General features: G+C 38.3%; 1 long non-coding RNA gene across 1 annotated transcript; it reads left to right on the plus strand.

Moving 5' to 3' along the window:
- The first annotated feature begins 20,272 nt into the window (after positions 1-20,272).
- LOC140511843 (uncharacterized) lies at positions 20,273-114,496 on the plus strand. Its single transcript, XR_011969683.1, has 2 exons — positions 20,273-20,714; positions 114,364-114,496. It is a non-coding gene; the product is annotated as an uncharacterized lncRNA (long non-coding RNA).
- Positions 114,497-144,179: the final 29,683 nt, after the last annotated feature.

Here is a 144,179-nt window from a genome sequence, read left to right on the forward strand (position 1 = left end):
TTTTTAATATTCATTTGTCCCTCCTGTACTTCAAAAAAGGTTGCTTGAAATAGGCTGATGACTTCATACCAGTTAAAAAATAATGCATCCCCCCACTAATATATGTATTTTATAACAGTTCCCTTTTCTACACTTGAGTACATATGTATTTCCAGATCTTCCCACTCTAGACAGAATTTGTATTTGAATCATAATGAGGTCATTATGAAATAATGTCTTCTTCACAGACTCATTCTGCAATATTTTCTGTCATATAGTCAGAATTAAGTCCCATAGGTTTCTTTTCCTCTAACTGTGAGTTTGAGGATGTAGTCTTTTTCTCTTTAATAATCATAGAATTAGAGATTGTAGAGCTAGAAGGGACCTTACAGTATCATCTAGTTTTGACCTCAGCCTCCAAGGCATATAATATATTATTACAGCCATGTTATGGATGAGACCACTTGCCTTAACCCCCAAACCTTTCAGACCTTGTACGGATAAATTCGTCAAACAATAAATCAATGTGTGGATGTGTTGAAGCCTGCTAACCATATTACCTGTCCACGTTGCAGAGCTTCATGAACTTATCAAGTATTGCTAACTCAAGCAATAGATCAACACATAGAGACTGAACATTCACACTTTACTAGACCCTGTGGAAAGGAAAAACAAAAGAAGATATTATTACCCATCCCTTCCCTAAATACAAAGGCAAAGTTTTCTGGAAAAGAATCAGTTACTAAACTTGGAGGACCTCAGGTGTTCAGATAGTATTGACATCTGGAGTAGTTTGAGAAGGTTTCATGTCGGAGGCAAGATGTGACTTGGTCTTTGATGTTCAGATGGGGAGAGGGTTGTAGAGGAAGGGAATATATGCATTTTGAGCTGGGGGTATGACAACTGATTCTATTATCTTATCAAATCAATTGTGTGGGGGTGGGGCTTAGATACCATCTAATTCAATTTCTCTTTTTATAGATGACAAAACTGAGGTGAAATCACTTGCCCAAGGTCACTCAAGTAGTAACTGACAGAAGGAGGATCTTGATCTAGTGGTTTATTCCTACATTTTTAATTATAACTCTGTATTAGTGGCTCTTTTGTTCAATAATATTGCCATATGGTTATTGTTGGTTTGTCTTTATCATTCCTGTACCTGCACCTGCCCAGTACAAACTATATTTCCTATAAAAAATCATACTTCTACTTTTAATATATTACTCATTGACTTTTTTCATGTCATTGTCAATTCCCAATGATTGTCCCCCACCCTCTAATGTAAGAAAGAGAGTTAAGCAAACAAACCAGAACACCAACCATGACTGACAGTATACGTAACGTTGAGCACCTGTAATCTGCCACTTCTCTACTAAACAATAGAAACACATTTTATTATCAGGATACTAAAATCAAGATTGGCTATTATGCTTATTTAATTTTTATGTCTTTCTGTCTCATTTTTCTTTACAATATTGAGCTTATTTTTTTAATTCTGCTTTCTTTGTTTTGCATCAGTCCGTATAATTCTTCTTGAGTTTCTTTAAAATTCTTTAAATCTGTTATTTCTTAATACATCATAATATTCCAGTATACTCATAAAACACAATTATATTAGTCATTCCCCCAATGATGGACGTCCAATTTGCTTCTAGTTTGTTTATTTTTGTTGTCTTTCCTACCACCAAAGTTATGAGATCTTTCTTTAAAAATAGTAAGTCATTACTAAAGTTGAACTGTTTACATTCCTACATGGAAAGACAATATTTATAACTCTTGAAACATTTCAGTATCTGGGCACTGGGTGGGAGTACACACACACACACACACACACATGCACACACGTACACATACATAGAGACAGAGTGCACAGAGTGAATTGAAGAGGATGGGATCATATACTAAAAAAAAAAAAAAAAAAAAAAAACCGAAATCAAGCAGTGAGAGAGAAATATTGGGAGGAGAAAGGGAGAAGTTATATGGGGCAAATTATCTCTCATAAAAGAGGCAAGCAAAAGACTTATTAGTGGTGGGATAAAGAGGGGAGGCAAGAGAAAAACACGAGGTCTACTCTCATCACATTCCACTAAAGGAAAGAATATAATGCACACTCATTTTGATAGGAAAACCTATCTCATAATACTGGAGAGTGAGGAACAGGGGCACAAGCAGGATGGGGGGGAGGATAGAGGGGAGGGCATGGGGAGGAGAATGCAATACGAGGTCGACACTCATGGGGAGGGAAAGGACCATAAGAAAATAGAAGTAATGGGGGACAGGACAGGACGGAGGGAAATATAGTTAGGCCTATACAACACAACTAGTATGGAAATCATTTGCAAAACTAAACAGATATGGCCTATATTGAACTGCCTGTCTTCCAAGGGGAAGGGGTAGAGAGGGAGGGAGCTAAAGAAGTCGGAACTCAAAGTGTTAGGACCAAATGTAATGTTCTTACCACTGGGTAACAAGAAATACAGGTTAAGAGGTCAAGAAAGCTATCCAGCCCTACAGGACAAAAGAGAAGACGGAGACAAGGGCAGGGAGGGAGGATAGAGGAGAGAGCAGATAGGTCACACGGGCAATTAGAAAGCTTGGGTCTGGGGGGGGGAGGGGAAAAAAGGGGAGAAAATTTGTAACCCAAAATTGTATGAAAATAAATGTTAAAAGTTTAATAAAAAAAAAATAGTAAGTCATATTGACTTTTTGTTTGTTTTAAAGATATTACTTCCATTGTACAAATCAGGAAACCAAGGCACAGAAAGAATCACTAACTTGCTCAAAATAATACAATTTGTAAGCCTAGTCACCAAAAGGATGACAAACTTGCTTGCAGTCATAATCATAATTAGTAACTGTCAGGGCAAGGTTTTAAAGTTGAATCTCTTTGAAAGCATGGTGACATGGTGGAGAGAATATCAGACTTGAAGTCAAGAAGTCTTGAGTTTAAATCTTATATTATCTTATATTATATAATATATTCATAATACATTTAATATATTAATATAAAATATATTTCATATAATATGATGATAATATAATATAATTCCCCCATGGGGGGAAGGCAATGTTATTATCTCTATTTTACAGATGAGAAAACTAAGGCAGAGAGAAGTTGAGTGACTTGCCTAACAGTCACATAGCTAGGAAATGTCTAAGGCAGGATTCAAACTCAGGTCTTGATTATATCTGGCTACCTTCTACTAAGTTTTAGGATGAACTTGACAATTTAAGAAAATAAAATGAAGATGGCATAAATGTACATGCATATATATGAATATGTGTGCATATATTTGTGTTTAATAATTTCTTTTTGTTATTTGTGACCCATGAAACAGAAAATAGCTATTCAGCTCAAGGCAGAAAGAATATTTTCCTGCAAATTGCTAAATACTAACAGGATGTATGCCTTATTAGGATGAATTTATCATTTCCATAGCAACTACCTGCAGGAGATGTCACAACCGACAAGTTCAAGATTTTAAATGTTGAGTTCAGATGAACAATAAGCTCTCCATGTAAATATTCTTAATAATAGGAGACAAATTACGAGATATAAAGAAATTTGTAAAATATATGAATGACCCCAATTATTTGTAAAGGAAATAACTCTCCAAGGTGCCAGAAGTATTTTTAAATCAATTTTGTATTTGTGAGTTATTTTTTATGCCCCCTCTCTTTTACTTTTATTTTTCTCTTATCTCTCCCTACCACTAACTCTCTCATATCCAGCTCTCATTCTTTCCAGATACACAATGCTGTTGGGGGGAAATTAAGAGTGATTTTGGAACAAGGTATCATGAATGCTGGAAAACTTAGGATTCTCTGGATTACTTGCATATTAATAGTAAAAGAAGTTTGCTTCTCTGATTCAAAGCCACTGGAAGATGGGTTTCTCATTTGAACCTCATGTCCATGCAGCATGTTTACCTCTCTATATTGAAATGCTAGCTTGTTGCCTAATTTCTGATTATCTCCCACTATATGTACTAGAACCAGACCATCTCCACAGACTGAATTTTTGCTCACAGTCACCTAGACATAACAGTGATCCATAAAAAGTACTAGCTTTCAAAGTGGATTCCCCCTATTTTGGTTAAGTCAAGGTTGTGGCATAGAAATAGACTTGAAGGACCCTGGCATTCTTTTGCATGAGCAAAATAAAGGGAGGACTCCCTCTTCTATCCTATTCTCCTTAGACAATGTTATCCATTAGATTCTCCAGGGCAGGATGTGGGAGTGGGGGAAACATAGTCCTGAAAACTCAAATTAGCGTACTAATGTTAATAAAATTCATCATCGATACAGATTTCTTCTAAACTATTTCTAACTTCAGAAACTTTTATGGGGATCACACATATAAGAATAAGGGTTAAGGTCCAACCCACTGCCAATTAATTACAGAAGTTCCAGACATTTCAATTGAATCAATTAATCAAAAGTGACTAAGTATGATTAAGTTCTTAATCAATTTGAGAGGCTCACAGAGGTTTTAGTTTGTTGGATAAAGACAGATAACGTCACATAGGTAATATTTTGTGATTGATTGAAGAGAATCACTTGTACCTCATGGGGCAACGCATAAAACAACATGTCAGTCTAATGGCAGAGGAGTGCCAGTCAAGTCCTTGATAGGAAATCTCTGGAAAAAGAAAGAGTTTCTCCCCATTGTTCGTTCCACCTTCCCATTGGCAACTTGGGATTGTAGTAGTGCCTTTCAGGGAAGCAGTGGAAGCACTTCAGAGGAAGCACCTGAAGATAGATTTGGAAAGACAGGATAACAACTTTCAGAAATGAGATCCTTTGAGAAAGAGAGAAACACTGGTGACGGACTCTGGAAGGGCAGCAATTCTAAGAGCACATAAAGAGAAATTCATGATCCACAAAGGAAGGAAAGCCCAGGACTTTGCCAAAAGGCTTTCCTCTATGTGTGTCCTACTGCCTTTGTACTTTCAGTCTCCCCATGGACCTTATATTTGCAAGGGGAAGTGTGCTCCCAATGGAGGTTGGGTGAGAAATTGCATTTTATACTGCTTATATAATATCTTATCAGCAAATTTCTTTTATAAGAACGAATCATTGCCAACTTCTTGATCAATAATGAGGAATGCACCATTTTGGGCTCATGAGTGACAATAATAGAAACCCAGCTTTTCAAGAATTAGCCCTACAACTGCTTTGTTGTTGCTCTAGTTGTATCCAACTCTTCATGACCCCATCTGGGGTTTTCTTGGCAAACTTACTGGAGTAGTTTGCCATTGTCTTCTTCAGTTCATTTATAGATGAGGAAACTGAGGCAAACAGGGCTAAGTGACTTGTCCAGGGTCACACAGCTAGTTAAGTATTTGAAGCCAGATTTGAACTCACACAGATGAGTTTTTCTGACTCTAGGTCCAACACTATCCACTGCATCACTTAGCTGCTTCTGTCCTGCCTAGATATCCCAACAACTCTAAGGAGTTAGTATTCAGTTATCCTCTGGGAACCTGGCCTTGACCTACTACACTCTGAAGTCCATAGATTGGACAACACTAGGCCCCTGTCCAAGCTCCACTTAAGGGATGTTTTCTGGACCCTCCTGGCTTAAGAGTGTTTATCAATTGTAAATGGTGCTGTTTCCCTCCCAGTCTGATGTAGTTATTTTTCTTTGCCTCATTAAAGGGGCCATCTCATGACTACTTCTTAAATGGACCTATTCACTGAATGGGCATTACTTTGCCCTAAGTGAGTACCTGAACAGCTCAGATTCAATCTAGCTCAGATTCTATCTGACCCACTTGTATTAACAAGGGTTACAAATGGCGAGACTTCTTAAGAGTCAACCCACTATGGTGAAAGGGGTCAAGGTCTCCTATTGCACCCTGGCCCATCTCCAGTCATCCTGAAGAATATCTGATCACTGGATCCAGATGGCTCAGGAGGAGAAGTGAGGGTGGTGACCTTGCACAATCCTCCCTCACTCAAAACAAAGTCAAGTGCAAGTCATGTCATCATTTCTCTGATGGCATAGTCTTCTTTGGCAATGGAGGATGAACATAAAAAAGCAGATCATACCCCCAATACTTACTCTCTATGTGATCATGAGCAAAGGATTGCTTTTCTTTCAAGGGGGGATAATGACTCCTGCAGTACTGATCTCACAGAGTGTTTGTGAGATGATGTACATAAAGTACATTGTAAACCTTTAAGTGCTAAATAAATGGCAGTTATTACTATCATCTTTTTTTTTTCATGTTTTTTCCCATGAAGTTAAGATAGAAATGTTCTTTGGAAAACTTGTTACCCTGCTTTATTCTTTTGTATCTAATTCTCTACAGACTACCTTACAGTTGGATGAAATACCTGTTTTTTGGAGTAAATAAAAGTATCAGGATGTAAACTTATCCTCTGCAGTCTCTCTTTAAGAATCCTTGGTAGAACTCTAGTAGCAAACAGAATAGAGATATGTACATTACCTATTCATGTGCCCAGAGAAAATTGTCTTTTCCCCTCCTCTGCTAGCTCTCTCTCTCTTTTTAAAAACATTTTATTCCATGTGGCTTAAAGATTATACATATTTTGTAAGATTATGTCTATTAAAAAGTTTTCCTTAAGTTTTTACAATCATCATTACGTCCAGGTGGATGCAAGAAACAATTTGTTCTGTAGGATTGATCTAGTTCCAACACACTTCATTGGCTAAGTTCTCTAAGGTATGTTGAGGTCTGTATTTGTAGTATGGGGATTTGTCATCTGTCAAGCCACAAAAAACAACTAACTTCTGATGAAAGATTCTAGCCACCAAGTAGTGTCTTAGTTGGTATTTGGCAGGTGCAAAATGTTTATAGCAAGCAGCAATATATTGCATTCAGTTTCTCTACTTCAGAAAAAAGAAGTGTGGGCTTCTTTATTTTTCTGTAGTTTCTTTTTTTATGTTTTTTTTAAATTTTATTTATTTTCAGTGTTCTACAATCACTACCATATAACTTAGATTTTTTTCCCTCCCTCGCCTCTCCCTCCCCAATATGGCATATAATTTTATGCAGGTTCTACACATACATTCCTGTTAAATACATTATCGCCATAGTCATGTTGCATAGAAGAATTAAAATGAATGGGAGAAACCATATAACAAACTAAAACATAATACAAAAGAAAGTGATCTGCTACATTCTGCAATTGAATTCTATAGTTCTTTCTCTGGATGTGGAAGGCATTTTACCTTGAAAAAGCATTGGGAATTCTTTAAGTCCTTGCATTACCATGAAGTTCCAAGTCTATCAGAAAAAAATTCTTACTGTGTGGTTGTTGCTGTGTACAAAGTTCTCCTGGTTCTGCTCCTTTCACTCAGCATCAGATCATATAAGTCTTTCCAGGCCTCTCTGAAGTCTTCCTGTTCATCATTTCTTATAGCAAAATAGTATCCCATCACATTCATATATCATAATTTATTCAGCCATTCCCCAATTGATGGGTATCCCCTTGATTTCCAGTTTTTGACCACCACAAAGAGTGGTGCTATAAATATTTTTGTACATATGGGACCCTTTCCCATTGTTATGATCTCTTGAGGCTACAGTCCTAGAAGCAATGGGTCAAAGAATGCTGGATCAAAGGGTATGCATATTTTATAGCCCTTTGGGCATAGTTCCAAATTGTTCTCCAAAATGGTTAGTTTCTATAGTTTCTAACAGCAATAAACGGGTTCAGAATTGCAACCCTAGCCCACTCATATTTACATAAACAAATTCTATGACTCAGTCTTTTGTTCACTTCTTTGTCGATCTCTTTTTGGTTGATGATGCCCAGGAAGGGTTTAATTTACTTCACCATCATTGTTAATATCATCATCATCAATAGTTGCTATTATTTTTTTCTCACTCTGGATAATCATCTTCTCCGCCCCCCTCCATCCCCATGGCCCCTTCCTCTGATTGGTTGGTTCTTCTTCAAACCTGCGTTTTGAGGAAAGTCCTGAGCCAGCCATGTTCCTTCCTTTATTCCTCTCTGGGCTCTGCTTCTGACTTCCCTCTCTTGCCCCCAGACTTCTTTCTCCACCATGCCCAGCACAAGTACATTATTCTCTCCACTTCCCGCCAACTCTATATCCCTGAGCTTATGTTACCTTCTCCCATAATTCATGTCTTTCTTTTTGCCTACATTTGTATTCCTAGAGCTTAGCATTAGCACAATTCCTGGCACATAATAAACACTTAATAAATATTTGGTAACTGACATTAGGCCTGAGCTCAAGAAATTACAATGGCTGCCTTTTTCTCCAGAGCAAAATATAACCTCTTCCAATGATCATTTAAAAACCTTCACCGTCTGCTTCTAGCTTACATGCTTTCTTGTTGTTCCAGTCATATCCAACACTTAGTTACTCCCTTTCAAGTTTTCTTGGCAAAGATATTGGAGTGTTTGCTATTTCCTTCTCTAGTTCATTTATAGACAAGGAAACTGAGGCAAACAGGGCTAAGTGATTTGTCCAGGGTCATACATGCTTCATATGTGTGTGTGCGTGTGTGTGTGTGCATGTGTCTGTGTGTGTGTTGTATCTGCTTCAGGCTCTCTACAATTTGCAAACTGTCCTATTTACTCTTTTCCCTGAATTTTCCATTCCATCTCCAATATCTGTTTCTTTGAGCAGCTAACACCTGCAATATACATTCTCCTCACCTTTGCCTCTTAGAATCTCAAGTTCAGTTCATGGGCCATCTCCTATGAGGACCCTCATCTCCTCCCCTTATTGTTTTTCTCCCTCCCTCCTTTCATCTCTCCCTCTCTCTTCCTACCTTCCTTATGCTCTCTCACCTCTTTCTTCTCCCTTCTACCTTCTGCCTCCTGATAAACTGGAGTCTCGAGAGAAAGCATTGTTTTGTTTTGTATCATTTTGTCCTTGAGTCCTCAGGTCCTAGCATAATGCCTTGCTCAGAGAAGTTGGTTAATAAATTCTGTTGGATTGAAGGGGAAGAAAAGACTGCTAGGAAATCCCTTGAACACACAGAAAAAGAAGGAAGCTCATTCCCATCCAAACCTATGTAGTATGTGACTTTTTAAAAAAATTATCTTTTCTTCATTTTTCTCACCTTTAAATTGTCGAAATGATTGTTTCACAAGGTGAGGCCTAATTAAAGTTAGCAAAGTGTTTTACTATCCCCATATGGGAAGCATTATAGTATTTGAGCAGTAACTTCTTATAATAGAAACTGCCTGTTAATATACTTTAAATCTTAAATCCCACCTGCTGTCAGCATATGTCTGCATCCCAGACATTTTCTAGGGTTTTGCTGGGGAGCCTTTTCTCCCATTTGCTCACAGCTGTTTGAATATTCACTGATGAGCAGGTGGGAGTAAGGGTGGAAGAATGAGCTTTCAGCAGACCAATTCTATGATATACGAACTTAGTTTAAACTCTCTGAGGCTTTCCAAATGGTAATCCTAGTTCTGTCACTGATCCCTTCTGTGACCTAGGATAGCTTAGTTTACCTCCTTCTCTTGGTCTCCTGATCCTTGAAATAGGAATCATAACTCCGTTCTTAGAAGAGTATCATATGAATTAAACAGCTAATGGACCTGACCCTCCCAGACAAGAGTAAAGCAGCGTGTTCTTGGCACAGCTGTTTAACTGTTTGGGTTCAAAAGGTTCACAGGTTATTGCCTTTGGAAAAGATGATGTATGTTGGCCTCAGATGAGCCTGAATATATTAATGTGCATCTCCAAAGGGAATCAATCTTAGTTTTGAAGGAAAGATGAGGTTTAACATAAACATGAGTGGGTTTCACAATGAAGCAGCCATGTTCTTAGAAAACAGATCCCTCTTGGAATTGAGGAGGTATTTGTGAGAAATGGAGAAAGAGGGAAATAGGAGAGAGACGGACAGACAGAGAGAGAGAGAGAGAGAGAGAGAGAGACAGAGAGAGAGAGACAGAGACAGAGAAAGAGAGGTGCAGGGAGAAGAGACAGAGAGATTGTGTATATATCTGGCTTTTTTTTCTTTTTTAGCAAGAACCCATTGTGTTCTCTTTTTTTATTTACATATATTTCTTTACTATACTTTTCAATTCTGGTTCAGTTACTTCAGTTAGGATATAACAGCAGGGACTGTGTCATAACCACATTTGTATTCATCTCCTCCATACATACTTTGCTCTGTGCTTACTAACTAGGTATTGAGTGACTAAAGTAAGTGAGTGATTACATGAATAAATGAATGGTTCTGATGATGTACAGGTCACAAATTTGAATTTCATAGAAGTTACTTATTGTTTCAGAGAAAAACTTGATTCTTTTTGGTGTCCTTTCATTTTAGTCTCTCCTATCAACATTAAGATCTGTGAAGGATTCTCAGGTCTAATCATTTGCCCTGCTGGTTACAAGGTCATCAGGATCCTGAGTTTAGTGGTGTCCTTGCAGACTTGTTCACTTGATTGATCTCACTCAAAGTGAGAACCTGAAAAGACCTTAGCCTAAAAGGACCAGGTTCTCCCATTGCATCCTGGGCCATCTCAGGTCATCCTGATGAATATCTGACCACTGGATCCAGATGGTCCTGGAGGAGAAAGTGAGGCTGGTGACCTTGCACAGCCCTCCCTCACTGAAATCAAAGTTAACTGCAAGCCATGTCATCATTCACTGATGCCATGGTCTTCTTCAAGAACATAGGACAAACACAAGCTTGCACAACCACTCTTCCTTCTCTCTCCAACCATTAGCCCAGCCTTTTGAGCAATCCTGGTACTTAGGAGCAAGTTTCATATTATTTTGACATCTTGTGTCTTGCCCAAATGTAGCTTCTTTGCCTGAGCAGCTAAAGGCAACAATCAAATGGGAATCTATTGTGCATGACCAACATGGCCCTATTACCTCCAAAGGGACATATTTGTATAAAGATAAAGCATTCACCAGATTAGCCTGTTAACTTTCATTTTGATATTGCTGAATGGAGAGTTAGCTGGGAAAAAACCATAATTCAATATGTGTTTTTTTTTAAAGATAGGCTTTTTCAATTAGTGATTATAGCAAACTCTTGAATCTAACAGTACTCCTTAGGTCTCTCTCACCTTATCTTTATTTTATTTTTTGTAATTGTCCTACCATTTACACTCTCCTACGTTTATTCTTCATTTTGTTGAAATGAGATAAAATATTATCCTCCAATTGAGGTATTTTCACTTTAAGTCACCAAAGAAGAACATTAAGAAAGGAAAAGTCTCAATTTCCTCCAAAATAAACTTTGCTTCTTCCTTTAATCCAACATAATAAACAAGCTGCCATTGCTGAGGAGGTAGAATAGGTTGGGGAAGATATCCAAGTCACGTTGGTCAGTTTGTAAAAAAGGCCTGATGGTGGATGATTTGGGAAGAAAGTATGACCTGGGTAAGAAGATGAGAAGAAGGGCAAGTGCAAAGTGTTCCGGATCAAGCACAAACCAGTTTTTGAGACCATTGTTGTTAAATGTTTATTGTTAGTATTTATACCTCAGAAACTGGGAAATTCTAGAAATCAGGGCTCAGTTCAATGTTACATGGATTGTCTAGAGTTAAGGAAATAGAGAAAAATTATTAAGGTACATTAAAATTAAAAATGTGTCATGCATACATTTTTATTAAATAACTGCTTGTTAAACCCTTACCAGTAAAACTGTGAACTAACAGCAATATATATTTCTGCTTACTAAAAAGAAAACCATCCACATCTAGACTAAGGAAGCAGATCATTCTGATAAGAAGTATATAATAGTCCATTTGTATTCCTCACTAGATAGATCATGGGTGCAATATTGAATTTAAACTTGAGCATTATATTTTTCTTTTCAGAAAAATTACTATTTTTGTTTGTTAATATTTTTCTCCAGTTACATGTAAAACAATTTTTAACATTTATTTTTATAAAAGTTTTGAGTTTCAAATTCTATCCTTCCTTCTGTCCCTCCTCTCCCCTCTACCTGAGATGGCCATCAATCTGATATAGGTTATACATGCACAATGACATAAAACATTTCCATATTAGTCATTTTGTTCAGGAAGACAAATTTAAAAAGAAAGAAAAAGGAAGGAAAGAAGGCAGAAAGAAACAAAGAAAGTTTAAAAAAGCATGTTTCAGTTTGCATACAGACAATATCAGTTCTTTCTCTGGTGGCAGATAGCATGTTTCATCATGAATCCTTTAGGATTGTCTTGGATCATTGTATTACTAAGAATAGTTCAGTGATTCACAGTTCTTCATTATACAATATTTCTGTTCCTATGTGCAATATTCTCTTAGTTCTGCTCACTTCACTTTGTATCAATTCATATGTCTTTCCAGATTTTTCTGAAATCATCCTGCTTATCAATTCTTATAGCACAATAATATTCCATCATAATCATATATCATAGTTTGTTCACCCACTCCCCAATTGATAGATATTCCCCCGATTACCAATTCTTAGCCATCATAAAAAGAGCTGCTATAAATTTTCTTTTTGTACAAATAGGTCCTTTTTTATCTTGTTTGATCTCTTTAAGATGTAGATCTAACAGTGGTATTGCTGGATTAAAGGGTATGTGCAGTTTTAGAGCCTTACGGATGCAGTTCCAAATTTGAGCTTTGCATTTTAAGAGAAAAATGGATAAAATGAGACATCCAAAAGAGAGTGCTCAGAAATGGGGCAGGATGCAAAGTCCTGCGGAAAGGTGATCTGTGGTTATTACTTTCTACTTGTATGACTTTGGGCGACTCATTTAAACTCTATGAATCTCAGTTTCCTCAAGTGTAAAATAAGGAGATTCAAACAGACTGCAATGCTATCATTCCAAATGATCATTTGAAGAAATTAACAAACATTCACCTGGGATCAGACTGTTCCAAGGATCTAAGAAAAGATTGCCTTTCCAAAAAAACAAATGAACTGGAAGGGCCTGTATGAAAAATGACTACTGACTAGGTTAAGTATGTTTCATTTTGGTCTGTCAGTTCATTTATAAATGACTTTAGAATTTTAAAGAATACAGCTATAGCAAATAACTAGTTGGGAATTCTAGGTTGACTATATAAAGACTATATGACTCAGATCATCCTTGAGACAAAAGTAGATTTTTTAGAGTTCCACATCATAAGGTAGAGATCAAGTCATTAAACACCAGAAGACTCTTATCTGAGGTATTGGAGGGGGGCAATCAGAATTTCTGGCTGGATAATGATAGAGCAGGAAAAAAAAGCTGAACACAAGAGGAGTCAGGAACAGAAGACACAGAAGGCACCAAGAGAAGCTGCTGGTAGAAGTCTATGTGGAATCTGATAAGGGCTAACCTGATGAGCAGCCTGCAGATGTTTTCCTGGGAGCTCAGATGAGCGAATGAAAAGCATTGCTTTGCAGATAGCTGATTGCCTAGAAAACGGGGTTTTCTTGTACTCTAGTGCTATTGATACCCTGAGGGAAAATATCAGGAGTGGGGGGGTGGAAGTTGCTTTTATTGCCTTTTAATGCTCTGTATGGTTCAAGAATGAGAAACAGACAGCGAAAGACAGGCTATTTTGCTGTAAGCATTGCCCACTGGAGAAGTATCACTTGGCTTAAAGTTAATTAAAGAAAGCAAACTCCCCAGCTACTTGAAGACATGGCTGGCTAAGGGAAACCTAAAAGACCATCTTACCATAAACAGATTGAAATGGAGGAGTTCTTCAGAGTTCCGGGGCAGATTCTAGGAGTTTGGTATTTCTTTGGCTTGAGAGAACTGCTTATCACTGAAAGAGCTTAACACTGTCTTAACTCCCCATCAAGGGTGGCTGTGTGCTAAAGGCTTGATGCTTCCACAGCTCCAGAATAGCAAAAAAAAAAAAAAAAAAAAAAAAGTAGCTTTGAGCAACTGAGGATGAACGCTGTAGACTGTTCTTGAAAAGAGAAAAAAGACATTAAAGCCCGTCATCCAGAGTCATAAATTATCCTTGCTACATGATTTCCTTATTTATGTACCTTTCTGCTACGTTTCTGTAAGTGTGGATGCATTCTCTTCCCATGGACACTACATGCATTAATAAGAGAAAGTGATTCAGGTTAATGAGTAAATTACGGTATTTTTATTATATCTGCACTTGTCTTTCTTGAGCAAATGTTTTGCTTATTATTGTTTGCCTTATTATTGAATAAACATCTCACTTTCAGAAGTAAAGGGTGTCATTTCCCTCCGATTTTGTGAAATTGAAAAGGAAAATGGAGGTGACTCAGGAACTATAGTTCCTACCCTCCTTTTGTCCTCCTCTCCCCCCTACCCCACACCAGACTTGAACCTAGGACCCTGAGAAAAGAAGTGGTGGTCATGCAGCTGATTCACTTACAAACCACCTTGATGTATCCTCAAGGACAGATAGAGTCTTGGGGGAATTGAAAGTCTGTTTCATAACTGGACCACAATTTGACTGGGATACAGAGTACTTTGAGTCCTAAATGGGGTGCTTCCCATTTACAAAAAATCAGACACAATGACATCATGGACTAAAAATTAAATATCACCATTGCATCACATCAGGGTTCCTGGCTGTTCTCTTGCCTTCCTAGGGAAGAGGAAAGTCACTGTTCTATTAAGAACCAATTTCTTGCATCTGGGGCAAGGGTGGAAAAGCCCTTTGTGCCAGATCTTCTGCTTTCTTGAGAAAGTGGGGAAATAGAAGGGAAGGAGACACATTTATACAGTGCTTACTATGTGCCATTCACTGTGGTAAGTGCTTTACAAATATTATTTCATTTGATCCTCAAAACAACTCTGCTAAGTAGGTGCTATCATCATCCCCATTTTACAGTTGAGGAAACTGAGGCAAAAAGAGTTAAATGACATGTCCAGAGTTACATAGCTAGTAAGTACCTGACACCGCATTTGAACTTGGGTCTTCCTGACTCCATGTCTGGCACTCTAAGCTGCCTAGTTGCATAAGGGGAGAAATGGAATTCCACTGTGCAAGAAGTCCTATCTGACCTCTTGTTCCCCTGAAGAAGAAGAGCTAAGTTCTCTGTCTGGTCTCCTGTCATCCCAGGGAAGAGGAGAAATGTTATTCCATTGTGGCAGGCATCTTAATTGGTTTCTTGGCTACTGCAGAAAGAAGATAAATGCATTCCATTATATCAAGTCTCTTACCTAGTCTCTTCTCTTCCTGAAGTAGAAAAATGTCATTTCATTACCCTTCAGTCTCCTACTAATGGTCTGTCAGTCTCCTGCCAGTCCATAATGATAGGTCCCCTCTCTGGTCTCCAGTTGTCCTTATTTGTCCCTTAACCTGGACTCTATAAGGCCCTTAGATGATTCTACTCTGGGACCAAACCCCTAAGGATGTTGCTAATTTACCTGAATTCATTCCTCAATGATAAATAAACTCCCATCTGGTCATACCTTCCCCATTCCAGTAATTCAGTGAACTCCTAGATGTCATCACTCAATCCCCCATTCTCTGTCTTCCATCACCTGATCTATTATTTCCATTCCTCTCAGTCCAACACTTCCTCCAACCCCAGTGTACCATTCTGTGTCTGTCTATCCTTTCTAATGTGCTCTCTGGTACATCTACTCCATAGGTATCAAATTTGCTTTGATTTTAAATTTTTTTCTTCCCATCTCCTTTAATCTTTTGGCTCTCACTAAGAGCTGTCTGAATCCTAAGGACGGTGTCCCTGGTCTCTCTTCCCAGCAATGACTGAACTTTCATTCCCATGAGGCACCAGTCAAGGAAGGAGAATTTAAATATTCCTTGTTCCCCACTGCTGTTCCCTGGCTCCCTCTCTAGCACTTGCTAAATGACCTCTTCTTCTTTTAAGGTTCAATTCAAATACAGTCTCAGGTACTTAAACTCAGGTACTTAAGAATGAAAATTCTGGTATCTATTGTCTACTGACCTCTAGGATACTCTCTATTTGATAAGCTCAGTTCTGGGCTCACAGTCTTTCCTCCACAACTCTTGCCCTTGAATAAGGGGATCTCAGCAAGCACTCTAACTTCATAGTTCCTCTATTGAATCATTTTTCATGATCTACTCCTCTGCCCCACCTCAGACACACACAAAGATGCTCATACTCTTGTATCACTCACAAATGTACCACTTCCCTATTCATGAACTCTGAAATTGCTTATCTAATGACATGTTGTCTTTCTATATCTCCTTCTGCCTTGCCACCAAATCCTGTATTTCATTTCCATTTTGACCTCCTAATCCTCAACACCTTTATTCTTTCCCAGGGCATAAATCTTGTACCTGTGTTCTCCTTTCTCCATCATGATTCCTGCCCCTAGTTCCAGTTTACATAGTTCCCTTCTCTTGAGTCCCTTGCACCTTTATCCTATTACTCAGTTTTTCCTGCTAGGCTTCAGTCCTGGATGTCTCCTACCATAAGCTACTTTTGTGGCTACTTAGCTGCTGCTGAGCAAAGCTTGAGAAAATAATGAAACTATGCTGCCTGGGTCCACTACAAATATACACTGCATAATCTCAACTGGATCCTCATTGAAGAAAGGCAATTCTTTTACACCTCTCTAATTAGCTTAGTTTTCCACTCACCACAGTAGTTCTTCCAAACCTTTTTATGACTCCCCAAACCTCTCGTGGCTCCCTCACACCTTTATTCTCTTAGCTGTGAACTTTGCATCATATTTTATCAAAACAAATTGAGGTCATTTGCTAAGAGTTCCCTCTTCTCTCCTCCTGCTCTTCTCGCATCAGCACATGCCTTCTGCCACTATCTCCTCCTTTACCTTTGTTTCACAAGTGGTGGCTCTTCTCCTTGACAAGATAACACACACACACACACATATACATAGACACACACACATATATGCCCAGATTATTCCATTACATCTTGTCTTTTCTGAAAGATTGTTCTCTCTATCATCTCCACTCTGTCACTTACCTTCGACCTTTCCCTGTCTACTGCCTGCTTATTCTCAAAGAAAAAAAACAAGCTTCCTTAACCCAGCTATCCCCTCTAGCTTTCGTCTTATACCTCTCCTCTATTTTTTGGCTAACCTGGAGAAGACCATCAATAGCAAGTCTTTCCCTCCCTTCCCTTCTCTCCTTCCTCCCCTCTCCCGCACTTTTTTTCCTTCACTCTGTTCTTGACCCTCCACAGACTGGTTTCTGACCTCATCATTCAACCAAAACTCTTCTTTGCAAAATGATCAAGTCTCTTCATTACCAAGTCTAATATGCTTTGTATTCATCATCTTGACCTCTCCTGCAGCTTTTGACCCTGTCAATCACCCTATTTTCAGTAGTGCTTTCCCTCTAGGCTTCTGTGACATTATGCTATCCTTGTTTTCCTGCTAACTATCTGGCTGCTTGGCCATTTCTTGGCCTTCCTTGCTGGATCTTCAGCCAGGTCATTCCCACTGCCAGTGAGTATCCCCTAGGACTCTATCCTCAGCCTTCTTCTCTTCTTCCTATATATTAGGGGTTAGCAAACTACAGTCTGAGGGCCAGATTTAGCCTACTGCCTGTGTTTAACACAGCCTGAAAACTAAGAATGGTTTTTACTATTATTTTTTAATTAAAAATGAAAATTTACAAAATTTTCCTATCTTTTAAAAATATAAACAATACTTTGTTTTAAATAAAATAAAAATACAAAATTATAAACACAAAAACAAGTGGTAGGCCAGATTTGACCTTCTAGCCATCGTTTGCAGACATATGTTTTAAACAGTTTCACTTAGTGATTTCATTGGCTCCTCTGGATTCAATTATCATCTCTAAGCTGATGATTCTCAGTTTCATTTATCCTAACCTTTCCTCGAATCTTCAGTCGTTCATTTCCAACTACCTATTAAACACCTCTACCTGAATATCATGTAGATTTCTTAAATTTAACATTGCCAACCATACTCCCTGAATTCTTTTTCCAAACTCCCCTACTACTATGGAGGGCACTACCATATTCCCAATCACCCAGGTTTGTCACCTGTATATCCTCCTTAACTTTTCACTCTTTCTAACCTCTTCCCCCATATGAATCTGTTACCAGGTCCTGTCAATTTTACCTTCATAACATAGCTTAAATATGCCCTCTCCTCTGTGACACTTTCACTACCCTGATGCTGGTCTTCAACACCTCATGCTTGGATTGTTGCAATAGACTGATACCTTGAGTCTCTCCTCTCTATAGACCATCCTCAACTGTCAAATGGATCTTCCTAAAGTACAGGTCTATCCCCTTCCCCCCACCATTCAATAAACTCCAATGGTTCCCTATCACCTCTAGGATTAAATGTAAAACCCTCTGTTCAAAGCCCTTTAGGACCCAGTCTTCTACTTTTCCAATCTACCTTACTCTCCCCAACCCCCATGTACTCTATGTTCCAGAGTCAGTGGCTTTTTTTTTTCTGTTCCTGGCATAAGATATTTTATCTCCCAACTCTTGGCATTTTTACTGACTTTCTCCTGTGCCTGGAATTTTCTCCCTCTTCATCTCTGCCTCCTGGCCCACTACCTTTTTCTTTTCTTTTTAATCTCAACATTTAGCACATAGAAACATGAATAATCACAATATTTACTCAAAATTTACTCAATAAAAATTTACTCAAATACAGGAATAGTTGTAGTATTCATTAAATATTACATATAGATATAATGTGAAATTGAATAGTGACAAATGTATACTTTAAAAACACAAAGAAGAATTGGAAAAGAAATGTGAACCCAAGATGTGAGAAATTTAAGGCTAATTTTGACTTATTTCCTTCCCTGCATCATAGAACTCCATTGCTATCCTGACAAAAACTTCTTCCTTCTCTTTTTGTTTGAAGAGACTAAAATTGGGGAAGGGAGGGAAAGAGAAAAGCAATGGCAGGAGACACAGGGAACATGATAGAAAGGCCTTCATGAACAATGACAGGTAAATTTAAATGATAGGAATTAAATGGCTTTAAATTTTACTATAAGATTGTTCATCCCCTTATGAGGAATTCTGAGGAGGGGGAAGAGGAGAATAAAGTATAATGGCAAGAATATGGAAATAAACACAACCAAAAATAGAATACTCAAACCAAAAATCAACCCAGTCTTTCAGAAAAAGGGATGTGTTCTAAATTCCTATGACAGCCACTCTTTTGTAGTTCGTTTTATAGTTTTTTGATTTGACCTGCCTAGTCTGCCAGTCCCCGGTGGCTCAGAACCAAAAAGAGTTCTGTGGGATAGTGTGTGTATGTGTGTGTGTGTGTGTGTGTGTGTGTGTGTGTGTACATGTATAGATATATGTATAGGTATATTTGTATGAATATATGTATATTTCTAATGAATACATATGATGAATATATATTTCTATTGAATATATATGCAAATATGTATATTTCTAATGAAAGCAGTACAATAGTTAGTGGCTGTCACTGTGAGGGAATGGAAAACATGGGAGATGTGGAATCAGAGATCTGGATTTGAATCTCCTTAGAAAAATATAACTGTGAATATGTTACTTCTCCTCAGGATGCCTTGATTCCTTCCCCTATAAAAGGAGAGATTTGCTATAGATGATTCTTGAGGTCCCTTCAGCTCTAAATCTATGATATTATGCTTCATGTTCATACTATAATAACAAGTAGGATTATTGAGAAGGTTTTTTATTGCACAGAATCAATAATTTCATGACCATTGTTTTCCCCTCACTATAAGCCTGAATATGGCATTGCAAAATAAAGCAAAACTTCCCCGAAAATGAAAACTACAAGTAATAGAATCATAGGGGTCCTGTGATCTATTTCCTTCCTCCAGATGTAGCAATAGTCAAGCTGTCTTAGAAAGATACCTAACATTTTCTTAAAAATATTGAAAGAAGATTACACAACTTCTCTTGGCAATTCACGACAAATTTCCTAGGTCTCAAATAGAGAGTGTTCTTAATAAGGAAATAAAGGAGTGCAGAGAATATAAGTCGATTCCTTTAGAGTTGTGATAGGTATGCTTCTAATCATAGGCAAAATCTGAGATGGCTGAGAGATACCCCAGAACAACATTTCCAGGTCTACATTATTTCGTTGTTTCCCCAGTGGTTAGGGGTCCAAACAAAATTGGGATCAAACAAAATTGGGATAAAGCAAAACCCTTATAATGATATGTAAGGGGCACTGACCGCCACACCATCTGGGACGCCACACTGACGGACATCAAGTAAACTGAGCCCGGAGCAGGGAAGGGTGAACAAGATGGCGCTGGAAGGGACGGCCCCACCCCTGGTTTGTTTTTGTCACTATAGTTCCAGCTTGTGTTCATTTCTATAGTTTCGGGTTTATGTGTGTTACCATGGTTCACTGGGCTAGCTGGCAAAGACTATATAATCAGAGTGCTTGCTTGAATAAATTAGAGTTGCTTACTGACCCACTCTCCCGCCTCATTCTTTTACTCGCGAGCTCCACAGGAGGACAAGCAGCCTGCTGGTCAGGCATAAGACTTGCTCCTCTAGGTAAGCTATGCCGTCACTATAGCAACTTGGCGCCCACCAACATAGAGCCACAAGCAGGGGGAAGGAGCAGGAAGCTTAGCCAAGGGAAATTAGGTCCCTTAAGAAACTCAGCTGAGGGAAATTAGGTCCCTCAGAAATCTCAGCTGAGAGAATCAGGTCCCTCAGTACCCCCCAGGTGAGTCAGGCTTTCCAGAAGCCTAGACAGTGTACAGGAGCTATTAGGACAGGGTCAAAAGCCGATACCTGAGTGCGACAGGAAATAGTAACCTGTCTGCCTCACCGAGTCCTCGGGAAAGCGGATCCGAGAAGCGGACACAGGAGAAGACGTGCACACTCAGCTCGGTGAGACGAGGTGTAACCGTGAGTAAGATTGAAATGGGGCAAAGCTCACAAAAGTTGAGTCAGGGTCAGTATGCATTCTTTCTATATAACATGCTGAAGAATGTGTTCATAGAAGACGGTGGCAAGGCAGTGCAAATGAAAACATTCATCACATCCTCACAGACAGCCCCATCAGAGTCAGAGAGTAGTACAAGGGACAATAGCCCAGAAAGGCAGCCAGCACTCATATATCTAAACTTAGAAGAGAGATGGAAGAACAGACAGATGGTGCAGAATTTGCAGGACAGTGTTAAAGAGCTAACTGATAAATTTAGAAACCTACTGAAGAAAGAGAAAAGACACCTCAGAGATAAGGCTTTGAAACTCCCAGGTGAAAAGGAGGAGGTTAGGCGCCGCTGGACTTTGTTCCAGAGTCTCCCTCACTTCCACTTGCAGTTTCACAACTTTTTCTTTCAAAAACATTTTTAAGGAGTGGCCACAGATGTGAAATTTTCTTGAGTAAAAGTTAGAACCATCAAGATTTTTATTTTACTCTACAATCCAGAAATGGTGTTAGAGAAAGCAATTTGTAATCTGAATTTTGTTGGAACTAAAAGATGTTGGGAAAGTTATGTTATTTAGAAAACCAGGTATTTTCACCTTTGCCTGTTGAAAGAGTTACAGCTAAAAAGCTGCTGTTTTAATGCTAAAACTAAAATTGTTAATGGATTACTATGTGTGGAAAGAAATGAATGGACTAATAATTTATTTAGACTGGTTCTGCCCATTCAGAACAGTCCTCCTATATGTTTGGGGTTGGCAGGCATGGGATCCATGCCAATTCCTTTTATTTTGTAAAACTGCCAATGCTCCTTTCATGTGGACACGGTCATCAGTCCTAAGAAAATTGTTTGGCTTGTATAATTCATAACTAATTATGTGACTTGCTCAAAAGTTGTAACAATTGACTTTTATATCAGGACAAGTTTTAAATTTGAGAAGGAAGGATCTTAAATGAAATCTCTTATGTATGTGAGTCCTGTTAATGTGCATTGCTTATTTCAACTCCATGGGAAAATTTCACTCCTCTCTGAATTCAAACAGAGTCAAAGATGTTTTATACTTAGGAATTCAGTTATACCTAAGAATTTGGTTTGTTATAGTACTTGCATAGTGGCTAAATAAAATTTCTCTTCCACAAGGTCTCTCTCCTTAGATACCTGAGTTCCAGGTATCCAGGGCTTGTGGATGGTTGGTTGGTTACCAGCTACCAGCTTTCTTTGTGAAAGTGCTGTGGGCTGTAGCTGAAACTTGGAAGGTACCCAAAAGTTACTCAAATCTCCCCTCTTTTCTAAAGCCACATGAGCAATTAAGTTAGATTTTCTGTGTTAGGGTATAAAAATTGTGCTTCAGTTTTTGTAAGTTGCCTTCCTCCACCAGGTGGAGAGACGTCCCTTTCTCGAGAATTTTAATATCACCTATCACCCTCTGAATCGTCAAGTTCCTCATACTGGTTAAAGACCTAGTACAAGAACAGTTAGAGTTAGGACACATTGAGGAATCCTTTAGCCCTTGGAACTCTCCTGTATTTGTCATAAAAAAAGAAATCTGGAAAATACAGATTGTTGACTGATTTGAGAAAGATCAATGACATCATGCAGCCAATGGGTGCTTTGCAGCCAGGTTTGCCATCACCCAGTGCAATTCCCAGCAGTTATAAACTTTGGGTTATTGACATCAAGGATTGTTTTTACAGTATTCCTGTTCATACTGAGGATAAGGAAAGGTTTGCATTCTCTGTACCCAGTGTCAATCTACAGGAGCCATACCATCGTTACCAATGGAAGGTACTACCCCAAGGAATGAAAAACAGTCCCACAATTTTTCAGTGGTATGTAGACAAGACATTACACGCAGTCAGGAAGAGATTTCCCCAGATGTTGATACTCCATTATATGGATGATATCTTAGGAGCTCATGATAACATTGAAATGTTAGAAATGACATTACAAATGACAGAGAGAGAATTCCTCAAACAGGGCTTAAAAATAGCATCTGATAAGATACAGAAAGACCTGCCTATACACTACTTAGGACACACCATATTAGAACATCAAATCCATATTAAATCACCTGTAATAGATGTGTCTAAAATCAAGACTCTCAGTCATATGCAAAAGGTGATAGCAGAGCTTCAGTGGATCAGACCACAATTAGGAATACCTACAGGTGAATTACACCCATTGTATGACATGCTGAAAGGAGATCCTGACTTAAACTCACCATGAGAATGGACCTCAAGCGTTGGAGTGCATCTCCAAAATTCAAACAAAAATCGTAGAGGCTAGCACCAGGAGATATGTACCAACAGAAAATATGTATATCTCTATCCTTTTCACTGTGGAGCTTCCCACAGGATGCCTTCACCAAGAAGAAGGGATATTAGAGTGGATACACTTGAAGAGAATACACAACAGGTCTTATGTCCCTTACTGTGTACTAGTTGCACAAGTGGTTTACAAGGCAATTCAGAGAGTGAGGAAACTGATAGGAAGAGATCCTGATGCCATCTATTGTAGATACACTAAAGAACAAGCAGAGAAATGCTGTACAGAATACCTATAATGGCAAGTCATTATTAATCAAAACTTCAAAACAGGGAACATAAATAAGGCTCTAAGCATATACCAGGAAACACCATGGACATGGGCTGAGAAAAACCGTGACACTCCAGTCATAGGAAAGAATGTATTTACTGATGCTACAAAATTAAATAGAGCAGCCACATATGTATATCAAGATAAATGGTTGCAGGTATATGATACTCCGTTCTCATCCACCCAAAAGAACGAACTATTTGCGGTCTGGAAGGTTGTAGAAATTGATGAGCCTACCAATGTCATTACTGACAGTAGATATGTAGCCACACTTATACCAGACCTAGAGACTGCCTGCATATCAACTCAATTAGAAATTGGACAGTTGCTAGTGGAAGTCCAAAACACCATAAGAGGACGTATGTTCCCATTCCACATTTTACATGTAAGATCACACTCCAATCTACCAGGGCCTCTAGCAGAAGGAAATGCGGTTGTGGATCGAGTAGTGTCAGGAGGTGTATACCTAGAAACCACTGAGGAAGCTCAGCAGGCTCACAATAAGTTTCATATATCAGCAAAATCATTAAGACATTTATATAAACTTACTAAGAAAGAGGCCCGAAAGATTGTAAAATCATGCACAGCATGCATTCCTTTCCAGCCACCAATGCCATGCAGAGTGTACAATCCTAAGGGATCACATCCTAATGGTATCTGGCAAATGGATGTGACTCACATAGCTTCATTTGGGAGGCTTAAATATATCCATGTGTCTATAGACACTTTCTCCAGTTTCATCATGGCTACTCTACGCACCAGAGAGGCAGTCAAGGATGTGTGTAGTCATATGCTTCAGTGTTTTGCCACCCATGGCGTCCCACGACTATTAAAGACTGATAATGGCCCAGCATACACTGCTTCGGCCTTCCAAAAATTTCTCTCAGAATTCGGAATCTCTCATGTGACTGAGATCCCCTATAACCCCACAGGACAAGCCATAGTAGAACATGCAAACCGCACCATAAAACAATATGTCCAAAAACAAAAAGGGGGAGCTTCGGGACCCAGGTCCACGGCACATGATCAATTAAAAACGATATAAACAATAATTTTTAAAGGAAAAACTCTCAAAATATTAGTAATCACTTGAAAAAATATTCAAACTCATTAATAATCAAAGAGTTGCAAATTCAAAGAACTTTGAGGCATCACCCCATGCCATCTCTTTAAGGAGGTGGCAAAATAATTAAAAGTAGGGAAATGCACCACTTGGGCAGGGAAAAATGTATATTCATGCATTGCTGATAGAACTGCAAGCTACTAGAATGCCTCTCAAAACAACCCGGCAGTTTTCAGTTAAAGTTACAAAAAATATTCTTTTTTTTTTTTATTAATTTATTTAACTTTTAACATTCATTTTCACAAAATTTTGGGTTCCACATTTTCTCCCCTTTTGTCCCCTCCCCCCACCCCAAAACACCGAGCATTCTAATTGCCCCTGTCTGCCAATCTGCCCTCCCTCCCTCCCCACCCCTTCCCTTTGGAAAGCAAGCAATTCAATATAGGCCAGATCTGTGTAGTTTTGCAAATGACTTCCATAATAGTAGTGTTGTGTAAGAACTAATTATATTTCCCTCCATCCTATCCTGTCCCCCATTACTTCTGTTCTCTCTTTTGATCCTGACCCTCCCCATGAGTGTTGACCTCAAATTGCTCTCTCCTCCCCGTGCCCTCCCTTCCATCATCCCTCCCCCCCACCCTGCTTATCCCCTTATCCCCCATTTTCCTGTATTGTAAGATAGGTTTTCATACCAAAATGACTGTGCATTTTATTCCTTCCTTTAGTGGAATGTTATGAGAGTAAACTTCATGTTTTTCTCTCACCTCCCCTCTTTTTTCCTTCACTAAAAAGCCTTTTCCTTGCCTCTTTTATGAGAGATAATTTGCCCCATTCCATTTCTCCCTTTCTCCTCCCAATATATTTCTCTCTCATTGCTTGATTTCATTTTTTTTTTTAAGATATGATCCCCTCCTCTTCAGTTCACTCTGTGCACTCTGTCTCTACATGTGTGTGTGTGTTATCCCACCCTGTACCCAGATGCTGAATAGTTTCAAGAGTTACAAATATTGTCTTTCCATGTAGGAATGTAAACAGTTTAACTTTTGTAAAGTCCCTTATGACTTCTCTTTGCTGTTTACTTTTTCATGCTTCTCTTCATTCTTGTGTTTGAAAGTCAAATTTTCTTTTCAGCTCTGGTCTTTTCATCAAGAATGCTTGAAAGTCTTCTATTTCATTGAAAGACCAATTTTTCCCCTGAAGTATTATACTCAGTTTTGCTGGGTAGGTGATTCTTGGTTTTAGTCCTAGTTCCTTTGACTTCTGGAATATCCTATTCCACGCCCTTTGATCCCTTAATGTGGAAGCTGCTAGATCTTGTGTTATCCTGATTGTATTTCCACAATACTTGAATTGTTTCTTTCTAGCTGCTTGCAATATTTTCTCCTTGATCTGGGAACTCTGAAATTTGGCCACAATGTTCCTAGGAGTTTCTCTTTTTGGATCTCTTTCATGCGGTGGTCAGTGGATTCCTTGAATACTTATTTTGCCCTCTGGTTCTAGAATCTCAGGGCAGTTTTCCTTGATAATTTCATGAAAGATGATGTCTAGGCTCTTTTTTTGATCATGGCTTTCAGGTAGGCCCATAATTTTTAAATTGTCTCTCCTGGATCTATTTTCCAGGTCAGTTGTTTTTCCAATGAGATATTTCACATTATCTTCCATTTTTTCATTCTTTTGGTTTTGTTTTGTGATTTCTTGGTTTCTCATAAAGTCATTAGCCTCCATCTATTCCATTCTAATTTTGAAAGAATTATTTTCTTCAGTGAGCTTTTGGACCTCCTTTTCCATTTGGCTAATTCTGCTTTTGAAAGCATTCTTCTCCTCATTGGCTTCTTGAACCTCTTTTGCCAATTGAGTTAGCCTATTTTTCAAGGTGTTATTTTCTTCAGCATTTTTTTGGGTCTCCTTTAGCGGGGAGCTGATCTGCTGTTCATTCTTTGACTGCATGTCTCTGATTTCTCTTCCCAGCTTTTCTTCCACCTCTCTAACTTGATTTTCTATGAACTCTTCTATGGCCTGAGCCCATTGAGTGGGCTGGGATATAGAGGCCTTGACTTCTGTGCCTTTGCCTGATGGTAAGCGTTGTTCTTCCTCATCAGAAAGGAAGGGAGGAAATGCCTGTTCCCCAAGAAGTAACCTTCTATAGTCTTATTTCTTTTCCCTTTTCTGGGCATTTTACCAGCCAGTGATTTGACTTCTGAATGTTCTCTTCACACCCACTTCGCCTCCGGATCCTCCCAGCCAGCTCTTGGGGTTTGAGATTCAAATGCTGCTTGCCAGCCTCAGGGCTTTTGGCGGGGGCAGGGCTGCTATTCAGTGTGAGATTAAATTTAGGTGCTCAGGTCAGGGCAGGGCTGCCTCTCAGGCTCAGTTCCCTCAGGGAGTTTATGCAGAGACCTTCAACAATGGATCCAGGCTCCTGCCTGCTTGGGGAGCCCCGGTCTGCTCCCATCTCCGCTGTTGCCTCCCGAGGGGGCCTGAGTTATGGGGGCACCCCACTCCGCTCTCAACCTGCCAAAGAGACCCTCTCACCGACCCCTGTCACCTGTGGGTGGAGGGACCCGTGTGGCCGCTGGAGATTCCGTCCCTGAAGCCCGCTCGGATCTGCTCATCTCGGTGCCGTGGCCGCGGCAGTGCTGTACTCAGCTCCCAGTCCCAGCACCCAGTCCCGGCGCCCAGCAGCGCGAAGGACCTTTTGCGAGAGGTTTGCAGGTCTCTCTGGAACAGAAATCTCCCTCGCTCCAATGTTCTGTGGCCTCTGGGTGCAGAATTCACCGTGAGTTACTTTTTTGTAGATGTTCTATGGGTTGTGGGTTCGGAGCTATGTGTATGTGCGTCTTTCTACTCCACCATCTTGGCTCTGCCCCCCAAAAAAACATTCTTAACTTTTGACCCAATAATTCCCTTTTAGGAATAGGCCCTGGTAGAGTAAACAACTCTTTATTTTTTTAAGTGTCGTAGAAAAATTTGCAGTTATAAAAAAAGGACTCCCCCCACATAGTATGGGAGATAGGAAGAATGATCAAACAAATTGTAATACATAATGTAATCAAGATAATAAAGTAGGAGGAATATAGAGAGATATGGAAAGACCTTTATGAAATGATGGAAAAGAATGAAGAAAAAATGCAGAACTAGACGGAAAAAGTAAGCGCTAAGATCTTCAACCAATCACCATACAAGCATCTATTAAATGCTTACTGTATACTGATGGAATTGAAGGGATTAGGACAGCAAGTGTTTAATTGTGTGAATTGAGTGAACCATACAGATTCCATCCTGTGACTCAATTCCTTTCCTATTCAGTTATGGATCAAATCCAATTTCTGTCATGAGAAAACATTATTTTAAGTGATTGTACTATTGTTATACTATGTTTATAACACATAATATATAAAAAGAAAAGGCCAGAATTAAACTAAAGGCTTTATCATTTACTCAGTTCCTTTGAAGAATGACCAGAAAGGCATAATTCTCAATCAATATCAGTCACTCATTCAGTGTGATCAGAATGGTGACAAAGCATGGGATATGGAGAATGTCACTTTTAGGACACTTGCAGTGAAGGTGCAAACTATATAGGATTCATTGGCTTTTTAACAATTAGAAGAGCCACCTCAGGCTGCTTTAATTAATGTGCTGACAGGATAACACACAATTCTCCTTCAATCTTTAGGTGACAAATAAGTTATATAGAATTTCAATACAGCAATTATCACCTACAGTTTGTACTTCAGATTGGTCATGCAACTATTTAGGATAGAGGAAAATGTGCCTGCATGATAATACAAAGCCACAGATGTATACCCCATCTCCCCCAAGAAAAAGCCCTGTTTAATTTGGCACAGTGCATTATGAAATGGTAAGAGACTACCTTTGAAATCGAGTGATATCATAAAATATCATCTCATAAATATGTTTGGAGGGGTCAAAATGGAGCCGAGTCATCCAGTTCACAGAGCATTGCTGCATGTGGAATGAAATTCTTTGCTAAAACTAGAGGGTATGCTAATTAATTCAGAGGCAACTTAGGAGGGCCCTTCTATTACTGTATTTAAGGGATTAATCTGTTTTTACTAGTGGAAGGTGACAGATCAACAGTAGAACCGAGTTCAGTCGCAAGACCGCCTATAGTTTTAAATTGAACATTTGTTCATTTATAGCTGTCCAGGTTTATGGAGCCTAAGGAATCTGTTTTCAAAGTTTGGACTGAGCAAGTACAGGATAATGACAGTATATTGCATTATAATGAGGGTAAAGATAACAAAGGCAGGATGCTTCTGACTCTTGCTTGAAGGGAGCCATGGAAAGGGAGCAAGGTTTGATAGTCATAGAGATTGGAAGAGAGTCAAGTGTACCTTGATAAATGTGAAGTTCTGTGTTTCTAAGAGTGGGGTATTAGGCTTTACTCAACACTGGAGCCCCATGGGAATCTTGCTTCCCATAGAGATAGCCAGGGCAGTGTGGGCCAATTAAGTGATTAGATAAATTCATTTCTCCTCTGTGTGACTCCCAATCCTGGAACATCACAGTGGGGAAGGGAAGGGAGGTACCATGCACTGATTCATGTATTCATTCATTCAACAAACATTTATTAAGAGGTCTGCTCTGTATAAGTCACTAAGCCAACCATTAGGAATAAAAAGAAAAAAATTAATTCCTTGAGGAATTTGAATTACACACACCCTCAGATGTTAATGGGTTCCAAGGCCTCGAAAGGGTTATTTTAGTTTAATATAAACTCTTCTTAGAATTCCCATGAAAGTCTTTAATCTTCTCAGCATCCCTGGAAAAGCTCCAGACCACTAACCTTGCAGAAAACACACCTCCACACACAGGGATCAGAGGTTAGAGCAGTTCTTTGGACACACATAACCTACAAGTACTTTTCTGCAAGATACTTTCACCAAGGTGCACCAGAATTTCTTCAAAGTTTAGAGGCCCAGGACTGGAGTCCCTGGCAAATGCTTCCAGAGGTTCTCTGTATTAGGATGGGATAAAGGAACTTTGAGACATGTAGGGATGGAGATAGGGCTTGTGATTTCATCAGTGTGGGAACTCCAAGGTGAGAAATTTCCTTCTACCAATGTAGGTCAGTACCTTCTTTACAACTTAATACCTTCGAAAAGTTTAGAGCACTGAGACATTCATTGACTGGCCCAAGTCACAAGGTTAGAGGCAGATATTCTTGACTGAAAATAAGTAAGTATCCACTACAACAAAATACCTTTCATGGGGCACATAGGTAGGATTTTTAGTAGAGTTGGAATCACAGACCACTATGGGTCTTGGGGAAAATGGAGGTTTTTCTTGAGAAACAGGTCAAAGACCAAAGAATTAGTAAGTAATACTAACAGATTGTCTGAGATCTTCCTATTTACAGAAACTGCTTTTTGCCTAATCTTACCGACAGTGTTCCCTAATTGGCCAAAAGAACCATCTAAAAGAAAAAAACAAAACCCTAGTATATTTAATTGTTGCCTTCATATTACAGTTACTTCTTATCAAAAATGCAGTTCCAAACTGAATCACATTTGGTGATAAACACAGTTAAGTAAAAAACATTGGATACAGAAACTTTGACTGAGAATGTATACTATATCATGTCCTAGGAGAAACCCCACACCATTTTGTAAGGGAGGAAGTGAAAAGCCCACTCTTGCAAATGAATTGGATTGAAAAGTTCATAGTGCAGGAAGTCATGTCTAATCAGATGTTCAGTGGGACAAAGAGTAACACGAAATGAAACCAATTTCTAGGTAAAATGAAAGGGGAATAGAAGTTTAAGAGTTCCCCCAAGAAACATTTCCTATACAGAATGTAGTTAAGTATAAATGCCTACTAGAAAAAAAAAAGGGTCATTTACAAACTGGGAGCCTTGTTATGGGTAATAGCAGCTAAACTAGTTAAAATTTATATAGCACTTGCTTGATGATTACCATCTTACTGGATCCTCCCAAAAACCCTGGGAGATAGGTGATATTATCAACCCCATTTTACAGTTAAGGAAACTGAGGCAACTAGAGCTTAAGTGACTTATTTGGGTGAGTAAGTGCATAAGGTCAGATATGAACTCAAATCTGCCTGATTCCAGGTCTGGAGCTCTAACTACTATGCTACCCTGTAGATGATAGGCAGAGGAAAGCTGAGCAATAACTGAGAATTGTTTCACCTGAGGCACAAAAGTGTTGTGGGAGCCCAGAGGATAATACAACAAATGTTATTTTTTTTGTAAGAGGAGCTGGTTTATACCATAGAGAGTATGAGCCCCATCAACACAGAATATGGGGAAAGACATGGAAGAGGAGAACCACAGTGATGGGACCTGGGACCAGTTTGGGGGCACAGTGGTGCTGGAAGACCAATAGAACTGAGGCACTGGAGTGGTCATGTGGGGAGTGGGAAGGAAGTGTGCCCCTGAGGAGGAATCTCATCCCCTCCAAAGACCCATTCACTCTCGCGGAGGCAGCCATGTGACTTTGTAGCTACAGCACTGTGTTTGGAATAAGGAAAACTTGAGTTAGAATCCTGTCTCAGACACCTACCAGTCATGTGACCTCTGACAACTCCTTTACCTTGTCCTTATCACCTGTAAAATGGAGGTAATAAACTACTTACCTCAAAGGGTTGCTGTGAGGATCAAATGAAATGTTTAAAATACTTTTCATGTCCTGCAGTGCTGTTAAATGGTAGCTATTATTTTACTAATGGTGACTGGAGAAAAGGGTAAGAGGTACCTACATGTGCTTGGGGATAGTGTTCAGTGCTATACAGGTCTCTTCAACAATGAACAAAAATGAAATTGGAGTTTAGGATAAACATTCATTCAATTCCTCAGTTCCAGACCACCTACCAAATAGTACATAAAACTGTACTAATCCTCCATCATAAGCAGCTAGGTGGTACAGTGAATAGAGCACTGGGCTTAGAATCAGGAAGACTCATCTTCATGAGTTCAAATTCATCCTCAGATACGTACTAGCTGTGTTACCCTGGGTAAGACACTTAACCTTGCAGTTTCCTTACCTGTGAAATGATCTGGGTAGGGAAATGGAAAACTATTATCCAAAACCATTATCCATTATCCATTATCTTTACCAAGAAAGCCCCAAATGAGTCAGACATGGCTGAAACAACACAGCAACAAAATCTTCCATCAGAGACTGTTCAAGTTGCTCTTGTTCTGGGTCATGGCAACAGGAGAGAGGAACATGGAGGGCTAACACCATCTGAGAAGTAGCCCTTTGGCTTATTTTTATCAACCACAAAGACACTAAATGGTGACATCTAGCACCTTTTGTGTTGTATCTGGTCATTCATTCTCACCTAATTCCTCCCTACAGTTTGTATACCCATTCTCCCCTTCCTCCTGGATTTGAAAAGCTTCTTCTTTTAGAGTGACAACTATGTTCTCATCTTCATAAAGGGCCCAACAGTACTGCTTTAAGCATTTGGCCATTAAACAGATGACACTCGGAGAGAGAGATGCAAAGATCATTAGAGGTGAAGAGCATTGAATTTCTAGGAAAACTGCTTCCCATCAGCATCAAATATCACCTTATTCTTTCATGCCTCTCGGTATCTATGTTATACATCATTTATTTAAAACAGCATTAAAAGAAGGTCACTGAGGTTTTTGGATTGTAGGTTCACACTAAAAGCGAACCACCGATTTTCATTCCTATTATTGTCCACTTACTGAGCACATACAGTGTGGTGAGTGGCTGAAGACACAATGGCCTTATTTGAGAATCCCTAAAAGGTCTATGTGCCTCTACACAAATAACGATGAAGGACATAATATTAAACTCTAAAATGGCTCTCATTCTTGAGAGACGAATGGTAATTTTTGTGCCTGTATTATGTCTCCGGCCCATCTCCTAAACTCTGGCACTAATGTCCTCTCTAACACAGGCAGGGACAAATTGCCGCAGCGGGCCAGCCTTAGTGTCTGCAGCCGTGGTTCTTGGTAATGAATTGGAGTGATCAGACAATCCGATCAAGCTTGTTTTAGCCTAAGTGGCAGCTTTATGGGGAAGAACAAGAGGAGGTAGTGAGGGATACAGGGATGCATCATAAACCTGCAGGATTTTTACAAGGCAAGATAGATGTTAAGATAATGAGAATAGACTCACTTGTCAGAAGCTTTGTTGAAATTATTTTTTTTTTAGAAAGCTAAAGGGTTTTTATTGTTGGTAGTGGTTTCAGAAGAGAATATGTGGTTAATATGTACAGAAAACAACAGCCCTCCTGTGCAGCTGATAAGCCTCAAGATGGATATAAATCAATAAGCACAATAAGCATCTGCCTACGGTCACAAGGAAAGCCTGTGGATAAAATGAGAAGGAGCAACTTGAAGTACTAAGATATTTTCATGCATTAACTTTTGCAGGCCCATCTGGAGTTTTCTCTCATTACACTGGATCTAATTGAAGGATCATACAGAGGATGAGAGAAGTCATTCATTTGGGATTCTATACTGGTTTTTCATAAAACATTCTCAAGGGGGTGAGACTTGGGAAATTTAGTAACCATAGGGCAAAAGGTAAAAAGTTGCATCATTAAAACTTGCTTGAAAGGAAGAAGGCAGAGAGCAGAAATAAATGACTGATGCTCAGAATAGAAGGAGGTTAATGGTAGGGTGGCCCCAGAGTCCAATTTTAGAGCTGATAATGTTCAATGAATTTATTAACCTGGGAGAAGGAATGGTTACTGAGTCGGAAAGTTTGCTAATGTTAAGGAAGTGTTTAAGGGAATTGAAGATATGGAAAATTGAGAGGACTTCAGAAGACTGGCTACCCGGTTTATGCAAATTCAACTTGAATAAAGAAGTAGGATGGGAATAACTAGGGAATAGCATGGCATTGAACCCTTGGACCCTGAAAAAAGTTTCAAATTATGTTCACTGAATTCTGGGCTATCCTAAGCTGCTTGTGTCCATCAATGAGTTATAAATGCAGTTTCCTAACGGGAAAAAGATCAGAAGTATGTAGTTATGACAATTCAAAAGACCAATAAGCCTTTCTGACACTTATTAGGTTAATTTGGGGTAATTAATCTCATTTCAGTTATTCCAGTACTGGTATGCTCCTCTCTTCCTGCCCTTTTCTGAAAATGTTCATGCACCATGCTTGTGTATGTTCTGTTTGACTCTGTGGACCTTCCCACTCATAACTCATTGCCTGTGACATCAGAAGAAAAAACCTAATCATATGTTCCAGGAAGAGCCCACCTTCACCCCATAATGCTCAGGACTTTCAGTGTCCCCAGTGAGATAGACACCCTACTGTGAAGGTGGTTATCAATTTAGTGGGAAGCGTATCAAGGAGTTTATTGAGGAGCTTGTCAGAATTGAGTATGTCAAGTATGGGGGTATACCCTCCAAAAGACCATCACTGACTCTCTCCCTCTTTTGTTCAATGTCCAGAAAATATCCTGATAGTATCCTTAGTTTGTTTCAAATGCCCACCTTCAATTGTTTCATTCTAGGCCTTGAGCCTTTCTTTGTGTGACATAAAGTAAAGTAACAGATCCATCTGTTTCTTTTGTGAAAACGCCTCTGAGTCCCTAACTGCTATTAAAGCCCAGGACAGAAATATTCAATGAAATATGCTCATAAAATATCAATGAGCTAAAGGGATTGAACGTTGGTTCCTAATAGCATCAAAGAAAATACAAGCATCCATTCAACCAATAATAACTGGCAATAACTTTGCCTGAATTATCTCATTTTCATCTCACAACAACTTTTTCAAGAGGGTACTACAGGGATCACTATCCCCATTTTACAGATGAGGAAACTGAGGCCCAGAGAATTAGGCCACTTGTCCATGGTTGCAGAAGAAAGATTTTGAACCTAAGAATCTCCTAACTCCAGATTAATCACTCTTGCCACCATATCATCACCTCTAAGAATGGTTAGGAATTCACTGGACAAAGAATGCGAAGGGAAGACATTTCAGGCACAGGGTAAGAGCAAAGAGTTGAAACCATGACATTGTGAGGTATTTGGGGGGATCAAGTACTAATCCAGGTTAGCTAGATTATAGACCGCATGGAGGGCAGCAGTTAGACAATTCTGGAAAAGAAGGGACTCCAGATGCCTCACAGGAAAATGAGAGTATTGAAGAAGGAAGATTCCCCTCCTTCTATCACCCAACACCTCCAGCTGCTCCAAATGGAGCAGCAAAGTGAAATTAACAAATTCCCTTGAAAATGTGTAACAGTTAGGCTTCAGGAAGCTTGTTAATTTCCCTTCTCTTGGGGGCTCTGAGTGAGGCCTTGGAGAAGAGTGAAGAGGTAAGAAGAGTGAAAGGAGAAATTAACAAGGCCTCTGAAGCATTGCTTCCACTGGCTTTCCAGGGAATTGCTCATTTCACTTTGTTGCAACATCTCAAACCCAAAGTTTGATGAGAGCTGCAAATTAAAATGAGAAATAAAAGATGAAAGCAGATTAAGTAGGAAATGAAGGGATTAGCAAGACTTTTTTTTAAAAAAATGACCTCACACTCAAACATTAGTTTTGCCTAAAAATGCTCATGGCAGTTAACAAGTACATAGCATGAGTTTATCTACTGAACAAGGTGTGAAATTCTCTAGGCAAAGTCAATTGTTCATTCCTTGGCAAGGTGGGAAATCGCCCTTTTCTTGAGTCTTCAAAAAAGTTTTGTAAGGGAAGAGAGAGTCTAAGAAGTATTTGTATGTTTAAAATTACTTAAGACCAAACTTAGATTATGAGTTCTGGTGATAAGAAATTTCTTTTGGTATTGATAATGTCTCCTTGACAAAGTGTGAACTTGCTTTGTCCTGGATACTTTGTTACCTGGTTGAAAGAACATTAATGAGTGATGGGCCACTCTTACACACATCTGGAGAAATTCTTAGACTTTGTCTCTAAAGGAGGGCTAGGAGAGCCAGGAACATGAAAAGGTATTTTAAAATAATCAGTGAGTTATTTGATGGGTGCAGGAGATGGACCCATCATGAAGTGAGAATGGAGGATAACAGATGAGCAGCAGTGGTACTCAGATAAAATCAGGAAATATAAAGGAGACCCCTCAAGACCCAGGGTGGTTGTCCTGTGGAGGATTTATGAGGGAACATGAGCAAGTATGACAGAAGATTCAAAGGCATGGAAGGATTGTAGTCTTAGCCAGCAAGGGATGTTCCAGAGTGATAACATTATAAATCCCTCGATGTATTGAAGTAAATTAATTATTATGAAGAATATTAACCTACATTACACTTGGATACCTGGATTGGATCTGCCTCTGAAACTATAGGGTATGACCAAAACTAAGCCACATGATTTTTTTGAGTCTTGGTTTATTCAACTGTAAAACTTTGTATATACCAATCTGTAAGACCTACCTTTTGAGTCTATTGTAAGGATGAAAAGGAACATTTTGCATGAAGTACTTCAGAAACCTTCCAGCACCATATAAATATTAGCTACTGCTATAACAAAGGCAATATTTCCCAAGTTCAGGGAAGATAGTTTAGCAAATCACATCGAATTTGATTATAGTCTTATTTTAAGACTCTTCATTGTGAATCTTCTTGGACATGACCTTAATAATATCTCTTTTTATTGTAGCATTGTTTTGTACTTAGATAGTATTTTTTCCCTTTATATGTAAAGATAGTGTTCAACTTCCACGTTTGTAGGATAGTCCAAAGTTTATATCCCTTCCTTCCCTCCCCACTCCCTATAGACAGCAAGCAATCTGATATAGGTTATATATGTGCAATCATGTTAAACATATTTCCACAATAGTCATGTTGTCACTAAAAAGGAAAAACCACAAGAAAGAAAATTAAAAATACAGAAAAACCATGAAAATAGTATGCTTTGAAGTGCATCAGAATGCATACTTCTTTCTCTGGATGTGGATAGTACTTTCCATCACTAGTCTTTTGGAATTGTCTTGGATCATTGTATTGCTAAAGAGAGCTAAGTCTATCATAGTTAATCATTGCACAATGTCCCTGTTACCGTGTACAATGTCCTCCTGGTTCTGCTAACTTCACTCAGACTCAGTTCATGCAAGTCTTTCCAGATTTTTCTGAAATCCACATGCTCTTTAATAGCATTCCATCACACACATATACCACGACTTGTTCAGCTATTCCCCAATTGATGAGCATCCCCTCAGTTTCCAATTCTTGGCCACTATATAAAAAGCTGCTATAAATATTTTTGTACATGTGGCTCCTTTTCCCCTTCTTATGATCTCTTTGGGATACAAATCTAGTAGTGGTATTTCTGAATCAAATGGTATGCGTAGTTATAGCCCTTCGGGCATAGGTCCAAATTGCTCTCAAGAATGGTTAGATCAAAGATGGTGGAGTAGAAGGATGGACCTGCTCTTAGACATACCTCCAAAGCCCATAAAATATATGTAAAATGACTCTAAATAAATTCTAGAGCAGCAAAAGCCACAAAACAATGTGTGAATGAGATTTCCAGCCCAAGGCAGCCAGGAAGGCCAACAGGAAAGGTCTATTGCACCAGGCTCAGAGCAGAGCGCAGCCCAGCATTAGCCATGTGGCACAGCAGGGACAGGATCAGAACAGGTGGAATCCTGGGCAGCAGCTGTGGTTCCCAGATTCCCACAAACACCAAAGACAGTTTCAAAGGTCAGTGAGAAAGCTCTTTTCACCTAGGTGAGAAGGGAGCAGAGTCCTCCCTTAGCCCCCAGCCCAGGGTGGCAGCAGTTACTGAAGAAGCAGCAGCATCCAGTTTAGGAGCCCTCAGCCTAAAGCTCCTGGGGGAATCAAGTCACTGATCTGGATCTCAGCCCTGAGTGGCAGTCCTGGGGTGAAGAGGAGCACTGGCTGGTAGAACTGGAGGCAGTTGTGGAGAAGGAACCCTACTCACAGATCCTGAGCAGAAAGGAGTACTTGTGGTTGCTCCCAGACCAGAGTGCAGACCAGGAGAGGAGTAAACTCTCCTTTGATTGTGCCACCTTGGAGGAACTGAGAATTTACAGGTCCCTAAAGTGTACCCTCCACTTGACAAAGGACTCATAAATCAGGTAACTGATTGGGAAAATGCTTCAAAAAGGGGAAAAATAAGACTATAGAAAGTTGCTTTCTTGGTGTAAAGGCATTTTCCTCCATCCTTTTGGATAACGAAGAACAAAGTATACCATTAAAGGAAGACATCAAAGTCAAGGCTTCTTCATCCAAAAGCTCCAAAATTAATTTGCAATAGTCAGGCCATGGAAGAGCTCAAAAAAGATTTTGAAAATCAAGTAAGAGGGGTGGAGGAAACACTGGGAAGAGAAATGAGAGCAATACAAGAAAATCATGAAAAGCAAGTTGACAGTTTGCTAAAGGAGATCCAAAAAAATGCTGAAGAAAATAATACCTTTAAAAATAGACTAACCCAAATGGCAAAAGAGATCCAAAAAGCCAATGAGGACAAAAATGCTTTAAAAAGCAGAATTATGTAAATGGAAAAGGAGGTTCAAATGCTCCCTAAAGGAAAAAAGTTCTTTAAAAATTAGAATAGAGCAGAAGGAAGCTAATGATTTTATGAGAAATGAAGAAATTACAAAACAAAACCAAAAGAATGAAAAAATTGAAGACAATGTGAAATATCTCATTGGAAAAATAACTGACTTGGAAAATAGATCTAGGAGAGACATTTTAAAAATTATGGGGCTACCTGAAAGTCATGATCAAAAAAAGAGCCTAGACATCATCTTTCTTGAAATTATCAAGGAAAACTGCCCTGAGATTCTAGAACCAGAGGGTAAAATAAATATTGAAAGAATTTACTGATTACCTCCTGAAAGAGATTTGAAACAAAAAACTCCCAGGAATACTGTAGCCAGATTCCAGAATTCTCAAGTCAAGGAGAAAATATTGCAAGCAGCCAGAAAGAAACAATTCAAATATTGTGAAAATACAATCAGGATAACACAAGATCTAGCAGCTTCTACATTATGGGATCTCAGGGCTTGGAATATGATATTCCAGAAGTCAACGGAACCAGGATTAAAACCAAGAATTGCCTACCTAGCAAAACTGAGTATAATACTTCAGGGGGAAAAAATGGTCATTCAATGAAATAGAGGACTCTTATGCATTTTTCATGAAAAGACCAGAGCTGAATAGAAAATTTGACTTTCAAAAACAAGAATCAAGAGAAGCATGAAAAGGTAAACAGTAAAGAGAAATCATAAGGGACTTACTAAAGTTGAACTGTTTGCTTTCCCACATGGAGAGAAAATATTTGTAACTCTTGAGACTTTTCTCAATATTTGGATAGTTGGAGAGATTATATACATATAGACAGAGGGTACAAGGTAAGTTGAATAAGAAGGTATGATATCTAAAAAAATAAAATTAAGGACTGAGAGAGGAATATATTGGGAGGGGAAAGGGAGAAATGGAATGGGGCAAATTATCTCTCATAAAAGAGGCAATAAAAAAACTTTTTCAATGGAGGGGAAGAGGGGGAAGGTGAGGGGGAAAAGTGAAGCTTACTCTCATCACATTTGGCTTAAGGAGGGAATAACATGCACACTCAATTTGGAATGAAAATCTATCTTACACTACAAGAAAGTAGGGGAGGAGATAAGTGGGGTATAGGGGTATGATAGAAGGGAGGGCAAATGGGAGAAGGAAGTAATTAGAAGTAAACACTTTTGGGGAGGGACAAGGTCAAAAGAGAGAATAGAATAAATGGAGGAAAGGATAGGATGGAGGGAAATATAGTTAGTCTTTCACAACATGACTACTATGGAAGTCTTTTGCATAACTGCACATGTATAGCCTATATTGAATTGCTTACTTTCACAGCAGGGAGGGGAGGAAGGAAGGGAGAGAAGTTGGAACTCAAAGTTTTAGGAACAAATACTGAGAATTGTTTATGTATGCAACTGAGAAATAAGAAATACAGGTAATGGGGTATAGAAATCTATCTTGCCCTATAAGAAATGAGAGAAAATGGGGATAAGGGAAGGGAGAGGTATGATAGAAAGGAGGGCAGATTGGGGAAAAGGGTATTCAGAATTCACTGTGTCTTAGGTTAGGAGGAGGGGAGAGAAGAGGAGAAAATTTGGAACTCAAAATCTTGTGGAAGTGATTGTTGAAAACTAAAATAAATAAATTTATAAAGAAAAAAAAGAATGGTTGGATCAGCTCACAATTCCACCAACAATGCATTAGTGTTCCAATTTTCCCAGTCTTCTCCAATATTTTTCATTTTCCTGTTTTATCATGTCAGCTAATCTGATAGGTGGGATGTGGTACTTCAGGGTCATTTAAATTTGCATTTCTCTAATCAATAGTGATTTAGAGCATTTTTTTCTTATGTCTGTATGGAGCTCTAATTTCTTCCTCTGAAAACTGCTTGTTCATAGCCTTCTTAATGATGTCTCTTAAGGTTAACAGTTAAGTTACCAGTTTTGTTATTTTTGTTTGTTTGTTTCTTTGTTTGTTTATTTTTTCTGATTGTGGCTTTTGTATTCTGGCCTCTAATTTTCCATCTGCTATCAAACTTCCTCCAGGGAGAGGATATGAAACCCAACCCAAGTAAAAACAGAATAATCAAAAAGAAAATAGGAAGAGGAAGGCAGTAATTGAAGGTAGAAGAAGCCAAGGAGGAGGAAATACTTTGGGGAAAGTAGGGATCACCACAAAGAGTAAATCGTTAACTTCTCAGTATCCCCAGGCAGTTGCCTAAAACTATGAATTATAGTCATTGACTGTCTCCATTTGGTAACCCCTCCTTTTCTGAATCCTTCTTCCACCGGCTATCCCTTCTCTTTTACCCTATTGGTTCCCTCCCACTCCTTGAATTTTCCTCTCTAATTTGCTAGAGAAGCTTTCCATGAAGCTTTTAATTGACCTCCTAGACTAAAGTGCTTCCTGATGGGTGGGACATGATCCTGGTACTTGAAGACTGCATCAGAACACAAGACCAGGCAGGTCCAGCCAACTGAGAAGGGTTTTGAAGATAGCCCTGGCTATAGACTCTGAGGGAAATTCACTGTAGGGAAACGGAAATGGAAACTAGGAGCAGGGAGGAAGCAAAGTAAGGAAATAATATATGTAAAACTTTGGGCAAAACTTAAGGTGGCATGTACATGTTTATTATCATATCATCACCATTAATATCATCATCATCATCACATTCTTCTAAGTGTTTTCAGTGAAGTTCAGATGAAAATTGTCCTAGAACAAGTCACCATTCAGTTGTTTTTCTTTTATAGTTAATGTTCTGTGGATTCTGGTCTAGGTAGATAAAATAACTGCCTTTTCTCATTGAGTACAAGTACTGGTACATTGGCTCATCCTTTAGGTTTGCTGACATGACACCTCATCCTTTTCCCACATGTATTTGATTTCTTCCATTAGGTTTATCCATTTTGAAAGTGTTTACCATCATCATCATCATCGTCGTCGTCGTCGTCGTCGTCATCTATTATTATCATCTGCTTCTCATTTTTTGATGGGTTCAAATAAACATGGATCTGGGTTGCTTGAACTTCTCTCCCTCTTCTAATTCCTTCTGCTTCCTCTAATTATCAGATTCCTTGAAGACTTGGTTCATGTACCTCCTCCTACTAGACTCTGGTCCTGATCCTCCCATAACCTGCTTTCTCTTCCTCTTCCATATCAATCTTAAATTCTGTGAGGGAAGGCACTGTTTGCATAGTACCTTATATATACTAGATATGTGATAATAAGAGTCAGTCAAGAAGGACTTCTTATGTGCCAGGTGGAACCATCTCCACTTGTCCTGATCTATATATTGCCACTGAACCCAGATGGCTCCAGAGGAAAAAGTAAGGCTGATGACTTTACTCAGTCCTGCCTCACTTAAATCCAATTCACTTGCAAATCATGGCACCACCTCCCTCATGCCATGGTCCTCTTCAAGGATGAAAGACAAACAAAAATTATGTGCCAGGCACTGTGCTAAGTGCTGGAGATATGAAGAAAGGCAAAGAAACCTTCCCTGCCTTCCATGAGTTCACATTATAAAGGAGGAGAAAGCTGGCAAATAATTACGTACAAACAAGGTGTCTAAGTAGGATATAGGGGAGGTCATCACAGAGGGAAGGCAGACACTAACATTAAGGGACACCAAGTCAAGTGTATTGCAGAAGGTGAGATTTTAGCTGAGACCTGAAGGAGACTAGGGAAACTGGGAAGTTAGGAAGCAGAGGTGAGAGGGGAAAGCATTCCAAGCATGGGATGGGGGTGGTGAGAGAGGGTAGTCATTGAAAATGAATAATAATAATGATAGCTAGTACTTACAGAGCACTTAAAGGTTTACAAAGTGCTTGCATATATCCTTTCATTTGATCCCCACCACAACCCTGTAAAAAAGTGTTATTATGATTCCCATTTTACAGTTGAAGAAACTGAGTCACTGCTTACACAGGGTCACATGGTAAGTAGGTTTCTAAGGTAGGATTTGAACTCAGATCACTATTAATTGTACTATCTAGTCATCTCTAAGAAATTCCTATTGAACTAGAAAGAAGTTTATAGTAAATAACTAAGTTCTACAGATCTATATCCTTTAAGGAATTGAGCCATAACTAAGGTATGACAATAGATAATTTGCCCTCAAGTTACCAAAATTTAGAGGATGTTTACTTAACTAAGATTGGCCATTAATTAACAATACTAATTAATTTGACTAGAAAGCTACTGGTAGACTCCTTCTCTTCCCAGATGATCCTCTGTGGCCTCAACTCAGTTAAGGATATTTCCAGCCCAACCTCCTCCTTACAGCCCTGTCTGTTTTTTATATTTTTGTTTTTTGTCTTTCTGTTACACAAAGCAGTCTCTCAAGGACTCAAGGACACACTTCCTGCTGCTTGCCCCAAGCAGGGTTGTGCACTGCTGTCCCAGGTGCAAAAATTGCTAGCTGCAACTCTGTTAAGGAGAGATCTTTTCTTACTTATTACCCATGAACTAGCTCGGCCCCCTCCCATTTTGTGCTGGATGGCTGACAGCTGCAAAACCTCATCATAACAACCTGGTCTCGACAGCAAATCCCTTCTCAAACTGTCTCTGAAGCAGGTGACTCGTATTCCCCACTTTGCTGTAAGTCACCAATATATCAAGTCAAGGGGCAAAGAACAAAATCAATAGAAGACAAGAACATGAGGCAATGTGATAAACAACAGGATGGCCTCTTACTTGCCTGTCATTTATTTGATCTCTCCTCATTTTGTTTGGATTGGCAGATTATGGTGGGACCCAGCCTGTTATTTCAATTTTTAGCATCAAAGACCTAGAGGGATAAAAGGAGAGAGCTTGGAGCACACATTCATAAAACATTTAGAGCTTGAAGATCGTTAGGGATCAAAAGAGTAAAAGCCTGGTCATAGTTCTAGAGCTGGAAGGGACTTTAGAGGTCATCTGGTCCAACTCCATTTTACAGATGAGGAAACTGAGGTGCAGGAAAGTTAAGTGATCTGACCAAAGTCTCATAGGTAGTATCAGAGTCAATCTGAACCCAGGTCAATCAATCAATACACATTTATTAAGTACCTACTATGTATCAGGCATTGTCATAGGTTTGGACACAAAGAATGAAATAATTCCTACTTTCAAGATTACGTTTGTAGATTTCACTGATTCCAGAGCCAAAGCTCATTATCTTACCATGTATTCATTTTAAGACTGGAAATATCCCAGAAGATTCCATATAATAATTATCACTCATGATTAAAAGTTGTCCTTCAAACAACTTTACTCAAACACTTTTTGGTTAGTCAAATTGTTGTTGGATCAGAGTTAACTTTTTCTCTCATATATTCAGAATAAAGAATTTCCTTCATCTAAGACCTTGATGGATGTCCCTGAAAAAGAAAACTAGAGCAAAATGAAATTACTGTGGCAGTTGTTATTGACTGATTTTCAAATTTAGTTTTATTAATGTTTTTACTTTTGACTTTGTGGTCATTTCTGGATGCAAAGACCCTGAGTCCATATTTGTCACTCCAGACAACACTACGTGGTTACAACTGAGCATGTGAACCATTCAGTACTGGTAATCTCCCACTTCTCTCCTTTCCTTATTTTCCTAGTCCAAGGATAAGATGAAAATCCAATAGCTTGTACTTCTAGAGAGCCTTAACTCTTCAAAAGAACTGGATCTCCCTTTTTCATTTAAACCTCACAGCAATGCTGTTAAGCAGATGCCATAAGAATCATAAAAATAACAATAGCTATCATTTATGAAGTGCTTCAAGATTTGTAAAACCATGTATATCTACTATATATGTGCACATATATACATATGTTTGTATATATGTATATAAAATCTCATTTGATCCTCACAACAAATCTTTTCTCATTGCCATTTTATGGATGAGGAAACTGAGAATGAGAGGTTAAGTGACTTGTTCAAGGTCCAACAGTAGTGATGGACATAGAATTTGGCCTTCTAGGGATGGTACCGTACTGGCACCATACTCTAGACTTGGAGAATTCTGAGGTGTCACTAAAGACATTTGCACTTGAGAATGGGATTCCTAGAGAGAATTCCTGACATGAAACAGGGTGCTTTTCTTTTTGGGGGTAAAGTGTTCTTATAGCTCAAATGATTATACCCTGTCCTGTGGATTATGTTTCTTACAGTACATCTAGAGGCTTGTAGGAGGCAGGTGAGCCCTCAGATAGAAGCTACAAAAAAAACAATGATTGATATGTTCATACCCCATATTTATAAGACATCTTTCTTCTGAGGCAATCAGAGTACTTCAGAGATCTGAGGATCCTTCCTTTCTCCCCCTTTCTTCAACTCCATCCCATAATTCCCAAGCAAAACTACCAAGAAGGAATGTTGGAACCCATAAATGATGAATTCCATTTTTATAGGGTTAGGATAAAGACAGGCTAGGGACACACATTCTCCATCCCAATAACCCCAGTTAAGAAGTGACATCATGGAATATTGGAAACAGTTTAGGTTGCCTGAGGAGATTGTAAAATAATCTCTCTCCTGCTACAACACAGCATTGAGACATGCCTTGGGCATCACTCAAGTAACTGAGCAGACCCCTAGATAATTATAGAGCTCAGTTCCTTTTAAATATATGTTTCTACATGGCAGTAGCTGCAGTTTTCCACCTGTTCTTCCAGCCTGCAGACAGTGGCTTGCTAAGAGGAGTGGGTGCGGGCCAGCTACAAACCTGAAACTAATTATTAGCCCTTGTTAACATATCATAATGTTCTCCTGAGACGTCATTGTCTGTCAGCCTCTATCAGAAAAAGAAAAGAGTGCATTCCTAAGCAAAAGAACCACGCCTTCCCTGCCCCAGACTGCCAAATTAATAGCTTTTCTGTTCAGTGTTTTCACTCTCTAGTCAAGCCCTCCATTTTAGACCAATTTGATAAAGAAAAAAACAAAAGCAAATATCTGACTTGACTATAGATCAAGAGGATTCTGCCAAAGTTCTCTTCGTAAAACATGGATCAATCAGTCCATCGATAAGCACTTATTAATTGCCTATTATATTCCAAGTAATTCACTATCATCTTGACAAGATGATAGTGAAGAGAGAGCATGGCTTTGTAGAAGGTGCTGGAGCTGGAGGCAGGAGGTGAGTATTCTCATCCATACTATATATGACATTGGCTGGGAGGATCTTGAACTGCATTATTCATTCATTTATGAAATAGAAATAATGAGATTTGTGCTGTATATTTCACAGGACTGTGGTGAAGAAAATGTAAAGTAAGAAGTTCTTTGTAAATATGAATCCGTATTATTATAGGTGTAAGTCTGCCCTTTGCCTCTTCCCACACTACCCTCAGATCCAGGAACTCTGAAACCAGCTCAGATGATGTGAGTGGCTAAAGTATTGAACTTGGAGACAGGAGAAGCTGAGTTCAAATCCATCTTCAGAGACTTACTGATTGTGTGACCCTGATCAAGTCACTTAACATCTCTCAGCATTAGTATACACATCTATAAAATGGGAGTAATAATAGCACTTACCTCACAGGGTTGTTGCAAGGATCAAATGAGTTAACAGGTGTAAAGCACTCTGCAAACTTTAGAAGTGGTATATAAATCCAGCTATAAGAAGCACCAGGCTAGATCTGATCTCCTAACTTTCAATCTAAGCTTGCTCTGGATGCTCTGAGGCAAAGAGAAGCAGTGTTGTGGAATAGAAAGAGGCTCTGGTGCCAGAAGACCTGGGTTCAAATCCTACCTCAGACAATCTATAGCTGTATAATCCTAGGCAAAGCATTTAATCTGTAACCTCTAATAGCATCAATTTCTTTTTATGCAAAATGAGAATAACCATAGCACCTCTTGTTATCAGAGCTGTTGTAAGGGTCAAATGAGATAAGAGATGTAAAGCTCTTTGCAAACTTTAAAATGCCATATAAATGCTATTATTATTATAATTAATTATTATAATCACAATTGCTCTTAATCTCCCTGGACTATGGTTTCCTCTTCTGTTAATTGGAGGGGTTGAAGCCTTTTCTGGCTCTAAATTTATGATTCTCTTAAGCCTAACCAAGCCTAAAATTGGAATATTCAGGAGAATACAAGCTTCTTGGGGGCAGACATTGTTTCGTTTTCAAATCTTTGTAGTCTTATTCCCCCCCACACACACACACACAACCTAGCACATAGTCAATATTCACTTAATACAGTATAATATATTAATGAATTAATGTTGTTATTTAGTTGTTTTTCAGTTGTGTCCAACTTTTCATGAGCCTAGGGTTTTCTTGGCAAATATACTGGAATGGTTGACCATTTCCCTCTCCAGCTCATTTTACAGATGAGGAAACAGATGCAAACAGGGTTAAATAATTTCAGGGTCACATAGCTGGTAAGTGTCTGAGACTGCATTTGAACTCAGGTCCTCCTGACTCCAGATCCGGTGCTCTATCCACTGCAGCCCTAATTAATTATTATAATGTATTAATTAATCCACTAGTAAGTGCTTGGTTAATATGATGTATTATATGCTAAAGAAGAGGAAATAGAGCCTCCAACCTATGAGACTCAGCAGAGGCAAGGATCCCCTGCTTTATATTCCTTAGTGACAGCTCAAGAGAAAGAGACCCAAGACATTTCTCTCCTACTCTTTCCCTTACACTCACTTCTTCTTCACCCACCCAGTAATGTATTACTTCTGCTACCATACACTCCCTGGCTCACACACAACTCTGTAGCAACACTCTGCTCTTCCAGGACCTAGGCCAGCTTCTACATTCATCACCCTTCACCAGAATGCAACACTGTATCTTCTTTCTGGACGATTCATTACCCCCACAGAATCCCAATCAATTGTTCTCCCCAGTTACTCTCTCTTCTACACTGTAAAGGGCACCTACTGAACCAGTGCTTTCTCTCCCAGCCCAACAGAATCCCAATATCCACATACTGGGATTCTTATATAATTTTAAAAGAATGCCACAGGTATGGAAAGAAATGTGCTTTTGTAAATCATGAAGCAGCCCCAGGTATCATTAGAGATTCTAGAGATTTAAGTCAATGTGTGTACTATCTCATAGGCATATAGATTCCCCAAGTCCTGCCTGGATTCTTTGAACAGTCCCTTTAATGAATGCATGGAGTCACATGTGGCTGGAATGCCATAATATGGGCACAGCAAGGTGGCTCTTTATGCTGTGAAAATGAAAGCCCATTGAAGTCGGAACATTTTTCTGCCATTTTTCATTCCTCAAGGTCATCAGTACAGGACACCAGCTCAACAGCAATTTAAGAAAAGACAATATCTATTTTTTTATAGGAAGATATGAGAAAAACTCATCTAGCCACCCAAATCCTCCAACTCACAGGGACTTTCATACTGCCTTTAGTTTACCACTTCTATGCCTATCTCTTCCATATACATTAGAGATGAATGCCCTATATTGGGGATGACTGGATAGATCTATTCTGGCCCCATAGCTCAGTTCAGTTTACCTGATTCCTTTAGATGCCTCTACAGTAACCCAGAGGGTTTCTAATTCTGCCAAAGAAACTCCAAAGTTTTTCAATTTCCCACCCCTATGAATCTGTGGAGCAAAGAATAATCAGTTTTTCCAAAAAGTCCATCAGAAAGCAGAAGTCCAGGCTAACCCACAAAAAGGAACTGAAAAACTCTCCCAATGGGATTAACCAACAGCCATCTCTACTAGGGGCCCTAATAAATCTCTGCTGATCTCCTCTTCCTTCTAATGACTCATTTTCACTCCTGTGAATATTTGTTTTTAAGTATATAATAAGCAAAAGCCTGGAATTTGAGGGGGAGAGGTTGGGATTTATAAACACCATTTAAGAAGGTTCATTTTATTCAGAAAGCAATGTCCAGAATTCATTTTTCATCATTTCACAGTTAGTTGGGGCTAAATTTGGGATCCTGCAGTTCCTTTGCTTAACATTCAAGAGAATTAGATTTTTTCACGGGAACTGGTGTTACTGATCATCATGGTGACAGGCAGGAGCTCAGCGAGTTCCCACTTTTGCCTGTCTGAGTTCTGAGGAGTGAAAGAAAGGCAGAGAATCCTAATTAAAAAAGAAAAAGGAATCAGGGAGGGGAAATGCTGAGCAGCGGAAGAACATATCCCATTGTGGGGAGGAGGAGGAGGGATCTTAAAGGCAGAAGGAATTGCATTCCAGAAAACCTCTTCTCCTAAAGAAGGAAAAGAGAAGTCTAGCTGACTGTCCAGCATCTCTTCCCATATGCCCTCCTTTCTCCCTCCCCCCAACTCAGAACAAAATTTCATTTTAATTTGGTGCTGCAGAAACAATAACAGAGTAGAAAAGTGTGGTCTGTCGCTGGGGAAGAAACAGGCTGTAGCAATAGAAGGCAATTGTTTGTTGTCATTTATTACTGTATCAATTACCTCCTTAATAACTATCCAAATACCTGGTTCTGCTATAGCACTTTACAATTTCCAAAGGGCATTGAGATACACGATTTTATTGGAGTCTCACCATAACCCTTGGAGGTAGACAGGGAAGATGTTTATTGCCCAAGCTTTATGAGCTTAGACCCTGTTTGTAGAAAGGTGAATTAACTTGCCTAATAAGAGACAAAGATAAAAATCTTCTACTCCAAGCATTGGGGCTGGTCAAGATGTCCAGTCATGTAGTCAATAAGTTTATGTTAAAAGCTTACTATGGGCCAAGTAATTGTGATACTGAGGATACTGGGCAGCTAGGTAGTGGGCTGGACAGATCCCTGAGCTTGGAGTCTGGAAGACTCATCTTCCTGAATTCAAATCCACCTTCAGACATTTTACTGTGTGACCCTGGGCGAGTCCCCCAGTGCTGCTTGCCTCAGTTTTCTCATCTATAAAATGAACTAGAAAAGGCAAAGGCAAACCACTCCAGTGTCTTTCCCAAGAAAACTCCTAATGAGGTCACAAAAATGAACAAAAAAACCCCACTAAATGAGGTCACACATCTAAAACAACTGAACAACACCAATACAAAAAAGGGCAAAAACTATCCTTGACCTCAAAGAGCTCACATTCTAAAGGAAGTCGGGGAGACAAGTGTACAAGTTGCTCCTCTTGGGGGCTTTAAGCAGTGACAGGGTTTTTGAGGGTCTGACGGCTAAATATGCACTGGCATGGTTCAGAAGAGCAGGTCTAACCTACCAAGGTCACTGAACCTTTTGAAAGGTCAGGGACCTCAACAAGGCAGAAATAATTTAACTTGTGACTCTCACCAACAATCAGTGGGTGGTAGTGGTCCTCTGTGCCTGAAAACTATCAGGAAATCCTAGATTCATAAGATGCTAGATTTATAGTGGGAAGGGACTTCAGAGCTCATCTCTCCATTTTACAGAAGAGGAGAGACTTAAAGTTTAAGGGTTAAATAATTTGCCTAAAGTCACACAGATATTAAGTGGAAGAATCAAGATTCATTCAAGCCCAAGTCTTCTGGCTCCAAATCCACACTCTTCTGAGACCCATTAAGACTTCCTTAATTCTCTGAAGGATTCTAGTTAGTTACTATTAATTTCCAGAAGCAGAGATTGGGAAAAGACCAGGATCCATTCAGCTATTGTCTGACAATGCCATGAGGGGAGGATAGAGGCAACTTCAGTAATTTTTTAATACGTATTTGGGGATAACAGCTGATTTGTAACCATTTCCTCAAAGCAATTTATGGTTTTCTTCTCCTCCTCCTCCTCCTCCTTCTCCTTCTCCTTTTCTTCTTCCTCCTCCTCTTCTGCTTCCTCCTTCTTCCTTGAGTTCAGATCAGTGATAATTATAATTGTTTCTAAATAGTAGAACCATTTGGTCAGTTCCTTGGGAGGTAACATAATATAGTGAAAATAGCATTGTTTTTGGACTAAAATCCTGGGTTTAAAACCTTGTTCTGTCACTACCTGTGTGAACTTAGCCAGGTTACTTACCCTCCCTGGCCTCAGCTGCCTCTTCTGCAAGTAGAAGGGGGTTATACTGGAAGTCCTCTGAGGTTTCTTTGGAGAGGATGGCATGGCAGAATGCATAGAGTTCTGGATTTCATATCAGGAACACCTGGATTACAGTCCTGCCTTGGGCAAGCCACAGTTTATCTGAACCTCATTTTCCTCATCTCTAAAATGGGAACAATAATGCATATAATACTTACCTCATAGGCTTATTGTGGCACTCAAATAAGATAATATATGTAAAATGCTCTGCAAACTCTAAGAGACAGCTACTATTATTATAAATGGCTCCAAGAGGTAGGAATGGATAGAATTCAAACTGAAATCTGAGGCCTTAGAAGTGGTCTTATCCAATCCCACCAACCTCCCCATTTTACAGATAACACTGAGGTCTAAAGGCCTTCTATGACTTGTCAACTTAAAAAGAAACCAAGCCAGGATCTGGATCTTGATTGCAAGTCCACCATTCTTCTGTCATGCCACACTGCTGGTGAGTGCCAAGGCTTTCTAACTTTACAAGAAATGCTCCTAGAGGCATTCTCCTATGTGGCTACTCAGAACAGGGTCATGGGCTCTAAAATGAAATAGAGACACCTGTTCTTGCTAAATTTGCTGTTTGTTGATAATGGAACAGGCTCACTGCTGAGACCCCACACCACTTCTTTTAAACTAATGATTATGAGAAGTGTAGACCTCCCTTTCTTACCATTTGCAGTTGCAATAAATGGGATGTGATAGTGCTCACAGAGAAGATAATGGCCATCTCAGTGTGGGAGGAGATGGCATAGCCTTTACACACATCAGTTCTCGGAGGGGAGTGTTCCTGGCACCTCAAGAAAGAAATATCAACAGATTCTATTAGCAACAGCAAATAAGAAGCTTTCTACACAAAACTCTGCCATATTGCCTCAAATGCACACCCTTGCCCAATAAAATCCACTTTGGATGTCATTAATTACTGATTCCTCCTCATCATACAAACTGTATTACAATTTCATTAGCCAAAAATAAGAATCCAAAACCTTGCATTTATCAGTTGATATTCTCTTGTCCCACAGAGCACACTCCTTCCAAGTTGGTTTCCTGGGAGGATATGCTTGGAGCAAGGATTCATTTGTTCCTCTCTTTCCTACCCACCCAGAAAAAGTTGATAATGCCAAAGTAGGTACAAAACAATACAAACATGGCAAATGGCAGCGATGCCTGCAGCAGTCATAGGGAAAAGAACACTAATTAAGGCTGAGAGAGACATGGCAAAGAGAATTCTGCTGTTTTAGGAAGATATCTTGTCAGGTCTAGCCCTGGGGGAGAGGAGAACCAGGATGAGTCAGGCAGAAATGAACAGAGACCAGGGAGGCACTGCTAGCCCTTTAGCATGCAGCATCATGGTGGCCCACAGATGGCAACTGATGAGGGAATGGCTGGCAGCCAGGCATAGACATGAAGTGTATCACAGGACTTCAGCATCAAATAAGTGAAAGAAGCTCAAACAAGTAGGCAGCTACTGTCAGAGTAGACTGACACCATGTGGGTATCCTGGTTGACAAAGTGTCAGGCTGCAAACAATGGGTAAAGATCGGAATACGCAGTTGGTTAGTATTAGAGAGATATTAGAGACCCTACAATGGAGGGCTGTGTCAGGGTTGGGGCAAATGGTCAGGGTTGGAGATCATTAGCAGGAGTAGTGAGAAAAAGACAGGGATGAAATTAAGGTCCCAGGCAAGATGAGCAAGACAGGAGCATAGGAATAGTCACCAAAACAATTCAATCCAACAAGCATCTGTTAAACAGCTCCAGCATGCCAGACACTATCAGGAGTCCTTTGCTAGGGAGCAACCCTCTGAGACAGTGTCCAAGTGCTCCAAGCAAGGACAACAGTGACCCAAAGATTTCACTGTAAGAAAATATGGAGAGAGGAGAGGATTTTACAGTGACTTTCATAAAATGTGAGGTATTTCTTTTTCTGCCACAGCCAAATAATTGGTATCTATGCCTAAAGTATAGGCTTGTGGTCCCCTTAGAAGAAAAGGTAAAAACTCTTTCCACTCTCTACATTATTAGAGAGAATGAAATGTTCCTTTTAAAAAAATGGAAGAAGGTCTTCAGTAGAGAAAATAAAGAGGCTGGAGTGTAAGAATGAGGGGTAAAATACTGTCTTAAATGACCCCTTATCAATTTCTCCATAATAGGTTTCTGAATCATTTCTTAACTTCTCAAGTCTCCTGTAACACTTTCTTTCTCTAGCCTCTTAACAGAGGATCTTGGCTCAAACTAAGAGAATACTGAGAAGTTACAGTCCACATATCATGGGATCCCTCTTGTTCCCTGTTCTGTAACTCAAAACCCCTTGACACCGTTCCCCATTCTTTCCCACTGTTTTAGTCTCTGAAGAGGTGGCTCTTCTTGCCAAGGCTGATCCCTGTCCTTTGACCCTTGATCTCCTACCGTGCCATCTACTATAACAGTTCAATTCTGAATTCAACCTCTCTTTCTAATTTTCAATATGCCCTGATCTACTGACTTCTTACTGGCTGCCTACAAATATGGCCAACACTTCCCCACCTATAAAAACTTCTTACTTGACCCTACCAGACCCTTGAGCTACTGCCCTGTGGTTCTCCTCTCCTGCATAGTTAAACTCCAAAAAAATTTGTCCATACCTGTTGCTTCCACTATTTGTTTCTTGCTTCCATCTCAGTACTTTGCCATTTGGATTCCAACTTCATATCTACTTTAAACTCCAAGGTAACCAATGATCTGTTGATTGCCAAATGTTGTGACCTTTTCCCAGTCCTCATCCTTTTGGAACTCTGTAGCATTTGACATTATTGACCACAATCTATCTACTCTTGGAAACTCCTTGAACTTTCATTACATACTTTCTGGTTCTTCCTCCTATCTTCTCTCTTCATTTTAATCATACTTTTTCCAATCCAGTATGTGTGTCCCCGAATTCTGCACTACCTAGGCCTTCTTTTCCCTCTCTAAACTCTTTCTCTTGGTGTTCTCATTAGCTACGCTGGCTGCAATGATCATCTCTATGTAGATAATTCCCAGATCTATGTAACCAGATAGAGTCTCTTTTCTGAGCTCCAGTTCCATGTTACCAACTTTCTTCTATATATAATCAATTGGATGCCCCATAGGCATGTTAAACTCAACATGTTCAACACAAAACTCATTCTTTCCCTGGAAACCTTCTCTGCTTAACTTCCTTATTTCTTTCTCTGCTTCAGAGAGCACAACTCCGATGGACTGGCCATGTTGTTTGAATTCAAAGCATATGCTTGCCAAAAAGACTGTTTTTATGGAGAACTCACACAGGGCAAGTGTTGAATGGTTGTTAGAAGAAGCGATATAAGGGCCCTGTCAAGGTCTGTCTTAATAACTTTGGAATTGGTTGTGTGATGTGGCATGGCATGCCCACATAGGAGAAGGTGCAGTGCTCTATGAGCAAAGCAGAATTGAAATGACTTAAAGGAAATGCAAGATATGCAAATTTAGAGAATTCACCCCAAATGTTCACAGTGAATATTTATGCCCAACTCCCTATGGTAGAACACTTCAAGCTCATATTGGTCGAATCAGTCAGGGTTGGACACATTGAAACTTGGCACTAGTAGAGTGATGTCACTTTGGTTCTCTTCAATCATGAAGGACAGTAACTAATCAATCACCAGCTCTAAGGTTTCCTTGACTATTCCCTCTTGCTCACCCTGTATACTTAATTAGGTGTCATATTGCATTGTTCCAACCATCATAACATTTCACATCCAACTCCCTCATCACCATTCACACAGCCACTACTCTAGTTTAGGCTTTAGCTAATTTAGGACATAGCAATATTTACTTAATCGGTCAGGTTGCCTCTATTTTCTCCTCTCTCCAAATAATCTTCCACAAAGCTGCCAAATTGATATTTCTAAAGCACAAGTCTATCCATGTCATGTTCCTGATCAAGGGACTGTGATGGTTCCCAATTGCCTCTAGTATAAAATGTAAATTCCGAAGTTTGACATTTAAATTTCTTCACAATCTGGTTCTAACCTATCGTTCTAGGTTTCATGTACTAACATCTCAACCAAACTGGCCTGCTTACTGTTTTGTTTATTATATCTCATTCTGTCTCCCATTTCTCTGATTCCTTCAAGGCTTAGCTCATAAACTACCTCTGACAGGGAGCCTGACATTATCTTGTTATTGTTCAGTCATTTTTCAATCATGTACAACTTTTTGTAACCCTCCTTTTGGGGGAGGAGGGTGGGACGTTCTTGGCAAAGATACCAGAGTAGTTTGTCATTTCCTTCTCCATCTCATTTTATAGATGAGGAAACTGAGGCAAGCCAGATCAAGTGACTTGCCCAGAGTCACACAGCTAGTAAGTGTCTGAGACTGGATCTGAACTCAAATCTTCCTGAATATAGGCTCAGAGCTCTATCTACTGTGCCACCTATACTCATCACTCTCCTCTTAATTTGCTTAGTATCTTCTCCCATTCACTTCCTGTAATTATATTGCATTTACTGTGTATAGATTTTGTATTTACTTTTCTATGATACCCAATGGAATTCTGATTTCCTGACAATCATAATCTCCTTGAGGGTAGGGATGATTTTGCTTTTGTCTATGCCCAGCATAGTGCTTGGCTCTGCACTGTGAGCATTAATAAATATTTATTGAATCAATTAATTAATTAACTGAATGCTTGGAGCTAACATGTACAAGAAGCTCTTCCTGAAGAGGAGAGAACAACTGCTATGAATCCAGAGGACAGATCATCGAGTAAGGGTCAGAGAAGAGAAGAAGCCAGAAATAGAAGTCTTTGCCAATGGAGTAGCTAGAGCTCTCAGGCTGGAGTCAAGAAGACCTAATTTCAAATTCAGCCTCAAACACTTACTAGCTATGTGACCCTAGGCAAGCCACTTAACCTACATCTGCCTCAGTTTCCCCAACTGTAAAATAGGGACAATAGAGTTAAGATGTCTATAAAGGACTTAGCAAACAATACATAATAAATACTTGTTTCCTTCATCCCATGCTTCCCTCTTTCCTCTTTCTTTCCTTCTTGATGATCTACTAAGGAGAAATAAGAAAGTTTATTTATGTACTTGATACCTTTAAAGAGAGATCTCCTAAGACATTTAACCAGAAATGACACAGAAATTTCCCAACCTTGTCGAAATGAATAACTACTGCCTCTTTCTGGTGATTCTTTTGGGTACAAAAGGAAACAGCATAAGAGAGACTAGTAGTATTTTCATCACCACTTATCATCAAAGTCTAGGGATTCAGAAAAGAGAGTCAGATTTTGGAAGCAAACTTCCGGTCAAACAATGGTGACTGAGAGTAGCATTTGGATTTCTCTACAAATCTTTTGGACAGGAATGAAGCGCATCTTCATTCCTGGGCTGGTAGCAGTGTAGTGATTCAGAGTCTTGAAAATCTAATCAAAAGAGCTTTAAGACAAAAAAAAAGAAAAAGGGGAAAATATTGTCTGTCTGTATTTTTTTAAGTTCAATTTGACAGATAGTAGCTACAATGTAGGAAGCAGAAGAGAATAGAGATGTTGAGAAATGCAGAGCTAATGAAATATAAGAAAGGAACCAGCAGTAATGCTAATGTCCTCAGATATTCACAGATTCACAAAGAATAGGTAACAAGCAAGCTGAGCTGGAGACCCTTATTCAAGGAAAGAAAATTGTCATTATAGATATTGTTGAGACTTGGAACAAACCCATGACTATCAAGTAGCTCTCAAAAGGTATGCTTGATTCAAGAGAATGGATAAATAAAATTGGGGGAAGGGGATATGGCTAGTAACTTCATATATCAAGAAGATAAAATCATGTGAAGCCCTCCAAGAGACAAAAGGTGGGGAGAATAGTGGAGAACCTTTCAGTGAAGTTCAACAGAGATATGAATTGAAGAAATATTATCATCAGACAATATTCCAGAGAACCTGAACAAAAAGAAGAAATACATGAGAAATTTGGGACAGAGATCACAAATCTGTCACAGTTATAGAAGTGAGGGGAATTCATTTATTTGGAAATGCTGGACTTCTTCAAAAAAAATTGCTTAATCATTTATTAGTTTGCCTCATAGACAATTTAATTATTTAAATAGAGGAAGAAATAAGGTGAATTACTATTCTAGAACCCATTCTAACCAAGTAGAAGAAATGAATTGTGGAAGCAGAAAGAATGGAAACCTTGTGGGGAAGTAGTAATTTCATCTAAGAAGGGAAAGAAGGGAAAAGCAAGTCAACATCTTACATACACCCAAGGAATGTGGGAGAATGCATTTGAAGGGGTTCAGAGAAAGAATACCCAGGAAGTATTGACCTAAAACTGCACAGGGAAGTCAGCCAAGGAGGAAGAGAAAGTTCTCAGGAACCAAGTACTGAAGATGCAAAGAAGAAGCAGCTCTAGTTCAGAGGAAAAGGAGAGATGTCTAAAGATGTCTAGTCTAGATGGCTAATGTGAATCATAGGGAATTCACCAACCAAGTTAGACTTTCTAAAAACTTACAAGAGTTGGGAACAAGGGCAATTGATTAAAGATGAATCCAAAGTGGAAGCATGGTTCTATAGGAATAGAGTCAAGTTATCTATTAAAGCTCTAGAGGAACTGAGGCTGAGGAGCAATAGTAGGGAGAGCAAAAAAGGATTTTTTAAATTAACTATTTGGGGGCAAAGAGAAGGCTCAAATAAAGGATAGCACCACAACATAGAAGGAATTGGGCAATGATAATGGAAAGAAGACAGATCTGCTCGGTTCTCTACTTTTCTTTCTGTGCCAGGGACAGCAATATTTGGACTTGAAAAGTTAGCAAACAAAATGATTAGAAAGGAGTTGAAATCCAACATAAATATCAAGATAGTAGAGAGCATCCAGCTGCCTTTGACTTGTCACAGGCCCAGACAAACTATATTCTAGGGCAATGTAAGAGCTCGTAGATATCACTGCTGGGACATTATCAGTTGTTTTTGAAAGACAAATATTGGGAAAGCTACCACAGTTTAATGGAAGACTCTGCACACTCTACACCAATGAGTTTAACTCTGATTCCTAGCAAAATTCAAGCTCACCAAAAGGGAAATTAATAAACATATTATTAAAGAAGCTGCAATCACAAAAAGCTAACTTTCCCTCCAATTATCTTGTATTTGCTTATCTGTGAAAATGTCTTATCATTTTTGACCACCCCTCCCTCTCTGCTTATATCAGGGTTTTGATCCATCTGTTTTGGACAGGCAATCAGGGTTAAATTACTTGCTCAGGGTCACACAGCTAGTAAGTGTCAAGTGTCTCACCCCAGGTTGACACCTCTTGACACCTGGGATGGTGTTCTGTTCACTGCATCATCTAGCTGCCCCCCTCCCACATCCTTGTCATTTAAAATGTACGTTTCTTAATGGGAGAGAATATTTGGGGCAGGGGCTATATCATCTGTGCATCCCCAACACCTAGCTAGCTGCTTTGTACATAATTCTGAATTGATTTGATTGAATGACTGAATTAAATCAAAAAAAGGTTATACTAGACTCATCTCATTGTTTCTTTTGAAAGGGTAACTAAACAAATAGGCTGAAGGTTTATCTACAGATAAAACTTACTTAGCTTTGGTTATTTAACAAATAACTTTGCAGAGAAAATGGAGACATGTGGGCTAGACAATGCTCCCATTGGGTAGATATGGAAATGGTTCAATGACTGGGCAAAAAAAAAAAAAAAATGAGCCACTAATGAGTCAATGTCAGTTTGGAAGAAGGCCTCCAGGGGAGTGTCTCAGGGAACTGTGCTTAATTCTGTGCTGTTTATTATTTCTTTAAATCAATAACTTAGATAAATAGATAGAAAGCATACTTCTATGAATCAAGGCAATTGATGCAAATCAAGAAGAGCAATTACCATATTAAATGGCAAAGCTAGAATTTGAAAAGATTTCAACAGGCTACAGCTAACAAGGTGAAATTTGATGGGCAGAAATGTAAAATAAAAAATCAATGCGATAAACACAAGAAGAGGCAGATGTGTTTAAATAGCATGTAGCCTGAAACAGAAGCATTTTAGGGAACCAAAAACCCTGATATGAGTAGGGAGTAATGTAAGAGCCCAAAAAGTGAATGTATCTGACACTGCACTAGGTAGATGGTGGTCCAACTGAACCCCACTGTAGTAAGATTTCATGCTGAGTACCTTGTTCAGTTCTAGGTGCAACATTTTAGGAAAGATTTTGTCTCTGAAGGGCTCATAAGAAAGCAACAAGGATGATGAAGGATTTGTAGATGTTATCATGAGAAGATGGGTTTAAGGAACTGGAAGAAGAGGAAATTGAACTTAAAAAACAAAGCATGTATCTTTAGGTATCTGAAAGATTGACATGTGGAAGAAAAATTAGACATTCTCTGCTGGGCCATGGAGGTCAAAACTCAGAGTAATGGATGGAAGGTGAAGATAGGCAGATTTAGGTAAAATAAGAAAAATTAAGCTTTCTAGCAATTAGAACTCCAACAAAGGTGGCATAGGCTGCCTTGGAATACAAAACGTTGCTCTTTATTGGGAATCTTTAAGAATAGGCTAGATCACTACTTCTTGAGTATATCAAAGAGAATTTGTTGGGGTTTTTGTTTGTTTTTGTTATTGTTGAAGTATAGTAGATTGGACCACATGTTCTGTAAGTTCTTTTCCAACTCTGAGCTTCTGTGAGTCTATGGACAAGAAATGCATTTTGTTTAAAGAATGATTGTTAAAGGCGTTAGGATAACAGGGAAAGCGTTGACCCTTGGGGACAGGGAGAAAAGCAAGTTCAGCTACAGTGCTGAGATGTACAGCAGTACTTCCACTCCAGCAAGGATTGAATTTGCCAGGTGTATATAAACTATAAGAGACAATAATAAATCATATTTCCCTTAAAATAGCCCTCCTAATGAATGAACATAAGGGAAGATAGGAGGAGCAAGGCAGGTTTTTAGTTCGATGAGATAGCTTGACCAGGATGCCCTGGCATCTAAGGGTGCCTTTCTTGCCATGTGTGGCTTTGTATCTGTCCTCCCCTAGAATACTTGCTATCCAGGGAAGGCAGCTAAGAAGGCATATCACATGTGATTGCTTGGATATGTACATATATTTATATATACATATATGTATATATACATATATATATTTATATGTCTTATTCATTTGTGTCTGCAATGATAAGAGTTTATGAATAAGGAATTGGCATTGTTGTTGTATGCCTGATATTACCATAAGAATTGTGATGTTTCTCACTTTAATATTGTTTTTTAATTTTTTTGTGCATCATTGTTATTGCCCAATGTCATTGCCTCAATGAACCCTCTCTTGTTAACAAGTAAGGGTAGATAAGCAAATTAGGCTGACATTGACCATGTCTGGCAGCCTATGCCTCATTCCCTATCTGCAATTCATCACCTCTTTGCTAAGGCGAGGGTAACGTGTTTTATGTTACCTAGAGAGTTATAATTGGTCATTGAAACTCATCTCTCCTTCAGGGAATGCTCACTGCAGTAGTTAGAGACTGTTACCATGTTACCAGGCAAAAGCTCAGGTGCTTGAGTAGGATGCACCAGTCTTTTTTAAATTTTGAATGCAGAAAGTACGCTTGCCAAAAGACTGTTTTATGAAGAACTCACCCAGGGCAAGGGTTCACATGATGGTCAGAAGAAGTGAGAGAAGGACACTCTCAAGGTCTCTCTTAAGAACTTTGGAATTGATTGTGTGATGTGGGAGATGCAGGCACAGGACCACTTAGCATGGCATGTCCACATCAGAGAAGATGCTGTGCCCTATGAGCAAAGGAGAATTGAAACAGCTCAAAGGAAATGGGGTATGCACAAATTTAGAGTATCTATCCTCGATATTCACATGAACTCTTTGCACCAGACCTGTGGTAGAACTTTGCAAGCTCATATTGGTCTGATCAGACACAGCCAGATGCATTGAAACTTGGCTCTAGCATAGTGATGCCATTTTGGCCCTCTTTGAGAACAAAGGACAGCAACAGATCCACCAAGGATTCACCATCACAGCTGGTATAGCAGAAATATGAACATGTCAGTGAGCTCCCAGAACCTATGTATCCTTATATTTCTTCTGCCCAAAGGGCCGAAATAAACTCAACAAGGCAGATTTGAAGCTAAGCCCGAACGAAATTTTAAGTTGTCTCAACTGAGGGTGCAAACTGTAGGGTAAAGGAGGCACTATTCCTTATTCAATTTTTATACCTTATGTAAAATATTTTTTATGTGTTGTAGGAGAGGAAAAACTATCAAACTCACCTCTTCATGTAGGATAATCAGAGAAAAAACTGGTTACTGGTCATTTGTTTTTTTTTTTTTATTTTTTTTTATTTTTTCTTTTTTTTTTTATTTAACTTTTAACATTCATTTTAATAAAATTTTGGGTTACAAATTTTCTCCCCTTTTATCCCCTACTCCCCCAAACACCAAGCATTCTAATTGCCCCTGTGACCAATCTACTCTCTCTTCTATCATCCCTCTCTGCCCTTGTCTCCATCTTCTCTTTTGTCCTGTAGGGTCAGATAGCTTTCTATACCCATTTACCTGTATTTCTTATTTCCTAGTGGTAAGAACATTACAGTTGATCCTAACACTTTGAGTTCCAACTTCTTTACCTCCCTCCTTCTCCACCCCTTCCCTTTGGAAGGCAAGCAATTCAATATAGGCTAAATTTGTGTAGTTTTGCAAATGACTTCCATCATAGTTGTGTTATATAGGACTAACTATATTTCCCTCCATCCTATCCTGTCCCCCATTACTTCTATTCTCTTTTGATCCTATTCCTCCCCATGAGTGTTGACCTCGAATTGCATTCTCCTCCCCATGCCCTCCCTTCTGTCATCCCCCCCACCCTGCTTGTCCCCTTGTCCCCCACTTTCCTGTATTGTGAGATAGGTTTTCCTACCAAAATGAGTGTGCATTTTATTCCTTGCTTTAGTGGAATGTGATGAGAGTAGACTTCATGTTTTTCTCTCACCTCCCTTCTTTATCCCTCCACTAATGAGTCTTTTGCTTGCCTCTTTTATGAGAGATAATTTGCCCCATTCCATTTCTCCCTTTCTCCTCCCAATATATTTCTCTCTCACTGCTTGATTTCATTTTTTTTTTAAGATATGATCCCATCCTCTTCAATTCACTCTGTGCACTCTGCCTCTATGTATGTTTGCATGTGTGCATGTGTGTGTGTGTACTCCCACCCAGTACCCAGATACTGAAATGTTTCAAGAGTTACAAATATTGTCTTTCCATGTAGGAATGTAAACAGTACAACTTTAGTAAGTCCCTTATGACTTCTCTTTGCTGTTCACCTTTTCGTGGTTCTCTTCATTCTCGTGTTTGAAAGTCAAATTTTCTTTTCAGCTCTGGTCTTTTCATCAAGAATGCTTGAAAATCCTCTATTTCATTGAAAGACCATTTTTTCCCTTGAAGTATTATACTCAGTTTTGCTGGGTAGGTGATTCTTGGTTTTAGTCCTAGTTCCTTTGACTTCTGAAATATCCTATTCCATGCCCTTCGATCCCTTAATGTAGAGGCTGCTAGATCTTGTGTTATCCTGATTGTATTTCCACAATACTTGAATTGTTTCTTTCTAGCTGCTTGCAATATTTTCTCCTTGACCAGGGAACTCTGGAATTTGGCCACAATGTTCCTAGGAGTTTCTCTTTTTAGATCTCTTTCCTGCGGTGTTCTGTGGATTCCTTGAATATTTATTTTGCCCTGTGGTTCTAGAATCTCAGGGCAGTTTTCCTTGATAATTTCATGGAAGATGATGTCTAGGCTCTTCTTTTGATCATGGCTTTCAGGTAGTCCCAAAATTTTTAAATTGTCTCTCCTGAATCTATTTTCCAGGTCAGTTGTTTTTCCAATGAGATATTTCACATTATCTTCCATTTTTTCATTCTTCTCTCTTTGTTCTGTGATATCATGCTTTCTCGAAAAGTCCTTAGCCTGCATCTGTGCCATTCTAGTTTTGAAAGAACTATTTTCTTCAGTGAGCTTTTGAATCTCCTTTTCCATTTGGCTAATTCTGCTTTTGAAAGCATTCTTCTCCTCACTGGCTTTTTGAGCCTCTTTTGCCAATTGAGTTAGGCTAGTTTTCAAGGTGTTAATTTCTTCAACATTTTTTTGGGTCTCCTTTAGCAGGGAGCTCATCTGCTTTTCATGCTTTTCTTTCATCTCTCTCATTTCTCTTCCCAGTTTTTCCTCCACCTCTCTAACTTGATTTTCAAAATTCTTTTTGAGCTCTTCCATGGCCTGAGCCCATTGGGTAGGCTGGGACACAGAAGCCTTGATTTCTGTGTCTTTGCCTGATGGTAAGCATTGTTCTTCCTCACCAGAAAGGAAGGGAGGAAATGCATGTTCTCCAAGAAAGTAGCCTTCAATAGTCTTATTTCTTTTCCCTTTTCTGGGCATTTTCCCAGCCAGTGACTTGACCTCTGAATATTCTCCTCACACCCACCTCTCCTCCTGATCCTCCCAGCCAGCATTTGGGGACTGAGATTCAAATGCTGCTTCCAGCCTTAGGGCTTTTGGCGGGGGCAGGGCTGCTATTCAGTATGAGATTATGTTCAGGTGGTCAGGTCAGAGCAGGGCCGCCTCTCAGGCTCAGTTCCCTCAGGAGGTTTATGCACAGACCTTCCACAATGGATTCAGGCTCCCACCCCCTTGGGGAGCCCCAGTCTGCAGCCGCCTCTCAGCTTCTACCTCCCGGGGGTGCCCGAATCATGGGGGCACCCCACTCCCCTCTCGACCCGCCAAAGAGACTCTCTCACTGACCCCCATCACCTGTGGGTGGAGGGACTTGTGCAGCTGCTGGAGATCCCGTCCCTGAAGCCTGTTCGGGTCTGTTTCTCTTGGTGCCGTGGCCGCAGCAGGTCTGGGCTGGGCTGGGCTCCACATCTGCAGCGTGACGGACCTTTTGTGAGAGGTTTGCAGGTCCCTCTGTGGGTGGAGGGACCCGCGTGGCCACTGGAGATCCCGTCCCCGAAGCCCGCTCGGATCTTTTCCTTTCGGTACCGCGGCCATAGCAGGGCAGGGCTGCCCTCAGCTCCCAGTCCCGGCGCCCAGTCCGCAGCGCGAAGGACCCCCCGTGAGAGGTTTGCAGGTCCCTCCGGAACAGAAATCTCCCTTGCTCCAATATTCCATGGCCTCTGGGTGCAGAATTCGCCGTGAGTTACTCCCCTGTAGCGGTTCTGTGGGTTGTGGGTTTGGAGCTATGTGTATGTGCGTCTTTCTACTCCGCCATCTTGGCTCCGCCCCCCGTTACTGGTAATTTGTAGAAAGAATTAAATATCCACTGGAACTGTGTCTACCCAGTTCATATAGAACAGTTATGGTATGTTCTAGAATGAGTTTCCAAGCCCATCTTCCATACTTGCTGTCTAGTAAACTTAAGTTTCTTGGCCTCAAAAAAAGTTGAGCTTCTCACCCATTAAAATAAGCTTGTTCCTGCTGCTAAAGGGAAAGGAACTACTTGTTAATGACTAATTGGTTTAGCTCCAGTAAACAAAGCTAACTTCTGATGAGGTGGGAATATGTCTGCTTTGGGATTTTATTACAGGACACATGAAGTGAAAGGCTTGAGGGGGATCGGGGAGGATTATTTATGCTAAACAATAGTCACTTTGGCTAATGATGAATGTTGGTTAAGTAGGAATGGAGCAGCTAGATGGTGCAGTGGATAGACTACCAGGCCTGAAGGCAAGAAGTTCAAGTCTGGCCTCAGACACTAGTTGTGTGGCCCTAGCTAAGTTATTTAACCCTGTTTCTCTTAGTTCCTTATATATAAAATGTGCTGGAGAAGGAAATGGCAAACCATTCCAGTATCTTTACCAAGAAAACTCTAATGGAGTCACAAAAAGTCAGACATGACTGGAATGAGTGAACCATCACCACCACCATCACCAGAACAGTGACAAAAGGAGTCACACTATACCCTAATAAGTTTATGAGCACTAGATCATGGGGACTGAAAGGAATTCCCATATCTACTTCAGACTATGTGTTATTTAGCCACATCTCCTCCATCTTGTATTTTCAAAGATCAAAAATGCAATTGACATTTCTCTCTGTTAAATTTTATCCTGTTAGATATAGATCAGCATTCTAGTCTTTTTGGATCTTGGTTCTAACATTTAACATGTTCTAGATTTGTATCAGTTGCCTTGATTCATAGAAGTATGCTTTCTATCTATTTCTCTAAGTTATTGATTTTAAAAAATGACAAACAGCACAGAACTAATTATAACAGTAGAGTTTTGCAGAGGAGAAAAACTAAGGTCTGGAAAGCACATGTACTAAGTGACAGAGCCAAAAATGAAATTTCTTTTTTAAAATTATCTTGGCTTTTATTGACAATAACTTCCTCTTCCTCCAAGGGAAAAAAATCTATCAAAATGAATAAGTATCAGATTTTAACTTCTTACTGACTTTTTAGTAAGAAGAACTAAAAATATAATCAATGCTGATGTCGAGTGTACAGAAAAAAGGTGTACTTATCTAGGACTAGGTCAAAAAAGAATTCTGTATGGCTAATCAGATCCAACTACAACAGGATGGAAAATTAATTATCTGTAGCCTCATCATCATACTCCTAGGTTTTGCCTAGCAATATGGGGTTAACAGGAACAGCCAAGGGTCAAAAGGCATGCTAAATACTGAAATAGACATTAAGTGTATGAGAATAAGATCATAAGATTTAGAGTTGGAAGGGACCTTTGCAGTCATTTAGCATACTGTTGTCAAACATTGCATGCAGGGTAACACTCCCAGGGGAAGTAGAATCAGATTCAAATGCTCTTGGGAAATACTTAACAAAATCAATAAAAATACAATACAACATGCATAATGTTGATATGTGGTTTTCTAAGTCAATATGTGCATCAGGGATCCTCATTGTTGGTTTATTGATCCTGTTTCTATTTGAGCTTGACACCACCAATCCATGCCATCCCTCTTATTTTATCTCACCTCAGACACTTGACACTCACTAGCTGTGTGACCTTGGACAAGTCACTTAACCTCAGTTGCCTCATCCTGGGTCATCTCCAGTCATCCTGATAAATATCTGGTCACTGGATTCAGATGGCTCTGGAGGAGAAGTGAGGCTGGTAGCCTGCACAGCCCTCCCTTACTCCAAACAAAGTCAAGTGCAAGTTGTGTCATTATTTCTCTGATGGCATGGTCTTCTTCGGCAATGAAGGACAAACACACACACACACACACACACACACACACACACACACATGCACACACACACACATATCAGGAAAATTAAGCACAGAGAATGTGATTTGCTTTGCAACAAAGTAATAAAAATCTGTATATAAGTGGGTAGTTTAGAAAACTTCATATAGCATCTCCACTCTCTTACTGTACCACTTCAAGCCAGGAAACACACACACACACACACACACACACATTTTCTTGAAATAATTAATTGAGGACAGTTATATTGTTGCCTAAATTATCCATTTTCCCACTTGTACTAACAGAATTAACTCTATAACTGCCAAATCTTTGGCTTTGTTCTCTGACAAATTGGCAATAACGATCTATTTCCTTTAAAATACAAGTTCAGAAGACCTGGATTCATCTTTGTATTCTGATGGAGAGCTAGTCATAAAAGAGACACATAGTAAGCACTCATCCAAATTCATATAATGGACATGGTGCTGAATTTAGTAACAGACTGTCTGAGTTCAAAGTCTGATTTTGCTACTTACTACCCAGATAAATCACTGGGTCAGTTTCCTCATCTGTGGCATGTAGGCATTGGACCAAATGGGCTGCCAATTAGGTTATGTATGTACATATGATGTGTCTAACTGTATTGAAAGGTGGTTCATTAGTATGGATAAGTTTCCTCTGTACTCTTGTCTATGATTCCCCAAAATAAATTGTGATTTCTGCCTTGTAGGGAACAGAAGGGACCATAAGGTTAGCTGACCTATTCTCTAGTCTGTGAGAAAGGGGTATCAAACTAACTACTCCAATAAATGTTTCTAGTATAAGAGTACATAGGTTCAGAACATAGTCACTTTTCTGGCTACTCTTCCTTAAAAGAGGGAAAGGTCACCCAAAATTTATACTCTCAGGTTTAAATCCCTTCCACTAAAAATCGGCTACAAAGAAGACCATCATAAAGCCTAAATAACTAGTAAATCCATTCATATAAGCATATAGCAAACAGAAGTTAAAGAAGTTAAACAGATTAGACTATATTAGAAAATGGATAGTAAATGAGCTCTTTACATGGGAGTAAGATGAGATCTTACCTCAAACAAGACAGAAAAAGGCCCTGATCTCAGTCAAGGAATTTCCCCAAAACCTGTAGGGAGGCAATATGGAACTCAAGGTTACGATGAAGAGCTAAATTTCTCCTTATGACTGCAGCTTACAAAATCTTTCTGTCTCTGTCTCTCTGTCAAAGTATGTCTCTACCTCTGTATTTCTGTCTGTGTCTCTTTCTCTGCCTCTCTAAATAGTTTCAGAGAGAGTCTAGAAACATCTGGAAACATTATCTCTTGAAGAAGGATAAAGAATACATCTCTTTAAAGCTCTTATACCAACTTAGTCCCCCACTTTTCTACATTTGGCTTGAAATCATGCCTACATGTCTAAGGTCTATTACAACTCTGAAACCTATGAATTGAAGTGGGGCAATCAGAGTAGTAACTCTCATTTATTTTGTTGCCTAATGCTTCTTGATTAAAGGCATTGTAGTGAGAATGGGACAAAATTTGGAACTTGGGATTAAATTCTTTATTCTTTCTTATCTTACTGTCTTACCTCTTGTTCTGTTTCTCCATATATAAAATGAGAGGGCTAGAACTCCATATATTCTTTTATTTCTAAAATCTGTGCTCTTAATGACAGCAAAATGACTTTAATCTCTTATGGCCTCAGTTTCCTCATCGGTAAAATGATTGAGTTGAATTACATGAATTTTAAAATCCTTTCCACTTCTAAATTCATGACCTTCAATCCTCTGATTTCAATACCTCATATTTCTCTAATAAAACCAAAAATAAATGCTTTCCTGATGCAGCTTTTTTCTGTGATATCTGGCTCAAAGATTTATTATGTAATTAATAATTTAACTCTAGAATTTACATTGCTTCAAGATGTAATATTTATTTTTGCTGATAAATTAATTAATGTTCAGTATGTATCATGCAAATGCTAGTTCATATCCATTTCTTATTTATAGAAAATTGTGATGCGTAAATCTAATTTAATTCAAAATGTTCAAGTGATAATCTTTCAATAGTTGAAAGGTCATTGATTTTTATTAGTATGAGTCTTTTATTTCTAGTGCATTACAATTTCTTTGATTTGGTAGAGAAAATAGTCTTTATAAATTGCTTTGTCCCAAAAGTTCACTGTTTTGTGGTCAATCTGGAAATAAATTTCTCTCACCATAGCTAAATTAGTCCTCAAGGGACAGAAACAAAGCCCACTGCAGCCCCTATCTGCAGATTTTCCAGCTTGGTAGAACTTATTAGAGATTATCTTAAATGTAATCTCATTTGGTATAGCATTTGAGAATCCAGTGTTCACACCCCATCAAAATGAGGCCTGAAAGTTCAGATGTGTTACTCTTCTATGGACACTGGTATCCTTTAACTTATACTCTATAACTCTATAACTTACTCTATAACTTAAATCTTTTGTTCATCCTTTCATAAGATGATGATTATCTTCAAGACCACCCTAGACAAAAATGTGTCAACTATTATCAACTAAAAAGCTTTAAGATGAACCCAGAGGAGTTCTTGCATATGGAAGAGGTAGAGGAAAGGAGGCTTATTTATGGCCAAATTTTGCACTTTGATTCATACTTCTCGTTAAGAGTATTCCATGTGTCTCTATGACAATTATTGCTGATTTGAATGCCTGTGTATAACTTATAGTCTTAGGAAGTTGTCAGAGCTTCAAAGAGATTAATGAGACTTGTCCATGGTCACATAATAGTGACAGAGATGGGATTTGAACCCAAATCTTCTCAACTCTAACTTCCATTCTCCATCCATTGCACCAGACTACTTCTCAGTTGGTTTTGTATGATCCTGTATTCACTCCCAAATGGCTATTTGATTTTTATGTTGATCTCCCCATAGTTGAAGCTTTTATATCAATATGTTTTGCAAATGATAAAGAAGTACAGGACTTTTTATAAAGAACTTGGTAAAATTCCACAAATCAAATCATCATAAGCTTTGAAGTTCACTGTCATCAACGCAAAGATTGGGCACAGGGAAAATGAATGAAAACTATGTTGGAAAATATAGTTGAGGGGGCATGAAAGTGAAAGAGGCCAAAGGATTGTAGATTACACACACAAAAAAATCCTACCAATACTTTCTTAGATAGTTGGAAGGAGCTAGAAATGGCAAGCACTGAAGAACACAACCACAACAACAAAAAAGCAATTTACCAATGCAGAAGTAATTTCAGAACCAGTTGTCTACATTTAATCAGATCACTGAGTCATCTAGAGCAAAGATCAAAGTCAACACCAAATCAGATGAAAGACTATGACAACATGGCGCTGAATACTGTTGTAATAGCTCTAATATGGTCTATTGAAAAGAACCATTAACTGAAAAATAAGAATTATGTAAAATTACACAAATGTATTTTGATTATGAGTGTTTAATTAGTGTAAAACAATCGTGAAAACATGGAGAAAAGATGAGACCAGAAAACTTTTTATCCAACAAACATTTAATATTTTTGCCAAATATAAACATGTGGGACCCCTAGGCCAACAATGATGTAGAACATATGCCCACTTAGAACAATTCAGAGAAAAATAACAATATTATGAGCAAAAGCATCTCAAAAAAGTGAAAAATGATGGAAGGAAAGCTAAACTTGCAGAAAGATTGGCACGAAATATCCAAGAGCACTTGCGGATGAAATTGGAGAGAGGACAATAAGTGAGATTCAAAATATAATAGATCTATCTGCATTTCTGTAGTGATCTAGTGTCCTCCTCAATGTCAATGAATCTACCGCTTTTGGAATCCAGTTCCTGATGGACTATGAGAACGTGCAAATTGCATTAAAGAAAATGAAGTTTAAGAAAATCAGTTGGACTTGAATAAATATAGAGAGAATAAACCCATACTAAAAGTGACAATAACTTTAAATGTATTTAAAACTATGTTTACATGTAATGGGGAAAAAATTAAATGTTACTAAGGTGAAACAAATTTTAAAAATTAAAAAAATAAAAGTGTGGATTTTATGACACAGCTTTCCATAGATATAGTTTAACTCTCACAGCCATACATTGCTACTAGAAAATAGGTTTGACCATAGGGACCTTTGTCGGTAACATGATATCTCTGCTTTTTAATAAACTGTCCAGATTTGCCATAAATCTCCTTTCAAGGAGCAAACTCTTTCAATTTCATGGCTGCAATCACCATCTGCAGTGATCTTTGAGCCCAAGAATATAAAATCTCACAGTGCCTCTGTTTCTTCTCCCTCTATGTATCACCAAATGATGAGACTACTCATCCAGACCTTAAGTTTTTTGATGTTAAGCTTCAAACCAGATCTTTTACTCTCCTATTTTACCCTCATCAAGGAGCTTATTGTTTCATCTTTGCTTTCTGTCATCAGAACAAAGCAAGCCATGTGCATGATAAATAGGAAATAACTAACAGGGGGAAAGCAATGAAACTGAGAGGGTATGGGGAAGACTTTCTGTAGAAGGTGAAATTTTGGTTGGGACTTAAAGGAAGCAAGAGAGACTAATATTTAGGGAGAAGGAGGAAGAGCATTTCAGGCCTGGGGGTCAACTAGAGAAAATGCCTAGAGCCAACAGTTGGCGTGTCATGGAACAACCATGAGTCCACAGTTACCAAGTTTGAGAGAGTAGGATGTAAGAAGACTGGAAAGGTAGGAGGGGGCTAGGTTATGAAGGGCTTGGAATGTCAAAACATTTTGTATTTGGAGGTAATAGGTAGCTACTAGAGTTTATTGAGTAGAAGGTTTATGTGCTCAGACCTGAGATTCAGAGAAATAATTTTTTTATTTTATTTTTTATTTTTTTAAGACTTTTTTATTTTATTTTATTTTATTAATTAATTAATTAATTTAACTTTTGACATTCATTTTCACAAAATTTTGGGTTCCAAATTTTCTCCCCATTTGTCCCCTCCCCCTACCCCAAAACACTGAGCATTCTAATTGCCCTCTCTTCTATTATCTGCCCTCTCTTCTATTATCCCTCCCTTCCCTTGTCCCCATCTTCTCTTTTGTCCTGTAGAGCCAGATAACTTTCTATACCCCATTGCCCGTATTTCTTATTTCCTAGTTGTATTCAAGAACAATACTCAACAGTTGTTCCTAAAACTCTGAGTTCCAACTTCTCCTCACCCCTCCCTCCACACCCATTCCCTTTGGAAGACAAGCAATTCAATATAGGCCATATCTGTGTAGTTTTGCAAGTGACTTACATAATAGTCATGTTGTGTAAGACTTACTATATTTCCCTCCATCCTATCCTGTCCCCCATTGCTTCTATTCTCTCTTTTGATCCTGTCCCTCCCCAAGAGTGTTGACTTTAAATTGCTCCCTTCTCCCACTGCCCTCCGTTCCATCATCCCCCCCACCCTGTTTATCCCCTTCTCCCCCACTTTCCTGTATTGTAAGATAGGTTTTCATATCAAAATGAGTGTGCATTTTATTCCTTCCTTTAGTTGAATGTGATGAGAGTAAACTTCATGTTTTTTCTCTCACCTCTCCTCTTTTTCCCTCCACTAATAAGTCTTATGCTTGCCTCTTTTATGAGAGATAATTTGCCCCATTCCATTTCTCCCTTTCTCCTCCCAATATATTTCTCTCTCACGCCTTAATTTCATTTTTTAAAGATATGATCCCATCCTATTCCATTCACTCTGTGCTCTGTGTGTGTGTGTGTGTGTGTGTGTGTGTGTGTAATCACACCCACTACCCAGATACTGAATAGTTTCAAGTTACAAATATTGTCTTTCCATGTAGGAATGTAAACAGTTCAACTTTAGCAAGTCCGTTATGACTTCTCTTTGCTGTTTACCTTTTCATGCTTCTCTTCATTCTTGTGTTTGAAAGTCAAATTTTCTTTTCAGCTCTGGTCTTTTCATCAAGAATGCTTGAAAGTCCTTTATTTCATTGAAAGACCATTTATTCTCCTGAAGTATTATACTCAGTTTTGCTGGGTAGGTGATTCTTGGTTTTAGTCCTAGTTCCTTTGACTTCTGGAATATCCTATTCCATGCCCTTCGATCCTTTAATGTAGCAGCTGCTAGATCTTGTGTTATCCTGATTGTATTCCCACAATACTTGAATTGTTTCTTTCTAGCTGCTTGCAATATTTTCTCCTTGACCAGGGAACTCTGGAATTTGGCCACAATGTTCCTAGGAGTTTCTCTTTTTGGATCTCTTTCAGGCGGTGGTCAGTGGATTCCTTGAATAGTTATTTTGCCCTCTGGTTCTAGAATATCAGTGCAGTTTTCCTTGATAATTTCATGAAAGATGATGTCTAGGCTCTTTTTTTGATCATGGCTTTCAGGTAGTCCCATAATTTTTAAATTGTCTCTCCTGGATCTATTTTCCAGGTCAGTTGTTTTTCCAATGAGGTATTTCACATTATCTTCCATTTTTTCATTCTTTTGGTTTTGTTTTGTGATTTCTTGGTTTCTCATAAAGTCATTGGCCTCCACCTGTTCCATTCTAATTTTGAAAGAACTATTTTCTTCAGTGAGCTTTTGAACTTCCTCTTCCATTTGGCTAATTCTGCTTTTGAAAGCATTCTTCTCCTCATTGGCTTTTTGAACCTCTTTTGCTAATTGAGTTAGCCTATTTTTCAAGGTGTTATTTTCTTCAGCATTTTTTGGGTCTCCTTTAGCAGGGTGTTGACCTGCTTTTCATGCTTTTCTTGCATCACTCTCATTTCTCTTCCCCAGTTTTTCCTCCACCTCCCTAACTTGATTTTCAAAATCCTTTTTGAGCTCTTCCATGACCTGAGCCCATTGAATATTTATTTTGTCTGTTTGCGATACGGAAGCTTTGAAGTTTATGTCTTTCCCAGATGGTAAGCATTGTTCTTCCTCATGAGAAAGGAAGGGAGGAGATATCTGTTCACCAAGAAAATAATCTTCTATGGTCTTATTTTTTTTGCCTTTTCTGGGCATTTTCCCAGCCAGTGACTTGACTTTTGAGCTTCCTTTTCACACCCACCTCACCTCCAGATCTGCCCAGCCAGTGCTTCAGGTCTAAAATTCAAATACTGATTCCCAGACCTTAGAGCTTCAGCAAGGGCAGGGCTGCTATTCAGTATGAGATTAAGTTCAGGTGCTCAGGTAAGGGCAGGGCTGCCCCTTTGGGCTCAGTTCCCTCAGGGGGTTTATGCAGAGACTTTCAACAATGGATCCAAGCTCCTGCCTGCTTTGGGAGCCCCTGTCTGCTGCCACCTCTGCTGCTGCCTCCGAGGGGGCCTGAGTTATGGCCACCCAAAAAGACTCTCACTGACCTTTGGTGTCTGTGGGTGGAGGGACCTGTACAGCTGCTGGAGATTCTGTCCCTGAAGCCTGCTTGGATCTGCTCCTCCTGGTGCTGCACGGCCAAGGCAGGGCTGGTCTCTGCTCCAGGTCCTGTGCATGACGGACCTTTCAGGTCTGTTTTTCAGGTCTCTCTGGAACAGAAATCTCCCCCACTCCATTGTTCTGTGGCTTCTTCTGCTCCAGAATTTGTTGGGAGTTCTTCTTTACAGGTATTTTATGGGCTGTGGGTTTGGAGCTAGCATATGTGTATCTTTCTACTCTACCATCTTGGCTCCCAGAAAAATAATTTTAATGGCTAAGTAGAGGATGGATTTGAAATGGGAGAGATTTGAAGGAGGCAAACATACCAGTAGGCCATTACAGCAATCCAGGTATGGTGTGAACATCCAGAGACCTTTCTGAATATACTGTTACAGATAAATAATGATATTATTCATTGTAAAATATAATAAATGCTTGGTTAATGAAAGATTCAGTATTAAATGAGGTTATATATATATATATATATTCTTACTATTTTTGTCATTGTTAAAGAGGATGCTATCTGTAAAATCCAAATGAAAGAAGAATTCCCTATAGATGTTATTTTTTTTGAGGGGCTTATATTTGCAGATCATATTTTACTGATTGCAAAAGGTTAGTCTTCTACATATTAATTGTAATTAACATAATTAAATTTTTTAATGATTTAGTAATAGTCCATGTAACATCTTTTTCTCTTCAGGTATAGGACAGTTACTTATTTCCTTTGAACGACAGAAATTCTCAGAAGCAACCAAAATTCACAGTGTTCACTGACAAAGGCTTAAAATAGTGCAGAATATTATAATTACTACTGTCTTCTTCCATGAGGTTGAGAATTAAACATCATTGCAGGACTAGGTGAAGAGCAATTTTACATTTCACCTTGGCTCTGCACTATCCAAACAATTCTCTTCAGGTCCTTGCCTTTAAGAGAAGAGTTGGGCTCAGCTGTGCCAGTGCTTGTCTTATTGTAGTAGATGTAATGAGAATACCTCCTTCACCCACTAAGGACCCAGGATCTCTAAAAGTCACTAGGTAGCCTGTAAAACTGAAATGTTCATCTCAGAGTCTCTGGTCACCTAGGATCAAGCAAAGAAACCCAAAACAGGAAGGGCATCTGGTATGTGCTGGCAGATACTATTGGCATAGAATGGATGGGGGGGAGGGGTTAAGGGTGGTTCTTCTCTCACCCTTACCAGATAATTACTTACTGAACAGCCTATGAGATTAAAGCAAGATTAGGCATTCCTTAATATCAGACTAGGTCACGAACCCACAAATGCCCCACTGGGCAGCCTCTGGGTCAAGACCACTTGGATAGCAAAGTCTATATTCTCTCTGAAGACTTAAGCTGTAATCTACCACAGCTGTGTGACTGAGGGAGTTCTGCAGCAGAGGGCTGGACAACAAGTTGTTTTCAACCAGCAGAGCTCAGGGCATTTTTCTTTTGGAATAAAATTGCTGAGTTTGTGGCCATAATTGTCTTTCTCCTGACTACAGAAACTCTTAGGTTCTTTGGCAAAGTTAATAATTTTTTCAAAGATGAGCATTCTATGAAAAACAGAGAATTCAATAAAAATCACTACCCACAGTTGAGTCCTTGTTAAAGTAGTAATGATGACTTTCGTGTTAAGTAAACATCCTAAAATTTATTGGTAGTTATAAATGGCATGGAACACTTTGATAACTTCCATGGATGTTGCCACCATTTTCTGTGGTTATATAACAAAAAAGATGTGGGCTATTCTATTGACTACTTAAATGGAGAGCTCTGAATTTAGTCATGGAAAGTCTTATACAGGATTCCATGAATGGCACTCATCTCAGTCTCTGTTTTCTATGTGTTTATTCATGTTTACTCATGTGCATGTGCATGTATCGGTCCAAGAATCAAACATTGACCTTGAATTTCATATCAAACTTGTCTCAAAGTTTCTGGGTATATTTTCACTTTCTGGGGTCTACCTATGAAGCTTTCTCTGATTCTCATACTTTCACCTTTGGAAACTTCCCCTTCTCAGACCTAATAACACTTTGTACCTCTTTAATATACTTACTGTGTAAGTGTTAGTATTATTCTTTACTGGTGTTTTGCTCCTTATCAGACTGACTTTGTATCTTCTCCAGTATTAGAGTCTACTTACAATAAATGTTAATAAATGTCTGCTAAAGGAGTGGGTACACATTAATTACTCTATAATGTAACCCAGGATGCATAGAGACAACTGATGTTGTTCCTGTAGTCAGTAAGACCTATGTTCAAGCATAACTTCATATACTTACTAGCTATATGACCATACGCAAGTCACCTGATCTCTGTTTGCCTCAGTTTGCCTTAACTGTAAAATGGAAATTATAACAAGGTTATTGTTGTGAAGATCAAATGAGAAAAGATTTGTAAAGCACTTAGCACAGTACCTAGCACATAGTAGGTGCTGTGTAAATGCTTATTCCCTCTTCCCTCCTGTCATGCATCCACTTAAAAGACAGTATAAGGGACTACAGGGAACTTCTTAATTGTGAGCCATACTTATGTACCTCAAAAAGGAATTTCATAACAATTCTGACCACTATTCAGTTAAGGAAGGACATCACCTGTATTTCTAGTTGGATTTTCTGTACAATTTTATTTTATAGGAAATGCATTCCAAATAATAGATTTGCAAATAAATTACTGGAACACAGTTTATTCTTAGATCAAGAGCTGCCCATACAGAGAAGCATCACCATTTCAAAGTGACCTAAACTAAGTCACACATCCTCTACTAAGGGTCCTTTTTAAAAATTACAGGCAATCCCCATTTTGGATCATTCTATTTGATTCCAGCTGCTTGTGTCCAATTGTACCCAGCAGAAGAGGAGTGAAGGTCAGAGTACTGAAAATGGATCACTGTTCTCCTAGCTTCCCTCTGGCAACAGATTGAAGTAGGTCAATATTACCCATCATAATCCAAAGCCTGGAAATTTCTATTAGCAGAACACTTACAGGCATTAACAGAAAATGTGTTTTTCTTTAAGGATGACTGGCTGCAAAGCTGTTGTCTGTCACTCAGACTCTAAAAACCCCACTCTCTGTATGGATGCCATGTTCAGCTCAGTCCTTTTCTGTCATGTGAGTGGCATTCTCATATAGTATCAGTTAGGATGAACAAACTGGGCCAATGAAATTACTACCCCATGTTTTTGAAAAGGTAAATCTTGAACAAAATTTGAAAACATTGAATTAAGGTAAATATAACCCTCTAGAAGTTAATAATGCATAAATGCTTTCAAATTTTGTGAGCTAATGCTGTATGTAAAAAGAGAAGATTGGATTTGATGACCTCTAAGATTCCTCCCCAGCCCCAAGTTCTGAGGTTCTGATCCTGTAAGCCTACACTTCGTCATTCTTGACTTAGTTCTTAGGTATCCATGGTTTCTGCCTAATCTCTGCAGTGCCAAACCACTAAGCAGAACTCATTGGCTAATACTCAACTCCTCTTCCTTCCACCTCTGACATTCAATTATCTTCAAAATGCAAAAAGTACAGAACAGCTTCTGACCCCTGGGAAAAATATCTGAATAACCTCTCGAGAACTCCAACCCTGCCAGTGTCTTCTGTAGTAGATTTAAATTCTTCAAGGAAAAAAACCTCTCATTCCCTGATTTGAATACCATAGGGTCAACCCTTAATAAATACTACTTAAGGGTGATATTTTAGGCAGTGGTAGCTAGGCACTGTGGATTGTTATTTTCCCCAAGAGCTTTTGAAAGGAAAGCTGTAGCTTTTTCAGAAGTTCACATCTGGGAAACACACCTTCCACCATCCTTCCCTCAGAACCCTAAATTTCCCTCAAAACTCAGTCAAGCCTTTCCTGATTACTCCCAGTTATTAATACTGTCTCCCTCTCGAAATTACTTTGTAGATATTTTGCATTTGTTTCTTTATGCAGGTTTTCCCTCAGGAGAACATTGGTTTCTAAAGAGCAGGAGTTATTTGACCTTTATCTTGCTATCTCCAGGGTCTAACACAGTTCCTTTGTGCTCAGCCAATGTTTGCTACCTAGGTCAGCTCTGAGGTTCTAGGAGTATAGTAGTGTATATCCTAACAGTGACACATACAACCACAGAAACCTGCCAAACTAAGTGAATTAGCCCCCTCTAATATGGTGGTGAAATTAAGTTCTATCCCTTGTATTGAAGCACAGAAGCTGCACTTTCAGCTTTGTGTAAAACTGAGAGAAATAATATTGAGCATCTTGGAACTGAGCATCTGAGGTCAAATTTACTTATTTGATCATTACATAGACCATTTTCTAGGGTAATATAAGAGCTTGGAAAATGTATTCATTGAGACCAGAACTGCTGAATTTTTACAATGGCAGTTAAAGTATGAGATTTGATCCACAAAAATAAAATATGCATGCTGCCCACATGCTAGTTACATACACAAATACATCTAAATAGCATGTGCATTTAAATTTTAAAAATAGGCGAAAGAAAGAGAGGAAGGAAAGAAGGAAGGAAGGGGGGAGGAAGGGAAGAAAGAAGACAGAAAGGAAGAAAGGAAGGAGGAAAGAAAAGAAAAGAAAAAGAAGCAAGCAAAGAAAAAGAAGAGAAAGGAAAGAAAGAAATAAAGGAAAGAAGGAAGGGAAGAAGATTGACAGAAAAAAAGGCAGAAAGAAAGAAAAAGAAAGATTCAAGTCCCAACTTGTAATACCTTAAAGGACACAATTGTGATACTATGCCTTAATTTGAGCCATCTGGGATTTAATTCCACACTTAGGTTAAAAATGATGCTCATTGAGGCAAATTTTAGAAAAAATCTGGAAACTTACATGAGCTGATGCTGAGTGAAGTGAGAAGAACCAGGGGAACATTGTACACAGTAACAGCAACACTGTGCATGATTAGCTATGGTAGACTTAGCTCTTCTCAGCAATAAAGTCATCCAGGATAATTCCAAAATTCATGATGGAAAGTGCTAACCCCATCCAGAGAAAGAATGATGGAGTCTGAATGCAGATCAAAGCATACTAGTTTCTCTTTTTATTGATTTTTTTGTTTTTTATTTCTCATGGGTTTCCCTTTGGTTCTGATTCTTCTTTCACAACATGACTAATGTGAAAATGGTTTACCATCATTGTGCATGTATGCCATATCAGATTGCTTGCTGTATTGGGAAGGGGAGAAAAAATTTGGAACCCCAAATTTTGCCCCAAAAAATGATTGTTGAAAGCTATCTTTACATGTAATTAGAAAAAAGTACTATTAAGGAAAATAAATAAATAAATGATGCTCATTAGATAATTTCCCTACCATCTGATCTTTGGCTGGCATAAATAAAATCATGAAATTTCTAGGTAGAAGGACTTCTCTGCTCCAAACTTCTCATCTTGCATAAGGGGGAACTGAAATCCAAAGACTTGAAGTGACTTCCTTGGGTTATACGGCTATTAGTGACAGATCTCACACAACATTAATTAGGTTTCTTGTTGGGAACACCTTCTATTCCTGACAAGGTAAATCTGGGTTCTGGCAAATGAGAATTTTTTTCTTATCTATCTTTCAGGCAGACAGAAGAGGAGAGTAGGGGAAGAAGACAACTTCTAAAAGGCAGAGTCTAAGTATAGAGATTTATTGTTTTTGAACTACTGCCAGGGCTCTGACTCCAGTAGAGATATATTACAAAAATGCTTGCCTGGGGTGTTGATATTCTATGACTGAATCAGCAATTCATTTTACTATTACTAAGCTAAAGACTACTAATTAAGCCTGACAATGAATGGAATGAATTTAATGATCATCTGGTGGTTGCTGTTTTTCATATTAAATGTTGTGACTGGGTCACTATCAGGAGGTGGTGGAGTACAGTTGAATGAATATAGAAGCCTGGAGTCAGGGATCTAGATTTGAATCTCAACCCACACACCTACATAATGTGTGATTGTAGCTAAATCATTTCCCCTCTTTGGGCTTGAGCTTCCTAATCTGTAAAATGGGGATAATAATACATACATAATGGAGCTTACAGTGTTGTGGGACCTTGCAAAACAGATTTTATTTTTACAGCTACTGTCAGCACCACGTGTATGGTATGATTGAACAAACTCTTTTGAGAACTTAGAACATTTCAAGTGTAGGACCAGGAGAAAAAGGCACAGATGTTGTTATTTTCATGGGAAGATTTCATTTTCTTCTTTCTTTATCAGCTGAGGAGGGGAGCAGTTGTTCTGCAGCTCTGCAGGATGTATTTAGGGTCACCAGCAAATTGGAAGATTGCTGGAATACGAGACAAGGCATGGTAGATGTGAAAGCTATCTAAGTGCAAAAAGCACTAAAATAAGAGAAGAAAGAGAGTGCTTCTGGTGTTATGAGTTTCAGTTTAATAGCAGTGAGGAAAACTCATATACAAACTTGAAACAACGAGGAAAGCTCTAAGACCAGAACCTGTCTAATCTAGTTTATCTAAATCATGGTAAACAACGCTAAGCTTTTCTCTCGTTCTTATATCCTTTGGAGGATGAAGGTAGAGAGGGAACACTGGCCAAGTTAATAGAACTTGTATATGCTCTCTTTTCATACTACATTAGTATAAAGTAATGTTAAAATCTTTAAAACAGACACAAAGCTTTTCAGTGAATGTACAGCACATCTCACTTTAGGGATTTTTAACGGATCACATTCACAGAATGAATTGCTTAAGCAGCCATGGCTGTAGACAAACATCAGCCAGGACAAACTAACCAATCTGTTACTTGACACAGTATCAGAATAACCTTTGAGCACCTTTAATACTGCAATAGTGTGTTTTCTTTAATTTCAGGTAAATGTGCACTCTACATATTCCTCTCAAGGTCTCCCAATCCTATTAGAGAGATGGGCTATTCAGATCAGTTAATTAAACGTGCATTCAAAGACAGTTGTAAGACTCAAGAACAGATAAAGGGTTTAGTTTTTTTTAATATATTTTATTTATTCCATTAAATATTTCCCAGTTACTTATAAAAATTTTGAATAATCATGTTTTTAAAATTTGAGTTCTATATTCTCTCCTCCAAACCCACCACCCCCTCCATCTTGACCAAACAATTTGATATTGATTATACATGTGAATTCATGAAAAATATATTTCCATATTAACCATGATGCAAAGAAAACACAGACAAAAACTAAAACAAGAAAAATAAAAAAAGTTTTAAAAAGTATACTGTGATCTGCATTCAGAATTCATCAGTTTTCTCTCTGGAGATTAATACCATTTTTTTTTTATCATGAGTCCTTTGGAATTGTTTTGGATCATTATCTTGATTGGAGTAGCAAATCCTTCACAGCTGACCATTCTTAAAATGTTGCTATTATTATGCACAATTTTCTCCTGGTTCTGCTCACTTCACTTTGAAACAGTTCATATAAACCTTCCCAGGATTTTTCTGAAACTATCCTGTTCATCTTCTCTTAGAGCACAATACTATTCTTTTTGTAAAAATTAATTGTTTTTAGTTTTCAACATTCATTTCCAGAAAATTTTGTTGCAGATTTTCTCCCCTCCCTCCCACCTTTAGTTGCTTGTAAAATTTTAGTCCTGAAAATTTGTATATGGCTTTTATGATGATGTTTATTGAGGTTAATGTAGTGATGCTTTTACTAGTGAAAACTCTCAGCAGTTAAAGCAAGGTGAATTACACAGGTCATCACAAAAACCAATGCAACAAGAAAACAGAACAAAGACCTATGGTTAGACTTAGCTGTGTGATGGATAGGCTCATTGTTGCTCTGTAGTTATTTCAGTTATGTCTGATCTTCATGACCCCATTTGGAGTTTTCTTGGCAAAGATACTGGAATGATTTGCCATTTCCTTCTCCAGTTCATTTTATAGATGAGGAAACTGAGGAAAAGTGAAGTGACTTGCCCAAGGTCACACAGCTAGTAAGTGCCTGGGGCCAGATTTGAGCTCAGGAAAATGAGGCATGCATTTTCATTACCCTTCCCCCAGTCTGCCCTCCCTTTTATCACCCCCTCCATGCTCTCTCCCTTACTTTCTTGTAAAACAATATAGATTTCTATATCCTATGGCTTATATATCTTATTTCTCAGTTACATGTAAAAATAATTTTTAACATTTGTTTTTAAAACTTTGAGTTCCAATTTCTCTCCCTTCTTCCCTCCCCACCCCCCCTCACTGAGAAGACAAGCAATTCAATATAGGTTATACATGTATACTTATGCGAAACACTTTCATAATCGTCATGTTTTAAAAGACTATATTTCCCTCCATCCTAGCCTGCCTCCCACTTATTCTATTTTCAACTTTGACCCTGTCACTTTTCTTAAGTGTTTGCTTCTGACTACCCCCTTCCCCAGTCTACCCTCCCTTCTATCATTCCCCCCAACTCTTATCCTCTTCCCCCTTATTTTCCTGTAGGGTAAGATACCCAGTTGAGTGTGTATGTTATTCCCTGCTTAAACTAAATCCAATGAGAGTAAGGTTTATTCATTCTCTCTCACCTCCCTGCCCTTCCCCTCCATTGTGAAACTTTTTTTTGCTTCTTTTGTATGAAATAATTTACCCCATTCTATTCCTTCTTTTCTGTCTCCCACTTCTCTCACCCTTTAATTTTATTTTTAGATATCATCCCTGCATAATCACTCCCCCTGTGCTATCTATCTATCTATCTATCTATCTATCTATCTATCTATCTATCATCTATCTATCTATCTATCTTTATTTCTTCCAACTATCTTAATACTAACCAAGGTCTCATGAGTTACAAATATCATCTTTCCATATAAAATGGTAAACAGTTCAACTTTAATAAGTCTCCTATGATTTCTCTTTCTTGTTTGCCTTTCTATGCTTCTCTTGATTCTTATATTTGAAAGTCAAATTTTCTGTTCAGCTCTGGTCTTTTCAGGAAGAATTCTTGAAAGTCCTCTATTTCATTAAAATTCTAATTTTTCCCCTGGAGTATGATGCTTTGCTGAGTAGGTGATTCTTGGCTTTAATCCTAGTTCCTCCAAACTCTGAAACATCATGCTCCAAGCCCTTTGATTCCTTAATGTAGAAGCTGCTAGATTTTGTGTTATCCTGATTGTATTTCTACAATACTTGAAATGTTCTTTCTGGCTGCTTGCAATATTTTCTCCTTGACCTGGGAACTCTGGAATTTGACTACAATATTCCTAGGAGTTTTCCTTTTGGGATCTCTTTCAAAAGGCAATTGGTGGATTCTTGCAATTTCAATTTTACCCACTGGTTCCAGAATATCAGGGCAGTTTTTCCTTGATAATTTCTTGAAAGATGATGTCTAGGCTTCTTTTCTGATCATGGCTTTTGGGTAAATTATTTCTCCCGGATCTATTTTCCAGATCATTTGTGAATATGTATTACATAGCTGAGGTGTAAGGTGTGTTCAGGGAGGACCAGGACCTTTGATGTGATGGCTGCCGAGCCCTTTTCAGGACTCTTTCCACCTTTGGTGTCCACCTGTTCCACCTAACTCTCAACTGTGGCTCCAAGAAGCTGCAGCCTGTGCAGCAGTCACAACCCAGTGAACCGTTTAGGCAGATGGGCCAAACAGACTGAGGGTAACCAAGGGTTCCCAAAGCCATTGGTGAGTTGGTAGGGTGGCTTCTGCAAGCATTTGAAGACTTCTTCTGGTAGAATGAACAGATGAGAACAATTTGTTCCAACTGCCATGAAGGCAGATTAAGCAGGTGATATGGAGCACTTAGAGCTTGGTTAGACACCAGAGATGCCAAGGTCATCCATTGCATCCTGTGCCATTCCCAGCTGTCTTGACTCTGTTCTGCCACTGGACTATGATGACTCTGGAAGAAAGAGTGAGGCTGATGACTTCATACAGCTCTGCCTCACTTAAATCCAATTTATACACGAATCAAAAGACATCACCCCTACCATTTCAGTAATACCTCAAAGTCTTGTGGTGGCAGGCAAGTGATGAAGCAGCAGGTGCGGATACACTGGGAGCTGTAGTCACAGTCCTGCACAGAGGCAGCCCAGGTCATAGGGTCGTTTCTCACTGGAAGTAGCAGTGGGACTTGGCAGCCCCCTGGGTGTCTGAGCAGCCTTTTAAAGATTGCACTGCTCATCTCCTGATGTGAGAAAGGGGGCTAGAAAAGGTGCCCTAAACATTGTCTGTTTACCCAAGCCTGGCCTGATTACTGCATCAGGTGGAGAATCCCACTATGTGGTGGAAACACAAAAAAATGTATAAAATGTGCAAAAATATCTGCAAAGATAATTCCACTCACCATTAGCACATGTAATGTCTGCACACTAATAGACAGCACAAAATCCAGTGGACCTGAAAGAAGAACTACTCTTGTTGCAAGAGAACTCAACAGGTATCATATCCAAATTGCAGCCCTTAGTGAAACAAGGTTGGCAGATGAAGGCCAGCTTACTGAAGGTGGAGCTGGATGCACCTTTTTCTGGAGTGGGTGCAGTGAAGGGGAACACCGTGAAGCTGGCATGGGTTTCACAATCAAAACTAATCTGATCAGCAGGCTGGTAAGCCTGCCTAAAGGAGTGAATGACAGACTCATGACAATGCGATTGCCAGGAAGACGCCATCATCAGTGCTTATGCTCCCACCATAACACACCCTGATGAAGTCAAAGAAAAATTTTATGAAGACTTAGAGACCCTTATCATCAATGAGCCAAAAGAGGACAAGCTTATAATTCTGGGCGACTTTAATGGTGAAGTAAGCTCAGACTACCAGACTTGGCAGGGAGTCCTAGTGAGGAATGGAGTTAGAAACAGCAACAGGAATGGTCATTTGCTGCTGAAGACTTGTGTATTGCATGACTTTCTTATCACCAACACTATTTTCCACTTACCTAAATGCAATAAAACTTCACTGATGCACCCTCACAGCAAACATTGGCATCTAATAGACCATGTGATTGTAAGAAGAGACAGACAAGATGTGGGAGTGACAAAGACAATGTGTGGTGCAGAGTGCTGGACTGATCATAGACTTATCCTTTCCAAGCTAAATATTCACATTTACCAAAAGCTCCACGCCCAAGGCAAAATGACCACAAGAAGAATTAATGCCAACAAATTAGAGCTCTTCTCTGAGCCTGAACAGTTTATTGCTGATTTGGAGGGAAATTTGAGCCAACATACAACTTGCAACAGTGAAGCAGAAAAGGAGTAGGCAGCTCTCAGATTTGGTGTACAGCACTGCATTTGCTCATCTGGGTCAGAACACTCACAAACACTAAGACTGGTTTGATGAAGATGATGGAGAAATTCAGAAGCTGCTAAATGAAAAACGAAAATGAAAAACTCACCAGGATTTACCAGAAGAATAGTTCATTCACCTCTAAGAAGGGAGCATTTAGTTCCATCAAAAGCAAAGTACAAGCAAAGCTTAAAGAGATGCAGGATTCCTGGCTCAGTAAGAAGGCAGATGAAATTCATTTTTATGCTGATAGTCCAAAGCACTTTTATGATTCCCTGAAAGCTATTTATGGATCAAAAACCTATGGTACATCACAACTGCTCAGTGTTGATGGAGCCACGTTGATTAATGATAAGGACATGATCCTAGAGAGATGGGCTGAACATTTCCATAGTGTTCTCAACAGACCATCATCAATCAATGCTGAGGCCATTGACCATTTACCTCAGGTTGAAGTCAATTCCTCCTTAGCTGAACTTCCAACTGAAGAAGAGGTTTTGAGGGTCCTTAGGCTCCTCTCATGTGGCAAAGCACCTGGTGATGATTCCAGCTGACATTTACAAGGTAGGGGGATCATTGCTCATAAAAAACTGACCGAAATTTTCCAGGTTATATGGCAAAAGGAGGTTATCCCCTAGGAGTTCAAGGATGCCTCCATTGTCCATCTCTATAAAAGTAAAGGGAATAGATTATCCTATGACAATGACAGGGGTTCTCTCTCTTAGTCATTACTGGCAAAATTCTTGCTGGAGTCCTCCTTAATAGGCTGATCACCTGGAATATGTTCATAAACCTGAGAGCCATTATGGCTTCAGAAAGGCCTGAGGAACAGTCGATATGGTGTTTGCTGCCTGACAACTCCAGAAGAAATGCCAGGAACAGAACAGAGGTCTGTACACAATGTTTGTAGATCTGACCAAGGCCTTTGACACTGTTAGTCATGTGAATTTATGGAAAATTATGTCAAAATTTGGCTGCCCAGAGAAGTTCATCAATATCATATGTCAATTTCATTCATTTTTTTAATGTGTCCCCAATTCATTGTTCTGCTCTTTCTCTCTTTTAAAGATGAATATGTTTAAATACATAAATTTTCTCTTAAGTATTGCTTTGGTTACATTCCACAGATTTTGAAATGTCTCATTGCTGTCATTCTTTTTAATGAATTTATTGATGGTTTCTACTATCGGTTCTTTGACTCATTCTTTAGGGTTAGATTATTTAACTTCAAAATAGTTTTTAATCTGTGCTTCCATAGCCCTCTGTTAAATGTAGTTTTTATTGCCTTATGGTCTGAAAAGGGAACATTTAAGATATCTGTTTTTTGCATTTGATTTTGAGGTGTTTATGCCCCAATACAGGGGCGGGGAGTCTGTGGTCACACTCTATGTCCTCAAGTACAGTCCTTTGACAAGTCAAACTAGGATTCAGTCAAAAGGTTGCACTTAAGGACCTAGAAGACCACATGTGGCCTTGAGGCTGCAGGTTCCCCACCCCTGCCCTAGGGCATTGTGAATTTTTGTGAAGCTATCATGTACAGCTAAGAACAAAGGTATACTCTTTCCCATTTCTATTCAATTTTCTCTAGAAGTCTTTCATATTTAATTTTTCTAAGACTCTATCTCTTTGACTTGTTTCTTATTTAGTTTATGGTTAGATTTATCTAGCTCTTAAAGGGGAAAGTTGAGGTCCCCCACTAGTATAGTTTTCTTATTTTTTCCTGTAATGCATTTAACTTTTCCTTTAAGAATTTTGATGCTAACATGAGTAAGGTGAAAATGTATTTAATAAGAATGTATATGGAGAACCTATGTAAGATTTCATGCCATCTCGGAGAGGGAGTGGGGAGGGAGGGGTGAAAAAGAGAGAGTGAGGGGGAAAGTATAAGATACATGGAAGTGATTGTAGAAAACTAAAAACAAATAAAATAATTTAAAAAAAGAATTTTGATGCTGTGCCACTTGGTACATATATGTGTAGTAATGATATTACTTCATTCTCTGAGTCCTTTTAGCAAGATATCGTTTCCTTACTTATTCATTTTAATTAGGTTTATTTTTGCTTTTGTTTTGTCTGAGATCATGATTGCTACCCCCACCTTTTTTTATTTTGTCTGGAACATAATAGATTTTGCTCCAGCTCCTTATGTTAACTCTATCTATATCTCACTGCTTCAAGTATCTGTTTCTTAGTTTTTTTGAATGCCAATTTCTTGTATATTTATTTTTTAGGTTTATTTATTTATTCTTAGTTTTCAACATTTATTTCCACAAAATTTTGAGTTCCAAATGTTCTCCCCATCTTTTTCCTCCCCCACTCCAAAATGCCATGCATTCTTATTATCCCTTCTCCCAATATGCCTTTCCTTCTATCATATCCCTCCCTTCCCTTATCCCCATCTTCTCTCTTTTCTTGTAGGGCAAGATAGATTTCTATTCTCCTTTACCTGTATTTCTGTTTCCCAGTTGTATGCAAAAACAATTCTCAACATTCGTTCCTAAAACTCTGAGTTCCAACTTCTCTCCCTTCCCCCTTCCCCACCCATTCCCACTGAGAAGGCAAGCAATTCAATATAGGCTATATATATGTAGTTTTGTAAAACACTTCCATAAAAACCATGTTGTATAAGACTAATCATATTTCCCTCCATCCTATCATGTCCCTCATTTATTCTATTTTCTCTTTTGACCTTGTCCCTCACCAAAAGTGTTTACTTTTAATTACTCTCTCCTCCTATTTGCCCTCCCTTCTAACATTCCCTCACCCCACTTTTCCCCTTCTCCTATACTTTCTTGTAATGTAAGACAGATTTTCATACCAAATTGAGTGAACATGTTATTCCCTCCTTAAGACAAGCGTGATGAGAGTAAGCTTCATTTTTCCCTTTCACCTCTTCCCTTTTCTCCTCCATTGAAAAAACTTTTTCAGGGGCAGAGGCAAGATGGCAGAGTAGAAAGACACACATACGCTAGCTCCAAACCCACAGCCCATAAAATATGTGTAAAAAAGAACTCCCAACAAATTCTGGAGGAGCAGAAGCCACAGAAAAATGGAGCGCAAGAGATTTCTGTTCCAGAGAGCCTGAAAACCTCTTGCAAAAAGTCCTTCATGCTGTGGACCCGGAGCCCAGCCCAGCCCTGCCTTGGCCATGCAGTGCTGAGAGGAGCACATTCCAGCAGGCTTCAGGAACAGAATCTCCAGCAGCCACGCAGGTCCCTCCACCCACAGGTGACAAGGGTTGGTGAGAGGGTCTCCTTGGTGGGTCGAGAGGAGAGTGGGGTGCCCCCATAACTCAGGCCCCCTCGGGAGGCAGCAGCAGGGGTGGGAGCAGACAAGGGCTCCCCAAGCAGGCAGGAGCCTAGATCCATTGTTGAAGGTCTCTGCATAAATCCCCTGAGGGATCTGAGCCAGAAAGGGGGCCCTGCCCCCACCTGAGCACCTGAACTTAATCTCACACTGAATAGCAGCCCTGCCCTTGCCAAAAGCCCTGAGGCTTGGGAACAGCATTTGAATCTCAGACCCCAAGCACTGGCTGGGAGGATCTGGAGGTGAGGTGGGTGTGAAAAGGAAGCTCAGAAGTCAAGTCACTGGCTGGGAAAATGCCCAGAAAAGGAAAAAAAAATAAGACTACAGAGGGTTACTTTCTTGGTGAACAAGTATTTCCTCCCTTCCTTTCTGATGAGGAAGAACAATGCTTACCATCAGGAAAAGACACAGAAGTCAAAGCTTCTGTATCCCAGCCCACTCACTGGGCTCAAGCCATGGAAGAGCTCAAAAAGGATTTTGAAAATCAAGTTAGAGAGGTGGAGGAAAAACTGGGAAGAGAAATGAGAGACATGCAAGCAAAGCACGAAAAACAAGTAAACACCCTGCTAAAGGAGACCCAAAAAAATGCTAAAGAAAATAACACCTTGAAAAATAGGCTAACTCAATTGGCAAAAGAGGTTCAAAAAGCCAATGAGGAGAAGAATGTTTTCAAAAGCAGAATTATCCAAATGGAAAAGGAAGTTCAAAAGCTCACTGAAGAAAATAGTTCTTTTAAAATTAGAATGGAACAGATGGAGGCTAATGACTTTATGAGAAACCAAGAAATCACAAAACAAAACCAAAAGAATGAAAAAATGGAAGATAATGTGAAATATCTCATTGGAAAAACAACTGACCTGGAAAATAGATCCAGGAGAGACAATTTAAAAATTATGGGACTACCTGAAAACCATGATCAAAAAAAAAGAGCCTAGACATCATCTTTCAAGAAATTATCAAGGAAAACTGCCCTGAGATTCCAGAACCAGAGGGCAAAATAAATATTCAAGGAATCCACAGAACACCTCCTAAAAGAGACCCAAAAAGAGAAACTCCTAGGAACATTGTGGCCAAATTCCAGAGTTCCCTGGTCAAGGAGAAAATATTACAAGCAGCTAGAAAGAAACAATTCAAGTATTGTGGAGACACAATCAGGATAACACAAGATCTAGCAGCTGCTACATTAAAGGATCGAAGGGCATGGAATAGGATATTCCAGAAGTCAAAGGAACTAGGACTAAAACCAAGAATCACCTGCCCAGCAAAACTGAGTATAATACTTCAGGAGAATAAATGGTCTTTCAATGAAATAAAGGACTTTCAAGCATTCTTGATGAAAAGACCAGAGCTGAAAAGAAAATTTGACTTTCAAACACAAGAATGAAGAGAAGCATGAAAAGGTAAACAGCAAAGAGAAATCATAAGGGACTTATGAAAGCTGAACTGTTTACATTCCTACATGGAAAGACAATATTTGTAACTCTTGAAACTATTCAGTATCTGGGTACTGGATGGGATTACACACACATACATGCACACGCACACACACACACATAGAGAGAGAGTGCACAGAGTGAATTGGAGAGGATGGGGTCATATCTTAAAAAATTGAAATTAAGGCGTGAGAGAGAAACATATTGGGAGGAGAAAGGGAGAAATGGAATGGGGCAAATTATCTCTCATAAAAGAGGCAAGCAAAAGATTTATTAGTGGAGGGATAAAGAGGGGAGGGGAGAGAAAAACATGAAGTTTACTCTCATCACATTCCACTAAAGCAAGGAATAAAATGCACACTCATTTTGGTATGAAAGCCTATCTTACAATACAGGAAAGTGGGGGAGAAGGGGATAAGCAGGGTGGGGGGGATGATGGAAGGGAGGGCATGGGGAGGAGGGAGCAATATGAGGTCAACACTCATGGGGAGGGACAGGATCAAAAGAGAGAATAGAAGTAAGGGGGGGCAGGATAGGATGGAGGGAAATATAGTAAGTCTTATACAACACGAGTATTATGGAAGTTATTTGCAAAACTACACAGATTTGGCTTATATTGAATTGCTTGCCTTCCAAAGGGAAGGGGTGGGGAGGGAGGGAGGAAGAGAAGTTGGAACTCAAAGTTTTAGGGACAACTGTCGAGTACTGTTCTTGCCACTAGGAAATAAGAAATACAGGTAAAGGGGTACAGAAATTTATTTGGCCCTACAGGACAAAAGAGAAGATGGAGACAAGGGCAGAGAGGGATGATAGAAGAGAGAGCAGACTGGTGGTAGGGGCAATTAGAATGCTTGGTGTTTTGGGGTAGAGGGAGGGGACAAAAGAGGAGAAAATTTGGAACCCAAAATTTTGTGAAAATGAATGTTAAAAGGTAAATAAATAAATAAAAATTAAAATAAATTAAAAAAAAAGAAAAAACTTTTTCTTGCCTCTTTTATTAGAGATAATTTGCCCCACTCCATTTCTCCCTTTCTCCTCCCAATACATTCCTGTCTCACCACTTAATTTTATTTTTTAAGATATCATCCCTTCCTATTCAACTCACCTTGTGCTCTGTATATATATATATATATATATATATATATATATATATATATATATATATATATATATATATATATATATATATATATATATATATATATATATGTATCTGTGTATGAGTGTGTGTATAATCCCTCCAACTACCCAAATAATGAGAAAAATTTCAACAGTTACAAATATTATCTTTCCAGGCAGGAATATAAACAGTTCAAATTTAGTAAGTCCCTTATGATTTCTTTCCTGTTTTCCTTTTCATGCTTCTCTTGATTCTTCTGTTTGAAAGTCAAATTTTCTACTCAGCTCTGGTCTTTTTATCAAGAATGCTTGAAAGTCCTCTGTTTCATTAAATGACCATTTTTTCCCCTGAAGTATTATACTCAGTTTTGCTGGGTAGGTGATTCTTTGTTTTAATCTTAGTTCCTTTGACTTCTGGAATATCATATTCCAAGCCTTTTGATTCCTTAATGCAGAAGTCACTAGATCTTGTATTATCCTGATTGTGTCTCCACAATACTTGAATTATTTCCTTCTGGCTGCTTGCAATGTTTTCTCCTTGACCTGGGAACTCTGGAATTTGACTACAATATTCCTAAGAGTTTTTCTTTTCAGATCTCTTTCGGGAGGTGACTGGTGGATTCTTTCAATATTTATTTTACCTTGTAGTTCTAGAAAATCAGGGCAGGATTCCTTGATAATTTCATGAAAGATGATGTCTAGGCTCTTTTTTTAATCATGATTTTCAGGTAGTCCCATAATTTTTAAATTGTCTCTCCTGGATCTATTTTCCAGGTCAGTTATTTTTTCCAATGAGATATTTCACATTATCTTCTATTTTTTCATTCTTTTGGTTTTGTTTTGTAATTTTTTGGTTTCTCATAAAGACATGTTTCCATCTGCTCCATTCTAATTTCTAAAGGACTATTTTCTTCAGTGAGTTTTTTTGACCCTCCTTTTCCATTTGACTAATTCTGCTTTTTGAAGCATTCTTCTCCTCATTGGCTTTTTGGACCTCTTTTGCCAATTGAGCTAGTCTATTTTTAAAGGTGTTATTTTTTTCAGCATTCTTTGGGTCTCCTTTAGCAAGCTGTTGACTCACTTTTCATGATTTTCTTGCATTGCTCTCATTTCTTCCCAATTTTTCCACCACTTCTCTTACTTGACTTCCAAATCCTTTTTGACCACTTCCATGACCTGAGACCATTGCATATTTATTTTGGAAGTTTTGCATGCAGAAGCCTTGACTTCAGGTCTTCCTCTGGTGATATGCATTGTTCTTCCTCAGCCAAAAGGAGGAAGACAATACCTGTTCGCCAAGAAATCACCCTTCCATAGTCTTATTTTTTTTTTCCTTTTTTGGGCATTTTCCCAATTACTTGACTTCTGAGTCCTTTGTCAAGAGGAGGGTATACTCTGGGGTCCTGTAAGTTCTCGGTTCCTCCAAGGTGGCACAATCAAGGGAGAAGAGTTTACTCCTCTCCTGGCCTGCATTCTGGTCAGGGAGCAAACACAGTCACTCTGTTCTGTCCAGGATCTGCCTGCCAGCTTCCCTCTCCAGAGCCTCCACCAGCTTCACCACCAGCACTCTTTCTCACCCCAGGAGAACTACTCAAGTCTGAGATCCAGATCAGTGGCTCAATTTCCCCAGGATGTTTAGGCAGAGGGCTCCAAAAATGAATGCTGCCACTGCAGTGGCTACTGCTGGTGGGTCCAGACTGCATTCCCTTCTCACCTAAGTGAAAGAGTTTTGTCATTGACCTTTGAAGATGTCTTTGGCATTTGTGGGTTGAGCAATCTGGGAACTGCTGCTGATGGTGGTGCCCTGCAGCCTGTTCCAGGTCCTGTCCCTGCCACACAGCACGACCACACTGGACTGCACTCCACTTTGCACCCAGTATAATAGACCTTTCCTGTTGGCCTTCCAGGCTGTCTTGAGCTGGAAATCTCTTTCATTCTGTCATTAGTCACTTTTGCTGCTCTGGAATTTGTTTAGAGTCATTTGTTACAGATATTTTATGGGCTATGGAGGGGGAGGTTCTACAGGTTCATCTTTCTATTCCACCATCTTGGCTCCTTCATATCTGTTTCTTGTTATCAACATAGTATTGGATTCTAGTTCCTAATCCATTTTGCTATCCCTTCAGTTTCATTGGTTTGTCTTATTTACATTTATAGTTACGATTAACCACTGTGCATTTCCCTCCATCCTATTTTCTTCTGTTTATTCTTTCTATCCTATCCCTTCTCAAAAGTCTATTTTGCTTCTGACCACTGCCTCCCTTCATCCATCCTCCTTTCTACCATGCCTCCACTTCTTTTTTATCCCCTTCCCCTCCCATTGCCCTGCTGGGAAAGATAGACTCCTATCAACAATTGTGTGTGTGTGTGTGTGTGTGTGTGTGTGTGTGTGTGTGTGTGTGTGTATGTATTCCCTCTTTGAACCAATTTAGGTCTGAGTGAGTTTCAAGCATTGCCACCACCATCCCCATACTATTGTCCCCTCCACTGCAAAAAATCTTCTTTGCATACTTCTTTTATATGGGATGTTTTCCCCCATTCTTCTTCTCCCTTCATCATTTTCCTAAGGCAGGGTGGGAAAGCTTTGACCTCAAAGCCACATATGACCCTCTACTTCCTTGCATACAGCTTTTTGACTGAGTTCAATCTTTACACAACAAATCCTTTATTCAAAGGGATTTGTTCTGTGAAGTTTGGATTCAGTCATCTATGAGGTCATCTGTCTCCTAGAGGGTTCTTCTTGCCTATCCCAACATAATTGACTAACTCCCATGACCTCTTTCTATATAGAATCCATATAATTTACCTAATAATGATAGAGCTCTTGTTGTTCTTGTCCTTCATTCTTGAAGAGGACCATGGCATCAGGGAAATGATGACATGACTTGCAATTGACTTAGATATAAGTAAAGGAAGGCCATGCAAAGTCATCAGCCTTTCTTTCTCCTCCTGAGCCATCTTGTCCAGTGGCCAGATATTCATCAGGATAGTTAGAAATGTCCAAGGATGCAGTGGGAGACCCTGGCCCTTTTAGGCTAAGGTCTGTTCAGGTTCTCATTTTGAATGAGGTAATACCCATTCAATGAAAAGGCCTCTTTAAGAAGTCAGTTAAGGGATGTTCCCTTTAATAAAAAAAAATCAAACTGGGAAAGGAAGACCCTCAGGAAGACACTCTTTTGCTGGTCAAAAGAGAAGAAATTACTATCTACTACTTAATAAATATTTGCTATTTTAGATTCTTGGACGTTACATGTATCATCTTCCCATATAGAAAAATAAATAGTTTAACCTTAATGAGCTCCTTATGGTTTCTATTTCAAGTTTATATTTTGTCTTTTGTTTGAAAATCAAATTTTCTATTCAACACTAGTTTTTTTTTTTTTTATCAAGAATGCTTGAAAGTTTTCTATTACATTAATATCCAAGATTGATTTTACTCAGTTTTGCTGGTAGGTTATAATTGATTTTAATCCCAACTTGTTTGCTTTCCAGACTATCATATTCCAAGCCCTCTATTACTTTAGCATGGTAACTGTTAAATCATTGTGAACCTGACCAAGGCTCCATGGTATTTTAGTGTTTTTTTGCTGACCATTTGAAATATTTTATCTTTGACCTGGGATATCTGGAATTTGGGCTGTAATATTCTTGGGAGTTTTCAATTTTGGATCTCTTTTAGGGGGTAGTCAGTAGATTCTTTCCATTTCTGTTATACTCTCTACTTCTAGGATATCAGGGCAGTTTCCTTTGATAATTTCAGGAAAAGAGATGTCTAGGCTTTTTCTATAATTATAGCTTTAAGGGTATTTCAGTAATTCTTAAATTCTCTCTTCTCAATCTATTTTCCAGATCACTTGTTTTTATAATGAGCTTTTCCACATTTTCTTCTATTTTTTTCATTTCTTTTGATTTTGTTTTATTGTTTCTTGATGTCTCATGGAATCGTTAGCTTCCACTTCCCCAATTCTATTTTTTAAGGAATTTTTTTTTTCAGTGAGTTTTTTAACTTCCTTTTTCATTTGATCAATTCTGCTATTTAGGGAGTAATTCTCATCAGTGATTTTTTGTACCTTTTTTCCCATTTGACCAAATCTTTTTTTAAGGCATTATTTTCTTCAGTATTTTTCTGCATCTTTCAATAATTTTCTCCCTTTCAATAATTTTTGTCCCTTTGTTTTAGTTTCTTTACCTATTTTTTCCCATACCACTATTACTTGAATTTGAAAATCGTATTTTAGCTCTTTAAGGAATTTTTATTAAGCTTGTGTCAATTCACATTTTTATTTAAGGCTTTGTTTTATCTGTTTTGACTTCTTTGTCTTCTCAATCTGTGCCTTGATCTTCCCTGTCACTATAGTAGATTTCTATGGTCAGTTTCTTTTGTTATTGTTGTTTCCTCATTTTTCACCCTATTTCTTGATTTTTAACTCTGTGTTAGTATAGGGCTCCATTCCCAGCGTCTGAAGTTGGGGCAAAGGGGAAAAAAGGACACTATTTCAAGCTTTAGACTTTCTGTGTACTTTTTTTCAGAACTAATTATGGAGGTTTTGGAAGTTTTAGAAGCTTTGAAGATGGTGTGATACGCAAAGAAGTGTGTTCACTGTTCTCTGATCCTGCACTCTAGCCCTTTCCTAGACAGGGCCCAAGATCTCTTGGGATTAAATTGATTTTGTTCCTCAAGGCCTCTGCTGCTTTGGGACCAGAAATAATACTGTTAGTCACAGTCCCTATCCCATGGGATCACTAGATGCAAGTTTCATGACACCTTGTTTGATTTCTACATGAGGGTACTCCAAAAACAGAAGAAAAAGTTCCCAAACTAGAATAAAATGATGGGAAAGGATTGGGGAGGGATCAGAGAGGAGAGAAAGTAGGGCAGAACAATGATGGTGGGGGTCTGTGTTCCCAACAGGACACATAACACATTGAATTTTTGACAAAACAAACACATTTCAAAGCAACTGCTGATCTTTCAATGTTTTGAGTACTTCAGATGTCTAGTGACCTGGTGCTAAGAGTAAGCAGGCATTCTCAGTGGCTCAGTTCCAGTACTTGTTTCTCAACATGGGGTTGAATACCATAACTTTGATTTATTTGGAAACAAAACCTCTTTCATTCCCTTAGTTGCCATCACTTCATACTTCTGCATTTTCTACTGCAGGCCTTTGGTTTTTATTTCTTTCTTGCAGAAAGAAGAAAATTTACTAAGCCATAGAAGTTATCTTTCCTTATGAACCCATTTCATGGGATAGACTTAATCGACCAATTACTAATAATTATTAAGTGCTTACCATGCCCAAGGCACTTAGAATAAGCTCATAGTCATTTTTCGAATTTCATGTCCTTAACAAACAGATACAGAATCATAGTGTTTCTTGAACTTTGGGCAAGTACAATAGGCAAGACAGGGAATTGAGTGGCATGGAAAAAGCTCAGGCTTTGGAAAACCTTGAGTCTGGTAGAACAGCAAGTGAAGAACCTCAGTTTTCAGGATATAAAGCCCTATATGGTGGTAAAGTCCCTGGGGCATTACAACATAACGGACAGATAGGCACCTTGAGAGACTCAGGGACACCACAAATTAGTGAGTCCCTCCCAGCAGGGGAAGAAGCAGGATGAGGAAAAGGTGTAGGAAAACTCAGCTGGGTTTTGGCAAGCAGATAAAGGTAACATCTATCATGAGGTCTATCCATTGGTAATCCCCCTTGCTCACTACATGATTAGCTCACATCCCTTTCAAATGTCTCATACTGTAGCTTATATCCCGTTCCATCAATTATGTCTTAAGTAGAGATGGGGAAAGATGGAATAATAGACCTTTAAAAATGAAATGTTGGGCAGAACAAGTTTTTTAAAGGAGTTCTTAATGATACTTTTGGGATCTCAAATTGAAAGACTATAAAGCCTTATGCTTCCTAAGAATGAATAAATGAAAATTAGCATTGAGATTTTATGAATAAAAGCAATATCATTTTGTAGAGATCCACTAGCATTAACCCATTTTTCCAGGGAAAATGTAAAGAGCAAAGAGGTGATTAAAACATCAAAGCAGGGTCCTGCGGATTAGTTTGGAAGAAGGCACAGGGTTCCATACTCAAGTTGGTAACTACAGCATAGTTGACTTGGAGTATTTATGGAACAACTTCTTTCTGCACCCTTGACCTCTCCTTATAAACTCTCACACCACGTTCCAAACAAGGGCTGCCAAACTATTGTCAGGGACATAGTGTTCAGCACAGGTGGCATTTATTATGAAGAGCAATTCCTTTCCTAAGGTCTTTGACCATGACCAATTTCACAATGGCAAATCTGTGGCTTTCCTTAAAATCTTCCACAAGAAATTTTTGGACAGAAAATAAAACTATAGTCACATTCACGACTTTGGGGTAATCTTATCTTAAATTACCCCGAATGGTAGATGTAACAAACAGTAGAAAATACGGAAAACTTTCAACCTTCCTCCCCCTGTAGTAATCACAAAGTTGATTCTGTAGTCTTGGAGGCGAAATTAAATCTAATTCATTTCAACTAATTCAGTGCCTTTATTTACTGGCAAAAAAAAAAAAAATACCCTCATTTTTGGACATGCCCTTTCCTAAAGAAGACTCTGAACTCACCCTCTCTTTCTGGTCAACATTTTTTCATCCTGACTTTTTTTTATCTGGAAACTTCCATGTTCTATACAAGAGACTTCCTTGACCTTTGTGCACTCAGGGTCTTTGCCTACCATTCTCTACTGTCTCCCTGCCTGTGGCATCAGAGATAGGAGAATAATCATAAGTACTTGAGCAAAAATACTGCCCCCTCCTGTCTAGAAAACCTATGACCCTTGACTTGGCAGCTAGGTGGTGCAGTGGATAGAGCACCAGTGCAGGAGTCAGGAGGACCTGAGTTCAAATCTCACCTCAGACATTTGACACTCACTAACTGTATGAGCTTGGGCAAGTTGCTTAACTCCAATTGCAACAACCTGAGTCATCTCCAGTCGTCCTGTTGAATATCTGCTCACTGGATTCACATGGCTCTGGAGGAGAAGTGAGGCTGGTGACCTGCACAGACCTCCCTCACTTAAAATAAAGTCAAGTGCAAGTCATACCATTACTTCTCTGACGTCATGGTCTTCTTCAGCAACGAACACACATGACTCTTGACAACCTTAGTGAAGGGTCCTGTTGGTCAGATGATGGAACCCCAGTCACACCCACCTTTTACTAGAATGTGCAACATAGAACTGACAAAGCAGACTGCAGTCTGACAGTGTCTCCACAGGAATGAATGTTTAAATGAATGACCAAATGAATGAATGAAAATGCATTACTAAAAACTAAGCTCTAGGGTTTTAAATTTTCAAAAATGAGATAGTTTCTGTTTTCATGGAGCTCATACTGTAGTTGGGAGAGAAAACACACACACACACACACACACACACATTTAAATACAGGATGATTGGAATGTCCAAGAAATCTTGAGAATATAGCTATAGAATCTATGGCAAGTCCCAAAGGTCCTCTATAACACATACCCAGGAGATTGCCACAATAGTCCTATTGCTTTAAATATTACTGGTCGGTCTGATACTTACAAAAACCACTTCTAAGTCCCCAAAACAAAGAAAAATTTTGGGCATTATAACTCAGGAACGATATTTTTAAACTTCATTAATACAAAAAGAGTATCACTGAATCCACCATCCATCCCCATTCCATCCTAGCCTTTCCTTTCACCATGAGTATAGTGCTAGACAGCTAGGTAAGGCAGTGGATGGAGTTGCTGGGCTTGGAGTCCTGAAAACCTGAGCTCAAATCAGGCCTCAAATAGTTACTATATGTGTGACCCTGGACAAGTCATTGAACTTTTGTCTGCCTCAGTTTCCTCATCTGTAAATGATAATAATAATAGTACCAATCCCTCCAGATTACTGTGATCATAAAATGAGATAATATTTATAATACGCTTTGCAAATCTGAAAGTGCAATGTAAATACTAATTATTATTATAAAGGCCAAATACATCAGTATTTCAGGCCTTTCATTGCCTTATTGCGATATAAAGCAGCATGTACCACAGGTTAGCACATCATGATTCCTTTGAAAAAAAACAGTACTGCTAAAGAGCCCAACTGAATGGAAGCATCCCCTCCTGTAAATGGTACAAAGAAAATGTCACTGGGAACTAGAGAACGAAACTAAAACAGAACTCCAATACTTACTCCTTTGGTGACCTTGAATCCATCACTTAAACTCTGTGATGGTTTATAGTGTGCATGTGGGTATATCTAGATAGATAGATAGAGACAGAGACAGAGAGAGAGAGATAGTTACCTAGATAACCTCCCAGATGAACCCCAGCTTCTTATGATCCTCTGAATATCATTTTGCCTTCTCTCTTAGTTTCAGACAAAACAGACACTTCACTGTATGTTCTACCATATCTAAGAAAAACCTCAATAAGATTTCAAAGCAGACTTAGGGGAAACATTGAAGAAAAGTAACATTGGGCCAGTGTCTCTCTGGTAATCTTCAAATTACTATTCTGACTAAATTCCTAGTTGAATAAAGTAGCCAAAGATGAAACACAGTTGAACAGGTTTTGAATTTAAATTTTTAGTAGAAGGGAAGATGTTCACTCAGCCTAATGAGCTTATGAGTCAAATGTGAGCTCCCAAGGCAAAAGTTTTCATGAAGAAGGTTATTTGTTTGCAGGTTTGAGAGTTTGGTTCAGTTTTCCCACCCTTCCAAGTTTTCATGCAAGCTGTATTCACAGATGTAGCACGCCACTAAAGAAAGCCCTGCCTCCTGCCATCTTTACGGGCTACTCCTTGGCCTAGGGAGTTTCATCAGTAGCAATTAATAAGAATTCCTGGGAATGACGCTAGAAAAAAGGAGTTAGTTAACTACCATATTCATGAAGAGGGACCAAGATGTGATACAAGTTATTCACCGATGTTTTCTCCCTAGAGGACTGTGACCAGAAGTATTGTCACTGTTGCTGCTGCTGTCCTCTTCTCTCTGAGATTACCATCTACTCTGTATCTATGTTGTGTGCTTTTAGTTGTTCCATGCTATGTCTGTAATTAGGTCAGTCTCTACCATCAAATCACAGAGAGAATTCTTGGACAGAGAGTACTTTCAGCATGTGAATTCCAGGACTGGAGTGATTCTTCAGGATAAAAATCCAGGGCATGGTAAAGGAGCTATGGAGTGCAACCTTTAAGGGGATAAGGACTAGACATGAATATAACTTCCCTGAAGGTGGGGACCATCTTTGTATCCATAGCACACAATTCTTAGAACACAGAAAATACTTAATAAATTCTTATTGATGGTTGACTGATGGACTGACCAATGAGGTCTGTCCATTGAGAAAATAAAATAAAATAAAATTGCCATTCTTTTATAGAGTATGCACAACTTGAGATCAAACAAGAAGGCAATCTTCCATTTCTTTGGTGTGTCCCATAGAGTCCATCATGGTAGATACTTTGCAAGCATATTAAACAGCTATTAGGTATTTAAAATTTTGTATAAATGAATTATCTGTGGTGGTTGTACAAGGCCTGGGAAGCAAACACATAAGGCAAGACAATTGAGATGTTTTTGATGGGGTCGACATACTAATCTTGACTCTGCCTCTAACTCTTGGTTTGGTTGCTTAAGCCCTCTGGGCCTCATAAGGAGAAACTAATAAGAGTCCTTACTCCCTTCCCCATCTTACTTGAGCAGATACAAATGGCCCCCATTTCTAGGCTTGTTCTTTTACTCTATTGCAGACTGCACCTGACTGATCTAATCTAATCACTCATAAATATCTCTAGTCTACCTTCTCCTCTGTATTTTATTGTGTCCCATTCACATGAGGGTATGGGATAGCTCTGGTTGTTCCATGGAAGTGAATAAACTCTCCTAACACAGGGCTGGTATTTCAATCCTACCCCATGCCCCAGCCCATTGTCACAAAGTTTTCTCTTTCTAAATGGAATATCAGTTATGAGTCAATCGTATATTTCATAACTATAATAATAAGCTCCCCTCTCCAATCAATGTGACTCTTACAATTCTAGGGTGGAAAGGAACAGTCTGCATCAGTTCCATCTTGGCCCTCATGACTGATATGGCTTCCAAGTAGAGCTCATTAATGTCATATGTGGTGACAGCAGTGTGATTCCAACAGACAGTTTGCTAAAAAAAATGAACTGACTGTATGAAGCCAATTTCCTGAAAACGCTTTTCAACTGGCACCAGAACTGGTTTGGGGGAAAAAAAATCAAAATGAAACAAAGTGCTTCACATCTTTGAAGAGCAGTAGGGACTGAGGCCATTCAAAAATGACAAGTATCATTAAGTACATTGGATTATTCTTCCAAAGTGGGGGGGGAGGGCATCTATAAGGCATGGAGCACATCAAAACGGACCTAGAATGAATCAATGTCTTGCATGAATGACCTTTCTTTACTGCTAAAGTATTTGCCAATGCACACTTCTAAACTATCTCAATTTCTCTGGAAAGAGTCATAGAATCTTAGAATTCTTTTTGGCTATTTTTTTTAGAATCATAGAAAAGGATCTTAGAGATCATTTAGTTGAACCTCCTTATTTTACAGATGAGGATACTGAGGCTTAAGTAAGCAAACCAAGAAATAGAAGCAGAGTCAATATTAGTATGCTGACCCCATCAAAAATACCTCAGTTGTCTCATGTATCTGTTTCCCAGGCCTTGCACAATCATCACTGATAATTCATTTCTACAAAGGTTTCAAGCACGTAATGTTTATTTAACATACTTGCAAAATGTCTACCATGATGGCCTCTATGGGGCACATCAAAGCCGCCTTCTTCTTTAATCTCAAGTTGGGCACACTCTACAAAAGGATGACAATTTTCTCTTTTCTCCCATGAAACACAAGGTGTTACATTGGAAAGAACATATTTGGGCACCTACTAGTTGTATGATTACGGGCAGTTCTCAATATCTTGGAATCTCAGTTTCTTCCTTTAACAAAATTGCATAATAGCTTTTAAACTATCTGTGTCACAAGGTTTGCATGAGGAATATGATTTGAAGGCCTTAAAGAGCCATGTAAATGTGAGTTATGATCATCATGATATTATGGGAGAGTGAGTAGACTTCCTTTGTTTGGCCTTGGAGGTCATACCTTGGTATACTGGGTGTAAATTGTGGAAAAAACCAAGGTTAGACTTGAATTTAAGAAAACTTTACTAAGCATCAGAGCTATTCAGGAATAGAAAAGGTTGCCTCAAAGAGGTACTGAATTCTCTTTCACTGTAGATCTTAAAGGGATAATTTGGATCTTATTCAAATGTGGGTTGGGCTACAACGCACTGAAGTTTCTCACGAGTCTGAGATTTTGTGATTACAGAATACTTGTTGCCTCAAAATTCTATTTAATTAAACACTAATATTCTATCGGTCAAAATCATGGAATCACCAGATTGGAAATTGGAAGGGTCCTCACTGCCAGTCCAGTCCCCAAAGGACCCCTGGCAATAATATGTCTGAAAGATGTTCATTTAAGAAAGCGGATTTGTCACCTCTTGATGCAGCCCATTGCAGTTCGGGAAAGTCTCATTATTAGGAAGGTATCCTTGACATCAAATATAAATTTGTTTCTTTGAAATTACCTATCTTCCCTCATTGCTCCTGATTCTACCCTCTGAGATCAAATGGAACAAGGCAAAACTCCCATTCCACGTGACAGCCCTTTAGTTGTTAAACAGAGTCTTCCTATCCATCTTTCTCTCCATCACCTCTTCCCATTCTTCTATTCTCCACACTAAATATTCACAGTTTGCTCAATTAATACTCATGTAATAGCCAATACTCTATGGATACAGATCATGGAGCACTAGTGTCTTAAAAGAATTAAAGCTATAAGTAACCCAAAGGAAAATGGAAAAATTCATGGTGGGTGTAAGTGAGCTGTAACGTATTACCTTTGATGATTTGAACTCAAGAATTGGAATAGAAATTGCAAACTTTTAGAATTTCAAGCTGGAAGGAATTTTAGAAATCATCTAATCCAACGTAGATGGGGAAATTGAGGAAGTTCTGGTAGTAAATAGGAGAGATAGGATTTGAACTCAGTTCTTTTAATGCCACATCCTATGCCATACAACAGTTGCCATCACTTAAAAGATGTCTGCTTAGAAAGAGGAGTCCTAAGAGACATAACGTGGAAAGTGTTAGTACGTTCTCCCGAGACAGCAAAAGAATCAGAGGAAAGCCTTCAGCAAGCACAAGGGTGAATTCTTCATGGGTATTTGCAGAAAGAAGTGGACTAACAGAACTGCATGAGCTAAGAAAACATGGAGCATTTTCAGTATTTATCAGTGAATGGAGTGCAGGGATTACTCACACTGGTGACATCATGGTAGTAGAATGATGCAATACAATGGCTATTTGACCTATAATGACAGAACATGGATTTGAACACCTTCTATGTCATTTCCCAGCTGTGTGGCTTTGGACAAGTGATTTAACCATTCTTGGCCCCAGTTTCTTCATTTATTTAAAAAAAGAGGGTGTTGTAACTGTAAGGTCCCTCACAACTCTAACTTCATCCATCAGGGTTAAGTAAAAGTTTAATGATAGGATTCTAGGAGACAAACTCCTGTTATCCAGAAAGGAAGGAGGCTGGTGAGCCCAAAAATATCTAGAGAAATGATCATAGCTTGTTTTCTGATCTGGGAGAAGTATTTTAATTTGATAGGTATTTCTTCACTATCTTGAGTTGTGCAAATGAGTGAAGAGCTGGAGGTGGCCTTCTGATCCAAATAAGTGTGAGATTCCACAGAAAGAATATGGCTGCAAAAAAGAAAAAAATTTGTTCTTGCCAAGGGAGGAAACTGATGTAATGTTCCATTTGTTATCGAAGGTGCAAGAAGCCCAGGATGTTGATTACAGGACAAGTGATCAGGCTTTCTAAAATAAGAGGGCTAAGACCATCCAGATCTCCAAAAGATGATTGAAGAAGGGAAAACATTTTGATTTTCCAAAAAGGAGGAAAACAGAGTATGAAAACTAATGGCCAATAAGCTTGACTTTGTCTCCTGGCAAATCTAGAACTAATTAAAGGATGGCTAATAATATTAATGAGAAGAAAAGTGATGATCGTGGAAACCAAAGTCATTTTATCAAAAAGTCACACTGGACTGACTTCATTGTCTTTCTTTTTTTTCCTACAGAGTTACTAGACTGAAAGGAAATGTTATAGACTTCCCATTTTTTGCAAAGGATATGACAAAGCATCTCATGTTATTCTTGTCCACGAGATAAAGACATGAGGGACAGATGATGGTACAGTTAGGTGGAGTCAGCCCTGAGTAAAAGGTCATATTCCAAAAATTCCAATAAAATTACAGAAGCTCAGAGTTCAAAGAGATCTCAAAGGCCTTCTAGTCCAAACCATGCCTGAACAATCCACTCAGCATCATACCCTCTGAATAGTTATCTAAGCTTTTCTTGAAGGTCCCTAAAGAGGGAGACCCACTTCCTCCTGAGAAAGCCCATTTCGCTTCTGGATCACTCTAATTACTTGAAAGGGTTTTTTTTCTGATATCAAGTCTAAATTAGTATCTTTGTAACTTCTACCTGTTGCTCCTGCTCTCAGGGAGGCCAATAAAAACAGTTCTAATTCATTTTTCCCCAATATGGCAGCCTTTTGAATACTTGAAAAGAGCTATCTCATTCCCTACTGAATCTTCTTTTCTACAGAATAAGCATTCTCATTTCATTCCACTTATGACATGGCATATACATGAGGCCCTTCACTATCCTAGTTGTCTTATGTTAGACACTCTCCAGTTCTTCCCAAATTGATGAGCCTAAAGATAAGTACACTATTCACAGATATGGTTCACAAAGTCAAATAATATTCCTTCCAGGTTCTAAAATGCAGTAAATCTGAACTCCAATAATTACATTACACTTTCATAACATAAAAGGCTGCATAGCACAGTGACTGGAAAGTCAGCCCTTTAGCCAGCAAGATGTGGCATCAACTCTTGCTTGTAGCACATACTGAATGTGTAACTGAGCAAGTCACCTTACATCTCAGACCTCTAGAAAACTTTCTAAGACTATAATTCCTAGAGAATTTGTAGACTTACAAAAGTAGACAGAGTTTCCTCCTCCAGGGTTTTTCTATATTGATGAAATGACCAGTCCATTTCCTAATCTAACATTTCTTATTAAATTCAGCCCAAAGTTCTAGCCTCTTAGTATCTTTTTGACTCCTGACTGTGACACCCAGTGTGTAAACTCAGCCTGCTATGTTTGTGTCTTCTACAAATTTGATAAACGTGACATTTATTCTTTTATCCAATACATCAATAAAAATGTTAACATAGGCTGAGAACAGATCCCTGGAACCCACCATTTTAGAAACACTTCCAACCTGTCATCAGATCCTAATGATTCCTCTTTGGGCCCAGCCATTCAAACCATTATAGTATATATTCAGTGGCACAATGGTAATGAGTTTGGAGCCAGAGAACCTGTGTTCAAGTCCAGAATCAGATGTTTAATATCTGTGTAACCCAGAGCAAGTCATTTAATCTTGGGGACTCAGTTCCCTTACTTTCCATCCAAAGTTACTACCCTTTTTGTTTTTATATGGAGTTTAAGGGAGATACATGCACACACACGTGCACAAATGTGTATGTGTGTGAATATAAATTTATTTGAGTTTCTTTTCTTTTTTGAGAACTACTTTCTAAGGAACAAAATGTGTTTTTAAAAAAGGAAAGAAAAAAGAAAATCTTGGAGTCTGGGAAAACTCATGACTAGAATATGGAATGACATTGAGACTGTGCCATATAGCTCAAATGATAGTTCAATTTTCTAGCAGTTTGTGATTTTCTGCTTGTATTCATGTAGCAAGTCTGTGGGGCAACATGTACATAAGAAAAATGTTGTTATTGTTTCTGTCTGATGTTGTTGTGGCTTTTTTTTAAACAATCCATCTGTTACTAAACCTTAAGGTGAATTCATAAAAAAAATTCATTTAAGTATCTATTATGTTTAATGGGACATTACATTTGCTGAATCCCACAAAAAACTAGTAAATGCTTGACAACGCAAATGACTTTTGCACTGGCACTATGCCTTAGAAAATAAATTATTATTATTTATGAGCATAATAATGTGCATTTACATAATACCTTTCTCCAAGGATTTTGAAACATTTTCCATTTATTTTCACTCTAACTCTCATTTATGTACATCAGGAAATTGCAGCTCTCTTGTACCCACTGAAAGAATAGGTTATAAAGGCACTGACCCATCAAAGGAAAAATGAGTCTTGGGGCTGCTGGCCATAAGTCAGTGTTCTCTGATGAATTATAAATCATGCAAGATTCAACCTGCTCCTCTACTGTTTTGGTTATTTTTTTATAGTAAAAAGACCAAATATTTTAGAGATATTTTTAAAAGTTTTCCTTTTAACATATATAATAGATGATGATAGGGGCTATAAGTTTAATCTCCCCAATGGTCTTCCTGCTACCCCCTGAAAATATACTCACAATTGAGGTTCACTCTGCTATTGACTCACTGATGTCCACGAGCATAGATGATTCTTAATTTTTTTGTGTCATGGAACCCTTTGGTAGTCTGAAGAGACTTATGAACCCTTTCTCAGAATTATGTTTTTAAAGCATAAAATAAAATACATAGTTTAACAAGGAAATCAATTTTATTGAGATAGAATTATCAAAATCATTTTTAAAAGTTTGAGGGGGCAAGATGGTAAAGGCAATGATTCACCTGAGCTCTCTCAAATTCTTCACCAAAAAACTTTAAAATAACATCTCAAATCATATATGGGGTGGCAGAATCACAAAAAATGTCAAAATGAAACAATTTGCCATTCTGAGATAATTTAGGAGGTCTACAGGAAGTGTCTATATAACAAGGGTGGTAGTCAGGCTTGGAGTACAGGTCCCAGCAAGCCAGCAGCTGGTCTTGGAGGTAGCAACAGCAACAAGTGTTCTCAGTTCACGATGTCAGATAACTGGTTGGAGATTACAGGGAATCGTTTGCTTGCACTGGGAGCATGATCCCTTTGCATTGACCATATACAGTTCTGGGTCACAGCAAGCATTGTCTGTAATGAAGATAATCTAGAAGCATTTCCAATAAGGCCAGAGGCAAACTAAGGATAACTGTGATCACCATTATTAGCCAATATCAAACCAAAAATGCTGACCACAGTAAGAAGAGAAGAAAAACAAATTGAAGGAATAAAAATAGTCATGAAAAAACTGTCACCCTTCGTAGATGAAATGATGGTTTATTTACAAAACCTTAGAAAATCAACTAAAACTTAGTTGAAATAATTAGTAACTTAAGCAAAGTTGCAGTTTTAAAATAAAACCCACATAATTGATCAACATTGCTATATATTACCAACAAAGTCCAGAAGGAAGAGATAAAATGAGAAATTAAATTTAAAATAACTGTCTACAGTATAAAGTACTTTGTAATCTATCTGCCAAGACAAGGACAGGAACTATATGAACACAATTACAGAACACTTTTCACACAAATAAAGTCAGGTCTAAACAATTAGAAAATATTAATTGCTCATAGGTCAGATGAGTCATATAATCAAAACAACATTTCTACCTAAAATTATTTGCTTATTCAGTGTCATACCAATCAAAGTACCAAAGAATTATTTTACAGAGCTAGGAAAGGAATCATAACAAAATTCATCTGGAAGAATAAAAGGTCAAGATTATCAAAAGAATTAGTGAATAAAAATGCAAGGGAAAGTGGCCTAGCCACACCTGATCTAAAATTCTATGATCAAGCAGCAATCATCAAAACTACTTGGTACTAGCTAAGAAATAAAATGGTGGATTAGTGGAATAGGTTAGGTACATAAGATTAAGTAGTCAATGACTCTAGAAATCTACTGTTTGATAAACCCAATGACTCCAGTTTCTGGGATAATAATTCACTATTTAACAAAAACTGCAAGAAAACTGGAAAATAGTATAGCAAAAACTAGACATAGACCAATATCTTGTACTGTATACCAAAATAAAGTCAAGATGGGTATACAATTTAGACATAAAGATTGATACTAAAAGCAAAGCCTGTCAGATTTATGAAGAATGGAAGAACCTATGGCCAAACAAGACAGAGAGAACATTATGAAGTACAAAATGGATCATTTTGATTACATTAAATTGAAAAGTTTTTGCACCAACAAAACATATGCAACCAAGATTAGAAAGGAAGCAGAAAGCTGGGAAGAAATTTTTATAGTCAGTGTCTCTAATAAAGGCCTCATTTCTAAAGAATATAGAAAATTGAGTCAAATTTATAAGAATACAATTCATTCCCCAATTGATAAAGGGTCAAAGGATATGAATAGGCAGTTTTCAGATGAAGAAATTAAAGCTATCTAGAGTCATATGAAATAATACTTGAAATCACTGTTGATTAGAGAAATGCAAATCAAAACAACTCTGAGATACCACATCAGATTGGCTAACATGACAATACAAGAAAATGATAAATGTTGGAGAAGATATGGGAAAATTGGGGCACTAATGCTTTGTTGGTGGAGTTGTGAGCTGATCCAACCATTCTGGAGAGCAATTGGAACTATACCCAAAGTGTTATAAAACTGTGCATAACCTTTGATCCAGCAATACCACTTCTGTATCTCAAAGAGATCATAAAAATGGGAAAAGGACCCACATGTATAAAAAGAAATATTTATAGCAGCTCTTTTTGTGGTGGCCAAGAATTGGAAATTGAGGAGATGTCCTTCAACTGAGGACTGGCTGAACAAGTTGTGGTATATGAATGTAATGGAATACTATTGTTCCATAAGAAATTGTGAGCTGGCAAATTTCAGAAAAATCTAGACTTACATGAACTGATGGTAAGTGAAATAAGCAGAAATGAGAACACTGTACACAGTAACAGCAACATTGTGCAGTGACTGACTTTGATAGACTTGGCTCTTCTCATCAATGCAAGGATCTAAAACAACTCCAAAAGACTAAGGATGGAAAACTCTATCCACGTCTAGATAAAGAACTTTGTAGTATGAATGCAGATTGAAGCATATCATTTGCTCTTTTTTTGGTTTCTTCTTTCTTGTGATTCCTTCCATTTGAATTAATTCTTCTTTACAATATGACTAATGTGAATGACATTAGAGAAATGATAACATGACTTGCATTCCACTTTGCTTTGAGTGAGGTAGGGCTGTGCAAGGTCACCAGCCTCACTTTCTCCTCCTGAGCCATCTGTATTCAGTGATTCATCAGGATTCATCATCCTGGATTCATCAGGATGACTGGAGATGACTCAGGATGCCATGGGACATCTTGGCTTTTTAGGCTAAGGACTTTTCAGGTACTCACTTAAGGTGAGGTAATGCCCATAAGGAGGAGAATACATGTCCTTAAAAAGCAGTCAGGGGATGGCCCCTTTAGATAGAAAAGAAAAATAAATAAATCAAGTTGGGATTTGTTGGTTTCCTTGTTTAAGGGAGGAAATCTTAGCTAGGATTAGTAATAAGAAAATTTAGAACTCAAAATCTTATGGAAGTGAACACTGAAAATGAAAAATTAGTTAGAAAGAATATCAAAGGAATCAATGAAAAATGCAAAGAAAGGTGGCCAGATCTCAAACTGTATTACAAAACAATAATCATCAAAACAATCTGATACTGGCTAAGGAAGAGAGTGGTGAATCAGTGAATCAAGTACACAATACACAATAGTAAATAGTCATAGTAATCAGTGTTTGATAAATACAAAGACCCAAGCTTTTGGGACAAGAACTCAACTTTCTGCGAAAATTGCTGGGACAACTACAAAGCAGTTTGGAAGAAACTACGTGGAGACCAACACTTCACAATACATACCAAGATAAGATCAAAATGGGTACATGATTTAGACAAAAAAGGTGGTATTATAAGCCAATTAGGAGAGCATAGATTTTTTTACCTGTTAGATTTATGGATAAGTGGAGAATTTGTGTTCAAACAAAAGATAAAAAGCACTATGGGATGTAAAACTGGACAATTTTGATCACATTAAATTAAAAGATTTCTGGCCAAACAAAACTAATGCAGCCAAGATTATAAGAAAAGCAGAAAATGGAGGTGGGGGAGGTTTACAGCAAGGCTCTATTTCTCACATATGTAGAGAACTGAATGAAAATTGAAGGAATAATAGTCATTCTCCAATAGATAAATGTTCAAAGGATATGAAAAGACAATTTTCAGAAGAAGAAATAAAAGCCATTTTTAGTCATGTGAAAAAAAAGACTAAATCAGTATTGATTAGAAAAATGCAAATTAAAACAAATCTGAGATACCACCTCATTCCTACAGATTGATTGATATGACAGAAAAGGAAAATGACAAATTCTAGAGGGGATGTAGAAAAGTTGACACATTAACAGATTGTTGATGAATTTGTGAACTGATCCAACCATTTTGGAGAGCAATTTGAACTATGCCCAAAGGGCTATAAAACTGTGTTCCCCCTTGACCCAAAAATACCACTACTACATCTGTATCCCAAAGAAAAAAAATTTTTAAAGGAAAAGGATCCTACACGTACAAAAATATTCATAGCAACTCTTCTTTTAGTGGCAAAGAATTGGAACTTAAGAGGGTGTCCATCAATTTGGGAATGGCTGAACAAGTTGTGGTAGATGGTTGTACATACTATAAGAAATGATGAGTAGGACACTTTCTGAAAAACATGGAAGGGCATATATGAACTGCTGCAAAGTGAAGTGAGAAGAAGACAGAACATGGTACATAACAACAACAACATTGCACAATGATCCAAGACAATTCCAAACGACTTGTGATAAAGAAAATACTCTCCACCTCCAGAGAAAGAACTGATGGAGTGTGAATGTAGATTGAGTAATACTTTTCATTTTATTTTTCTTGTTTCTTTTTTGTGTTTTGTTCTTTGTTTTCTTTCACAAAGTAGATTATATGGAAATATGCTTTGCATGACTACATAGCTATAATCTATATCAAATTGCTTGCCTTCTCAAGGAAGGCATAGGCAAGAGAGTATGTGAGGGAGAGATTCTGAAACTCAAAAATTAAAAAATGTTAAAAATTATTTTTACATGTCATTGGAAAAAAATAAAATTTAAAAATTTAAAACAAAAAAAAGTTTATATTCTCAAATTCAGACCTAAAAACTCTCCTTGCTTAGATCTAGCCATTAAGGATAATTTATACCTCATATGATGATGAGTAGAATAATTTGTTTAAAATAGCAAACATTGTGATATCAAGAAAACAACAAAGGATAAATATCATAAAATAAAATAAAGTTAATTTTGCCACCAAAAGTATATCTTCCCAAAAACCGAGTTCTCCTCCCCTGGTGGGGAGCACTATTCGTCCTTCATTCCTGCTCTCTGGCAGTAGCTTTCTTGGAAAATGTCTCTTCTTAAATATAAGTAAATGAAGCCAACAAGTATTTTTGCTATGTGCCCAGTACGTTACTACGATTTTTAGGAGGATTTTAAAAAGTTGGAAGCTATATTCGCATTATTTAAAGAGTTCACATTACCAAACAACTTGCAAAATAAGAAGACTGGATTACAACTCAAGCAGACCTTTCATTGAATTGTTTTTTTCCAAAGGGCGGGGATTTGGGGCATGCTGACCATCACATTTACACTACTCCTGCCATAGAAACATCGTTAGCATCTGGAAAGCAAGAAAAAATATTTATAGTAGGAAACCACGAGATAGCTCACAGAAACTTCACAGTGTCCCGGACTGGAGTCATGTCCTGAAACTATCCCAGCGCCCAAATGACAGTTATGTCTCTGAACTCAAGAGAGAAAGCAAAGTCTTCTTTTTAATCCGCCAATCAACATGTATTAAGCCTCTATTATGTTCCAGGAATTGTGCTATGCTCTGGAGACACAAACAGAGGCAAAAGACAGTCCTTGCCCTCAAGGTGCTTATGATCCAATAGAGAAGTATCAGTACTGTTAAACCATGAAAACATTTCTTTAATTACTTATTCAACAGAAACCTGAAATAATAATATTAATAGTAATAGCTACTATTAGGCATTCTGCTAAGTATTTTGCAACTCTTATCTCATATGATCCTCAAGACTACCCTGGAAGGTAGTTGCTATTATTATTCTTATTTTATAGATGAGGAAAGTGAGGCAAGTAGTAGGTAAGTGACTTGCCCAGGATCACACAGCTAGTACATTTCTGAGGTCAAATGTGAACTTACATTTTCCAGATCGGGCACTGCACCACCTCGCTGTCCCAATAAGTGAAATAAATTATTTATCTTAACTGTAAAATTATTTTTTTAAAAAGCTGTTCCTGCTTTCCAAGATCAAAAACAGGTGAGAATTAATGATATCTAATTCAGTTCTATTTTATTTAATTATACATTTATTTAGCACCTATCATATGCTGGGCACTGGACTAGGTGTTAGAGATTGAGTGGAAGGTAAGGGAAATGAAACAAAGTCTTCCTTCAAGGAGCTTATATTCTAAAGTCTCTTGAATTTCATAAGTGCTTTTATTCTAGATAGATAGATGCCATATTTTGCTTTATTTTTAAGATAGTGTTCATTACTCAGAATGTATATGGGGAAGACTGTCATTGTCTAATGCTAGAGGTAAATAACGTAAAGGTAAGCAACACTAAAATATATCAGAATTCACCTTAGTGTTTCATTTCAAGATCAGTTGATAAAACATAATTCCATTTATCCATAGTCCACAACTCAACCAAAAAGAGAGTTGTTGACTGCACAATTGAAACTTCATACTTTGCAAGACACAGTTAATATGTTACCTTATTTTGCTTAACTATTTCTCTTTGTTACAACTGTGGATTCTATGAGGGACCTGGGGTTAATGGGAAATGACAATAATTATTTGTTTAACATCAATTGAAATTTTCCCAATTACCGGGAAAATAAATATAATATTGTATGTAAAGCAATAAAAGAGTTGTATTTGAATTCATCTCTTTTACTTACCGGTTGTATAATCTTGAGTGAAACCCGCTGTTATAGCTAGAAGACTGGAAAACAGTCTTGAAGTCAATCTAATCCAACCCTCTCATCATGCAAAGATTAAGTAGTCACATTCATGTCATCACCAAGCTAGGGTTCAAACTGAGATGCTTCTGACTGTAAAGCCAGCATTTTTTCTTTGTCATGCTCTCTCCATAATTATTCTTTTAGCAAAGTGCTTTGTATATGTTTCCTTCTATCATATTTTGGTCAGACTTCGAATCTGTAAGTTAAATAAATAAAAAGTTCTAATTTGGGGGTCCAGTGAGTCTCCAGAAGGGGAAAAAATTCTAGTTATATGTTTTCTCTGGTCTCTTGGTAATTAGGCCTTTCAGAATCACTGGCATTGGTGATTTTAGATCATCCAAAGAAATATTTAATCAATGCTCTTCCACCCCATCCCCTGTCATTACCTTTGCCCAATGACTGCCTCTTTTTCCAGTAGAACAATCTCTTGTGTCAAAGTTAAGCAAACCAAAGAACACAATGAACATGGCTGATCATACATGCCTTATTATGCACATATATCCCACTACTTTTCTGACAGAATGAGGGCTTCTCTAACATTTTCAAGTGGTACTTCGACCGTTTTCTGGAGCTCCATTTCACCACTGTAAAATGGTGCTAGCTTACTGTCTCAGAGGAGTAATTTTTAACACTTATAATATAGTCTGTCCAACATGCTTTCATCTCCAAACAAAAAGTGGGACATGAAATCCTGCAGTCTGACAAGTCTTAACGCACACCATCACTTTCCTCTTTCAATATAACCAAAAATAATGGCAAGATCATTATGTTTTTAAGTAATGCCTATACATCCTCAAACAAATAGGGTGTTCGGAAGTCTTTTTATTTTCTCTTTCTTTAGTTCGTGTACCTTTTATGACAGCATATTTGTACAGCTATACAGTTATATCAGCACATCTTTTGTGTTCATTTTTAATCTTCCAGTACTCACTAAGTATCATCTGTGAAAAGAATACTTTATTTAAACTTTTAAAAAATTAAAATTTATTCCACCAGTGAACGTTAAGTTTAGAGTTTGTTTGATTTTATTGGCCTTGATTTTCCTTTAGTTTTACACCTCTTTGGAAAGAATCACAGGCCTTGTTCTCCAGGTAATGCATGCAAACAGTTTGTCTTTCTGAAACTGTTCCTCCAGAAACAAATTGTTCTAGGTATTCTTCTTCCATTCTTTGTGTTTCCAATAGATCTTCTTTGATCCCTTTCTTATTTAATTTTTTTTTCTCTTTCTTATAAGTCAGTTCTTCCCCCTTCTTCTGGACCAAATCAGGGTGTGATGGGACTTGAATTACTGGAGGCAAAAGGTATTGTCCATGAGTAGGATGCAGTTGTCCACTAGTGTTTTAGTTCAGAGCATTTCCTTGTTGATGCTGGTTTTGTAGGCATAGTATTCTGATCCTTAAGAGATGTTGCCCACTTCCATTCTCAGTGCCCTGTACTTCTTGTTCTCATCTTGAACTCACACCATGTTAATGCTGCTAACGATGATCAGGATAGACTAGTGTTTCTTGTGCTCCTTGTGGAAGGACTTCCCTTTATTGATGGTCATTGCCAATTGTCATGGAAGATACCCATGGCTATCTTGAATTTCCAAGAGAAAAAAGGCCCTTGGTCACTGCCAGTAGGGCTAGAAAAAGAATCAAAGAATGTTTCAGCAGGAATGTATCATAGGAGTCAGGTAGATCAACTCCATCATAATACAGATGAACTGGAAGCTTGGATGAGAAAAAATTTGCTCAGGTTCACAGAATCTCAGAAATAGATGGACCTCAGCAGCCTTCTTGTCCCACCTCATATCAGAACAAGGATCTCCCTATAATATCCCCAAGAAGAGGTCGTTCTTCAATAAAGGGAAACTCATCACTTCCCAAGATAATCCATTCCACTTGGGGACAGTTCTAGTGGTTAGGAAATACTTTTCTTACCTCAAATATCAATTTTCTCTATCCTACGGAGCAAAACAGAATGATTCTCAACTCTCTTCCATACAACAACCCCCAAAATACTTGAAAAGAGCTCTTATGCACCAATCTCTCAAGTATTTTCTTCTCCAAGCTAGACCCTCAGTTTCTTCACCTAGTCCTCATAAGGCACAGACTCAAGACAGTGAATAGCAGACATGAGCTTTTACTTTAGGTACTCTAAATACAAGTTAGTGATCCTTCTGCTGTATTGGCTCCATCTCACCTTCAATCTTAGCATTTAGTGCCAAGTAATCGACAGGTAAAGGTACCAGTGACACACATGGCCCCTTTCAAAAGAAGGGCAGCATTGCTTAATGAAGTTGTAAACATCTAAACACTACACAGTCAGTGATGTCATGTAAGCCCTCTAGATCCATACGAGGATCATAGAAATGAGAAGCATCTTGGAGTTCATGTAGTCCAGCCTCTTATCCCAAAATCCTTGACAGATGATCACTGGTTGTTATTGGCATTGCTGCTGCTGCTACTGTTACTATTTTTGTTGTTATTTCAGACCAAGAGGCAATATGATATGTAGGAAGAATACCAATGTCAGAAGTGTCAGAAGACCTAGACTCTAACCCAATCTCCTCCATTTACTTTCTGTGTCAAGTCATTTCCTTTCTGTGGAGTTTTATTTAGAACAAAGCAAGAGATATGGATCAGCTGGATCTGTAAGATCCTTTAACTCTAACATTCATGGCATTTTTAGCACCACTAATTATTGAAAATTTTTCTCTTATATTGTGTCAAAATTTCCAAACTTATAATATTGAGCTACTGATGCAATTTTTGTTTTCCAGAGCAACAGAGACTGTCACATTTATACAGTGCTAGAATATTTACAAGGCAATGTCCTCACAACAACCATGTCAAGGATGTACTAGAAATTTAAGAACTTCCATTTTACAAATGATGAAATGAAGATACAGAGAGGTAAAGTGATTTTTTTCCAGTATTAGAAACCAAGTAAGAATAGGAACTTGAAGGTGAACCCAGGAGCTACCAATTCCAGCACTCTTTCCACAATGCCATGAAGGCATTGATATTACCAAGGATGACTTGAATGTGAAAAGTGGAGAAAAAGAATAAGCATAATCAACAAAGACTTAGTAAGAGTGAGCAATAACACATGGACATCCCAAATGCTACATAATAGCTATTTATCAAATTATATCTTATATATCATATATATATTTAAGCATATCTAATATATCTATTTTAAAGGCTCCCAGAAAGGAAGCCTCTAGTGTATTAAATATATTTCTATATAGAAAGATGTAGACAAGAATCACAGGATAAAAAAGCATGGATGAATTGCATTCAGTATTCATGGAGGGAATACCCACATTAATGAGAGATCAACCCAAATGTTGAAGTAAGTGTAACACCAAAGCCACCTCTCTTAGAGTATGAGTGACCAGCAGAAGGTGAGACTGTTATAAGACTATGAACTTATAAAATTGACATTTAACTGTGAATAGGAAATAATTCCATAAATACAATGTGATGTTTTTAATAAAGAAAATAGAAGAATATGATTAAGAAGAAAAAATCCTACATCTTACCAGAAGTGATTTGGTATCTACAAGCAATGTTTTATAAAAACTTGGTTTTAATCAATGCGTGTTGTGTTTTGTCTTAGCACAATACAATATACAACCCATACAGCTCATTCAGTGGTGTGTGAATCTTGGACAGACACTGGAAACAGAAAATGAGCATGGACTAGGATTTAACAAGAGGTGGAGATTGGGATGGATGGTCTTTTGTTAGCTATATGAGTCTTTTAACAACGTTAAGCTTTCTGTCAAAACAAAGTGGGGGTGGGGGTGGCAGAGCTAAGATGGCAGACTAGAAAGACACACTTATGTAGGATCTTCCCACACAGCCCACAAAATACCTGTAGAGAGGGACTCTCAACAAATTCTGGAGCAGCAGAAGTGGAGAACAACAGAGAGGAGGAGATTTCCAGCCCACGGTGACCTGAAAGGCCCACAGAAACATCGGGTGCTAGATGCGGAGCAGAGCGCGGAGCCCAGCCCAGCCTTGGCTGTGCTGCGTGGCACGACGCAATGAGACTCTGAGAGGAGGACACCTCGGGGGTGGACTCTCCAGTTGCAGTAGGGCCTCAGATCCCTCAACCCACAGGTGCCAAAGGTCAGTGAAGGGGTTTTATCAGCTAGCCAGGAATGGAGAATGGCCTTCCCATTGCTCCAGCAGCAGGCAGCAGCCACAGAGGGTACACAGCAGCCCATACAGACCACACCATTGTTGGAGTGTAAAAACCCCTGGGGGCACTGTAGAGCTGAGTCTTACCTCAGCCCTGGGTGTAGGACCTGGCCATGCCAGTCTTTGTCTCACACTGAATGGTGGTCCTGCCCATCCAGCATATCTGAAAATCAACCCCCGGTGCTGACTTGGCTTAACTGGAAGTTAGGTGACTGTGGAGAGGTAATTGCTAAGATTCTGGACATAAAAACCCCTCTCTGAATCCAGACAAGTACACGCTTGATCTTGTCACCTTGGAGGAACTGAAATCTCACAGATTCCCAGGGTATACCCTGCTCTTGACAAAGGACCCAAAGGTCAAGTAACTGGTTGGGAAAATGCCCAAAAAAGGGGGAAAAAATAAGACCATAGAAAGTTACTTTCTTGGTGAACAGATATCTCCTCCCATTCTTTCAGATGAGGAAGAACAATGCTTATGATCAGGGAAAGACATTAAAGTCAAGGCTTCTGTATCCCAAACACTCAAAATAAATATTCAATGGGCTCAGGCCATGGAAGAGCTCAAAAAGGATTTTGAAAATTGAGTAAGAGAGGTGGAGGAAAAACTGGGAAGAGAAATGAGAAAGATGCAAGAAAAGCATGAAAAGCAGGTCAACACCCTGCTAAAGGAGACCCAAAAAAATGCTGAAGAAAATAACACCTTGAAAAATAGGCTAACACAATTGGCAAAAGAGGTTCAAAAAGCCAATGAGGAGAAGAATGCTTTAAAAAGCAGAATTAGCCAAATGGAAAAGGAGGTCCAAAAGCTCACTGAAGAAAATAGTTCTTTCAAAATTGGAATGAAACAGATGGAGGCTAATGACTTTATGAGAAACCAAGAAATCACAAAACAAAACCAAAAGAATGAAAAAATAGAAGATAATGTGAAATACCTCATTGGAAAAACAACTGACCTAGAAAATAGATCCAGGAGAGACAATTTAAAAATTATGGGACTACCTGAAAGCCATGATCAAAAAAAAAGAGCCTAGACATCTCTTTCATGAAATTATCAAGGAAAACTGCCCTGAGATTCTGGAACCAGAGAGCAAAATAAATATTGAAAGAATCCACCAGTCACCACCTGAAAGAGATCCAAAAAGAGAAACTCCTAGGAACATTGTGGCCAAATTCTAGAGTTCCCTGGTCAAGGAGAAAATATTGCAAGCAGCTAGAAAGAAACAATTCAAGTATTGTGGAAATACAATCAGGATAACACAAGATCTAGCAGCTGCTACATTAAGGGATCAAAGGGCATGGAATATGATATTCCAGAAGTCAAAGGAACTAGCACTAAAACCAAGAATCACCTACCCAGCAAAACTGAGTGTAATACTTCAGGGGAATAAATGGTCTTTCAATGAAATAGAGGACTTTCAAGCATTGTTGATGAAAAGACCAGAGCTGAAAAGAAAATTTGACTTTCAAACACAAGAATGAGGAGAAGCATGAAAAGGTAAACAGCAAAGAAAAGTCATAAGGGACTTACTGAAGTTGAACAGTTTACATTCCTACATGGAAAGATAATATTTGTAACTCTTGAAACTTTTCAGTATCTGGGTAGTTGGTGGGATTACACACGTACACACACACACACACACACACAGATAGACAGAGAGCACAGAGTGAATTAAATAGGATGAGACCATATCTTTAAAAAAATGAAATTAAGCAGTGAGAGAGAAATATATTGGGAGGAGAAAGGGAGTAATGGAATGGGGCAAATTACCCCTCATAAAAGAGGCAAGTAAAAGACTTTTCAGTGGAGGGAAAAAGAGGGAAGGTGAGAGAAAAACATGAAGCTTACTCTCATCACGTTCAACTAAAGAAAGGAATAAAATGCACACTCATTTTAGTATGAAAATCTAACTTACAATATAGGAAAGTAGGGGAGAAGGGGATAAGCAGGGTGGGGGGGGATGATGGAAGGGAGGGCAGTGGGAGGAGGGAGCAATTAAAGTCAACACTCTTGGGGAGGGACAGGATCCAAAGAGAGAATAGAAGCAATGGGGAGCAAGATACGATGGAGGGAAATATAGTTAGTCTTACACAACACAACTATTATGGAAGTCATTTGCAAAACTACACAGATATGGCCTATATTGAATTGCTTGCCTTCCCAAAAGGGAATGGGTGGGGAGGGAGGGATGAAGAAAAGTTGAAAGTCAAAGTTTTAGGAGCAACTGTTGAGTATTGTTCTTGCTACTAGGCAATAAGAAATACAGGTAATGGGGTATAGAAAGTTATCTGGCCCTACAGGAGAAAAGAGAAGATGGGGACAAGGGAAGCGAGGGTTGTTAGAAGAAAGGCAGATGGGTGATAGGGGCAATTAGAATGTCTGCGTTTTGGGGTGGGGGAGGGCAGAAATGGTGAGAAAATTTGGAACCCAAAAATTTGTGAAAATGAATGTTAAAAGTTAAATAAATAAATAAATAAAGTTCCATCTTTTTAACACCAATATTCCTCTGGTGATGACATATGGCTGCAAATATAATAGTCTCCAAATAACTGAAGTTAAATAGCAAATAAAGGACAAGGAAGAGGATTCCAATAGGCATGAATTGACTTTAACACATTACATATGAGGTGCTAGATAGAAGTGGTTTAAAGGATATCATGGATAACTAGAAAAAAGATCACATATTGACAGCAAAGGATAGCTGAGGGACAGACTGTGTGTGCCACTGATATCTTTACAATGTCAGAAGAATAAGAAGAAAGTCCTCAGCATGTTTTTTAGGCTCCTCTTGTGGTGAATGATACATTGGAGGACATGGATGAGCATACATGTTAAGGATACAAGATGCTCAACTATGTATGGACTGAATCATTATTGAGGAGTTCAGGAATCCATTGGAATTGTATTGTAACCATAGAAAAATGTTCTCCAATTTTTCTTTTCTCCTCTCCCTTGTGTACACAGACACACAGACACACACACACACACACACACACACACACACACACACTTTCCCGTGTGCACATTGCCTAAGTAGAGTTATATACAATTTTAATTATCAGCAAGGGAATATCAACACTAATGAAGGTCCCCAAATGAATAAGATTATCCATGAATTCCCTTTGCCTGACACTAGATGAGGCCATTGGGGCCAGGAACAAATTTCCTGTTAGGTACTTAATTAACACTGGAAATGGCGATTTCTGTTTAGAACAAGCCCATTTAATTTGATATGGAATTATCAATGAGGTCTTCTTACTTGCCCACCTTAATACTCTTGCTACTGTAATTAGATTATTCAATCAAACTCTAAATGAATATGTCCTCAGTTCCCAGGAAGGCTTGGCTTTTCTTTGGGAAACCTCACTATTCTGTATGCAGCAAGCTAGTTATAAATTAATATATTAGAGCTTTCCACAAAGTTATAATTTATTTTAATATGGTCACTCTACTTCATGGTTTAGTGTCCAGAGTCTTCATCCTTTTTACACTTGTGACTGATTAGAGATTGTGATTCCCTTCCCAGAGTCATCTATACTATCATAAGTATATTAGAAAGTTTGTTCCTTTGCAAAAGAGGTAATTGAGAAGCCCAAAGGTCCTTGGCACTTGAGAAGACCAAAGGAGATAAAGTTTCTTTGTGCTAAGGGGGAGCATGGTGACAGCTCCTGGAAGAGGAGGGGACCTGAAGGGACATTCAGTTTTTCCCAATAGCCCTGAAACCACAACACGACTTTTACTTTCTTCAGATTATGGGTAAATTATTTAAACTCCTGGAACTTGCTCCCTTATCTGTGAAATGGGGATAATAACAGCGCCTAACCCAGGAGCTTGTTGGAAGGGCCAAATAAGTTATGACTCCGAAGTGTTTTGCAAACTTAATGTACTATCAAAGTAATAGCTTTTATCATCATTAGTAGTAGTAAGTCCATGTTGGCCAAGAATGTTTTAGCCATAAGGTAATGGATTCCTCCACTAAATGACTTTTTAACCTGAGTAAGTCACTTTATTTCTCTGACATTATATGTCCTTTATCTGTAAAATGAGAGAATTAGATTATATAATCACGAAAGTCCCTTGAAGGTGTAGGATTCTGTGATTATAATAAGAGTAAGAATATAATCTTGCTATGCATTGTTATACATTCTATTCAGCTAAATACATGCTAAATTTATTACAAAAACTGACAAAGTAGATCACTACAGAACACCAACATTCAGACATTGCAAATCAATTATGGCTAAAATTCAGTAGCTCAAATTTGAAGAGTATCCTAGAGAGATATGAAATGAAATGTCATTGTAACTGCAATTGAGATCCATAGATCATTTGTATTTTATTTTTAGTTCAATGCTTTAACATTCCCAAGTCTGCCTGGAGACTGGTTTAAAAAAAAGAATGAAAGAGAAGAAAAAAGCTCATGAGCCAAAATATGTATTCCAGTGACATTGTTCTGAAAGACATGTTCCACCTCTCATGAGACAGCAGTAGATTTAATTTTTTACCAACAGACCTTTGGGGATCTATTATATCTAAAATAGCTGTAGAAATGGCTAAGAAAAAAGGTCACAAATGGGCTAACAGGTTAAGAAAAAATCAGTGTGATACACAGGTTTGGCTGTATGTAAATCCACTATTTAATCCACCTCTCAAATATTTGAGTGCAGCATCAGCTTAAATCATAGCTGAGAAAAACCCACTGATTAATCTATTTGACTGGGGAAATGTCCCAGAAATTATGAAAGGATGGCTATTGTCTAAGATTTTTCTTTTCCTTCAGATGAACAAATATTCCTCCTGTCTACCATGTCCAAGGTCCTTTGCTAGGATCATAGGATCAAAGATTTAGAGCTCCAAGGGACTTTTAGAGGCCCCCTAGTATAACCTCTTCATTTTACAAATGAGAAAATTGAGACCCAGGGAGGGGTTAAGTGTCTTAACATCACACTAATAAGTAGAAGACCTGAGATTTAAACTCAAATCTTTTGATTTCAAATCCAAGGCAAAGAGAGACACAAAGAAAATTCAACTTCTGCCATCTGGGAGCCTACAGAGAAGATGCAGATACCCTCCAAATTGAATAACAATCAATACAATACTCAACCATTCATACAAACAATAGAAGGGATGTTTCATGATCAGTTTCTGAATGGAAACATGCAAAGCATTAAGAACCATGATAGTTCAGAAAAGATAAAACAAAAATGTCAGCTTACAGTGTTCAGGATTAGACTTTAATGGAGAAAATAATATTTGAGTTGTTTTTAAGTTTTATTGATATGCTTTCTTTTTACATTACAAATACTTTCAGATTCCCATCCCTTATTAAGTGTTAAGCAAACTTATAATACATGACTTCATCTCAAAGTACATGGAACATTCCATGGATGTAGCCCCCATTCAACTTTATTTTTTTCCCTATTAACAGAAATCTATTTTCTCTCCTTCTGACTCCCCACCCCCATTGGGGAAAAAAAGAAAAGAAAAATTTCTTTTAGCAAATAAGCATAGTCAAGTAAAACAAATTCCCTCAATGATTGTCTACAAAAATGTCAATGTCTCATTCTGTACTCTAAATCCATCACTTTTGTGTAATGGATAGTCAGTTTCATTAATGGTTCTCTGAAATCATGAATTGTTATTGCATTCATCATGGTTCTTAGAGCTTTCAAAGTGGTTTGTTTTTGCACTATTATCATTGTAGAAGTTGTTCTGGATCTTGTTCTACTCATATCAATCTTCATCAGTTTTTAAAATTCCTCAAAAATGTTAATTTTTATATTATTGATGCTAAGCATAAATTATTCTTCTGGATCTGCTTACTGTTCTCTACATAAGTTCATATAAATCTTTTTGTGTTTTTTTGAAAGCATCTGTATTCTGACTTCTTACAGCACAATAGAACTCCATCACATTCATATACCACAATTTATTCATCCATTCCTCAATTGGTGAGCATTTCCTTAGTTTCCATTTCTTTGTCACCACAAAAAAGGAATGCTGTAAATATTTTTATACATAAAGGACCTTTGCTTCTTTCTTTCATCACTTGTGGATATAGACTTACTTAGTAATAGCATTATTTAGTTTTGAAGTATAAGTGAGATTTGGATTAGTGATAAGAGCATTACAAGGATAGGAAAAGCATGAGAGATAGAGAGAGAAAAAAACAAAGAAAATGGAAAACATGAGCTGCATTTGGAGGGAAATGACTAAACCAGTTTGACTAGAAAAAAGAAACAATCCTTTGGGGACAAATTGCAAAGATCCATGAATTGTAATTCCTACATGGAATATTGACTTTTAAAAGGGTGTTATAGTATGGACACATGAGAAGTCCTAGAAGCTAGTGTGTAAGCTTTTTAGGAATGGTAACAATGTCTATTCTTTTCTGTGAGCACTACAAAGGTTGTAATGACTAAAGTTATGGACCTTGGAAGACTAACACATAAACATATATGTGTGTATGCTCATATGTAAACAAAGTTAAACTGACTTACTTTTCCATGAATTAATTTTTGCATTTCAAGGTAGGGTAGTTGTTGTTTTGGGGTGGATTTTTTGAACTGTTGAAGTCTTTAGGGATAACATATAAGGCAGTACATATAGATGTAGACACGAGAAGATAATAATAAATAAAATATATTAAGCACTTACTATGTACCATGCACTAAAGAAATATGAAAGAGACACTGTGAACCCAGAAGTCAAAAGACCTGGATTCTATTCCTGTCTCTGCTGTGAACCCACTCATTCCACGCAAATAAACAAACCAACTAGACCCCTCTGGGTCTCAGTTTCCTCAGCTGTAAAATTAGCAGACTGGATTAAGTGATGCCTTAAGTTTGTTACAGTTCAAAAAAAATGTTTCTTCTAGTAATCCACTTATATTCCTTGTCTAGTGAAGAGAGGAGAGACAATAAATTTGTTTTATATATATGTGTGTGTGTGTGTGTGTGTGTGTGTGTGTGTGTATTTGTTATATATAATATACACACATTCAGCAATATTCAAATAGAGATACGCATGAACTTTCCAAATAATATCAATCACTGAATCAAGTTATTGTACCTTCTGTGACATCTCTTAGTCTCTTTCATAGAAGAAGAAGAAGAAGAAGAAGAAGAAGAAGAAGAAGAAGAAGAAGAAGAAGAAGAAGAAGAAGGAGGAGGAGGAGGAGGAGGAGGAGGAGGAGGAAAAGAGGAAGAAAAAGTAGAAGGAGAAGAAATTACATAAAAGTGTGAGGCTGGTAATGGTATAATGAGAACAGTGCATGGGATTAAAACAAAAAAAGAATGAAATGAGACCAGAAAAATACAAGAAGCTTATTTTTAAAATAATGACACCATAAGTAAGAAGTGTAAGAGACTAAACAATTTGTAGAATAAGCTTTTTAAAAACCCAGTGAAAATGATGTAACTTTTTTTGGTGACATTTCTCTCCTGGGGATTACTCATTCTGAATTTCCTTCCACCAATGTTTATTTAGAAACTTATGTGTCCAGGGCCTTTGGGGGGTGGGGGGGAAGGGGACATGGCTCCTTGCCTGACCTCAAAGGCATTACTTTTTAGAAGGGAAATCAACCTTCAGGTGAGTTATCACAACAGAAAGCAGCCATGATAATGATCTAAAGCTTAGTACAAATATCATGCTATAGGAGTTCCAAAGAGGGAAAGATAACCAAAGACTATGCTGATCAATGATGGTCTTGTGGAGAATGTGACCTTTTTACCCAAACCTCAAAAGAGCAGTATGATTTTGACCATCTGAGATGCAGGGAAGGGGAATGCTAGGGGAGGATCTTCCAGGAATCTGGAAGGCATTCATTCCTAAAGAACAGAAATGAAAATTGTATGTTCAAGGTATACTCTGGTCTAATGGTAGTGAATGAGTAATGAGTAACTGGAGATCATCCTGAAAAGGAGTTTAGACTCACTAGACAGCTTCAGCTAAAGTTACAAGATAATTTGTCAGACATTTTGTGGGGGAATTTTTGCTCAGTGATTAGTTGGGTTGAACACCCTTTGAAGTCTCTTCCAAGTCTGAAATTCTGTGCTTTCCAATTATGTAGCTGGGGATAAATTGTTAAGGCCTTTGAATTCCAGAATGAGGAGTTTAAACTATTTAATGGGCAATAAGAAGTCGGAGACATTTTTAGAGCAGAGATATGGTACCATCAAAAAATTAGTTCTGAAAGATAAATCTAGTAGCATGGCATTGAGAGCTATCTTTGGATTCTGAATCTGGGTTCAAGTTCTGATGTCTACTGGCTGTGGGACCCTGGAAAAATCACTTTAGTTCTCATTTATCTAGATAACTCTCTAAGAATGTAAATTATAGAGAAGGTTCTGATCTGCAATGGTAAAAGCTCCCCACCCAGATAAAATCACAGATCCAACCAAAAACATAAAAAGCAACACCATGTAGCAGGCTCAAGGGAGGAAAAACTGGAGGTGGAGAGGACTGAAGTTATTACAACAACCCAACCAGGAAAGAATGAGAGCATAAATTGGGTACAGAAATGGAAAGGAAGATAAGGATATTAGATATGGTGAATAAAAAGGCATAAGGCTTAGCAACTGACAGAAAGTGAAGGAAAAGGAGGAAGAGGTTTTGAGCCTGGCTAATTGAAAGAATGAAAACGCCCTCAGCAGATGTAGGAAAGTCAGGAAGATGGAGCTAGTTTAAGGAAACTCAGAGTATGTTCTATTTAGAGTCAGCAAGAACTTTATAACCATCTAGTCATTTTGCAAATGAAGATGAGGTCAAGGGATCATATAGGTTGGGAATGACAGAGCCAATACTTGAACTTAGGTCCCTGTTATTTTTTTTATTTTAATTCATGGAATAAAACAAGTTCTTCCATAGCACAGTACAATAAACAGGTTGAGTTTGGTACATCAGGGAGATATTCAGCTAGAAATAATTCAACTTTGAAAATGTCAAAATAGATTTTGGCAGGACGAGATTGGAGACACCAGAGTTCAGGATGAGCTGCACAGGGGTGATCGCTGGGACTCTGCCAAGAAATGAGATGATGGAGGGAGAGCTGTTAGAGACAGAAGAGGCTGAGAACAGAACCTTGGGAAATATCTTCATGCAGAGATCGGAAGAAAAGCCAAGACAGGAGGCAAAGAAGGTCAGAAAGGGAGAAGACAATCCATTATGACACAGGTCAAGGAGAGCAAGTGATGAGAGACTGTCAGGAAGGAAGGCATGGTCAAGAAAGTCAATCGCAGCAAAGAATTCAAGGAGGATATAGACAGGGAAAATGCCACTAATATTCAGGAAGGTGATCGTCAATGACAATTTAGAAAGAGTTCAGTACAATGTTAAGGTAACCCTGCATTAGGTTACATAGTTCTATCCAGGGATATGCTGAAGCCAGCTTCTGTGGACTCTTGAAAGCTGATTATTAAATTATCAGTGGAAGCATTTACACCTTGGGAATCTGCAGATGCCACAATGTGGCCTTTCTTTATCATTTTGTTGATTATCTAGACTGAAAAAAGGGATGGAGAAAAACCTAACAATGCAGATTCAATATAAAAGTGTATTGTGCATACATACTTTCTTTCTTTTTCTCCCAAAAGTAAGGGGTTAAATATTTGCCATCACCCCTCTGGTTATCTCTGTTTTCTTTTTTTTTACATTCTGAAACATCTGGGGCAGTGGTATAAATTCAAATAGAACCAGGTACATTAAAGTATACATAAGAATCCCTATGGGCTATGTATTGGCTTAGAAAAAACACATATCAGCATCATCTATGTTCTGTTGTATTTCTATTTATTTTGTTAAATATTTTCCAATTACATCTTAATCTGGTTCAGAAGGCATTACTCAGGAGTACTGTGGGCCGTGATGCAGGCTGTGAGCAGAGTATTTGACACTTCTGATCTAGATATTTACGTGGACCAATGTATTGATACTAAAATAAGGGTACTTTACCAAGCAGGAGGCAGAAAGTGTCAGACTTTAGGCAGGGATTACAGAACCCCATGGAACTCCTTGAGATAGAAGTTGATCAGAGGTATTCAGGAAACCCAAAAGGAACCTTTTGTACTCCAGACCAGTCCCAGAAATCTAAGAGATCCCTGATGAGCTGGGTAGTCTCATAACCACAGTCAGGAGGTTTAAGGCACAGTCTCCTGTAACAGAGATATTTAGGTATCTACACCACTCTTATGGGGGCACCCAAAGCCATCCCAGCTACTAAACTGCATACAAACTTGTCAAACAAATGAAAGTTGGGATTTGGACACAGCCCCTCTGACCCTAGATTCAGTACTTTTTCTAATGAACCATGTTGTTCAACACATTTACAAATGTAAAATACTGTTGGACAAGATATAGGAAAGGAATGCTTTCATGGTGAGTGCTGGCTAGCAAGGAAGATACAAATATTTCAAGCCACATTCTGAGTGTTCGAAAGAATGCTAAATGCCAGTCAATAAAACCCTACTGTCTCCTTTCTTGGTGACATTTTTTGTCAACACAGGGTGCTAATTAGTCAAGCTAACATTTTACATAATTGCTAACCCATGCCCCCTACGTGGACATTCTAAGTAAATGTTCAGAGCAGTTAAATACAATTTATGTAATTTATTTTCTCAATGACCTTATTAGTACTTCTGCTGGTGAATTTATGTTCAGAGGTAGATGTGTATCCAGAAATGTAGCCTTGGGTTTTGAAAAAAAAAAGTTATAGAACTTTACACTTCATAAATTTAACAACCAAAATGTTATCTGTAATAAGTGTTTGGGGAAAAACACTATTTTACCACAGAGTGGTTTGATGTGATTTGATTAAAAACTGGTATTTAATCTCTGTGTTGTTCCTGATCTTGGGTTCTGTCCAATGGGCTGCAATGGTGTCTAAATACTGCAAACAGAAGTTAACCTTGATGGGTGTGGGTTCATGGATACAGATCACGAAACATCTGAATGGGATGTATCCACATAATCCATGATGTCACACCTTTTGTAAACCCACTATACTGCTTCTTAAGGGACAGGGTAGAATGCTGGAACACCGCTTTTTCCCTGCATCTCAGAAGTAGTATATGTTACTAGGGCACTGAAACTGGAGTTTTCATTTCAAGAGCTGCAAGTCCAGGACCTCTACATTTTGACATTAGTTCTACCCCAAGGTCTGCCAATAATTTACTGTGTGATCTTAAAGAAGTTTCCTCCCTTCTCGGGACATCAACTAACTGCAAACTGAAGGATTTGGATGAGGTTATTTCTAAGTTGTGTTTGCAACACTAACATCTAATGAGTGACTGTATGAATGATGTGGCTGAAAAGGCTGATGGATGACCAACAACTTTGAACTGCTGATATCTATATGGAACCTCTCCTTTGGTTTGGGCTCATGTGACCTATTCCCTCACTTCTAAACCTTCACGGAATATGAGCCCCTATATCTTATCTCTGTGTACCAAAGGACTCATTGCCAATATGGTTCAAGAAACACATGGTAGATTGGTCTATACTTTTCCTCTTTCCAACTAGGACTCTAGGACAAATTCTACTTCCCAGGAAATAGGTTCATGTTGCTACTTGTCATCTTTGTTAGGTATGTTAAGGGTCCTATTAGGAAGGAAAAAATGGATAATAAAATTTAAATATTTTCAAAGGTTTTTGAGGTAGAGCCATTGTCAGTACAGGAACCTTGGCAATGGAATAGCAATTACAATGTTCATAAGCTGACATCAGGATTGTTTTAAATAGAGAAATAATATAGAGGACAGAAGTTTCTGAATAAGAAAAAAAAAGCTACCACTGATTTTTCTAGGTTACCATGGGACTTGACTCAGGTACATAGATCTTGATGGAATCAAAATTGAGTAGGGACTGATGTGCACTAATATGTCCAAAATCCATGACTGTGACCCTTCTACTATGTAAAGAATAATCCAAGAAAGATCCCTGAGGCTCAGAGAGAGGGCCTGAGACTTACTAGTCATACAAACAGTAAGGATCAGAGGAAGATTTTCAGCCCGGGTTTTCCTGATTCCAGTTCCAAAACATTATCGACTATGTCATGCTTCCTCTTTCAATATAATATAATCTAATGAAGGACTTAAGCAAGAAGACAACAGAGCTTTTGGAAGACCTCATTCAAGTTGACCAAATAGTTCATTCTTAACCTATACAACCAAAATGGCAATAATTAATATTTACAATCATTCAAATTTAAAAATGCTTTTATGGACAATCTCACAACAATCCCCTGAAAGAGATACAACAGGTACTTTTGTCCCCACTTTACAGATGAGCAACTTGAGACTCAGAGTGGTTAATAATTTGCCCAGGCAGCTAGGTCTTAATTAGTACAAATAATGAATCCTCTGAAGTGAACACATGCATTCAAACTCATACTATTTTTAGTTATAGTTATGTAAAATCTGGTCATTGGTTCCACCTCAATGGAAATACTCAGTGTGAATTCAAAGAATGCAACCATTTAAGGGGATTAATTGTTCCTGGTAATTGGAACCTAGCAGTACAGATAAATAAGTATCTGAGATTTGAAGCATTCAAAGTTCACTGCTCAATTCTCTATGTCTTGCTTCTTTTGATATATTCTACATTAATGAAAGACACACAAGAAAAGAACAGTCCACTTGGAAGATGAGGTTCAAAGGGGAGGCACTCTCTTCATTTAAACTCCATTCAACATAACTCTGTGGTTCAAGGATCTGTTGTTGAGTTTATTGAATATCTCCTTTTTTTCCCTTTGCCTTCTTTATTCTACTTTCCTGTAACTGCAGCATTTCTATAAAGACTTCCACTAGAGCATAAAAAGAGAAGGAAGAGGGAGGAGTTCCAACAGAGCACAAAAAGACAGCCAGAAAGGGAGAATTCAAGTTCATTAGTAATAATAACTGGCATTTATGTAGCATAATAAAAAATTTCAAAGCACTTTTCATGCATTGTCTCATTCAATCCTCATGACAGCCCTCCATGTATTATTTTTACCCCAATTTTATACATAAGGAAAGTGAGTCTTGTTTAGATGACAGGTCAAGGCTTACATATGTAGCAAATGTCAGAAGCTAGATCTGAACCCAGATCTTCATGGTACTTGGTCTAGCATACTATCCACTCTATATCACATACTTTGATAAGTTCATTGATCCCCAAGACTTACATGTTCATATTAAACTATTGAATATATGTATGTGTGCACATACATATATATATCAGATATATGTATGTACATTTATATGCATAGGTGAATATGCACATGTGTATGAGTATATTATATATGTAGTATGTATGCATGCATGTATGTCTTTAGCACTTCAGAGCAATGTTCTTCAAGCTGTGCATCATAGCCTTTCTGGGTAGGGCTAGAATTATAGTCCAAATCACTCTTACATCTGTCTAAATGAGAGAAATTACCTCATTATTGTGACAGGTGACAGGTAGGAGCCATGTTAGGTGGTTTAGGGTGCTAGATTTGGAATCAGAAAGACTTGAGTTTGAATTCTGCTGTAGAAATTCCCTAGCTTGACAAGTCATTTAATCTCCTCATCTGGAAAATGAAGGTATTAATAGGATTTACTTACAAGGTTGTTGTAAAGATCAAATGGGATAATGAATGTCAATCACCTTGCAAACTTGAAATTGCTATTTAAATATTAGCTTTTATTAGCTCTCATTAGTATTATGCTATACTTTCCTGGTAGGAAAAAGCAAATAAAAGGAAAATTTAAATCCCCAGCACCTCTATGTACATATTGACAATACAACGTGTGCTCATGCTCACACACACGGAGACAACTATAAGATGGAGAGTTTTGGCTGGTAGGGTGCTTACGGTGCAACTTAATTCAACATGCATTGATTAGGCACCTACTATGTGCCAGGTACTGTGCTAGTCACTGGGAATGCAAAGTTAGCAATAAAACAAGACCTTCTCTTAAGGAGTTTCCATTGCACTGGGAGGAAAATCTATCTACAGATATTCAACATAGGTAGAAAATAAACCAGTGGCAGCAAGAAAGCTGTAACAACTGGCAGAATCACATAAGTCTTCCCACAGGTCATAAGACTTGAGGCTGAATTTTAAAGGGACCCAGAGACTGCAAGAAATCGAGGTAAGGAAGAACATCGCCCTTTGCTACCGCTATTGTTACTGCTTCCTCGTTCAGTTATTTCAGTTGTGTCTGACTCTTCTTGACCGTATTTGACGTTTTCTGGATAAAAAAAATGTGGTAGATTGTCGTTTCCTTCTCCAGGTCATTTTACAGATGAAGAAATTGAGACAAACAGGGATAAGTGATTTGCCCAGGGTCATACAGCTAGTAAAGTGTCTAAGGTTGGATTCGAACCCAGGAAGAAGAGTTTTCCTGACTCCAGGTCCTGTCCCCACTACCCCCACTGCTACCTTAGTATCTGCTGAAGTGGGAAACAACTTCCCTGCTCGTATCTCCCAGACTTCCCACTGATATGAGGGAATAAGAATATTTCAGACAAGTTTTGTCTGGGTTGCCAGCATGTTCTCACTGGACTTCATAACTACCCTCCCTCCTTTACAAATCTGTGTATGTGTTGTTCTCCCAAGTAGAATGTAAGGTCCTTGAAGCCAAAAATTATTTCATTTCTGTCTTTGTTTCTAGAGGACTAAGTATAGCACCTGGAACCTAGTGGGCACTTAATAACAGAGTTTGTTGAATTGAATTAAATGCAAAGACAGGAATATCAATCTCTGCATTTCCAAAGAACCATGTTAACAACCATTCCCTTGGAAATGATTGAAAATGCTATAAATTAATGTCTGTCTTAGTATTTTTATTCATTTCTTGTTTATTTGTACCAGCACCTTCCCTGCAAATATTCTGCAACCTGCACCTTGTCCCACCCCCAAATTTTTAGAACTTTGTCCATCATCCTAAAATATTATTGTATTTTCTTATCTGTTCACAGGAGATAGCCCTCCCTCCAACACACAAACACACACACACACAGCATGCAACTAGAACATAAGTTCCTAGAGTTTAGAATCCATTTTGCATTATATTTTTGTGTCTATTGTACCTTGTACGTAGCAAAAGATTATTAAATTTTTTATTCAATCAAAAGGGCCCATCCTAACCACTGAAATGGGCATTTCCACTTCCCTTGATGAGGAAGTAGAACTAACTGGCCACACTCAACTCAATGATGAATGTTCTAGAATTCTTTGACTTTGCTTTTCATCTATAAAAGGAAAAAAAAAACAGATAAATCCAATTTGTTTTTAACTACCAAACTCTCATCTTGAAAACCAATACAGCCACGACTGACGGAACACATGCTGGTTTGCCCTTCTTTTCTCCTACATGACATAAAATTGACAGACAACACAGGTTTAAATCAAGAAGACCTGGGTTACTTGCCTTTGACTTGTGTGACTACAGGCAAGTCATTTCACTTTTCAGTATCCCAGGGAATTTTCAAAAATAGAGCTTTTCCCATTTTTTATCAGTAAAGGAAATTTCTATATCAGGGAATTCTCATGCCCATGAAATTACAGATTTTGGTCCAAAAAGGGGTTAATCACAAGGTTAGAGAAACCTTGTCACAAGATTAGCAAAAAATGGATATGACTACATACACCTTACTGATGATCGATGAGGTGGTAGTTTGCATTGACAGAAGGAGAGTAAATGTAAGTTATTCATGTGAAAGAAATAAAAAGTCAGGAACAGATGCAAACAAAAACCTAACTCTAAAATATATTTAGCAGGGGCTTAGTCTCTCAATATTCTATTGCTTCTTAAAGATACAAGCTTGTATTAAATTAATTATATTACATTGCAATAAATAACATTGATATTAATATTCTGTGGGAAAAGTTATTGAAGCTGGTGTTAGCTAGAAAAGTTTATCAGACCATGGCTCTCATTTTTCTTTTCTCTTCTTCAACTCTTTTCTTCTGTCTTAAACTAAGATGACAAAAACCAGGTTCATTTTGTTTATGTACTGTTAGTTCATCTGGAAGAAAATACATTCCCTTTTCTCCTCATTTTGCTTGGGTAGCACAGACCCTCATTCGCTTCCCGCTGTGGACTTTCCTGTTTGTTCTCAGGACTCTGGGAACACTCGGAGTGAATTGGAACAGAGAGTTGCTGTTGTCTTCTTGGCAACAGTCTTGTGTCCCCCAGTAGGTGGTTTCTCACCCCCTTGGCTGTTCCTTGAGGATAATATGTGACAAGATGTTAGTTTGCCCAGAATGAATTATGTAACCTAGGAAAGAGCCAAATTAGGTTGAAGTTCTTCTCAGCAAATCAGAACAGTTTCTCCAAACAAAAATCTGAGTTCTTTTTTCCTTAGATCTTAGTAGTAAAGATGGCCCCCACCAAATCAAGAAAAACCTACCTAAGAAAAAAAAGACAGGATCATTTTTTATAGTTATGTGAATGGTTGAATTAAAAACCATTTGCTAAGTGCTTACGATATGTCAGGTATTTGTGCAAAGGGTAGGAAATAGAAAAGCTGGAGAAAATAGAAAAATTAGATAATCCCAAGTAGAAAAGTTAGATAATCCCTGCTCTCAAAGACTGAACATTCGAATTAGAGGAGACATCACATATAGGATCAAGTCAGGTGACACAAAAGACCCAAAGTGGATGCATTGTGAAATAAACGTTGTCAGTTTCTTGGGTGTCATTTCCCTTAATAAAACCATATCCATTTCTAATGTTGAGCCATTCAATATTGCCAAGAACTTTGGCGGCAAAAACAGTCTAGATCATTAATAGCTATCCCTGAAAGGATGCAAATGAGTTGTTTTTTGTTTGGTTTGGTTTGGTTTTGCCGTGCCAAAGAAAGAATAATCATTACTGCTTGACAAGGTACATGCTTACAAAGTAATTAGTTATTGTGCCCATAGTAACACAAGGACAACGTAATTCTGCAAAGTTGCTAGCAGGAGAGTTTCATGAAGCCAAAAGTTATAAAGAGCGATTTTTTCATGAGTAAATCACTATGGGCCAGCTACTCCTCACTAGCTCTGGTTTAGTCTTTAAGAGGAAACATAATGCAATGGATATGCAGATGGACTTGCTGCCTAGAGCATGTGCGTTTGAATCCTGCCTTAGAGGTTGCTCACTACCTTTGTGATGCTGAGCAAGTTAGTTAACCTCTCTATCCCCCGGTTTCATCATATGCAAAATAGTTGATTGTATCTTGTCTAAAATCTTTTTGCTTGGTTTCTTCTTGGCTTTCTAAAGACAAATGAAGGAGCAAGTATTTACTGAGTATCTCCTATGTGCCAGTCACTATGCTAAGTGTTTTACAAATAACTCATTTGATCCACTCAAACATCATGGGAGATAGGTGCTATTATTATCTCAATTTTACAGTTGAGGAAACTGAGGCAGATAATGGTAAAATGACCTGCCTAGGGTCACACAACTAATAAGTGTCTGAGGCAGGATTTGAACTCAGATATTCCTGATTCCACATCCAACTCTTTATCCACTGTACTGTGACCTAGCTACCTCTAGCTCTGGTCCCTTCCAGCTCTAAATCTATGAGACTATGGAAATACAGAGATTGTTCACTTGTTTGAGCTCATTGCCTCTGAGTGACTGAACACCTTGGGAAACATGGTTACTGAAGGAAAGTCAATTTTCAGTTTGGGCAACAGGCATAGTCACTCAGCAGCACCTGGAGTATCAAATACTCTTATACTGGGTAGGGAAAGGACCTCCCAGAACTCCTAGTTCAAGACGTGTTGTTCCTGAATCGCTTTCTCACAGAGATGCCCTCTAGACTTTTATGTAGCCTGTATGACATCCCCCTTAGTGGAACAGACAGACTTTGGGTTGCCCTTTATTTCACTGAAAATCACCAGTCTACCAGATGAGGTCAACAGGTTTCTCTCATAGAACTTTAGAAGCTCTAGGAAGACTTTTGAAAATCACTTTAGAGTCAAGATCAATGACAAACATATCAAGGTCAGATATTTTGGATCTTTTTCAATCCTAACTCAGAATGTGGCATGTGGCATGAAATATGAAATATGTCCCCCATCCTGGGGGACTTAATCACATTCGTCATTAATGAATTAGTATAGGGGGGTTTGGCTACTCAGTATAGACCAGAGGCATCAAAATAAAATAGGAACCATGGTTACTAAACCACTAATAAGCATCTCTGCAGAATACATACTTACTTAGCTTTAAAAGATAATATTATCTATGCTTTATTGTATTTTTAAGTTTTTGTTAACTCCTTCCCAACTTCATTTTAATCTGGTTCAGTTGCACTCAGGAGTATGACGCATAGACTATGTGTTTGACTGATAGTGGATAGAGAGCTGTACTTGGATCAAGAGAGGGCTGGACTCAAATTCCACCTCTGGTGACAGCTTCTGTACCCTTGAGCTAGTCACTGAACTTCTTAGATTCTCTGTTTCCCCATCTCTGAAATAGGAATAAGAATAATATCTATTGTCATCAGGTTGTTATAAGTATGCGGCTTAAACCAATTCATAGATAGATGATGGTGAGAGAGAGAGAGAGAGATAGAAAGACAGAGTTTTGCAAAAGTTTAAAAACCTGCTATATAATTATCAAATATCCTTAAGGGAAGGCAGAGTCTTTCTTTTTACTTGTATTCATACTTTTAGCACTCATCAAATGAGTGATACCTGATAGCTGCTTAATAAATTCACGTTGCCTTTCTTTGCTCACATCCTGCTCCATAGTGCAGGCTTGGCATGGCAGTTGCCTAGCTTTGATGAATTTAGGGGGTTCTTGGATTTTTTACAATTGTGGTTCTGGTTCAGACTGAGCAACGGACAGTTGAAAAAATCCTTGCCAGCTATAGTTTGAACAGAAAATGTACATCTACTTTAGTCTTGGACAGTGACCCAAAAAGAACCAATCTCCTCCAAATTCTAATGGGAGTCATAACAAGGTAATCAGTCTATATCCTATTGATCATTTGATTGGTACTGCAAAATCCAGTCGTCATGGAAGAGTTAGAACAGAGAACCTCCCCACTCTTGCTACTGATTCATTACATAGAATAGGTATATAGTACATAAAGGATCATCTAGCATACTCCCTAGTTCAAACTTCCTACCCAGGATCAGGATGACTAGAATATTATTTAATACATTTATGCCCAAGGGTTATTCCCACACAAGTCTTTTGACTCATGATCAATCTAATTCCAGCAGCTGTAATCCCAGTTGGCTAGATTTTCTTATTGACCAGAACAAACAAAATGTCCCTGTGGGGATTCTTGGGACATCACTAAGAGAATAAATTCATTCAGCACTTCATATTCCCTGCCAAGGTCCTACTGAGGAAAGAGAAAGGCAGGTCAAGATGGAGGAGTAGAGAAGCACTCAGTTGAGCCCTTTCAACATTCCCTTCTAAACAACTTTAAAATAATGCCTTAAATTGAATTGAATTAACTGGAATTACAGAGCCAACAAAAGGTCAGATCAAGACATAATTTTCTCCAAAGACAAAATAGGAGGTAGGAAAGAGAGTTCTGTGACATAATGGGGAGGAAGAGCAGACTGGGCCAGATATACAAGGAGGAACCACCTGTGGAGGAGCTAGGTAGAGCTGACGGAAGTAGCAGCACTTTCAGGAATTCTCAAGCTAGAGATAATAAGGGGACCTGGTTTGAAAGATTACAGGGTATTCCTGTCTAGCACTGTGTGCAGAACCAGATGCTATTTGACAACTTCATTGTGAAATATTTCATATGAAAGACAACTGGCCTGGAAAATAAATCAAGGAGAGGTAATTTAAGGATTATTTAACTACCTGAAAGTCATAATCAAAGAAAGAGGCTAGATATCATTTTTCAAGAAATAATCGAGGAAAACTGCCCCAAAATCCTAGAACCAGAAGGTAAAATAGAAATAGAAAGAATCTACCAATCACCATCTAAAAGAAATCCCAAAATGATAACTACCAAGAACATTTTGGTCAAAATTCCAGAACTCTCAGGACAAGATAAAATACTTCAAGCAATCAGAAAAAAAGCAATAAAATACCATTGATCCATAGTCAGGATCACAAACTATTTAGCAGCTACCACATTAAAGGAGCAGAGGGAATATGATATTCCAGATATTCCAGAAGGCAAAAGAGTTGGGATTACAACCATGAATAACCTGCCCAGCAAAACTGACTATAATCCTTCCAGGGGAAAAAATGGATATTTAATGCAATAGAGGACTTCCAAACATTTCTGATGAAAAGGACTGAATAGAAAATTCAACATTTAAATATAAGATTCAAAAGAAGTGTAAAAAGTTAAATATGAAAGAAAAATTATAAGGGACAAAGATAAACTGTTTGCCTTTCTATATGGGAAGATGATACATGTATCTTCTAAGAACTTTGTCATTATTATGGCAGTTAGAAAGAGGGCGTGGGAGTGAATTGATTATGTTGAGATGATGTGAAAAACATATTGGATAGACAGAAGGGAGAAGGGAGAGGAAGAATAGGAGAAATTGTCTCACATAAAAGAGTAATGGAAGGAAGAGCTTCTACAGTGGAGGGGGAAATATTTGAGGTGTGGAGAGCAGACAACCCTTGAACCTCAATTACATCTAAATTGGTTAAAGAAGGAAAATATGACTACATGTTCAATGGGCAATAGAAATATATCTAACCCAATAGAGAAAAGCAAGGAAAAAGGGACAAAAAAGAAGGCGCAGTAATCAAAGGGAAAACAGGTAAAAGAAGACAGTGGTCAGAAGTAAAACAGATTTTTGAGGAGGAACAGGATAAAAATAAAGAAGAATAAACAGGAGAAAATAGGTTAGAGGGAAATGCAAAATAACTAACCATAACTGTGAATGTGAATGAGATTAATTTACCCATAAAATGGAAAAATACAGCAGAATGTATTAGAAACCAGAATCCAAACACATGTTGTTTACAAGAAGCACACTAGAAGTAGAGAGACACACATGGAGTTAAAAATAAGAAACTGGAGCAGAATCTATTGTATTTCAATTACAGTTAAAAAAAAAAAACCAGGGGTAGTAATCATGACCTCAGACAAAGCAAAAACAGAAATAGATCTAATTAAGAAGGCTAAGCAGGGAAACTGTCTTGCTAAAGTAATAACAGCACTAAGCATATATATGCACCAAACGACATAGCATCCAAATTCTTACAGGAAAGGTTAAATGAATTACAGGAGGAAATAATAAAACTATACTGGGGGAACCTTAATGTTCTCCTTTCAGAGCTAGATAAATCAAGAGGTCAAGGAGATGAATAGCATCTTAGAAAAGTTAGATTTGATAGATGTTTGGAGAAAAGTGAATGGAAATATGTATGGCTGTACATTACACCTGTCAAAAATTGACCATGTATTAGGATATGAAAACCTCATAACCAAATGCAGAAAATCAGAGATATTGAATGCACCCTTCCCAGACCATAATACAATAAAAATTTTATTTAATAAGGGTTATGGAAGAATATATTAAAAGTTAGTTGGAAACTAAATAATCTGATCCTAAAGAATCAATGAGTCCAAGAACAAATCATGAAACAATTAATTACTTCATTAGAGAGAATAACAACAATGAAATAATATTCCAAAATTTGTAGGATGTGGCCAAAACAGTATTTAGGGAAAATCTTATATCTCTAAACACATGTATCAATAAAAGAGAGAAAGAGCAGATCAATGAATTAAGCATGCAACTAAAAAAAAAACTAGAAAAAGGACAAATTAAAAACAAAAACAGAAACCCTGAAAATAAAAGGAAAGATTAACAACATTGAAAGTTAAAAAAATTGAACTAAAAAATAAAACTCGGAGCTGGATTTGTGGAGGGAAAGAATAAAAGAGATAAACCATTAGTTAATTTGATTTTTAAAAATTAAGAATAGAAAAGTGCTAATATAAAAAATGAAAATGGTGAATGTACCACTGATAAAGATGTAATTAAAGCAATCATTAAGTTATTTTGCCCAATTATATGTCAGTAAAATTGACAATCCAAGTGAAATAAGTGAATATTTACAAAAATATAAATTGTTCAGATTAGCAGAAGAAATAGAATACTTAATCCTATCTTAGAAAAAGGCACTGAATAAAATATTAATGACCTCTCTAAGAAAAAAATCCCCAGGACCAGATGGATTTACAAACGAATTCTACCAAACATTTAAGACATAGTTAATTTCAATACTACATAAATTGTTTGAAAACATAAAGAGGGATTCCAACCAAGTTCCCTTTATGGCACAAACGTGGTTTTGATAATAAACCAGGAAGAGCAAAAATAGAAAGAAAGCTACAAACCATTTCTTTGTTGAATTTTGATGCAAAAAAAATTAAATAAAATACCAGCAAGGAGATTACAGCAATACATCACAAAGATTATACATAATGACCAGGTGGGATTCGTACCAGCATTGCAGGATTGGAAAATTATCATATAGTAGGAAAACTATCAACATAATTGACTGTATCCATTTTTAAAAAATCATTTGATTATATCATTAGATGTGGAAAAAGCCTCTGACAAACTATAACACTCCTTCCTATTTAAAAAATAAACACTAGAAAGCATGGGAATCAATGGAGTCTTTCTTAAAATGATAAAAGTACTATCTATCTAGATGTAAGACAGATAGGCATAAGAAATTAAAGAGGAGATTTTGGTGAGTTTTGCAAAAACTGTAGATGCTTTTCAAAGGCAAACAGATGACATCTAAATTGTTTAGAAACTAAGAAATGCATAAAACATATGTACAGTATTGTATAATATCGACATATTTTATCTTTTAATATCATAGTAATTCCAGTTTCTTCTCTGGTATGAAAAGAGGGCCAAAAAATGTTTGCACAGACTTTGCCTAACTAACCCACATTTTTTTGTGGTGAATGAGGAGAGACTGGGAATGAAATTTTGGACTGAAGATTTCATTGGTGATGGGAAGTCCTGGTGCAGAAATTCCTTTACAGAAATATATCAGCAGCTCATTAGGTATAACGGAAAAAGTACTTGCTCTAGAGGTAAGAATTTGAGTTTGAATCCTGATTCTTATGCTTTATGTTTAGGTAATCTTGAGCAAATCACATGATGTTTATGGGCTTCAGTTTCCTCATCTGTAAAATGAGGAGCATGAATGAAATAGCCTCTAAAGTCACATTCCAGTTTTTGAACTATGACTTAAAATCAGAAAGTTGCATATATAGATAGACACCTGTAGCTACATATCTGTATATCTATATAAATATATGTAATGATCTATATAGCTATAGATAGATATAAAGATTGAGATGTATATCTCTGTATCTATAACTACATTTATTTCTCTATCTTCTGTTTCCTTCCTGAGTAGAATAGAAGTCTCCTGGATTGTTTCATTTCTGGTTTTTTATTTTCAGGGCCAAATACATGGCAAGTGTTAATAAATGCTTCCTAAATTGAATTGAATTAATGATGACTCACCTATCTAGTCAAGCACCACAAGTTTTCCAGAGGATACCAGAGGCAGAAGGCATATTTGAAGAACTGATAGATGATTCTCAAACTCACAGACTGTAATTTGCAGATATCAGTTGGTACCTCTTGCACATGACTCCACACATACAGCCTTTGTGCTCAGATAACCTCCAATATTCTTAGACTCTATAGGCCTGTTTTCCTCCTTCATAATGGTAATAAATTCCATCTCCACCTACCATGTGCAAAAGCCCCTTACATGCACATTGTTTTGTATCTACAATGTCTAATCATCTATAGGTATCTTGGCTTTGCTTGGTCAGCTTGTGCCTTATCTTGCCAGAGCCCAGGCCTTCACAGAATACCTCCTCAGTCTATTCTAGGCATCTCCTCTTCTATGTTGGAATTTGGAGTCTGATAGATCACCTTTTTTTAAATCTTGCAGAGGCCCAAGTCCCCGCATCACTTTCTAGTCTACTCCATGCCGCATTGCCTCAGAATCCTCCAACCTCCTCTTAGTTCCATTTCAAGGGTTCTTTCTTCATTAGAATGTAATCTCTTTGAGGTCAAAGATCATCTTGCATGGTTGCATTTATATACTCAGCCCTTAGTACAGTGCCTATCTCTTCATAAGAATTTGACAAATATCAATCTATCTGTCTGCCTGCCCTTTGATATATCTATTCATTTTCATTATAAGTATCTGTGTATGTGGAGTAGCTTAGACTAAAGTATCTGCGGATACTTTTGCACCTAAACTCAACTTTTTTTTCCTCTGACATATTGGCACAAAGTAGGCACCTAAATTACTGTTTGGTGAATTGAATGAACTCTGTCACACTTTTTTTTTTTCCAAAATCCATTTACTGGGCTCATATCAATCTACACCTTCCTTGCAGTCCACTGATAGTCTGATCAGTACAACATAACAAAATTATGTTCCCAGAAGTTAATCCTACTCAAAGAAGTCTATAACTTCCTGGGAAACCTTGGTTTTCTCCAGGTGTTTTGGAAGCAAAATCCTACCCTTTGGAATAATCTCTAATAAGAGCTCTCCTGACCATGTCTTTCCTTTCATCTTTAGTCAAATAGCACTCTGGGAAATGAGACAGTCTTACCCACCAACACAAACACCAATAAAAGAAAAAGATACTTTCTATTCTGAGCCTTATGGTGCAATTTTTTCAGCTCTCAACAGATTGAAAGTCAAACACTCTATAGGAACAAGCAAGAATTGTATAGGGACGAGTCAGAAAACTTCCAGGTCCTACGAAGGAGATAATAGAACAAAGATTTTGATTTCCTCTATTTCAGCTCTCCATAAAGGGATTCTGATATCATTTTTTGTGACTAGTGAGCTCTAGGATTGTGTTGTTACAGGTAGGGGTACCTGTACAGGTATGCTGGTATCCACAAAATATGAAGACCTAGAGAAAGATCTTTGGCACATTGAGAAGTTCTACTGTGAAAGATTTATTGAAATATGCACACAAGAATCATAGAGGATACAAAAGTATAGATAAGTTGCAATCTGCCCCAGAATACAACATGCCACCTCCAACATGATTTTCTATGAAGGATCAGAAGTTCTGATCTAGAAAGAAGGCTTTATATACTTCAATTTACATTCTTTTCATTAAAAAAAAGAATCAAAATATCAAAATGGTAGAGAATATGGACTTTCATAAATCCAAATGTGATTATTTTACTGATAGAAACACTCGTGACCTGAAAAAGACCTCAGAAGGCAACTATTCCCACCCAATCAGTCACCCTTCCCTATTTTACAGATGGAAAACCCAAGATCAGAACTCACAGAAGCTAGCTCACTTTTCTAAGGTCATATAGTTAGTCAGCAAACATCAAAGGTAGGCTTTGAACCCATGTCCCATGACTTCATGGTAAGTGTTCTTTCCATCATAATACATCAATACATAATACAGAGCAGGAAGGGACCTTAGAAATCATCTAATTCAACTACTTTGCTTCTCAGGTAGGGAAGCTTAAGTCCAGGGGACTAAGTAATTTGCCCAAGTTTCTGTCCCAAAGGGTCACATTTCAAACATGAGTGGCAAAATCACTTCTTAGATGTCATTCTCTTCTGGTTATGTTCTTGACCAACAACAGTAGTCATGAGGTGATGATGGAGTCAAAGAATCAAACGCTGCCACTGGTGTCCCAGGGAGTATAGCCATCTTTATTCCAGATTTCTTGAAACTTAAAAATAACAGTCAGTTTTGTTAAGATACATTACCTGTATTGCAAAAACACCTATGTTGACTACCTCTGAGCATCCGGATTGTCATCTGTGTTCAATAGCCTACCCACACTTTCATCTGCCCTAGCCTGTGTTTTGTGAAGGATAGGTTCCATGCTGAACTCAGCATGGCACTAGCAGGGCAGGACACCAATTAGTAGAAACATTTGCCCAGGTTTGACAGGATCACTGTGCAGTGTGGTTCACTGAAGCCTGAGCACTAGGGATAGCATAGCCTTTGGCAGTCAATAATTAAGCTGAAAAAAGAAAGCTTTGCACTTTCCAGATGCAGCCTTCAGTTCTTTGTGTGTAAGAAAAACTAGAGTCTTTATCATGTCAGATCAGCCGCCACACCTTCTCGACCAAGATCTTAGAAGCTTTGTCATCCTCAGGCTTCATCTTCCTGATGTGATATTTCACTGCAGGGACCTAACCCATGACACTGTGGGGGCACTGAGGAACTTCAGAAAGAGGCTGTCTGCTTCCCAATCCACCGTCATTGAAAGTAAACACCATGTCTAGTGATGTGTGCTTCTCCCTAGCTAGTATCATGCCTTAATCTTTCAAAGGCTTTCAGTAAGCTGCAATTTTCAAGCTACTTACCTTCTCATTTAGTTTCAAGATAAAATGCTTTATTTTTTTAAGGGTACTATTAAGGGGTTGTGTGTGCATGTGTGTGTGCGTGTGCATGTGCGTGTGTGCGTGTGTGTGTGTGTGTTAATAGCACGTGCTTTGCTTTAAGTCTTGATTTCCAGTTCTAATTCTCTCTTGATCTCTTTCCAAATGGGTTGATCCAATAGAAATGATTCTGCGGTGAGATAACAAGCTAAATCCTCTCTGATAATATCCTTAGAAATTTCAAACAGCTCTAAGAGGTTTGGCCTCAGACCCAAATATTAACATGACCATTCAGTTCTAACAAGATCAACCAAGTTGCAAGGGAACTGGACATTGGTCAAGGTCTTGACCTGAGTGGGCAGAGCCACCTTGTTCTTACTCAGAGCATGAGACAAAGCAACAGGTGATGATGCAGCATGCTGGGTTTCTACACCAATGAGCTCATATCTGCCTCCTTGAATTTCCAATAAGGAAGGTCCTGAATGCCAGATGTGTGAGCTGCTCTTTTTGTTACTGGTGGGAAGGGGGTGAAGGGGGCAGGGTCCTCCATGGGGTGCCACCCATCCTTCATTGGAGTCTTATACTAGGAAGAACTTGAAAGGAATTGTAGATGAATGGTTAACTTTTGCTACCCTAATTTGTCCAGAAACCTCAAGCCTGGAGAGGCAAGGTCAGGATAGTAAGACCTTCAAGGGGATAGGTCACAGAGGGGAGAGCCCAGAAATAAGCAAGCTGCAGAGATCTATTCTTAATAGAGACTTATTTTTATTCTACTTTCCAAAGAATGGAATTGAAGGGTCTATAAAAAATTTCCCTCTTTGACTCTGGTCAATGTATCTCCATATCGTAAAAATGTTGTCTTTGGAAAACTGAAATCATTATACTAAATATTTCCTATTCATATTACCCAATACAAATTTAAGAATAACATAATAAAAATATTTTAAAATCAAAATAGTATTAATAATAAATTACCTAAATAGATAATTAATTAGTGGGGTCACACTTATGATTCAATGAGTGCAAAGAGAACTCCCAGTGTGGAAACTCCCTCTCCTAATTCAGATACCATCTCCTCTATAATGTAAAGCATTAGTTCACTGAGACATTGAGAAGTAAAGTGAATTGTCCATAGACACTCAGTATGTACCAAAGGCAGAATTTGAACTCAGTTCTTCCTCACTCCAAACCTGTGCCACTAGACTGCCTTGCCTCTTTTTAATTCCAATTTTACTGCAGTTAATTTGAAATAAACATAGACATTATGCTAAGTACAGAACTTTTAAGAAGAAACAAGGAATGGTGGAAAGTTAGATGGACAGGAATCAGAAAAGAGATTCAGCTTTGTTACTGACTATCTCAGATCCATAATTTCCCTCCCTATAAAGTGAAGTGCTTGGGGTAGAATTGTGGTATCAAATTGAACTAGAAATAGGATCCCTTTGAGTCACATATTAAATTAGTTTTAATTTAATATGTGCAATGTCGGGCCTGGAGTCAAGAAGACCTAAGTTCAAATTCAACCTCAGACACTTACTAGCTATGTGACACTGGGCAGACCACTTAACCCTGTTTGCCTCAGTTTCATCATCTACAAAATGAGCTGGAGAAGGAAATGGCAAAGTATTCCAGTGTCTTTGCCAAAAAAAAAAAAAACCCAAATGGTATCACAGAGCTGGAAACTACTGAAACAGCAACAAATGTAATATTACCTATGATAAGTTGCATTTTTGTTTATTTTGTTAAACATTTCCAAATTTCATTGTAATTTGGTTCAGGCCAAGCTTCAGGAATATTATGGGTTGTATATAGCCCATAGAACCCATGTTGACACTTCTGGGCTAGACCATCTCTAAAGTCTTTTCCAACACTGCATCTGATACATTCAGTGGAGAAAACCATAGTCTTGGAAAATAACCAGAAGAAACAATCTGAGACCAACAAATGCTCAGTGTTTGTGACTGACTCTGTCCAAGCCACCCACTAAAGTATAGACCTGCACAACTTCAAGCAGGAATGACAACGGTGATGGATGGAGTCACACACACACACACACACACACACA

This window comes from Notamacropus eugenii, chromosome 6 (assembly GCF_028372415.1).
Source record: "Notamacropus eugenii isolate mMacEug1 chromosome 6, mMacEug1.pri_v2, whole genome shotgun sequence".
Classification (NCBI taxonomy): Eukaryota; Metazoa; Chordata; class Mammalia; order Diprotodontia; family Macropodidae; genus Notamacropus; species Notamacropus eugenii.